This window comes from Podarcis vaucheri, assembly GCF_965113315.1.
Source record: "Podarcis vaucheri genome assembly, chromosome: 6".
Lineage (NCBI taxonomy): Eukaryota > Metazoa > Chordata > Lepidosauria > Squamata > Lacertidae > Podarcis > Podarcis vaucheri.
In genome coordinates, this window is record NC_138764.1 from 10,832,268 (window position 1) to 10,962,002 (window position 129,735).

A 129,735-nucleotide genomic window follows, 5' to 3' on the forward strand; every position below is an offset into this window, starting at 1 on the left:
TTCTTCAGCGATCAGCATTCTTTATGGTCCAGCTCTCACTTCCATACATCGCTACCGGGAAAACCATAGCTTTAACTATACGGACCTTTGTCAGCAAGGTGATGTCATTGCCTAACATAGGAATTGTTAATCAGCCACCATAACAATATCCTTATTATGTTTAGTAAGAGTGGATGTTGTTTAGTGCAGCCTTACTGAGAAGTTCTTAAGGGCAACTAACTGTAAGGACAGCTGTAGCTTCAAAAAACAGCAGCTCCTTTGGCAGGGGAAGAAAAGGTAAAGGTAAAGGAACCCCTGACCATTAGGTCCAGTCGTGGCTGACTCTGGGGTTGCGGTGCTCATCTTGCTTTATTGGCCGAGGGAGCTGGCGTACAGCTTCCGGGTCATGTGGCCAGCATGACTAAGCCGCTTCTGGCAAACCAGAAATGCCGTTTACCTTCCCACCGGAGCGGTACCTATTTATCTACTTGCACTTCGTGCTTTCAAACTGCTAGGTTGGCAGGAGCAGGGACCAAACAATGGGAGCTCACCCCGTTGTGGGGATTCAAACTGCTGACCTGATCGACAAGTCCTAGGCTCTGTGGTTTAACCCACAGCGCCATCTGTAAACATGATAGTAAAAAAGATAGATAAGATATAATAGTAAAAAAGATATATAATAGTAAAAAAGATATATAATAGTAAAAAAGATATATAATTTTGTCTGCACATAAGCAGGTGGACTGAGTCTCCAAGAACAATTAATTATAAATTCAAAGTGACAATGATCCAGCTCTACCCACCCCCAATGAACATTAATATCCCCCCCCCAAGCTTCTCAAGGGAAAACTCTTTTATCCCAGTCCTCAGGTCCATCGCCTCTTGAGTGAAGAGTTTCCATCTGCAGCATCTCAAGGACTCTCAGTGCTGGGGAAATAATGAGAAACACAATGTTTTGTCTAGCCTTGAGAGGAGTAGAATGTTACCGGAGTCGATTGCTCAGTTAGTAGAGGCTCTTAATCTCAGGGGGTTAAACTAGATTGCCCTCTGGGTCCCTTTCAACTCTATGATTCCGTGATCTGTGATTAAGAAATCTGTAGTGGCAACAACAACATATTAACATATTACTTATACCCCGCTCATCTGGCTGGGTTTCCCTAACCACTCTGGGTGGCTTCCAACAAGAGATTAAAAATACATTAAAACGCCAATCATTAAAAACTTCCCTAAACAGGGCTGCCTTCAGATGTCTTCTAAAAGTCTGGTAGTTGTTTTTCTTTTTGACATCTGGTGGGAGGGCGTTCCACAGGGCAGGTGCCACTACCGAGAAGGCCCTCTGCCTGGTTCCCTGTAACTTCACTTCTCACCGTGAGGGAACCACCAGAAGGCCCTCGGAGCTGGACCTCTGTGTCTGGGCTGAACGATGGGGGAGGAGACGCTCCTTCAGGTATACTGGACCAAGGCCATTTAGGGCTTTAAAGGTCATCACCAACACTTTGAATTGTCCTTGGAAACATACTGGGAGCCAGTGTAGGTCTTTCAGGTATTATATGGTCTCAGCGGCTGCTCCCAGTCACCAGTCTAGCTGGCACATTCTGGATTAGTTGCAGTTTCCGGGTCACCTTAAAAGGTAGCCCCATGTAGAGCGCATTGCAGTAGTCCAAGCAAGAGATAAGTAGAACATGCACCACTCTGGCAAGACAGTCTGTGGGCAGGTAGGGTCTCAGCCTGCGTACCAGATGGAGCTGGTAGACAGCTGCCCTTGACGCAGAATGTTAGCTTCTGTGCAGGTATCCACACTACATTTCTTGCAAAAGGGGTTTCTTAGGCTCCTGTTGTTTCCCTGTTTCATAGGAAGTATGCGGGAAGCTGCCTTCTCTTGGATCAGGGCCACAGGTGCATCTACCTCAGTACTGAGTACCCTGACGGGCAGTGGACTGGCACTGCCAGTACCAGCCCACACCAGAGATTCTCTGGATGGAGCCTGACTCCCTCTGCCTGCAAAGCAGATCCTCAATTGCTGAATCATGGCCCTTCCCCCAAACTTCAAGGGGTCCTTCCATCCAGCACCAATGGCTGAGAATCTTTCCCAGACTTCCTCCTCTAGCTGGCCTCCAGATGTTCTTCAGCTCCAGCTCCCATCACTTGCAGCTGGACTCCAAAACATCGAGAGGGAACCAGCCTGGGGAAGCCTGAATTCAATCCCGTATTCTGCTGTTGGGAAAACCTGCAGCACTGAGTGCAGCAAATGGCACAGGGGGCTGGATTTTGTGACCTGCTCAGAGAGGAGTAGGATAAGGTTGCCTGTCAGAGCTGCTTCCAGATCCGAGCTCACAGAGGATCACGCTAGCCAGCGTTCACTGTATAAAATTCTTTATTGATTTACAGTTTCCATTTTCAAGCTGCAGCGCGCAACTCTACGTCTTATAAGCTAGACCGGCGAAGCTCCGTCTGAGTCCCCGCCTCCTGTACACCAACTTAATACCCTAGCCTTACTCCACCTTTTCCTCCTGACCGTTCTTCTCTGGGTCCCTCTGCCCCCCGTGGTCTCTTCCTTCCGGGACTCTTCCGACGCTGACCCCCGGACCCTTCCGTCTCCTTGCGGCGGGCTTTAGGACCTGGCTCCCTTTCCGGGCTGCTTACTGTGCCGCCTTCCTGTGCATTTGAACTTGGCGCGCGCGCCCAACCTCCCACTTTCCGTTTGACCGTTTCTTCGCTCTCCGATGGAGGTGTGGCCACTCCTGACTCCTGTCCTCCCCCCTGCGGCGAACCGCCTGATCCCGATGCCTGGCGCCCTTCCTCCCCACTGCGCTCTGTTGGGGATGTTGGCCCCGATTTCCAACTGCTGCTCTCTGAACCCCCTTTTGTCCCTTCTTCCTGGGGTGTCCCCCTAAGCTCCCCCCTTGCTCTGGTCACTGGCGCTCCTTTCTGTGAATCTTCCGATTCACTGGAAAGACTCGGAGATCTCGGGTCGTCGTCATCGCTCATCTTTCCTTCGGACTCCTCCCCTTCACTCTCTGTTTCCTCCCTTGCCCTCGCCTCTGCTCCCGAACCCCTGACATTGCCGTATTTCAAAAAGTGAAGATCTAAACACAAAAGTTGTAAGTTGTTGAGCTTTTTCTGGCATAGTTGTTGGGCTTTTTTTTTTGCAAAGTCTCCAAAAGAAATGCCTTAGGGCTGAGAGGTGAGATATAAAGTTTGAAATAAATATATCAATAATCCTTAATAATAATAAAAAAACAGGAACATGCCTGGGCCATGCTATCATGCCCTTCTTGGTCGGTGGGTGTGTACACATATATGGTACATGTGGAGTTTTTTTGTATCCCTCTCTTCCTCCATAAGGGATGCGGGTCGCGCTGTGGGTTAAACCACAGAGCCTAGGGCTTGCCGATCAGAAGGTCGTGGTTCGAATGCCCACAATGGGGTGAGCTCCCGTTGCTCGGTCCCTGCTCCTGCCAACCTAGCAGTTCGAAAGCATGTCAAAGTGCAAGTAGATAAATAGGTACCACTCCGGCGGGAAGGTAAACGGCGTTTCCGTGTGCTGCTCTGGTTCGCCAGAAGCGGCTTAGTCATGCTGGCCACATGACCCGGAAGCTGTATGCCAGCTCCCTTGGCCAATAAAGCAAGATGAGCACTGCAACCCCAGAGTCGGTCACGACTGGACCTAATGATCAGGGGTCCCTTTACCTTTACCTTCCTCCATAGATGTCAGGTCTAACAATCATAGGCTAATTTCCATTTTATCCTTGTAAGAATCTTCTGAGGTAGGTTAGGCTGAGCAATAGTAACTTGAAACTTAGCAGTTCCAATTGTTCATTTCACTGCAGTTACTGAGCTCAAGAGCTTGGTCCTAACAGGGGGAACAGCCACATTAGCTTTCAAAGACTAATCCGTGTCTCTTCTTTTCCCGAAACCCCTTTATTGCCTATTTAGAGCTAAACAAATGCAAGATCCTCCACACTTTCAGAGTTTCCCATTCTAAATATAGCGCTAAAACAAAAGGGAAGAGAAGCATGTCTAGAGGGATTTAGTATAGGATGACAATGATCGACACAGACCCTCTACCATAATTTTGACTCTAATCTGTTAACCAAACTCAAACTTCTTTTCTTTTGGCATTTTCCAGAACGCTTGGAAATTGTAAGCAGTAGGCCTTCTGCAGAGAAGGAGAAGTGTTTCCCTTCTCTCTTTTTTCCCTCCTGTGCATTTAAGAGGAAATCTAATCAAGTCACCCCCAGCCCCAACTGCATATGGGAAAATCATTATTGGATTAGATGGCTGACCTGCAAAGGTTGATGGGTTCGGCATGTGTGGTCCAGGAAATAATCCATAATGCAAAACAAAACTTGGATGGCAAGGCATCGTGTCCTTTAAAGGGCATCTACATCAGTTTGATTAATGGCACTTGCCTGCAATGCCCTTCGTAGGTCCCTTTGTTCTTTGGCTTACTATTGGCAGCTGCTAAGGTACATTATCCTAAGGGGGGGGGAGGGAGCTACGGGAGGGGGAACAACATTGGCTGGTTTTGCCTCCCCCTAGGGAGGGACGCAGGTGGCGCTGTGGGTTAAACCGCTGAGCCTAGGACTTGCCGATCAGAAGGTCGGCGATTCAAATCCCCGCAACTGGATGAGCTCCCATTGCTCGGTCCCTGCTCCTGCCAACCTAGCAGTTCAAAAGCACATCAAAGTGCAAGTAGATAAATAGGTACCGCTCCGGCGGGAAGGTAAACGGCGTTTCCGTGCGCTGCTCTGGTTCGCCAGAAGCGGCTTAGTCATGCTGGCCACATGACCCTGAAGCTGTACGCCGGCTCCCTCGGCCAATAAAGCGAGATGAGCGCTGCAGCCCCAGAGTTGGTCATGACTGGACCTAACGGTCAGGGGTCCCTTTACCTTTAGTATTCCCTAAATGTTTAGGTACGATCCAGCGGTGGGATGTTTTTGCTGCCAGTTGAAGATATACCTGTTCACCCAGGTTTTCCCTGGTCCTTCATTCTAGTCATTACCGCGATGGCGTTACTGATTTTGTTGTTGCCAATTGAGATTGTTATTTCTTTATTATTAATACTGTGTGAACTGATTTGGCATCTCTTTGTGTAAATCAGGGATGAGGAACCTGAAGCCCTTTTTGGTGTTGTTGGGACTCCCATCAGCTGGAATAGCTAAATCAGTAGAGCACGAGACTCCTAACCTCAGGGTCGTGGGTTCGAGCCCCCGTTGGGCAAAAGAGCCCTGCACTGTAGGGGTTTGGACTTGTGGTCCCTTCCAACTCTACGTTTATATGAGTTTGTTAGCTCCCTGTCACGCACAGCCAGCATGGGCTATGGTCAGGGATGGTGGGAGATGTAGGCCAACGACATCTGGGAGGACCACAGGTGGTACCCGCTGCTGCTATAAACGGAAAGAAGTACAGAAATATTTCAATAAATAAACATGGAATGGTTGTGCCCTTTGAAGCATCTTGGAAGGGGCTCCACAGCGTGCTACAGCTCAGTATACAACAATGTCCACCAGCTTATGTGACTTTACAAAGGAGTAATAGGGACGCGGGTGGCGCTGTGGGTTAAACCACAGAGCCTAGGGCTTGCCGATCGCAAGGTCGGTGGTTTGAATCCCCACAATGGTCCCTGCTCCTGCCAACCTAGCAGTTCGAAAGCACATCAAAAGTGCAAGTAGATAAATAGGTACCACTCCAGCAGGAAGATAAATGGCGTTTCCATGCACTGCTCTGGTTTTGCCAGAAGTGGCTTAGTCATGCTGGCCACATGACCCGGAAGCTGTCTGCAGACAAATGCCAGCTCCCTCGGCCTATAGAGCAAGATGAGTGCACAACCCCAGAGTCGTCCGCAACTGGACCTAATGGTCAAGGGTCCCTTAACCTTTACCTTTTAGACACATTCATGGATATTGGTGAACTCACAGACTGTTGTAGTTCAATGGAGACCTCATTCTTGGAGGCAGCTGTTGGCATCCGTCTGTCTCAAAAGACAATGGAGTGCACCTCCGAGGGTGAAGTCAAACCACTGGGCTAGCAGCACTGACGTGGCCTCCCTTGGGTGCAAACCTGGACAGTGTGTATGGAAATCCTGGGCTGCCCAGATGACAAGACTCTTGGCCTGGCAAAGCAGTACATTTGGCACCAGCTTGGCTGCAGGAATTGCAGGAAGGAGGCGTTCAAGGCGCCATCCAACCGTCTTAGGCAGCTGCATAGCATGGGTTGTTGGTGCCCCGGGCATAAATGTGCACAGTGGGACAAGGAGGTTAGCCGCACCAGCCCAAAACCTCACCACCAACCAAGCCGCAGTTGTTAAGTTGTGGGCGAACATATCAGACGACACAGCGATTCTTCCAAAGCAGCTCTTTATTTGTAAGCTGGAACAGAACTGAACTGAAGAGCTCAGTCAGCCTGCTTATATAGAGCTCCAGAACAATGTAACTGTTGCCATTTTCTAAAACTATCCAATCACTGAATGTCACTTTCGATCCTTCGTTTGCATACAAACTATCCAATCACGGAACGTCACTTTCGATCCTTCATTTGCATAACTATCTACAGTATCCCCCTGCTGGCCCAGGGTGAGAACTTCAGTACATAACAGCAGTTGTCTGACGCAGTGGCGTAGCGTGGGTTGTCAGCACCCGGGGCAAGGCAAGTAATTTGCGCCCCTAACCCGTGGATTTGCACCCCCTAACCCGTGGATTTGCGCCCCCTAACCCTAACCCCCAGATGTTGCGCCCGGTGCGGCCGCCCCCCCTGCACCCCCCACGCTACGCCACTGGTCTGACGTGTGATGGAGGAGACTGGGCGGCGTGCATGAAGTCAGGTGAAACAAGGGGAGGGACAAAGAGGCTCAAAGCTGGCCCACAAGGACGGCAGACCTGAGGGCTGTGGCTCTCTGTTCGCAAAGGAGGTGGATGCCAGAGCCTCTCCTTGGTGGGCAATAGTGGTGGCATTCCCTCCCTCCCTCCCTCCTTCCCTCCCTCCCTCCCTCTCAGCTGGGGGGGCACACATGGGTTGTGCTGGTCACAAAGAGAAGGAGGAGCCACCTCTTCACTAGCCCTGAAGGCGTCCTTGCAGAACTTATGATATATGGTTTTGAGGATTGAAGATAATGTTGGTTTATAGAAGCTGGGTTTCTTGGGTGTTATCTTGAAGTAGTTGTGTTGAATAATTTTCTTTTATTTTTTAAAAAAGTTTTTATTATTAAAATAATTCAGCATTAATGCGCACATATTGCGAATATACAAGCATACAAACATACATTTCATACAATCCTTAAAAATGTTCAAACACACCTACACTCAATCCCACAGATAATTCCTTTTCCCATCACCATCCACCACCCCTCACCCCACCTTTGTGTTAGACTTCCAATCTACTCAACTGCAATTTCTTTCCACTTCTATTACTTTCTTTCACACACCTTTAACCTAATTTCATGCTCCTTTTTCTATTATTATTAATAATAATAATAATAATAAATTTTATTTATATCCCGCCCTCCCCAGCCAAAGCCGGGCTCAGGGCAGCTAACAACAATCAAATAATCAGTCAAATGATCACAAAATCTAAAAATATTTCATTATAAAAATTAATTAAATCAAATTGATGGCAACCAATTAAGCAAAATTCTGTGCAGGTTGCCAGAGGAGGGAGTCAGGCTGCGCCCTGACCAAAGGCCTGGCGGAACAACTGTGTCTTGCAGGCCCTGCGGAAAGATGTCAGGTCCCGCAGGGCCCTAGTCTCTTGTGACAGAGCATTCCACCAGATTGGAGCCGCAGCCGAGAAGGCCCTGGCTCTAGTTGAGGCCAGCCTAACCTCTCTGAGGCCTGGGACCTTGAGGATGTTATTGTTTGCAGACCGTAGGTTTCTCTGTGGGGCATACCAGGAGAGGCGGTCCCGTAGGTACGAGGGTCCTAGGCCGTATAGGGCTTTAAAGGTTAAAACCAGCACCTTAAACCTGATCCTGTACTCCACCGGGAGCCAGTGCAGCTGGTATAGCACCGGGTGAATGTGATCTCGCAGCGAAGACCCCATAAGGAGTCTCGCTGCAGCATTCTGCACCCGCTGGAGTTTCTGGCTCAGTATTACACATTGTTATCCATCTTATCTAGTATTTCAGTATTTAAAACGGAACTTGTTTATTCTAATAGGAGTTCTGATTTTTCAATATGGTTTTGCAAATATCCTTTAAACACCTTCCAGTCCCTGTCTATCTTCTTTTTTGAGATCCTTCCAGTTTCTCCCATTGTTTTGGATAGATTGTAATACTCCAGTAATTTGGCAAGCCACTCTGTTTTTGTCGGTATAATACCACTTATTTGGTATTATACTGAATAATTTTCTATAGATAGCTGACAGATGAAGAATCAGAAGTTCTCTTTCTCTTTCTTGTTGATTTCTTTTTCTTTCCCTCTTTTTCCCCTTCTTCTTCTTCTTCTTCTCCTCCTCCTCCTCCTCTCTATTTCTGTGTGTTTTTATTTAGCTTTTTAGTTTTGATAAAAAGATATCTGATATTAATCTTTGTATTTCCCCCCCAAAAAATGTCAATTTATATTTTTTTTGAGACAGACAGATGCCAACAAATGTATGTGAACTTTATTGTCTTTATTGCCAAAAACCTTGGGACGGTTTTGCCCTGAAAGGTGCTACTGCCATACTTAGATAAATAAATAAATACAGACTTGTGAAACATGTGGAGTTGCAATCCCACTCATAAATGACAGGGTGTGGGGTGGAAGCTCCACTGAAGGCAGTGGGATGTTGAGTAGACATGCGTGCTGTTGGAGGAGTTTGAGGGTTTAAAGGGGGGCAGGAATAGCATGATTTATCTTTGTGTTAAAATAAAATATTTTCCTAATTAGCTATGGGAGCCTTTCAGAGCCAAACATGCTAGCATGCAAATGCCATAGCAATACAGTGGTACCTCGGGTTAAGTACTTAATTCGTTCCGGAGGTCCGTACTTAACCTGAAACTGTTCTTAACCTGAAGCACCACTTTAGCTAATGGGGCCTCCTGCTGATGCCGCGCCGCCAGAGCAAGATTTCTGTTCTCATCCTGAAGCAAAGTTCTTAACTCGAGGCACTATTTCTGGGTTAGCAGACTCTGTAAACTGAAGCGTATGTAACCTGAGGCGTATGTAACCCGAGGTACCACTGTAGACCAGTGTTTCTCTACTTCCTGATGCTCTCATTTGTTCATTCAGAAATACGCGGTTTTGCTCTCAAGCAGAAGAGCAGGGCGCCCTCTGGTGGGCAGGCCTGCACAGCCCATGTTAATGGATGGTGGCCTGACCTCCACAGGAATTTCCGTTGTGTTGCACAGCTCTGCCACCTGTGCCTCTTCGATCTGTTATATCTTTAACAGTGGAAGCTGCTTGGTACAGGTCCAAATCAAAGGACAAAAATAGGAATGGAGTCAAGTGGCTGGAGCAGAGTACAGGGAGCCTGCAAGGAAGCATGCAACCCCTGCTTTGCAGCAGAGTGCTTTTCAGCTCGCTTGATGGGTTGGAAGGGAGCTGATCTCTGCAGAAGCTGTGTTTTAATCTCATTTTTAATAGGCATGTTCACTCATTTTAAAAGCATAGGAAAGCATACAACAGTGGAGGGGGAGAACTCCATTACAATGAGCAAGCTACATGTAGAGCGGTATTATGGTTACATTACGAGAATGTAGGGACGCGGGTGGCGCTGTGGCCTAAACCTCTGTGCCTTGGGCTTTCCGATCAGAAGGTCGGCGGTTCGAATCCCCGCAACAGGGTGAGCTCCCGTTGCTCAGTCTCAGCTCCTGCCAACCTAGCAATTCGAAAGCACATCAAAGTGCAAGTAGATAAATAGGTACCACTCCGGCGGGAAGGTAAATGGCGTTCCTGTGTGTTGCTCTGGTTTCGCCAGAAGCGGCTTAGTCATGCTGGCCACATGGCCCAGAAAAATCTGTCTGCGGACAAACATCGGCTCCCTCGGCCAGTAAAGCAAGATGAGCGCCGCAACCCCAGAGTCGTTTGCGACTGAACTTAACTGTCAGGGGTCCTTTACCTTTGCGAGAATGTAAAAGTTGTGTGTGTCAGCCTTTCGCAAAGTACTGGAAATCTGGCTGTTGCTGAGAGGGTGATCCAGGCTAAGAGGTTCCCTTTACTCTTTTGTAAGTGGGAACTGTTTGTGATGCTTGTAAAATAACAACCTTTGAAATAAGCCCCCGTGAACTCAGTGGGAAGACTGCCGTTCTTAGACTGCAGTCTTAGCATTATTTGCTGTTTCCTCTCTAAGAGGCATGCTATTTGGCAAGGGCTTTCTTCCCCATTGCAGCACTGGAATAGGAGGAGAGAATGCACATTAATCAGGCTCTCCTACCCCTTTCCCCCTGAACCTGGGAGGCTAGCAGTACCTCAAACTTCCCAGGGACAAAAAGGCTGCTAATTTCAAGCAAGCTGAGCCTATACAGTCATACCTTGGGATACAGACATTTCAGGTTGCACGTTTTCAGGTTACGGATGTGCCAAAACCTGGAAGTACTGGAACGGGTTACTTCTGTGTTTCGGCACTCGTGCATGTGCACAAACACTGAATCGCGCTTTGCGCATGTGCAGAAGCACCAAATCGCAACCCACGCATGCGCAGACACGGGGCTGCGGGTTGTGAACGCTGCAGGTTGCGAACGTGCCTCCCACATGGATCACGTTCGCAACCTGAGCATCCACTGTAATAGGCCATCACTTTGATAAGAAAATGGGAAATTATTACTTTTAGACTTTTTGTTCATATTGTTGTATATTTATAAAATAGGACAGAAAGGTAAAAGTAAGTAAGGATGGATTAATGTCAACAGTCCATCGTCATTCATTCATTTCCATTCTCTGTGTAAGTCTCAGCATTCTAATCTTAAGGCAGGCAAGTCTATCAATCTTCTCCCTTCTCCTTTGTTCTCCACCAGCCTCCATGGAGACCTTGGGGTTCACAGGTGGATTTAGGGGAGTGCAACTGATTCAGAGCCTCAGGGGCACCACAACTACGATGTAGAATGGGAGACGAGAGGCTGCTGGTGCTGAACTTTGGTGTTGCACACGATGCTGCTGAAATCTGAGACTCCAAGGTCACTGTATCTTTGCTAGGAACTCCTACATGTCAACAAGGCCAAGCAAAGTTGGTTGCAATTCCATTGTTGTCTCTCAAAACATATCCTTGGGGAAAGAGCACAAGTTTACAACTGGTTACGAAACGGCTTTCCTCTGGCTTTCTTTGGAGGCTTCAGTCCTCTGTTAAATGGCAAAATAGGAGGTGCCATCTGCTACACATCTCCTGTGCTCTGTCACTAATTGGCACATATCAATGTATACATACAGGCTCACTCGCTGGATCATCACCTTGTGGTGGTGAATGGGCTTGCATGTTCCTATGACCCTTGTGAGCGAAGCCATCAGGAGTCTCTTACTCCCAGCAGGGTCACCCAAGGCAGTAAGGTCAAAGGAGAGGAGCTAGACAAAGAATGATCCAATAATTCGTCAACAGACTTTCTTCGGTATCAACTTTGTTGGACTGGTCATGTTGCGCGGATGCCCGATTATCGTCCTCCAAAGCAACTACTCTATTCCAAACTTAAAAATGGAAAGCGTAATGCTGGTGGTCAACAAAAGAGGTTCAAAGACTCTCTCAAGGCAAATCTTAAAAAATGTAGTATAAACACTGACAACTGGGAAACACTGGCCTGCGAGCGCTCCAGTTGGAGAACAGCCTTTACCAAAGGTGTCATGGGCTTTGAAGACGCTCAAACTCAGGACGAAAAGAAGACATGTGCTAAGAGGAAGGCACGCTTGGCAAACCCTCACAGTGATCAACTCCCACCCGGAATCCAATGTCCCCACTGTGGAAGGACTTGTGGATCCAGAATTGGCCTCCACAGTCACTTACAGACTCACTGTTAAGACCGTGTTTATGGAAGACAATCTTAATCGGCTACGAGTGATCGAAGAAGAAGATACCTACAGGCTGATGCACTCAACTCACAGATACACATGGTCCACTCATACCATATAGGCAGGCAGGCACACGTATGCTCAGAGGAAAGAGGTCAGAAAAGCACACAAAGGAGAGGTTGTGAGTTCCTCTCCATTGTAATAAATAATAATAATAATAATAATAATAATAATAATAATAATAATGAGTTCCTCTCTTCATGGCCCAGCATTGTGGTCTTCTCTGCTGGGTGTGTCTGCTTTGATATCCACCTCTGCTAAAAGTGTATTCCTGTCCATCCGTCCGTCCGTCTCTGTGTGCGATTTCTATGTGTCCTGTATGTATGTACTTGAGAATAGTGTGGCTTGGCCACTACACCATTTGAAGAGGAGGCTAACCCCCAGCTTTCAGAGAACAGGCAGGCCAAAAGGAAAAGTACAGTGCAACACTACACATAGCAGAAGAGATAAGACTGTCTTGCGTTCCCACACTCTCCCAGACAGGCATGTGAATTACACCAATCACATCTGCAGCATCGGAGGCATGAAATACTAACAAAAAGGTACCTGTCTTCACCAGAAAGTGCCACACTTTTGACATTTTTTTGCATACCCTCGAGTACTACCAGAAAAAAAAGCACCGGCATGCAGAAACTACCTTATCCTACAGAGGGGGGGAAATGTATATTTCTTGCCCATTTTGCCTCTGGCCCTGTCCATTTCTGAAGATATGCCTGTGTTAGCAGAGACTCAGTTCATTTGGGGCAAAAATGAGTGGTCTACTTGATCGGACAGCGCCACCCTAGATGACGTCCCAGGATCCTCAATGTTCAGGTAATCTGCGGCAAACATGCAAGAGCTTCTCAGCGGAAAAGTTCAGATGGGAATAGTGGTTTCCTGAAGGAAGTTTGAACGCCATGCGCTTGACACTGCAGACTTTTGAAAATAAAACTTTAAAAACTGCAGTGACTTTTTGCGCTGAGCAACAAGTGGAAAGAAGGGCAGAGAGGGTTGTCCCTCTATCTTTCACAGCTCTGGGGAAGAGGGACTTTCAGTAGGTGAGAACAGCTAAACATAAATGCCTTTTTCTGCACAATTTTTTAAGGATCAGGAAATCTGTCCTCTTTTGCTTCTGGCCAGCACAGGGCAGGATTGCAGAGCTTCCAGTCTGCAAAACCACATCCCCACCCCCAAAACCCCATGCCTGTTCATCAGCTGATGTCACTGTGAAGACTCAGCTGATCAGCAGGAGTGGAGCCTAGTTTCCTCCAACTTCTTGGATTATCCTCATAGTGAGTAAGCCTAAATTTACAGGGGGAAAGCAATGAGAATGGTGTTGTCTGAGGGTAACGTCATGTATGCAAATGAAATGGGAACACAAACTGCTGCAAACACACGGTAAACTGTGGACAATACCCAAGTGTCACTAGTAACATGTGATAACTTCCACTTTGACTTTTATTTCACACAAAGATCAAAAATATTTTTAATGCACTTCATTCTTATCCTTTATTAGCTCATATTTATTTGACTAGATTTTCAGTGTTACTTAAAATGACAAATTAATTGCACTTCTTTATTTGCTGTCCAGTAGTGTTGCTAACCGATCAAAACGTAGCTGGTTTTGTGCCTTTAGCAGCAACTTGATTTGCAGAAATCAGAAGGCAAAGTTTTTTATAAGATGGATGTGCTCATTGCTACAATTCAAACTTCTGTTAGGTTGGCAATGCTATTCGCAAGTGTGGCTCCTTCAGACTGCAATTCCATGTTCGACTTCAAATCAAAAATAATCTAAGTGAGTTGTTCTTGGCTTGGCAGCCAAGAACCTGAACTTGCCTTCCGAACAGAGAGACACAAAACTTGCCTTCTGATTGGAGACACAAAACAGCTGGATTCAAGCTATATGAACCTTTAAAGAAAGCAGCATGCACAGTCTTAATGATTTGTGATGGTTTTCCTTTCTACTGCAAGCGAGGAGACAATAGTCGGGTTGCATCCAACCAAGTTACACTCGCTGAAATTAATGACCTTAGTCGTGTTCAGTAATTCCCATGGGTTACTCTGGGTATGCCTAGTACTGCCCTTTGTTTCCCAAGAGACAAAGCCAGGTAACAGAAGGAAAGAAAGTTTTCTATCTTATGCGTCCTTTCCTGGAAATAAGCTCCACTGAATATACTGGGATTTGCTTCTGAGTAGACATACGTAAGGTGGCACTGCAAGTGCAAATGGTGCAGATGTGAAACAATTAATGTAGCAGTTAATACAGGGATGGAATATAATTGAAATATGATTGAATGGTCGGTGCTGATGGAACTCAAGCTACGGAATCAGCTGGCACCTGCCATGTAACTATTCAATGGTATTCAATGAACTAGTCCCATCAGCACAAGGACTTTGGGCTGTTTGACAGAACTTCTCTTCCCTCTCCTCATGCACCCCCTGAATCTGTTCAGGGGTCCCCCACCCACCCTCCAGAGCAGATTTTGGGAGGGGGCAGGGCACACGCAGGGAGAGAATTGGAGAGTTCCACTGTGCAAACAGGAATTCTTGAGCTCGCGGAACAAGCGTATTGGATACTGGAGGAGGAGGAGGGGGAGTTTGGATTTGATACCCCACTTTATCACTACCTTAAGGAGTCTCAAAGCGGCTAACATTCTCCTTTCCCTTCCTCCCCACAACAAACACTCTGTGAGGTGAGTGGGGCTGAGAGACTTCAGAGAAGTGTGACTGGCCCAAGGTCACCCAACAGCGGCATGTGGAGGAGCGGGGAAGCAAACCCGGTTCACCAGATTACGAGACTACCGCTCTTAACCACTACACCACACTGGCTCTCAGGATTCTACCAAATCACCAGCAAATATCCATTAGGATTAAAAAAAAGGAGACACTTCTTTTGGCATGAAGTTTGTTCTCTGTTATTTTGGAACAGACAGATTTGCCTTCCTGAGAGATTCTCCTATACAAAGACATAGTCCTTTAATTTTTTTTTTTAATTCTTCTGATAATTTCCCTCTCCCGCTCGTGACTCCACTTACCTTTTCTGCTTCCTACATTTACCTCCTCCATCCAGACTAGCTTTGTCTCTAAAGAATGTCAAAATAAAAAAATTCCTTCCTGTAGCACCTTAAAGACCAACTAAGTTAGTTCTTGGTATAAGCTTTCGTGTGCATGCACACTTCTTCAGATACACTTCAGATATACTCCAGTGTATCTGAAGAAGTGTGCATGCACACGAAAGCTTATACCAAGAACTAACTTAGTTGGTCTTTAAGGTGCTACTGGAAGGAATTTTTTATTTTGACTATGGCAGACCAACACGGCTACCTATCTGTAACTGGAACCATGGAAGGCACCACATTGAGCCGCATGAAATGAAAGTCCATCAACCTCACCACAGTGTATCTGAAGAAGTGTGCATGCACACGAAAGCTTATACCAAGAACTAACTTAGTTGGTCTTTAAGGTGCTACAGGAAGGAATTTTTTTTATTTTGACTATGGCAGACCAACACGGCTACCTATCTGTATCTAAAGAATGTATTATTCAATGGAAATGCTATGCAGTTTCACATGGGGAAATGACAACTGCATTTATCTGCCTCCTGTGGTTTCCGCGTAACACACCTGCCTTGCAATACTGTCTGGGGACTTGATCACCGCTAGATTATCAACAGTTAAATTGAAAAAACAACAACATTTCCCTCCCTAGCTACCCATGCTCTCCGGTTCTTACAAACATGACTTGCTTTTCCACTCATCTCACTACCTAAGAAAGAAATTTGTGCAACTGGCTAAGGCACACCCAAGTGTAAGGTTGCATCATTCTTCTGGAGTTTCCCGATTTATTGCATTCAACTGTGTGAACCCCCGTACCCTGAGTTTAACCTGGACTGGTCTCCCCCCTATCAGTACTGCTTCTATGTATTTATAGTATTCTTTTTATGCTTTTGATTCAGTGCCAGCACCAAAGAAGACACACAGAATGATCCTGTGCCGTTATATATTGCAGGGAAAGACAGCCTTCCCTGGTCACAGATGTAGGATTTATTGCTTTTTCTTTGCTTGTGAAGAGTTAATAGAAGCTGCTAACCAGGGCCTTCCAGATTTCAGGTACACATTACAGGGCGTATCCCCCCCCCCCCCCGCACATGAGGATTTAATCCATATAACGGAAAGCTTAGGCACACTGCTATATCAAAACTAACTTTTAAGAAGGGCAGAGTTTGCTAAGGGCAATTTCCTGGGTCTCTGAATTCATTCTGTTTTCCTCCAGTGGCAAAAAGCATTCTGGATGTGCAACGTGCAAGAGATAAATACCACCCACCTCTCCATTAGTATTTTTTAAAAATTGTCCTTTGATTGCATCCCAAATGCTGAAACGGCTGCAGAAGTAGCACAGTTAATATACTTCTCTTTTTGTCAATCAATACCAACATCAAAATGCATTATTGATATAAAATCAGCCAGCTCCTCATTAATGCTTCTAGACCCTTGCTTGGCTCACACAGTCATGTAGGGGGAAAACAAGTTTCCTTGATTGGTGCAAATCCTTCAGAGCTTCTTGGCTTTCCTCTGAAACCCGCCTTGTTCAGCCCTGGGCTCTGGCTTGCAAAGGGCAACCAGCAACGTCTATGGCTTGTACTGGGTAGACTGGGAGGACCAGGTGAGATATGCGGCTCCACAACCCACTCAGTTTGTCCGTGTCCATGTGGTTGTAGGATGTGGGCATGTCTGAGTTTGTGAACTTGGCCCAGAGGAAGTCCCGCACGCTTTCCTCCACAGTCTGCAGGCCAACATTAGGCTCCAGGTTCTCATCCTCCAGCAAGACTGTCAAAATCAGCGCCACGTCTCTGAAAGCTGCGCTCTCGTGGTCGCAGTACTTGTAAAAGATCAAGGTGGAAGCCGCAGGCAGAGACTCAAACTGATGCACCACGGCCGCCCTCCCCCCTCTGTGGAAGCCAGAGGTGAGCTCCTCGTCGACAGCCAGCTTGGCCCTATCGCTGCTGAGAGTAGATTTCGAGGCCCCATCCACCTGGACCGTGCTGCCGCCGAGGGATGAGGAGTAGATATCTGCAATCTGGGAGCTGAGGCACTTCAAGGTTGCTTTGCCTTCCTGAGCAGAGGCAAGGAGTAAGATAGCTGGCTCCGTGTGGCGGGAAGCATTGAGGTGTTTCTGTAGGACTTTTCGGACCCGGGCCCACAGGTAAGGTCTCTGACCCGGGAAGCTCTCCTTCAGAGGTTCAAATCTTGACAGGAAGGCCTCCACAACTGGGTTTTTGGGCACATTCAGGGGGGGAGAAGTGAGATAGCCAGAGGCACTTATAAAAACAGCAGCCAAAAGCACCACAGCTCCCAGAACAAGCCCATGGGACGCAAAACCTGAAGACCATGAAAGACAGAAAAACATGATTCAGAAAGGAGCCCGATATACCACAAAATGCCTTATCATCACTGATATTTGTAAGCCACTCAAGGAAGTCTCTCTCCCCTCTCCCCATCCCCCGGCTGAAGAACAGGATAAAAAATGCTATCAATCAAATTGTTGTCTGTTGCACTGTGAAAATCAATAAAAAGCTTTATTTTAAAATCAATAAAAGTCAATCAATTCACATGGCAATAGACTCAGGGTAACACACGGCGGACGCCATAGACTGGCTTCACCTTGTACTGAAAATATTTCATACTCCAAAGGTGGCTGCCACCTTCTGACACACCAGGCTCCGTTGGCAGCAAAGTAGCCGTCAAACGTCAGCTCTGCCCCGTGGCCACCTTCCCAGGGGCAACATGCAAGTGGTGGGGAGGGCCAGAGAGAAAACTGGGGGGCGGAGTCAGCAATAAAATGAGCAGGGCAATGTCTGTGGCTCTTTTTCAGCAGGGGGCCGGTCAACTGACCCTCAGACCTTGTGGGGGCCCGGACTATTGGGGGGGGGTGAACGAATTCCTATGCCCCACAAATAACCCAGAGATGCATTTTAAATAAAATGACACATTCTACTCATGTAAGAACACACTGATTCCCAGACCATCCACAGGCTGGATTTAGAAGGCGATTGGGCCAGATCCGGCCCCCGGGCCTTAGTTTGCCTACCCATGTTCTAGCCGCATGAAAGCTCACCTGACCTCTGATCGGTCATGTTGCTGCTGCTTACCAGGAGGTAGAGGGAAGGAGAGCGGAGAGGTCTTGGTGAGGTGGGAATGTTGCAAGTGAAACAGCCAAGCCAATCCAGGGTTTCTGCGGCCGAGTTTGCACTTTGCCAGCCTCACCTCCATCCTCCTCTCTCTCCCTCCTGGTAAGTAGCAACGCAACTGACCAAAGGTCAGGTGAACATGGCAGACCCACCTTGCCATCCACTGCTGTCACCTGGGCAGAAGCATTGGGGAGGGTATAGGGCAGGGAATAATAATAATAATAATAATAATAATAATAATATTTATACCCCCGCCCATCTGGCTGGGTTTCCCCAGCCATTCTGGGCGGCTTCCAACAAAGGATTAAAAATACATTAAAACATCAGTCACTACAAACTTCCCTAAACACATGGCCTGGGGTCCCAAGGGCCAGAGAGAGAGAGAAGGGGGGGGGGTCTGGAAGATCCCATTCGGCCAGTGGGACAGAGATGTACCACCCCTTTCTTGCACAAGAAACCTTGGCTGAAAAAGAATAGACAGTTTCGGATACTAAGAACTGGAGTAACATTCCCAATACAAGCCCTTTTAATTCAATTCAATTTAATTTCCTTTTTTGTCATTTCTTAATTAGAATTCATTTGATCAGCTTTGTTGCTATGCAGAGGACAAAGGTTCTCTCACCATTACCCGGCTGCTCCATCGGTCGTTCTCTTGCGCTCTGCTGGCTTGCCTCTTCTGCACAGGGCTCAGCCTCTGCTTTGCGGCCCATGTGCCCTGAGAAGAACATCAGCGTTATCAGAAATAGCAGCAAGGAAGAAGTCCAGCCGGCCCAAAAGCAAGACCAGAAGAAAAAGAAATCATGTAGTGTACCGGCTAAAACGTGAGGGCGCTTGCCCTGAAAGCTTCCTTCTTATAAATGTGGTGGTGAGTCAGCTCAAATTCTTGCTCTCTGGTATTTTGGAAAATGAGATTTATGTAAGGTGTAAGTTTCGTTTCCAATGTGGCAATGCTTTTAACTACACTCTCGTAGCACACCTCCCCCCCCCCTTTCCATCTTGCACTTAAATGTCCAAATGTCTTGCACATTATAGTCCAAATGCTATTCATCAGGAAATAAGTTTTTCATCTGTGCTAAAATTCAGTCTAAGTTTTTTTACATAAAAAAATCAGTTAACCACATCAGTTAACAGACATGGATACATATGCTATAATGTTATTGTTTCAGTTAAATAAATTGTTTAAATTGTTATTAAGGAAATAATTATTTTTCTCCTTACAATAAATTGCAGCAGAAAAGTTGTCCAAATATAAAGTTAACTTATTAAACCTCACAATAATTTCATAATTATCTGTCAATGTATTTCTAATAGTATAACTAAAATCAGTAATTTTTGATATAACTGTAAAAACTACTCTGAAAATTTATTATTCCAAAAATGAAACCTTCATCTGGTTGTAAATATTAAGATTATACCAGCAATTATACCAGTCTTTCTGTAAAAAATAAATAATGATTTAAATCAAGTCTTACTGACTAATGATTTAAATCATGATTTAAATTGATTTGATTTAAATCAAATCCACAGAACAAGATTACCAAAAGTCAGGTCAGGAGTGGTATGTATTTCCTTCTAGTCTATTCTTCTGACTTCTAATTCTAACAGCTAACTGCCTGTTTAAAATATATGAGCTTTATCCTCTTCCACTTTAATAACAAACAAACACACCACACCAATCATCACACATTCCATGCTGGAGCAACTTTTTAAAAAATAATCATGCAACAAGAATCAGTTTTATACTTTTATGTCCTTTATTCCAGGTGCTTAATTTAAACCCCCTGGTCCTGATCTGTTTCTTTAGTGCAGAATTTTAGACTGGTCTCTTTCATGTGTGTATGCAGTCAAGGTTAGTTACCATGGAATAGTTACGACAGTCTTACCTTCAGTCAAAGATCTCTCCAATCCAGGGCCTTCAGGCTTTTGAACAAAGGTTTCACTTTCCTCGTCCAACAGATTCTCTTTTGAATCACGAGGGTCCTCCAAGGAGTGCTCCCTTTGCTGGCACCGTGAACTCTCTTTTTCCTGAAGGATGGTTTCGGGTGAACTGTTCTTCTCTTCCGTTGGAGAATCTTGTAGGCCAACTTGGCTTGAACATTCAGCCCTTTCATCTGAGGAACCTACCGCATCTTCGGGTGCAAAACTGTCTGATAAACTATCTGTGCCTGAGGAAGGCAATATATCACATCCTGGAGGACCACCTGTCTCTATTTTCAGGAGATTTCCGTCAGAATCTAAGTCCTCTGTTCTTCCCTCAGGTTGTTCCAAGGAGTGAAGGCTCTGCTGGTCCTCTGAGCTCATTTTTTGTTCTGGAGTAGTGTTGAGCAAATTGTTTTCCTCTTCTGTGAGAGAATATTGCTGGGTAACTTGGGCTACACACCCAGTCCTTTCACCTAATGGGTTTACCATATCTTTATCTTCAGAACTGCCAGATATGCTAAATGAAACTGGGGAAAGCCTTGTGTCGCATCCCAAAGGGCCACTGGTCTCCATTTTCAGCAGAACTCTATCAGACTCCAAGGGCTTTTCCAACAAGGAATCCTCTATGGTTTCTTCCGTTTCATTTTGTAGAGTATTGGGTGAGATATCGTCCGTATTTGGGGGCTGAAGAGTCATCTTCCAGTGCGTTATCAGCTTCTCTTTTCCAGGGAAGCCTGTATGGGCCACAGAGAAAAATGACTGGCTGTTGTGCAATTATCAGGTGATTTTGAGTTACAACTTACTTAAAACCTCACAGTGTTGTTGTGAGGACAAAACAGGGCAGAAGAGAACCATATACACCACCTTGAGCTCCCTAAAGGAAAGGTGGGACATAAATGTGATAGATAATTAAAAAAAAAAAAAAATCAGAGTCCCTATGTATTCAAGAAGCTTTTACAGTTCCATGCAGAGGAGGTATCACACTGCACATCCAGTAGATTGCTACAAACCACAGCTTCAAACAGATTAATATTTATTGTTGTTTTATTTCTATTGTTTTGTTATTCTTTTTATGGTATGTTGGGCAGCCTTTGGCTGAAAGGTGGGCAGAAAATATCTTAAATAAACCCAACAAAATAGTAGCCAGTGGCAAAGCCAGCCCTATTGTTCACAATTTTATCCTGTCCTTTCCTCAAGGAGCTTTATTCCGTTTCACTTTCTGACTTCCCAGGATTACTCATTTCCCAGAAATGAGGTTACAGGGAACCAGGCAGAGGACCTTCTCGGTGGTGGCACCCGCCCTGCGGAACGCCCTTCCATCAGATGTCAAGGAAATAAGCAACTATCTGACTTTTAGAAGACACCTGAAGCCAACCCTGTATCAATAATTTTTTGTTTGTTTGTTTTACCATTTTTTATGAGCTGTAAGCCACCCAGAGTGGCTGGGGGAAACCAGCCAGATGGGCAGGGTATAAATAATAAAATTATTACAGTGGTACCTCGGGTTACATACGCTTCAGGTTACATACGCTTCAGGTTACAGACTCCGCTAACCCAGAAATAGTACCTCGGGTTAAGAACTTTGCTTCAGGATGAGAACAGAAATCGTGCTCCAGCGGCGCGGCAGCAGCGGGAGGCCCCATTAGCTAAAGTGGTGCCATAAGGAAGACCAACCAAGGTAGGCCATTTTCCTTTCCTCGACCTGTTAAGTAGCCATTGTCCAACTCTTATTAATTTCAAAATAAATAAATAAACTGAGCTCAAATCACTTTTCCTGTATATTTATTTATTTGTATAGGCCACCCAATAGCAATGCTCTCTGGGCAACTTACTAGCGACAGAACAGGGTTTCCCAAACTTGGGTCTCCAGCTCTTTTTGGACTACAACTCACATCATCCCTGACCACTGGTCCTGGTAGCTTGGGATGATGGGAATTGTACTCCAAAAACAGCTGGAGACCCAAGTTTGGGAAACCCTGCAATAGAACATTAAAATATAATAAAACAATAAAAGCAGCATACAAATTTGTCTGTGACCAAAGAGAATTATAATATTATTGCACTATAACATTCCTACATTTTAGGTGGTATGTAGCTAATGTTTTAATATATATTTTAAACCATAAAGTGACGCCCACTGAAAACGTTATAGGGAATTTGGGTTGAGCTGCGACGGACTCACCTGCCTGAGAATTCATTGTCCCTGTCAAAACAAAACCCTACTATTCAATTCTTCAGGGCAGGGAGGGAGGGAGAAGTTGGACTTTGATTTGAGAAGAGAAGGAAGAACTGCAAAGCAAATATAGGATGTCCTTGATTGAATGACAGCTTTATGTGGATGGTATGTAAAAAGTGAGGGAACAAGGCGGAAGCAACCACAGTGAGTTAACCAGTTAATGGCTGACAACACACGAGATATGGGATATTAGATGTTAGGTGTAGGGAGGGGAGAAAATGGAAGGAAGGAGAGAGGGCAAATTGGCCTCTGCCAAGTTCTGCCAGTTTACAGTAGGCATCCTTGGGGTAGGGGGTAGGGTTGTATCCAGGAGACGTACACCCTGGATACACTAAACACTATATTTCAGGGAGAAAGAAAGGGGAAAGAACACCTTCTTCTCATCCCTACTCTCCAGAATTGCTACCCCTTCTTTTCTGCATTACAGTAAAATGCTCAGATTTGGGGCTCACAGCTTCTAACACTGTTTAGAACAATACGGAAAGTCCTACAAGTGTATGTGTCCACCTGTTATTCCTCTTCCTAAATTTTTCTTGCAGGTGGCACTTGTACCATGAAATAGTGGAGCTGACTAGGTCAGTCACCAGAGGAAGCATGTGTATGTCTCTGTATGTATCATATTGTTTGTTGTATAGCTAACTTACTGGATTTTGAAAAACCAAGATAATTCTTAAACCAGAACAATCTGAAGGCATAATGTTAAATTTCAGAATGCAGCATTTGATGAATAACACTCTCGCAGAGCCCCAGCCCTGTCTCAATGGCAAATTATATTCTACAATCAATGCCGGCCCAATACATTTTGGCACCTGTAACAAACCCCAAAATGGAGTGCCCCCCCCCCCGCCAGGAAAAAACAGGTGAGTGAAGGTTGGCATTAGGAACAAGGGGGGGAGGGAGTGGAAGAAAGATGGGCACCAGGAACTCATGCATCGGACAGAGCTGTAGCTATGGGGGTGGGGGGGCTAGCCAGGTTTTTTTGCCCCGGGTGACGCCTCCAGAAGAGTGCCATTGAGGCCACCGGACTGTGCATGTGTGTACGCAAATGGACGTGAGGCGGGTGCCAAACTGGTTCTTTGACCAGGGTGAAATAAAGCTTAGTTTCGCCCCTGCCCTGGGTACCCTGTTGCCCGAGGTGATCGCCTCATCTGACCTTATGGATGGGCCAGCCCTGTCTACAGTGTATGTAGATGGAAGGAAGTTTCCCTTGATAAAGAGTTCCTGTATTTTCCCAACAAAGTGCGCTTCGTAGCGAGGCATTCCTGATCGAACCAGGGTTTAGATTTGTTGGAGTATAATGGTTGTCACGGGACATGGGTGGTGCTGTGGGTTAAACCACAGAGCCTAGGGCTTGCCGATCAGAAGGTCGGCGGTTCAAATCCCCGTGATGGGGTGAGCTCCTGTTGCTCGGTCCCAGCTCCTGCCCACCTAGCAGTTCGAAAGCACATCAAAGTGCAAGTAGATAAATAGGTACTGCTCTGGCAGGAAGATAAACGGCGTTTCTGTGCGCTGCTCTGGTTCACCAGAAGTGGCTTAGTCATGCTGGCCACATGACCCGGAAGCTGTACGCCGGCTCCCTCGGCCAGTAAAGTGAGATGAGCGCCGCAACCCCAGAGTCGCCTGCGACTGGACCTAATGGTCAGGGGTCCCTTTACCTTTAATGGTTGTCGCATTGCCTTTTTTGGGGTCAAACAGGGTTGAAGAAGTGAAATCCAATCCTGGAACAAGTTTATTCTAGTTTCAGGGCATGAGGAGTTTAAGAGGTTGTCTCTCCTAATGTATCTGAGCGTAACCTTCCAGAAAAAGAGAAATATTGTTATATAAGGCAAAGGAACATTAATTTTCCTTAAAGCGGGGAAACCAGCTTTCCTAGTTTCAACCCACGACTATTTCCTATATCTTACGGTGGTCTCGAAAATATTGATTACTCTCCAGTCCATCTGAACACATTTCTAGCCAAGGCCAGGGGTGGAGGAACGGGGGCGCCCAAATGCTGGACTCCAGCTCCCATCAGCTCCTACCAGCTTGGTCAGACAGGATGGAAACTGTAGTCCGATAACATTGGAGGGGGGTCACAAGTTGCTCACCCGTTCAGGGCACTCACATAACACCCAGACCTAGGTGCTCACGCTGAGAGCCAACGTGGGCAGGCCTTTCTTCTCGCGCTGCCAGTCCGTGGAGAGGGTTCCCACCCGGTCCTTGCCTGCTTCGCGTTTTGTTATTTTCAGACTTGTTTGGCTAACCAAGCGCTGCAGAGGAACTCCAAGAGCCGCAACTCCAAGAGCCGATCACGGCCATGCATCTGGGAGAGGCAGGGGGTGGTGAAGAAAAACGGGGCGCTCGCCTCGCGCGCCCCTTTCTCCCAGAACCCAGCGAAAGGCGCGACCGAAACCCACCTTTCACGCGCTTTCCAAGCGTTGGCTAATTCTTCTCTCTTTTGCGCTCCTCCTCCTCCTCCACTCTCGGACCAGGAAGTAAAGATGAAAACAGACTCTTTCCCTGTAGAAAGTGACTTCAGGCAGGCCTTCCCTTTCTGTGTGTGTGTGTGTGTGTGTGTGTTGCTTGCAAGAAGGGGTTTTGGCTTTTTTGCGCAGAGAGATTACGACCCCCAGAGCCTCCCCAAACTTCCTAGCAATTCCTACTGGAAGCCCCGCAGCGCAGCGCACTCACACGCCCAGGACTTTCCATTTCTACCAACGTCAACACCATTCATCCCAAATGGCACTAGGTTCCCCCCCACCCGAGGGATGCTGGGATATGTAGTTTTCTCAACCCTCCGCGTCCTATTTAGGAGAAAAAGAAAGCAGGTTGACGTTTCGCGGTCGAGGAAGAGGCTGCAAGAGGACCCGGGCAATGTTCCTTCCAGCTTGGAAAAGTCCCTTTTGTTTGCGCGCTCCGACTCCTGCTGTGCTTTTGTGCTTTATCTCTTGAGAAAGAAGGAACAGGAGGCCATAAAACCCTGGCCGCTTTGGTTGGAAGGGCAAAGTACTCCTTTTTAACAAGAATAGAGGAAACGAGGCTCCCTCTCTCCTGTTAAAAACTCGCGCTGTGCGTGGCGCAGCAAGTCTGGAAAACAACCCGAGCATGATAAACGGGGAGGGGAGAGACTGAATAAATTTGTGAGCCCCCCCCCCTCGATGGCAGGCAGTGTTTGATGGGGCTATGGCAAAAGAGCACGGCTGTCTTTTACTTTTACTTTTTGTTATTACGTTGTTTACTGCTCCGAGGTTGCCAAAAAAGGCCTATAAAATTTTGAAATAAAAGGACGCAATGCAATTCTAATTAAGCACCCAGTGGTTTCAATGGGAATTGTCTGGACATGGGCATAATCGTTCCAGTGAAACCTATGAACCTTTGATGAATGCATGGACAGTTCTGTGAGTGCTTACATATTATCTGTACATGTACTTGCCTAAAAGAAAGCCATGAATCAGCTAAACTTCACCAATACACTAATGGGTATGATCTTGTAGTGACTGACCAGGAAAGTGATCTTGGGACTGTGTTAATTAAAGCATCACCCAAGTGTGTGGCAGTTGCGAAAAAGGCATATTCCCTGCCACAGATCATTAGGCAAGGAATTAAAAACAGCCAATACAGTGGTACCTTGGTTTACAACCATAACCCATTCCAGAGGTCCGTCTGTAAACCAAAACAGGTTGTAACCCAAGGTGCGCTTTCACCAATGGGGCCTCCAAAATTTTTTTGTTGGTAATCCCCCAAAAATGGGTTGTCATCCAAAAAAAGGTTGCAAACCGGGACACACACTTCTGGGTTTTACGTGTTTGTAATCCAAAATGTATGCAAACCGAGACGTATGCAAACCAAGGTACCACTGTATAGTGATGCGTTTGTACAATCTACAATGCAACTGTGCTTGGCTTGAAATACAATGTTTCCATTGCTGCTTCTTAAAAAGGATATTGTGGTTGTGGGAAAGGGTATCCAAAATGGTTGAGGGGGCTGGAACAATTCCCTTATCAAATGGTTACAATGTTTTTGGCTTTTTTGCTGGGGGGCAGCAAGTAAGGGGGGGGCATCTGGTTTGCCACTGGAGGAAAGGGGCTGCTGGGCTAGAGAGACCTTTGGTTCTGATCCAGCAGGTATATTATTGTTATACGCCACCCCCAATCTCCATGGCAGTGCAAGACTCCAGGAGCTTTACCCAGGAAAATGGGAGACAGCAGGGACTGTGGTGTCTTTATGATGTATGGTTTACTGACACGTATATACAACTGAGCTTACCATGGAAGGGTTCAGAGCATCAGCATTGCAAAAGGGTCCTGCTTCCCATAGGCACAGCAGCATCCTTGCTCTGTTGCCCTGCTTTCCAAGTCAAATCCCACCCTCCCCTCCCCACTATTCTAAACTCAAACCTCACCTAAAACACTGGCATTGTCTTTTTCAACTAAACTTCCAGTTGAGGGAGGGAGGAAATCCACTCATTTGCAAATAAGATTTGTCCTTTCATCCTTTGTCTTGCTAACACCTCATTACCCCAGGCTCACACCTCACTGCAAGCAGGAGGCTAGTCTTGACTTAATTGGCTTTTGACACTTGCTTAATTAAAGGATTAGCAAAGTCTGGCACAAATACACACGTGGAGCACCTCACACTGGAGACTAGCCTGTCCCAATAAGCTTCTAACACCCGAAGACTAAATTCTAACACTAACTTGATCAGGAATTTAGATGTCTTGCTCCCAGAGATTCCTAACATTATATAATAATAATAATAATAATAATAATAATAATAATAATAATAATAATTAATTTATACGCTGGGTTTCCCCAGCCACTTTGGGTGGCTCCCAACGGAATATTAAAAACACGATAAAACATCAAACATTTAAAACTTCCCTAAACTGGGCTGCCTTCAGATCTCTTATAAAAGTCAAATAGTTGCTTATTTCTTTTGACATCTGATGGGAGGGCATTCCACAGGGCGGGTGCCACTACCGAGAAGGCCCTCTGCCTGGTTCTTAACAGCAACTTATCACCTTTCCTTCTGTCTGAAAGTTATCTTATGGACTTAGGACTTCTTGCTCAGCTGTGCTCCCTAGATTTAAACAGGAAAAATGATATCAGGATTGCACTTTCAGCAGTTTTGATACTTTTGAGTGCTTTATCTGTCTTTAAAAACACTATGGTTTTATGCACTATTACAACCTGCTGACAATGAACTCATGACAACATACTGGGTGTTCCTCCCTATTTCACCTTAGCAATAGTCCCCTCTGATAGGCTAATGTTAGTAGGTGTTACAAGGCCACCTAGTAATAAGCTTTTTTTTGCTAAGTGGGGACTTGAGATCGGGTTTCTCCATTCCAAGTCCAGCACAACAGCCACTATACCTCACTGGCAGCTAACATGTAAGTAATTTACTTGCTTTCAAATTTTATTAAACATTTTAACATTTTTATTAAACATTTTAACTTGGCACGCTGCTTTGTGGGCTGTTGACCCCAAAAACATAACACATCAACAGAGTTTACAGTGTTTGTCTGTACAACCTGGGCTCCTTTGGAAGGAGGGCCTGGGTATAACTTTGGACAAGAAGAATAAACAGGGTTTTTTTTTTCCAGCCGAATTTTTCTGAACTCAGTTCCGTCACCTCTCAGGTGGGCACTGTGACGGAAAAGTTTGCTTTTGCTGGGCAGGTTGGGTCAACAAGTGTTATCTTTTTCTTTTGCACGGTTAATGAATGGCAGCCTCTGATTGGCCTGGGTTCCAGGAGAGGGGTTTGAAAAGGAGAGGATTTGGAGAGACAGTTCTTTAGGTTGGGAGTCGGGATGGGAGAGGAGAAAGAGTTGGTTCTGGGTAGAAACATCCTCTCTGAGGAATATATCACAAGCTAGAGAAAGGAGTCTCTGAGCTTAGTGGGAAGGACAGTGTGTGGTGTCCTGTAAGAGTAAACAGGCCAGGAATTAGATTGGAAGAAGATTGGAAAAAGTTTAAAGACTATCTACAGAAATGCTGTAAAATTAATGAATCTTAGAAGAACGTTGGAATGAAGTGTATATATATATATATATATGCTTTCGTAGATTTTCACGGGTACAGGAATGCAGGGTTTGGTGTCTTCGGGTGTCTTCCCGTGTAAGAGTCGGGGTGTCTGTGCGACGTTTCGACGAGGTCTCACTCGTCATCTTCAGGCTGGTGCTTTCGGCTTCTTGTTACTGGAACAAATTATAATATTTATTCAAAGTTTAAAATTACAAAAAGAAAAAAGAACAATACAAAATACAAAAAAAGAATACAATAACAAAGAGAGAAAGAAAAAGGTATAAAAATACATTCGATTAAAATAAGAAAAGAACAGATTAAACCTTTACATAACTTTCTTCCTTTACTTATTTCCTTGACCTCCTCACACCTCCCAATTTTGTATTCTAGTTCAAATGGAATGAAGTTATATGGCTTCAGTAGAAATGTTATAAGGAATTAAGTATAAATAGATTAATAGAGTGTTAAAGGGAAAAATAAGGTTAGAATGTGTTAAGATAAGTATAGGATAGAAAGCAGAGGAAGATGGAAAGGAATTGCTGAAACAATTAATAGACGTGGAATACAAAAAGGGAGGTGTGAGGAGGTCTTTGAAATAAGTGAATGAAAGAGAAGATATTGAAATTGTTTGATGTGTTTTAAACTGTTTTTGTTTTGTTTTGTTAGTTTAATGTGTCAGTGTTATGTAGCGTTTTTGTATTGTATTGTATTAATTTTTTTGTGTGTGTAGTGTTTAAATTGTTGGAATAATAATAATAATAATAATAATAAATTTTATTTATATCCCGCCCTCCCCAGCCGAAGCCGGGCTCAGGGCGGCTAACAACAATCAAATAAACAATCAAATAATCATACATTCTAAAAATATTTCATTATAAAATTAGTTAAAATCAAATTGATGGCAACCGATTAAGCAAGATTTTGTGCAGGTTGCCAGAGGAGGGGGTCAGGCTGCGCCCTGACCAAAGGCCTGGCGGAACAACTCTGTCTTGCAGGCCCTGCGGAAAGATGTCAGGTCCCGCAGGGCCCTAGTCTCTTGTGACAGAGCATTCCACCAGGTTGGAGCCGCAGCCGAGAAGGCCCTGGCTCTAGTTGAGGCCAGCCTAACCTCTCTGAGGCCTGGGACCTTGAGGATGTTATTATTTGCTGACCGTAGGTTTCTCTGTGGGACATACCAGGAGAGGCGGTCCCGTAGGTACGAGGGTCCTAGGCCGTATAGGGCTTTAAAGGTTAAAACCAGCACCTTAAACCTGATCCTGTACTCCACCGGGAGCCAGTGCAGCTGGTATAGCACCGGATGAATGTGATCCCGCAGCGAAGACCCCGTAAGGAGTCTCGCTGCGGCATTCTGCACCCGCTGGAGTTTCTGGGTCAGTCTCAAGGGCAGCCCCACGTAGAGCGAGTTACAATAATCCAGTCTGGAGGTGACCGTCGCGTGGATCACAGTGGCTAGGTCAGGGCGAGAGAGGTAAGGGGCCAACTGCTTAGCTTGGCGGAGATGAAAAAATGCCGGCTTTGTTATAGCTGTAATCTGCGCCTCCATAGAGAGGGAGGTATCGAAGATTACACCCAAACTCTTGACGGACGGTGCTGGCACTAATTGCACCCCCGCAAGAGATGGGAGTTGCCCCCTCGATCCCATATCGTCCCGACCCAGCCAGAGGACCTCTGTCTTCGAAGGATTTAACTTCAACCGGCTCCCACGTAACCATCCAGCCACAGCTTCCAGACATCTGGTCAGTGTGTCTGGGGCCGAGTTAGGATGGCCATCCATCAACAGATAGAGTTGGGTGTCATCAGCATACTGATGGCAGCCCAGCCCAAAACTCCGGACAAGCTGGGCGAGGGGGCGCATAAAGATGTTAAAAAGCATCGGGGAGAGAATTGCACCCTGAGGCACTCCACACACCAAGGAGTGGCGTGATGACAATTCCCCCCCAAGCGCCACCCTCTGTCCCCGACCAGAGAGAAACGAGCGCAGCCATTGAAGGACTGTGCCCTGGATCCCCACGTCGGCAAGGCGGTGGTCCAGGAGTTCGTGATCGACCATGTCAAAGGCTGCTGACAGATCTAGAAGAATCAGCAGCCCTGACCCGCCTCGATCCAGCTGCCTGCGGAGATCATCTGTTAGGGCGACCAGAGCCGTCTCGGTCCCATGACCAGCGCGGAAGCCGGACTGGAATGGATCCAAAGCCGAAAAGTAATAAATATTATTATTATTATTATTTTTAAAAAAGGGAATTAACTGGGAGGCTGAGCCAGGAGAAGAAGCTGTCCCCTGTAATACAGGCTACTTAGGTCTCATTTCAGTCAGGAGGGGAGAGATTCTGCTACAAAAAGAGAATAATAATAATAATAATAATAATAATAATAATAATAATAATTTATTATTTATATCCCGCCCATCTGGCTGGGTTTCCCCAGCCACTCTGGGCGGCTTCCAACAAAACACTAAAATACACTAAAAATATTTTGTATTTTTTCTTTGAACTTTTTTACTGAGAAAACTCAATAAAATATTTATTTAAAAAAAATAAAATACAATACAATAAGAACCTCAGGAGTAGGGTTGTCCAAGGGGTGTGTAACTGACAGAAAATACCACCTTGCTTAAGAACCAAAGCGTTAAGCGGCAAGCAACAACTGAGACAGAACTGAAGTGAAATAGCATTGTAATCCGAAGTATCCTATGCTTTATTCACTTGTGCCATAAACTTCCTTTGTTTAATAAAATATTTACTGTTTATTTGATCAATCCCGCCTGAGACTCCAAATTATTACATTTGCCCTCACACAAGTTAATCTGGGGTAGTTTGTAGGAATTGGTGGAATTGGTGTTCTGTGAGGGGGGTGAACTATAAGTGAGGGCACAGGCCCAATGGCGCCAGGGGGAAAAGTCCTGTTGCGCCGTTGCAGGAGTTAATGGTGAATTCTGGCACCTATTTTTCTAGAAAAATAGCACTCATAATAATGATGGTCTTTAAAAAATTTCTATTTATGATTTTAAATTTTATACATTTCCATAATTTTACAACCATGTTAACATTTGGAAACTCGCTTTCTTCCCCCTCTTTCTGCGGTTCCTTAAATTTATTTTTTTATATTTTCCAAATTAACTTTATTCATCTACTTTAGATGTGTATAAAACCACAGGATATGTCCCCTCTCAGGGCTGAGCTTTGCGCTTGGGCAGGAGCTTGTGAGCTGAACCATCATCAGCAAAAATGCTGCCAGCTAGAATCTGAAGAACTTAATTCCAAAAGGGGCTTAAAGTCCATTTTGACAAACAACAAAAAATTCCAATTTTGGCCTGTAGATGTTGCCTTGAGTCCTACTCATAAAGGAGGGTGGGGGGAGAGAAAATCATGTATAAATGTTGTGCCCAAGTCACTGTGTCTTGAAAAGTCGCCTTTGCGTTTATAAAAGGGGGGAAAGTAGAAATAATTTCCTTCCAAAGAAAATGCCGGCCAAAGCGGACTTTAAACGGAATTAAGCTTTAAACGGAATTAAGAAATTGGGGCAGCGGCTCCCCTCGGCAGGTGTGTGTGGGGGAAAAGGGGCCCTGTTGCTGCCAAGGAATGAACCTGCGGGACTGTCGGCATATTCACACCGACACGTAATAACGCGGCTCCCGGCGTCGCCCTGCAACCCGATCTCGAGCTTCTCCAATTGTTTTATATTTACACGGCGCCGCAGAAGGGCGCTTTAAAAACCTCCGCTCCCCTCCTGCCCGACCTATTTGCTCTCCCAGGCGGCAACTGCAGCTGGGCCGGGCCTTCACCCCGCTCCCTCCCTTCGCCAATCCCAGGGCTAAAGCGCGGCCTGGCGAAGGAGCAGCCCGGCCCTCCGCCTCGCCCGAGAGGGCCGCCCTCATCTCGGCAAGCTGCGAAGGAGCCGGGAGAGCGCGGCGGCCTCCTCTCTTGGGAAGCCGCTCGTTTCGCTCCGAGGCCGGAGAGGCGCCAAGGGAGAATTTCCTCAGGAGGAAAGTTGTGCTCGTGTGAATGCGCGAGTTCCGGGGAGGGAAGGAGAGAGACGGGGCAAGGGACTGAGGCGGCCAAGCAGTCGGCGGAGGCAAGCGTGAGGAAGCGGTGTTTTGCTTATTTATTGACTATATTTGCACTGCTGACAGGACGAGGCGGGTGGCAAGCTGAGCCGCCTTCGCAGCTTCTCCCCCAGTGGCTGGCGGCGTATTAGCCCGGGGGGTTGAAGCCGGCCAGGTCCGCCAAGGGCGGCCTGCAGCGCCCGGGAGGCGATGCTGGGAGAGAGCCCGGCGGTTTCCTCAGGATCCGGCGGCGGCGGGGCCTTCTGTCACGTGACGCCCAGGCCGCCCCTGAGGAGAACCGCCTCTCAAGATGGCGGCGGCGGCGGCAGCGGCATCGCCTCCACTCCCCTCAGCAGTTCCACTCCTTATTCCCGCCCGGCCGGGAGGAAGCCGCCGCGGCGGGGAGTGACTTTCTCCGAGGAGGTGCTGGAGCACCCGGCCACGCCGGCGAGGAGGCTGCGGAGGAGGAGGATGAGGGGAGCGGAGGACGACGACGACGAGCAGGAGGAGGACGAAGGGGAGCCGAGCGAGGAAGCGACCCTCGCCGCGCCCTACGGCCTCCGCTCGGCCGGGAGGCGCCACCCGCCGACGCCGTTCAGGAGGCCCGAGAGGGCGGAGGACCGGCAGGCCCCGCGAGAAGCCGCCTCCTCGGAAGGTGAGTGGGCAGCGGCGGGGGCGAGCCTGTCTGGCTCCCTTGGGTTTGGTATAATAATAATAATAATAATAATAATAATAATAATAATAAATAATTTATTTATATCCCGCCCATCTGACTGAGTTTCCCCGGCCACTCTGGGCGGCTTCCAATCAAGTGTTAAAAATAGTACAGCATTAAATATTAAAAACTTCCCTAAACAGGGCTGCCTTCAGGTGTCTTTTAAAGATAGGATAGCTGCTTATTTCCTTCACATCTGAAGGGAGGGCGTTCCACAGGGCGGGCGCCACCACCGAGAAGGCCCTCTGCCTGGTTCCCTGTAACCTGGCTTCTTGCAGTGAGGGAACCACCAGAAGGCCCTCGGAGCTGGACCTCAGTGTCCGGGCTGAACAGTTGGGGTGGAGATGCTCCTTCAGGTATACAGGACCGAAGCAATCCTTCCTCCCCCAGCCGACGGTGGGAATACAGCGCCCATCATCCGTGACCTGTTGGTTAGGGGTGATGGGTTGTGTAGTCCAGGAACCTCTCCAGGGGCGGGATGCTCATGGTTGAAGAAGGCTGTTTTCAGGGTGGTGCAGGTGGTTTCCCTACACACATGGGCAAAGCCAAGGGGGCAAAACATTGGGAAGATTCACATGGGACTTTGCCCTTGCGCAGGGTGCCATATTACGAAAGGGTACCTGAAGTCTGCCTCTGCTGGATTGGAAGTCCAGTGGTTGGTGGCATCTCACGGAGGCCCCCTGATGGAGTTTTTTTCCAGAGAATTCCCAATCAAATTATATCTTTGGGCTGCAAACCCTATATATGCTTATTTAGGAGTAAGTCCCATTGAACTTGGTTGGGCTTACTGTTGAGAAGGCACAGTCAATTTCACAAGCTGCAACAATTCTTAACTTAGGTTTCTGTTTCCTTTTCCTCATTTTCATCTATTTTGAATGCACAGAAGGAAAGAATTGCGTAAACAATAAGTGACTAAGAAAAATGGTACGTGAGGGATGTCATGGCATGTAAATGGTTACTTTTTGCCTTTAGCTTAAACAGTCATACCTTGGGTTACAGACGCTTCAGGTTGCGTTTTTGGGGGTTTTGGCAGTTGCGCATGCGCAGAAGCGACAAATTGCAGCAGGCGCAGGTGCGCCGCTGCAGGTTGTGAACGTGCATCCCGCATGGAGCATGTTCGCAACCCGATCGTCCACTGTATATTGTTACTTTCTAGGAATGCAGGTTTTGGTGTCTTCGGGTGTCTTCCCGTGTAAGAGTCGGGGTGTCTGTGCGACGTTTCGACGAGGTCTCACTCGTCAATATGTCTTCTCAAAGTAAGTCATAGGCCCAGTTGCATATCATTGTAAAACAGTTCAGTGGTACCTCTGGATGCAAACAGGATCCGTTCTGGAGCCCCGTTTACATCCAGGAGCGAACGCAACCCATGCCCACGTGGGTTGCGATTCACTGCTTTTGCGCATGTGCATGACGTCATTTTGACCGTCTGCGCATGCATGAGTGGTAAAACCCGAAAGTAATGGAGCGTGTTACTTCCTGGTCACCGCAGCACGCAACCCGAAAATACATATCCCGAAGCAACTTCAACCCAAGGTATGACTGTAGTTAACTCTTATCAGACAATGTTGCTTAATTGACATAATTATTGAAACCATTTTAATCAGATTCTGTCAATTCTTCTATGCCCCAAACATGGGGACTTTACTTGTCACATAAGCATATTTTTCTAGCAAATAATGTTTTAATGATTCTGTGATCATTTGGCAGGGGGGGAAATTGGCTAACCAGTAGTAGATATTTGGAGCATTTCTTGATCACATCTTCAAAAATCTGCCTTGCTTACCTATATTTAATGTTATGTCTTAGTGACAGGTGTATAAAACCTGTGAAGGCCAAATATTCAGTCTCTATTTCAGAGTCCTTAGGAGCTCATGGGTTGCATGTTCTACTTGTGCTCTTAAATTGATGCCTTTTCTCCGTAATTGAGGGATATGAGTGGCTGCAGTAGCTATTTGATTACTGAATTCTTTGCATTTCTACTTTGCTTCCTTTGGTAGGGAGTAAAAACATCTTGGGAATTGCAGATGACTCTGAGCTTGTTCGACCAGCTCTTAGAAGAAGTCCAAGGACAGGTAAAATGCCTACATCAGTCTTGAACAAAGTTGTGTTGCTCTATATTACTTGGATGTAATATGTACAGTGCTTACATGTACATATTCATGGAAATTCAGAAATCTGACTAGATTCAACTGATTCTGACTCTGGCTGTTCAGATTCATACAGTTTTATACAGCCTGTTTGCTGCTGCGTTTGCATGAGTCTGGAAACAAGCGTGGTTCCTTGTTGCATCTGAACTGAGAAACTATGGTTAGGATATGCTTCCAAGCAAGCCAGGATTTGGAAGTCATCTGTAAACAAATTGCTTCATATTTTTGCATGTCTGGAAATTGTTGGCTCCTTATTCAGATGCAATGGGAAGCTATGGTCAACTGCAGCTTGTTGCCCCGTTTCCACAAAGAGTGGGATAATGTGGGGTCAAAAAGGCTGTGTGCAGGTAAACAAAGCTCATGTATATCCTGGTTTATTATACCAGGATTTGATTGTCCAAACATATCCTCTGTAACAGATACCCAGCTCCTAATTTTTGTTCCTTTATTTATACCAATAAAATAAAGGAACAAAATATAACTTTGCATTTCCAAGAATTGTGGAAGCTAGAGCTGAAGTAAATGTATTTTCCCTTGTAGCATTATTTGAAATCTCACTTCACAAATTGACCAGCTTTCTTTTTTTTACTTCTTATTATATTGATTACTAATGAATAATTTCTTGTCTTAGCAGGGCTTTCCTATGACCAAGCCAGAGACTCTACAAGAAATAAATCAGGTTGGATCACTTTGCTTTTGAATTTCAGAAAGGCAGCCATTATAATCTGGGACTTACGGCACACTAAAGCATATTGTGGCATATGCTTTTTGTGCGCCAGAGCCCAAATTAATAGATGCATGAAGTGCTATCCCTATAGGGAGGTACATTCATGTCCACACATACACATGGGTATGAAGGAATAATCTAACTGGTGGGACCCAGAGGTTTGTGAAATGCAGTAGTCTGTGGTGTTGCCTACACAGAACTCAAATTTATTTATACCTCACCCTTTGTTATAAAACATTTCCAGGTATATTGCAAGAAGGTAGTAAACACCAGTGTGGTGTAGTGGTTAAGAGCGGTAGTCTCATAATCTGGGGAACCGGGGTCGCGTCTCCTCTCCTCCACATGCAGCTGCTGGGTGACCTTGGGCCAGTCACACTTCTCTGAAGTCTCTCAGCCCCACTCACCTCACAGAGTGTTTGTTGTGGGGGAGGAAGGGAAAGGAGATTGTTAGCCGCTTTGAGACTCCTGAAGGGGAGTGAAAAGCGGGATATCAAATCCAAACTCTTCTCCTCTTCTTCTTCTAAACTAAAGAAAATAGCAATTATTCAACAGATTTCTAATGCTACCATTTTATCAAAGATTAAAATTGCAGGCAAATTAAAAGGTCATTGCCTAGATCCATGATGACAATAAATTAGGAACTGTAAGAGCTTCTCTTAATTGAGGAGCTACCTGTTTCATTTGAGATGGTGACAGCACTATTGATATTTTTATCAGCATGTTCATGTTGGAGGATGGGCTTCTTACAGGGGGGATTTAATTATTTATTAGTCATTACTGTTAGAGTAGACTTACAGTGATTCTGTCCCAATATGTTGTAGCCCAACACATGTAGCAGGTCACACTTTGGATCTAGTGTTATCAATTAAACTGGAAGGTGGTCTAAATGGGATATTTAGCTAAAATCCCATGTTATAACGAGACAGCTACCTGTTGAGGCTTAAGATTGTATGTAGTGTGTGTTCTTTTCTGCAAGGGTAGTACAGTGGCACTTTGGTACTCGAACGGCTTGGCTCCTGAACAAATCAGCTCCCGAATGCCGCAAACCCAGAAGTAAATGTTCTGGCTTGTGAACGTTTTTTCAGAAGCCTAGAGTCCAACATGGCTTCCACAGCTTCTGATTGAGTGCAGGAAGCTCCTGCAGCCAATCGGAAGCCGCACCTTGGTTTTTGAAGCTTTTCAGTAGTCAAACGTACTCCCAGAATGGATTACGTTCGAGAACCAAGGTACCACTGTAAACCTATCCCTATGGTCTTCTGGAATCTAATGGATTTCTGCATGTTCTTGGAGCTCCAGGTGGTTCTTTCAATACTTTGGTCACTTTGTGAAACGTGGAAATGACCAGAACAATTGACAATTAAACAGTTGTTCCTGAGCATCCACTCCCGTGCTGTTGAACTGGCTAGACTGCTAATATGGACCACCTATATTGAAGCAACTCTGCAAACTTCTAGGAAGTGTCTGAACTCAATTCAGTGTGGTGCTCTTTGTGTGCGTATTTCTTAAAATTAACTTCGTTCTTGAAATATGCATTTAGTCCAAAGTAACTACTCATCTTAATGAATTAGTTGAAGCACATGGCTGACCAAACCTAAATCTAAAGATGGGGCTGTAAGTAAATATGGGATTAAATAGTTTTATTGCTTTAGGCTCTGATTCAACATTTGTATCTTTTCAGAACATGAAGCAACTGAAGTGGAGAGTGAAAACAGACCTGAAATCTGGCATGATAATTTTCAGTCAGCTAGCAGATTCATAGAAGGTAGCAGTTGCCTGTTTTCCTATTCCTGGCAGGGTGTCAGTTTGTTATGTGGTGCAGGATCTTTTTGTATTTTATCCACTGCGGTTTTCCAGAAATTTAGGCAGCTCATAATATAGAGCTATAATCTGTGAGGAATTCATTGCGGCACCCATAGATTGAATTGTGCATATCCAAAAGCGGTTGTGTGCATTACCTGAAACTCTGGTTGGATCAGAGCCTGTCCATGCAGTTTGACATGCAATATAGTGATAAAACATAAAATGACTCTTGATGCCAAACGCCGGTATCATCCACATTCTGTTCTCACAGTGGCACCAACCAAATACCAACAAGAAACCTGCAGGCAGAACAAAGCACAATAGCACTTCCCAGCTCATATCCCCCAGCATTTGGAGGCATGTTGCTTCTGATCCTGGAAGTGGTATACAGCCATCATGACCAGTTGCTATTTAGTCTAGTTCTCCATGAATTTGCCTAATATTTCTAAAGCTGTACAGGTTGGTGACCATCACTACAAATTCCACAGTTTAACTATGTGCTGTGTGAAGTAATTCCTTTTAGCTGTCTAGTATCGTGAGAGAGAAAAGCTTATCTCTATTCATTTTTTCCACATCATGCCTAGTTTTATCATATCGTATCATATTCCCCTCCTGCTTTTTTTCTAAACTAAAAATCCCTAAACATTGTACACTTTTCTCAAAAACGAGTAGGTCCATCCCCTTGATCATTTTGGTGGCCCTTTTCTGGATCCCCCCCCCCAATCTCTACAATTTTTTGAGGTGCAGTTACCATAACTGTTCATAGTATTCCAAGCACACCAAATCAGTTCCAGCAAGTGGAGACCAAATCTGTGGCTTGGGATTTTTTGCCCCACTGTGCATCACTTTGCATGTGCTTACATTGACACTTTGCATTGCCATTTTAATTCCCATTTCCCCAAGTTTACTTCCTTTTGAAACTCCTTGCTATTATTTTTTTGTTCTTACCATTCTGAACAATTTGGTGAAATCAGAAAACTTTGTAAGCTGCTAACCCTTAACCTACAGAGATTCTTACCTCACCTGTCTGCTTAACTTTCTGATTGAACTATCGTCTGGGGCTCCCTGTGCCCCTAGAGCTGGGTTTCCTTGCAAGCTTGTCTTACTCTTATATCCCTAGCTAGCTTTCTCCATCTAGGGCTCCTTTTGCAGTCTTAGGATTGTGTTGGTTCCTTGTATCACTAATGTGATGCCGTATTTTTTTCTTGCATCCTCTTTTTTAGATGCACATTATTTTGTTCAGAAACCACAAGGACTTAATCAGAAGACAAAGTTAAGAGCGAGAACGCAAGGTTTGTATGGAACTTCAGTTTTTGTGTGTGGGTATTTTGCCTGCTTTTATTTTAAAACTTTCATGTTTATAGCTGTAGGTTAAATGTGTGTTCATTCCGCATTACATGATTATAGAACACTGACAGGATGATATGCTAGATTTAGTTCTGGGTTGGAAAGTAAAAGAGGAGAGATTTAAGACATTGGTTTGGCAGTGGTATATAATGAAATAAATGCAGACAGACAGACCTTGTTAGTCTGAAACATTGGGTTGTATCCAATGAAGTTATCCTGTTTGTGCAAGGATTTCCACTTGCACAGTGGAACTTCGTTGTGCTCCCCTCTCCCCAAATGCCCCCATGTGGCTCTGGAAGGTGGAGGAATCCCATAGAACAGATTTGAGTGCAGGAGAGTCAGGGAAAGTTCTGTTGCACATGTGGAAATCCTTGCCCAAACAGGATGACTTTATTGGACATAGCCTGTGGTTGAATAAGAGGATTTCCCTGCGTTCTTCTAAACAGATGCATTTTTGTTGAAAGTGTATCTAAATGTGAGGTCTGAATTCATAAGCATATAATGTTCATATTGTCCTAGGTAGGTGTGATAAGTGTGAAATGTTCCAGTACTATGTTTTGGCAGCAGTGCATGGAATTGGCATTAAACCCAATATATTTCTCTTGAAATATATGCCCCACTTGATACCTGTTGTCCCAAACCTATTCCCTTCATGTATTCCCCCTTGCATAGATATTTTCACTAAAATAAGCAAGTGTAATGAGGTTTATGTAAGGAAGACTCTAAGCTCTGTTGAAGGCTTTGGACACGGAAACAGAAATATTAGGTCCTATCAGGAGATCTTTTTTCAATTTTTTCTGTGGGGAAAAAATGGAAATCTAGGGGTAAACTGGGGGGGGGGGGAAACCTTGAACTTTTATTTTTGAATAATTAATGAAATGCTTTTTAAGGCAGGGTTTTAAGATAATGTGTTGACCATAGTTCACTTTCTCAAAATGGGTCCCAGTAACTTGTTCAGGTAGTGGTAGCCTTCTGTCATCATGACAAGCTATGTTTTAAGTGTCACAGATGAGTTGTATTTGTATTGAGCCTCTGGCTCACAACAAATACAAAAACTACAAATACAAAAACAACGGTAGGCTTAGTGTTAACTAAACTTTCTGATTTGGACAGCACAGGGAGCTGAACTTAACAAAAAGTGGAAACAATGTTCCTCAAACCGTCCTCTACCTGAATGCATAGCTAGCCGTAGGCATTTCTGACAAAAGAGCCATGACATACAGTCCAAACATGGCTATTGTATTGGGTAATTACTAATACTGCTTGGCTAAATACTTTCAAAGACTTGCAAACAGTTTGAAGATGGATAATTGTTTGTAGTATGTACCACCTTGCCACTGTTTCCTCAAAGTGATGCAGGGTGTGTGTTTTTGTTTCATCTTTTTCGATAATGTTGACTGGAATGGAGTCTGTTTTTTTTTACCCAAATAATAATACTTGCTTTTGTTTATTGTAATGCTTCCTGTTTTTCCAACTGGCAAAAATATATACATTTAGTACAGTATTTTAAAGATGGAACAGAGAAAGCTGTTGCATTTGTAACAATTTGAACAAAATGTAGATACTTAAATTGTGCTATACACTATAAACTAAGGCATTTATACTCTGCTACATTTATTATGTAATAAGTTATACAGAATATGTTTTATAGCCTTAAAACAGCAAAGCAAATTTACAACTGAGAAAAATGCATGTTTGGGTTTTCCGGAAATTATAAATATTATAGCTACTTGGATTCAAATATGAATTCCTGTTGTGCTGTTCTCCTGTTGCCTTATGAGTATGATGAGAATATTCCTCTTTCTGTAGGAAGACAATTTGGATCATGAAGTTTATGGAATTTATTTATTTATTGAATTTTATTTGAAAATAATTGGATTGGTTTGCACTTAAATCTCGTGTCTTTGGTTTGTATTCTAGCCCATGTGCCAAAGAAACAACCACCTGCTGCTCCGAAAAGTAAGGTATTTTCCTCTTTCAGACTATGTGTAGTTGTTGTGGTGTCTGTTCGTACCACCGATAAAATCTAGTTTTTTTTTACTGAAATGTGTTTGACAACCTTGCACCTCTGTAATTATGTAGAATCTAGAATCTGTAATTATGTAGAATCTAGAATCTAGGCTTTTAATTGGGTGGGGAACTATTTTGCCTCAATGGGCTAGATCTTTCTCCACTGCACAGGCCAACTTTGATGGTGGGAAATGCTTGACATGTTGGGATGTTCTGCCCATGTGTCAAAATTCTGTTGTTTAGCGCTTGGGTACTACAGTTCAAGGGGCTTTTCTAGTCTTATGCTGGGCATAATAATAATAATAATAATAATAATAATTAAAAAATAATAATTAAAAAATGTTATTTATATCCCGCCCTCCCGAGGCGGAGCCGGGCTCTAAGGTTGGCAAAATTGCTTTCTGCAGGGATTGGTTGTGCAGTTAGATTTCTCATAGGGAACTTGGTTACACAACCAATTCATCATGCTTGAACACTCTTTCCATCAAAGGAAGAGCAGTTTCTTCAACTTTGCTTCCTGCAGAGTTGTTCGAGGAGAAAAACACGTACAATAGGTATTTTCCTTTTGAATGAGGAGGGAATAGCCTTAAAAGATCTTAAAACATACCTTCTTGTTCCTTGTGGTGTAAAAACACTACCAGCTGAGCATTATTTCTGGTGATCTATTTCTGTTGTGATGGAATAGGGAAGAGCTATAGCTCAGTGATAGAGTACACATGCAAAAGGCCCCATGTTCAGTCCACAACAATTTCAGATAGGACTAGGAAAGATTCCTGTCTGAGACATTGGAGAGATTATGGCAGGTGGGGATAAACTACACATTACATTGAATGCGAATTTGTGCAGTTGCACCTTTTTTAAAGAAAAAAATGCAGACATGGGGTCTCACTACAGGTGGGGTCAATTGTTATTGGGCTGCACCTGTTAAGAGGATATGTTACCCTTTTCCCTCCCTAAGTCATATTTAGGAGGAAGTCTCCCCCCACCCCTGCAACTATGAGGCAGATCCCACTTGGCTATGAACAGGAGGTTGTTTCCATCTAGCAATCTTATCTGCAGATGGTCACAATCCACAAGTTGGTTGGTGAGAATATTTCACTCACTTTAGCAGACAAATCTATTGGTTGAGACTGGAGAATTTTTACTTAAAGATGTATTTTTTCCAGCAGAAACAAGCTTGCAATGAACAATAACGGAGAAGCCATAAATACTGCCAAATACTGACTTTAAGAATGCCCGCTTGTGCCATGTGTGAGATTTTCAGTCCCAGTATTTCATTTATGAACATTTTTCAAAAAGCAAGCTTTAATTTGAACTTGTTAAAGTTAACACTTTGCTTTTTGCTGTTTTTCTGGGGAAGTCCAATTCTTTTGAATTGTCAGTAGTGTGCCTTCCAATCTGCCTGAAATGGTGATGAAATCAGCCAGAATAATAAAAGCAACTTCTAAAATGAAACTCAGATGTATGTATTTTTTTCTCATCCTTTGTTTTGTGTATATGTGTGCACTAGGTTCTAAACAGTCTAATCGGGGACACGCATTTGCATGGATTCTGCCACTTATAGTAGTAGTAGTAGTAGTAGTTTGCCTTGCTGCTGGTGGATGGTATGCGCTTCAGGATTCATCACACCGTAGTTTGGAAAATAACCTGCGAACTGAAGCCCTGAAAGCATTTCAGAAACAAATGAGAGATCTCATGAGCAGCTACCCAAGTCAAGACAAAAGGTTGTGGAAGGGAATCCAAGTCATCTTGGAGAAACGCCTCAACTCTTCTCAACCGTTTTTGCAACCAGCTGTTTTATTGTTCACTGCTGCAAAAGAAGCTGAAGGTGCCCTGAAATGTTTAAGCAACCAGCTTGCTGATGCTTTCTCATCCTCGCAGCGCGCTTCTACAATAAAAATTGATGGGGCCAGCAAAGCCACTCTAGACAGTGATGATGTCAAACTCCTTGTGGACGAAGAGTTGAGTTCTGGGTTCAAGGGAGGCAGGAAGGTGGCAGTCGTGCATCGATTTGAGTCGCTGCCTGCTGGTTCCACCCTGATATTTTACAAGTACTGTGACCATGAGAATGCAGCATTTAAGGATGTTGCCCTACTTTTAACTGTTCTTCTGGATGAGGAAACTCTAAGAAAGGACCTTAGCCCACTGCAAGTTGAGGAGAAAGTGAGGGACTTCCTCTGGGCTAAATTTACCAACTCAGACATGCCAGGTTCCTATAAGCACATGGACACAGACAAACTGAGTGGGCTGTGGAGCCGCATATCCCACCTGGTCTTACCTGTGTGGCCTGAAAATGTCCTTCCTCAGGAAAACTGTTTGCAGGTGAAATAATATTTTTGTAAGAGAGAATGAAAACAATACAGCATGTACATCTATTAATGGCTGGATAGGGTTTGTATTTCCAGCTTGGTAATCAGAACTGACTCTTTTCGGTGTGTGCTTCAAAATTTTAAATCTGATTTATTCCTTTCCAAATAAGCTGGAAATTCACATATTAAGAACTTGTAGAGCATAACATAGTTCTGTTTATGTGACACTCCTGTAATTCTTAGAGTTCAGGACCTTGCATCTCAAAAGAATATGGATTGCTAGAACTACTTAACAATTTGAAGTCCTTTCAGAGAATACTGCAAATGGGAACAACAAGTTAATGAATAGTAATAAGCACATGGTTCTGTCTTCTTTGTACTTGAAGTGTATTAGAATAAAATGCAAACTCAAAGGTGTCACTAATACTTCGTATATCCAGTATCAACTCTTGTCATCCATTTACCAAAATCTCGGATGGACTAACTATCCTATAATTGCAGGCTCTGGGAGTTTGCTTTAGCCACATCCTGTTTTTGGGTTTGATTGACATAATGATGCAATTCAAATTTCTAGTCAGGAGTGGCAGGCCTTCACATACAAACACAAATGCCCTGTCCAGATTCTAACTTTGGGATTGTCTTCACAGTGCCAGTATTTTTAATCCAGAACTACAAGGCTTGTCAGTCTCTGTTGATCCGCTGCCAGACTGACCAATATGAATTTCTTTTTGCATATGGGAGTCCCAGGTGGACAAGATGCAGCCTTTGTAAACACACATTTTTGCACTTGTCCCAAAAGGAGTGAAGGAATCACTGATATAGATTAACCCATAGTTCAATCAAGATTTTTAAAAGTGTTGTACTGGTGTGCTTCAAGGTCCTTCCTTTCTCAAAATAATTCACTCTTCTGAAACTTATGAATATTAAATATGAAATATTATTTTAGATAAGCACAGGTTTTAATGGTGCCTTTGCGCTGGGCAGAACTTATTTATTGCAGAAATGAAGACTAAAGTCCCAGTCCCCCCCAGGTTTGGATTCCTGCCCTGCAGGAAGATGGAACTTTCCATGTAAAATTTGAATCTGACAACTGGTAAAGTGTGACAGCCCACATATTTTGAATGCTTCATTCCAGACAGCCTTCAGTTTATGTCAGGCTATACATCTTAATTGTATATGAATGTATGTACTTGAATGTAAATGGTAATGTGCAAACCTCAGGACTTTGATACTTACTGATTCTTATGTAATTGAGCCACTTGGATTTTACTGTGTTTGAGAAACTTGCAAAACCTGCATTTTCGAAATATGTTCTCAGCACAATTGTCGTCCTTGCTTTTTGAATATTCACCAGAATGCCATTCTTTGTCCCCAAGTGTATCTACAGTAAGTGGATTTTAACCGCGGAAACTATGGCCGCCTCTGGGAGTGCTAGAAAAGCCCCGGCCATGTTCTGTAGAATGTTTTTTCTTTATTTGGGAGCTTTGCACATGATGCAGCTACACATTCCTTCCTGACTCAAGGTCAGAAATCCTTTAGTGGCTTATATTAAAACTGGCTGTCATACCTTTGAAGTGAAGATTCCTGGGGCCTAACACTGAATACACCTTTTTCGAGTGTGGAGCACAAGCGGCAGCCAGAGCACATGGAAATGTTTATGTATACATGAAGGTCTTAAGAAAATATTTTCCTGTAAAGTGGTTTATAAAGTGTAGGCATTAGGGTCTTGAAGTTTTCTAGGCCAGGAACTCATAACTCGTAGAGCTCAGGTCACCAGCACCTCCCAAAAGGCCATTTGCTGTGGGAGGTATGCCCTTCTGAGCAATGGTGTTGGGAAGCTGCTACAGGAACAGGGATTTGCTCAGAATTGGGTAGAGGTTCACCTTTGTACCATTCCCCTAACAGTGTCTCACCCCCCCATCCCATATTATTCAGAAGGGCCCAGTCCTCCAGAAAGGGGAAATCTCCCTTCCATTTACTTGTTAACCTGGGATCTAGTTGCACGTATATAGTTATGCCTAAATAATTTTAAAACATGTAAATTCCTATTTGTTGACTACTCAGCTGTTTCTTAGTGCTACTCTAATAATATAAGAGATTCCATACATCCTGCCAGCACAATTATTAAATGAACGAGTGGACAGAAAATCTTTATGAGGAGTGGCTATAACAGTTGTCTTCTCTATTAAGTGTATGCTGAACATTTCGTGTAGGACTTTTTGGTAGTGGCTCCTGGAGCGTCAATACTACTTTGCACTGTTCATGAACTGAGCTTCCTAACAATCAGCAAATCAACTCTGTGTTCATTGGATGCTTCTGAAATACAATAGCTTTTAATTCCTGGAGATCAACCGATGGGACAGATAAATATACTGTAGTATAAACTTACTGCCATATATTGCTGCTCAGCTTTTCAATACTATAGTATTTATTTTCAATATCCTTTTGAAAAAAGATTGTTTCTCTGTTGTGTTTTTTAAGAATTAATTGTACACATGATCAACATATAGAAACAGACATTAATTTGATAGCTTTTGGCTGTGTTACAGAAGGGCAGTATCAATAAAAGTAGTGATTCCAAATCTGGGATGGAGTTATATTAATGCTCTGCTTTATTAAGATCCATTTACAGCACCACAGCTCAAAGAAGTAGCGTTAAAACTAGAGCTGGAGACAGCTAAGAGGAATAGAAAGTTTGCCTTGTAAAAGGAAGAATGTACACAAGTTATTTTTGGCACCAGTTTTCATTTCGCAGCTTCCTCTGGTTCTATCCAATTTCAAACCACGATAGTAGAATATGGATTTTTCTGAGTGTGGCCAATTCTCATCCCGGCCTCAACAGGTGGAGGCAGCCCTTCCCAAAATACCATCAGGCTTCCTTTTAACGCCGTTCATGGATCATCTTTGGTTTCAGTTGCAACACCCAGCTGCCACTTTCTATTTTTAGGAGGGGTGTGCAAGAGCCCCGTGGAGTGGAAAACTTTCCATCGCCCCTGTTTTACAGTCACAATAATCTGACTGATGTAAAATGATAGCAGGCTTCTTTACATACAGCCCTCCTCTCTTTCACTGCCAGCATTTAGATTGCCCAGCTACGATTTACTTGCTTTGTGAACTTGGTAGGAGTTCACCCGAAACAGCTTTAAAATGCAAGTTCTCTTGGTTCTTCCCTTACTTGCCATCTGTGCTTGTTTCCAGCAGGTAAAAGCTTTGTTGCGTTTCTTAAAATGCTAATTATTTTCTCAAAAAGGGTCACGTTAAAAATGGAATATGACTTTCCCACAAAGGAGCAGGGTTGTCTTGTGTCTTCTCCTGCTGCAGGACTGTAGGTTTAATGGGGAAACACTGAATGAAGCAAAATCTGTGGCACGTGGACTGTGTATTTCTTTTGGTTTCACTCACTAGTAAAGCAAAAGCAAATCTTGAGTGGATTTTTAAAAACTATTTAGAGGGGGGAAGTGGAAATCACTGTGAGTAGGGAATTATGGTGATTACCCCCCACCCCAAAGGTACATTTCTGAAAATTATTTATAGAAACTGGCTTGTAGTTTATCAGCATAACTAATAAATTAAAAAAGCCATGCACATGCAATGTTCAAAACTGTAATGGTGCCCTATTAATCTTATTTAAAGTAGCCTTTTGCAGGAATTGGAATCTGAGTAATCAGCCTTTGCCAGTGATTTTGTATTGGGGTGTGTGCTTACAAGTGCCCTTTTTGCATGTGTGCACCACTTTTATCTCCTTTTTTTAAAAAGGATTTATTCTGTACTAAGATATAGGATGTAGACTGCAGGGGAAATCTTGTGTACTTTGGCTGCATTTATACCCTTGGCTGCTTTTGTGAACTTCTATGGAAATCAATGGGAAGGATTTATGCTTGTGTAGATCAATATTACTAGTAGATAGCATACTGACTAAACCATGGCTTAGTTTTCATGATAGTGCCTCTGTCTTTTTGTTGGATACTCTCCCTCATGTATTTGTTTGGGAAATGAGTTTGTGGTTATGTTTGAATCAGGAATATAACGGCCTACTGCTAACAGTCATTTAGAATTCTAACTACAGTTTGAAGTGCATTTCCCGTCCGGCATCGGAGGGAAGGTATGGTTTATGCTTACTCTAGCCTGTGTACTTTGACTTTCATAGCAAACTATGGTTTGCTTAACCTCCAAAGGGAGGAAGTTGGAACATGCAAGGGGAAGAGGCATGGTTGGGGTAGTGAAGGAATGGTCCGATCAAAGCAAGTATGGGCTGGCTCTGCCATTACTAGGCAGAGTGAAGTGGCAGCTTTAGGTGTTTGATTTCAGGCAGGGTAGCAAATTCTTCTTTATATTTTCTAATTTGTTGCATTTTTACTACCAAGGAAGGGGGAAAGTGCCTCCTGCAATTTCTGCCTTAGCTTCAAAAATGACTGTCAGGCTGTTCCCTTTGCAGTACTGTACGTGGTCCAGTTACAACCATGCTTACATGTATGCAAGTCTGACGAATGTCACTGGGTCTTTAGTAATCTCAAGGTGTTGCTTAGAAGTGCAAATATTTTGCAGTCACAATAATTGACTTATATAAAATGATAGCAGGCTTCTTTACATACAGTCCTCTCTTTCCCTGCCAGCATTTAGATTGCCCAGCTATGATTTACTTGCTTTGTGAACTTGGTAGGAGATCACTGAAACAGCTTTAAAATGCAAGTTCTCTTGGTTCTTCCTTTACTTACCATCTGTGCTTGTTTCTAGCAGGTAAAAGCTTTGTTGCGTTTCTTAAAATGCTAATTATTTTCTCAAAAAGGGTCACGTTAAAAATGGAATATGACTTTCCCACAAAGGAGCAGGGTTGTCTTGTGTCTTCTCCTGCTGCAGGACTGTAGGTTTAATGGGGAAACACTGAATGAAGCAAAATCTGTGGCACGTGGACTGTGTATTTCTTTTGGTTTCACTCACTAGTACAGTAAAGCAAAAGCAAATCTTGAGTGGGTTTTAAAAACTATTTAGAGGGGGGAAGTGGAAATCACTGTGAGTAGGGAATTATGGTGATTCCCCCCCACCCCAAAGGTACATTTCTGAAAATTACTTATAGAAACTGGCTTGTAGTTTATCAGCATAACTAATAAATTAAAAAAGCCATGCACATGCAATGTTCAAAACTGTAATGGTGCCCTATTAATCTTATTTAAAGTAGCCTTTTGCAGGAATTGGAATCTGAGTAATAAGCCTTTGCCAGTGATTTTGTATTGGGGTGTGTGCTTACAAGTGCCCTTTTTGCATGTGTGCATCACTTCTTTCTCATTTTTAGAAAAGAATCCATTCTGTAATGTAGACTCTGCAGGGGAAATCTTGTGTACTTTGGCTGCAATTAAACCCTTGGTTGCTTTTGTGAACTGGAAATCAATGGGAGGGATTTATGCTTGTGTAGATCAATATTACTAGTAGATAGCAGATTGATTAAACGTCCCTCTGTCTTGTTGGACCCCCCCCCATTTATTTACTTGGGGAATGAGTTTGTGGTTGTTTGAATCAGGGCTATAACAGCCTACTGCTAACAGTCATTTAGAATTCTAACTGCAGTTAGAAGTGCATTTCCCGTCTGGCATCGGAGGGAAGGTATGGTTTACGCTTACTCTAGCCTGTGTACTTTGACTTTCATAGCAAATTGGTTTCCTTAACCTCCAAATGGAGGAAGTTGGAACACGCAAGGGGAAGAGGCATAGTTGGGGTAGTCCAAGAATGGTCCGATCAAAGCAAGTATGGGCTGGCTCTGCCATTACAGTACTAGGCAGAGTGAAGTGGAAGCTTTAGGGATTTGATTTCTGGCAGCGTAGCAAATTCTTATTTATATTTTCTAATTTGTTGCATTTTTACTACCAAGGAAGGGGAAAAGTGCCTCCTGCAATTTCTGCTGCCTTGGCTGCAAAAATGGCTTGGCTTTGTATACTGGGAGTTTACTGCTTTTAAGAGTCAGCTGACAGCACCACAAGTGCTACCTTGTTTAGTTCTTTGCCACCTTGATAAATATGTCAGTTACTTGGAGAAGACAGTCATTCCTTCCCCTTAAGGAACCAGTGGTCTTACTGTGAGGTTCTTGATGCCTACATTTTACTATCACAGGAAGGCCGCTACTAACATTGTTACACTAATGTTTGAATGAGGCGTCTTGAACTCTTAAAAAAAGTTCCGACCCTGAGTAAGACCAGTTACAACCGTGCTGACGTGTATGCAAGTCTGGCAAATGTCACTGGATCTTTAGTAATCTCAAGGTGCTGCTTAGAAGTGCAAATACTTTTAGTTATTTCAGGCAGGTACCTGGGACCAGGTGCTATTATTGAACAGGCACGTCCAACTCCCGAGAGACTGCGATCTACTCCCAGTATAAAAAAATGCAGTTTTTTCATTGGAGGGAGGAGGACCGAGGGTGGGGTGGAAGGGAGGATCGCACAGAGTCGTTGAGTGGGGGGGGGAGGAGCGACCAGAGTTGTTTAGCTTTGAACGTGCCTGCTATAGGCTACCTGCCTCTTCCTTCTCTTCCCAACCGCCTCGCGAAGCCGGCGAAGTGGGCGGAGCCAGCCGCTCAACGTCCGGAGAAGGGCGTGGCGTGGCGGGCCGGAACCGCCGCCATGTTTAGAAGGTCTCTGCCGCTTCCCTCTCTCCCTCTTCCCCCCCCCCGCTTTCTGACATCTCGCGAGGCTTCCGGAGGTTGGCTCCCGCCCTGCCGCGCGCCTTCGCCGCCGCCGCCGCCGCCTCTCCTCCCCCCTCCCTGTGTGTCAGTTGCTGGCCGGTAATGGCGCCGGGCTGGCGGCGGCGCTGCCGCTGAAGCCGCCTCTGGGCCCGCCGCCGCCGCCGCCCCTCAGCGCCGCCCTGTTCCCGGAGGCTGACGAGATGAACCGGCTACCTCACCCGCCCCGCCGGGAAGCGGGTGGGAAGAACGGAGACGGCGGCAGAGCAGGTGAGGGGGGGAGGCGGCCTCCCGAGGGCCGTCCGGCCCGCCGGCCTCCACCCTGGGACTGGCCCGGAGGCCGAAGCGGGGCGCTGGGCTTTATGAAGGGGAGGGCGAGCGGGGCGGGGGTCCCTTCCTCGGCCGGGTGTGGGGGCCCCACTGTGGGGTCGGTGGGTGTTTTCTAGTAGCGGGGGGTTCCGCGGGCGAACCTCCCGCGCCCCGCTTCCCCTCTCCTCGCCGCCCTGTTTCTCTCTCTGAGGTTCGGCCAGGGCTGTCATTGCTGCTTCCTGGTTTAAAGGGACAAGTTCTCCCTTCGGGTTTCCTGTTGGCTGGCCCTGTTTTCAGAAGCGCTGCCCTTTAATTTCAGGGAGCCCGTCATAGATTGTTGTTACTACTACTACTACTGTTGTTGTTTGTTAGTTACGTGTCCCGGCCGTTGTGGGGAATTCAGTTGTGGGGAAACCCAGCCAGACGGGGGGGGATATAAATAACAAATTATTATTATTATTATTATTATTATTATTATTATTATTATTATTCAAAGTGCCTGCTGACGAACATGAAATGTTGGGGCTGGGAATACATGTGGGCTCAGAAGTTTGTGCAGACGTGATGCCGTTTCTAACTTGGGGATTCGGATTGCAAATTGCCCTTTAAGCCACAGGGAGGATGCATAAGGCTGTGTTTGTGCGCGGGCAGGTACCCCAAGCACGCATGTTTGCCTGTGCGCTTTTAAAAAGTAAGATGAGAGAGAAAGAAAAGGCAGGTTTCTGCCACCAAGAAATGTGAAGTCTAAGGGCTCGATATAAGCCATGCACTTCTAAGGCTGCAATTGCATGTACACATCAGGCCCATTAGTCTAAAATACTTCTGAGCAAACATGGATTTGGATCCGTTTGGGTGTCCGTTCATCTCTCCTGTAAGAAGTGTTCTGCTGCATCAGATCAAAAAAACATTGAGTCCAGCACCCATGTCACCCATTTCTCACCAAGTCAACCAGATGCCCCAAGAACCCGACAGAGATTGAAGGCAACAAACTTTCTCTTGCTGTCTAGCAAATGGTAGTCAGCAGTAGCATACTGCTTTCTAAATGCGGAGGTTTCATTTAGCTGTCATGCCAAAAGACCTATATATCTTATGCATTTATCTAATCTTTAAAAGCTGCCTAGGCCAGTGGCCATCACTGTATACTGTGGCAGTGAATTCCATAGACCATGTATTGTGCAAAGTTGAGCTTTCTCTTATCTGTCCTCAGCTGTCAGTGTCATTGGGTGATTTGAGTTTTAATATTCTAGGAAGTGGAGAAAAAGTTATGTCTCCACACCATTCATAATTTTATAAGCCTCTATCATGCCTCTTAATGGACGGTTATCTGAAACAAAAAAATTGCAAACACTTTTCATAATTTTAGCTGTCCTTTTCTGGACTTTTTCTAATTCTACAGTGTCTTTTTTGAGGTTGAGCATCCAGGACCGCACATAATAGTCCAGATGTGGCTGTGTCTTGAATTCATCCACACTATTACACTGCCAGACTTAAGAAATCGATTGAATGTGACTGCTAGCATTGAATTCATGGTTTTATTTTATGCTGCACACTGACTTTTTTGAGCTTTGCCTCAAGATTGATTTCCTAGTTAGTCACTTTTGGTTCTGACCCCATCATGAATGTCAGCAGTGGGGAAGCTTTTTCAGCCTTAGGACTACACTCTCTGGTGAGTAACCTTCAGGGCAGTGGATAGGGCCAGAGCCCAAAGTGGGCAAGACCAAAGCCACATCTATCCACCCATATCCCATTCACACACATCTGTACACCCACCCACCCTGATTTAGACAAATCTATATAGAGAAGAAGATTCCCTTTCTCAGTGCTCTGCATAGGAACACAGAGAGTTGCTGATGTGGAAAGAGATTGTGCTCTTTCTCCATTGGCTGTTTGCTGCATTTCTGTGATGGGTGCTGAGAAGCAGGCTTCGCTTTTTCAGCATGCAGCACAGAAACACAGTCAGCTGCCAATGGAGGAAGAGAGCGATCTTTTTCCATAAGCAGCAGGATTCTACAGCCACACACCCCTTCCCTGCTTCTCAGCTGCCAAACCTCACCTCCACCCCCCACTCCAAATCTCCCACAACCACAGCAGCTACTCAGCAGCCACAGCTGAGCTGAAGAGGAGAGAAGGAAGCCTAGGAAGAGGGCTAATATACCAGATGGGGAGGCCCTGTGGGTCTCATCTAGCTCATAGGCAGGCTTGGCACCCCTGATGCATGTGAAGTTTGGATTTCTTTGCCCCATTTTGCATCACTTTTTCATTGTTGATCTTTTTAGTGTCTTTTTAGCGGTTTTTAGTGTCTGTTCACCCAGTTTGGATAAATTCTTTTGATACTTGGGATTTCACCATCTGAATAACTTGGTGTCATTTATATAGCTGGCTTCCTCACTTCTCATGCCTGACCCCAGATCATTTATGAAAAAAAGTTAGTTAATACTATATCAAAAAACAGATACATGTTTTTGTAGTGTAGCAACACTGGAACTGCCAACCTAGTAGTTCGAAAGCACCCCCGGGTGCAAGTAGATAAATAGGTACCGCTTTATAGCGGGAAGGTAAACGGCGTTTCCGTGTGCTGCGCTGGTGCAGGCTCGCCAGAGCAGCGATGTCACGCTGGCCACGTGACCCGGAAGTGTCTCCAGACAGCGCTGGCCCCCGGCCTCTTGAGTGAGATGGGCGCACAACCCCAGAGTCTGTCAAGACTGGCCCGTACGGGCAGGGGTACCTTTACCTTTACTAACACTGGAAAGCACCAGAACCATGATATTTTTGGTTCCATCAATGGAGGCTGGTGATATGTGGTGTGATGGGGTTGTGGGGTGGTAGTTTGAAAAAATATGTACGGTAATTTATGCAGGTTTAACTGGAAGTGACTTTGTCTTTCTTTGAAACTCCATTTTACTGACTCCTATGACACTCTACTTTCTCACCTATGGTCACTCCAATTTCCTCCTCCCAATCTTTCAGATGAATCCCTCCCCCCCCTTTCCTTCTGGCCCCTCACTATTGCTCTGCTTTCTGTTCAGCTGCTCAGGTGCCATCTGAGCCCTAGGAAGTGCATGATGCTAAAAGAGGAACAGAGTGTCACTCTTGAAACTTCCTCCATCAAGTCTATATGCTTATCTCAAAGGGAGAGTGGGAAGATAACCATCCTCACCACTTCATGACAAAGGGGGCAGTGAATGGCAGTGTGTGTGTGTGTGTGTGTGTGTGTGTGTGTGTGTGTGTTTCAGAGGCTTCAAAAGCAGAAGGGAAAATCCTCAAGAGTATCATGAATACCTTTATCCAAGAATTGTTATTGGAATTGATACTGTTATTCTTGTCTGCTGTTCTATGCATTGTTGTGGCTTTATTGTTTTTATTACGTTATTGTATTTTCTATTTTTGTTCTAAGCTGCATTGGAAAAAATTATTGACGGATGGTTTAGGAACCCATTCAATAAGAGGGCTCCTCTTTAAGGTGCCCTCCCCCAGACAATTTCTGTGGATTTTGCTGCTTCACTTGCATATTGGCCTTTGCTTTAACTTCCTTCATTGGCTTCATTAAAATCAGTAGAACATAGTGCTATCCTGTGCATGTTCATTAAAGATAATTCCTGCTGAGTGTCTTGAAGCTTATCCCTTGTGTAGAATTGCAGCTGAGCAGCATAATCATATTTACTTAGAAATAACTTCTACTAAGTTATTTTAAAAATTCAATAAAATACTACAGATGCAACAAAAATCTCACTTTAAGTTTAGGAAGAAAACACATACAGTGGTGCCTCGCAAGACGAAATTAATTCGTTCCGCAAGTCTCTTCGTCTTGCGAGTTTTTCGTCTTGCGATGCACGGTTTCCCATAGGAATGCATTGAAAATCAATTAATGCGTTCCTAGGGAAACCGCCTTCAGACCAGGTCCGGGGACAGTCTGTCCCCGGACCTCTTCTGAAGGCTGGGGGGGGGACAAGGGCTTTTCTTCCCACCCCCAGCATTTTAAAAAACCCCGGGACAGCGGAGGACTTCTCCGCTGTCCGGGCGATCTTAAAATGCTGGCGGGCGGCATTTTAAAATGCCCCTGGGAAGGCAGGCAGGGGGGACAAAGACTTTCGCCCCCTGCCCGCCTTCAGAAGGTGTTCCCGCCCCCCCTGCTTCGGAACAGCGTTCCGAAGCGGGGCGGCTGGGGCAGATGTTCCCGCCCCCCCTCCCCGCTTCGGAACAGCGTTCCGAAGTGGGGCGGCTGGGGCAGGTGTTCCCGCCCCCCTCCCCGCTTCGGAACAGCGTTCCGAAGTGGGGCGGCTGGGGCAGATGTTCCCGCCCCCCTCCCCGCTTCGGAACAGCGTTCCGAAGTGGGGCGGCTGGGGCAGATGTTCCCGCCCCCCCTCCCCGCTTCGGAACAGCGTTCCGAAGTGGGGCGGCTGGGGCAGGTGTTCCCGCCCCCCTCCCCGCTTCGGAACAGCGTTCCGAAGTGGGGCGGCTGGGGCAGGTGTTCCCACCCCCCCCGCTTCGGAACAGCGTTTTAAAATGCTGGGGGTCGGCAGCGCTTCGCTCCCGACCCCCAGCATTTTAAAATCTCCCCGGGACAGAGAAGACTCTGCTGTCCCGGGGAGATTTTAAAATGCTGGGGGTCGGCAGCGAACGCTTCGCTCCCGCCCGCCAGCATTTTAAGATCGCCCGGGGCAGGCGGGGGGGAAGGCAGGCGGGGGGGAAGGCAGGCGGGGGGGAGCAAAGACTTTTGCCCCCGCCGGCCTTCAGAAGAGGTCCTCTTCTGAAGGCCGGCTGTGGGCGAAAGTCTTTGCTCCCGACCGCCAGCATTTCCCTATGGGCTTTCGTCTTGCGATGCAAGCCCATAGGGAAATTCGTCTTGCGAAGCGCCTCCAAAACAGAAAACCCTTTCGTCTTGCGGGTTTTCCGTCTTGCGAGGCATTCGTCTTGCGGGGTACCACTGTATTCCGAACTACAGAAAGTGAACATGGCGTTATCCTTACGTTTCATAGACAGGTGACGTGAGTTTGAGAGAATTGTTGCTTGCTATGGACAAATTGAGAGTTCAACTGGGGGTGAGTTCCTGGCTTGCAGCTCACATTCTTATTAATGTGACAACCCTATACTGGTTGTTAGCAGTGTAAATGAACAAATACCTATGGCTCTGATAGGAAATAGCTTAGTGTCTGTAAAGCTTCCCTACAGTTAAACTGGTATAACAAATATTAATCTGGACACTGTTCGTTTGTTTTAAAGTATTTATACTGTATGCTGCTTTTCATCAGCAAAGATCACAGGATGGCTTATCCATTTTGGAAGGAGTCGTAACTATTTTTTCCCAACAATATTCCTGTTACTGTATAAAACTTGAGGCGTATGCCTTCAATTGTATCTCATTTTGCTTCCTCTTGCCTTATAAATGGACACAAAGCTCCACAGTTACACTTTTCAGCTGACAGAGTTACTCTGTGCCAAACTAAAAGAAGGCACCAAATAGGGCTCTGATTCGGTTCTATGCTCTGCATGGCAGTGGCATCCTAAGGGCACAGAAGTGAAGCGTATGCCTGATTCAGTGTGTTCTCTTCTGCCTTCTATCCCAGTATTGTTGTGGGTATATTCATAGTATTTATGAATACAAGAGAGTGGGTAGCGCTGTGGTCTAAACCACTGAGCCTCTTGGGCTTGCTGATTGGAAGGTCAGCTGTTTGAATCCACGTGGCGAAGTGAGCTCCTGTTCCCCTGTCCCACCTTCTGCCAACCTAGCAGTTCGAAAGCATGCCAAAAAGTGCAACTAGATTAATAGGTACCGCAGCGGTGGGAAGGTAAACAGTGTTTCTGTGTGCTCTGGCACTTGTCACGGTGCTCCGTTGTGGCAGAAGCGGCTACATGACCTGGAAAGCTGTCTGTGGGCAAACGCCGGCTCCCTCGGCCTGAAAGCAAGATGAGCGCTGCAATTCCGTAGTCACCTTTGAATGGACATAGCTACCCAGGGGTCCCTTACCCACCCCCACCCCCCAGTATTTAGACAACTGGTGGAGTCACTTTGGCTGGTCGCCACGTAGGTCGTACTCAGCACAGACCCACTGCAAAATGTTTTGAGGTCTTTTTCTTATAATTAAGCAGTATGTGTATACAGTGGTACCTCGGTTTACAAACTTAGTTCCTTCCGGAAGTCCGTTTTTAAACTGAAACCTTACTTAAACTGAGGCACACTTTCCCTAATGAGGACTCTCACCGCCGGTGCCCTTCCACCATTCAGATTCCATTCTTAGACCGAGGTAAAGTTCACAAACCTGGACACTATTTCCGGTTTTGCTGAGTTCGTAAACCGAATCATTCGTAAACAGGACTGTTCTTAAACCAAGGTACCACTGTATATGAAATAAGTTATTCATAGCTTACTTAAGATATTGATTTAATTGGGTCTACTCTGAGTATGACTCAGTCAGATACCACCCTAGGAGTGGAACTGAGAAGTCCACAGTTAAATCTTACTTAAACAGAAGAAAATTTTAAAAACCCAACTCTTACCATCAGAAAGTTCTTCCTGATGTTTAGCCAGAATCTGCTTTCCTGTAACTTGACGCCAAAGCTTGCAAAGCAGGAGAAAACAAACTTGCTCCATCTGCCATATGACAGCACTTTAGATGTTTGAAGATGACTATCATATGTCTTCTCAGTCTCTTATTCAGGCTAAACATACCTAACTCCTTCAACTGTTCCTCATTACGCTTGGTTTCCAGGCCCTTGATAATCTTGGTTGCCCTTCTCTGCACACATTCCAGCTTGCCAATATCCTTCTTAAATTGTGGTGCCCAGAACTGGACACAGTAGTTGAGATGTGTTTTGACCAAGGCAGAATAGAGTGGTACTATTACTTCCCTTCATTGGGACATCATATTTCACTTGACGCAGCCTAGGATAGCATTAGCTGTTTTTGCTGCTACATCATACAGTTGAGTCATGCTAAACTTGTGGTCTAACAGGACACCAAGATCCTTTTCACATGTACTGCAGGCAAGCCAGGTGTCTCCCATCTCACACTTGTGCAGCTGGTTATTTCTGCCCAAAATGTTGAACCTTGCATTTGTCCCTACTGAAAATCATTTTGTTAGTTTGTGCCCAGTTCTGCAATCTCTTAAGGTCACATTGAATCTCAGTTCTGTCTTCTGCAGCATTAACTACCCCTCCCAGTTTGGTGTCACCTGCAGATTTGATGAGCATCCCCTCAATTCCTTCATCCAAGCTTATAAAGATGTTGAACACGAGTGGGCCTGGGACAGAACCCTGAGGCAGCATCCCACTTGTCACTTTTTCCAGGATGATGAAAAAACCATTAATTGTGCATGGTGTTCACTTTATCCTATGTATGCACTTGTGATTTTGTTTTATTTGATTTCTTAGTGAATATTTGTGTTTTAGGTGAATTGACACGATGTGGAGGAACGAGTTGAATGATGTGCCTTTACAAAATCCAAGGTCCTTCAAGAGTCGAATCCCCGTCAAAGGTTCGGATTTATTTTGTTGCCTAAGTTTGAAAGCAGTTTTGCCAGACTGTCTCTTAAATTTTGGCATCGTGTGCCTGTGTTGTGCAGTTTGCCATGCAAGACATAAAGGCTTCTAGATCTGCTTTGAAATACTGTTTCTGGGAAAGTGGTCAGATGATGTTGGCTTTCTTTCTTTACTCCCAGCTTCTGTTAATACACATTCAGGTTGCCACTTTCAAACTTTGCAATAAAAATTGTGTTAAAGAGTGTTGAAACCACAATTGTCACAGCTTTTAAGGGAAGCTGCATTTTCTCTGACTAAAAATCCTCTTAAAGCTGTTTGCATATGTCCTACAACTAGTTGAAAATAAGCTGTTCAAAGTAAAGGAATCATAGGTATAAAAAGATAGCCGAAGCAAATTATTTTGACTACCCAATTAAGTCCTTTTTCTTAGCATTTCTCTTACTAAGCTAGTGCTACTGCAGTTTGAGTTTGAAGGACTGCTTCTTCACATGTTATCTAATTTTTGTGCAGTTAGCCTATGTAATTGGTATCATTGTAATAAGTTACAAAAAATAGAATCACATAAATTAAAAGGTAAAGGATGAGCTTCTGAATGTTTCTCTCTCCCAAAGGGAGAGAACGATAATGTCAAGCAATTATTGATGCAAGCAAAAAATTCCTACTATAACTGAGTTATACTCATTTTAAAATATTATTGAAGCATGCAAAATATTTGCCATTGAAGCAGTGTTCGAAACTCACATTGTTCTAGGCGCATTTTGTGACAGGGAATTTCATTAACGTGAGCAGTTTCTGAGCTCTGGGCGTAGTACTGTGCCTAAGATGTCAGGTTAAAAAACTGCAGAGTAGAAATAAAAGAGCCCCCCCCTCCAGCTACTCTTTGAAGACTGGAGAAGAGGCCCTCTTGAAAATATTAGCGGGGTGGGCAGGGGAAGGACTAGATCTTGTGAAAAATGAACATAATATTTTAGCTGCAGTTCATTCATTTTCAGCTTAGTATTCTTGTTACAGTGGTGCCTCGGGTTACATGCGCTTCAGGTTACAGATGCTTCAGGTTACAGACTCCACTAACCCAGAAATAGTACCTTGGGTTAAGAACTTTGCTTCAGGATGAGAACAGAAATTGTGCGCCGGCAACGCGGCAGCAGCAGGAGGCCCCATTAGCTAAAGTGGTGCTTCAGGTTAAGAACAGTTTCAGGTTAAGAACAGACCTCCAGAACGAATTAAGTTCTTAACCCGAGGTACCACTGTATAAAAAAGTGTGCCTAGACATTCCATTGTTGCACCCGTAACCTAGGCTTAAGGTGCCATTTAGCTCCTAGCTTTCATATTTCACTTTCTAACACTGCATTGAAGCTATCATGAAACTAACAACCTTGCTTTCATTTCTTTGTGCAGTCTTTTCCAGAGCACGGGATGCTTTTTCACAGACTAATGCAACAGTAAGTATTATTTTAGCAGTGAAAGAGGAAAAGGCCTGTGAAAATAATAGTGTATGTACCAGTTTTCCATAGTTCTAAACATATTAAATTAAAATTGAGAATTTTTGTGTGTGACTTGGAACTGGTAGGTGGTTGTGGACGATGCATATTCCTGCCCCCCTTTCAGCAATATAAGCCGCATTTGGATAGTCACATACGTAAGAAGCCAAAGAGGTGAATGTGCCTTTTGCCTGCATGCATGGTCCCATTTCTCTTCCATTTGCAGTGCAAGCAATCAAACAAAGAGGTCTGTAGTTAACCGTAGTAGACCAGGATATGAAACCACATTTTGAAATGTGCAGGCAGAAGGTCTGCAATAATCATTATCTGATCCAGATCACTGTGTTATAGAAAATTTGCCTCGAATCCCAACTTTTGTAAATTACAGGTAACATATACCATGAAATGATAAGCCAAATATAATATCACACACAAGACTTTTTTCAGTCAGAACTCACTGGAACTAAGTTCCAGCACCACTCAGGTGGGTGCCATTGCCATTATAAGAGAAGAACGGAGGCGTTCATAGTGAGTTCCAGCACCTCTTTTGCTAGAAAAATGGCACTGGCTCATTCATCCGCATGTGGTGGGAATGCCCCATTTTTTTTTCTTTTGGAAAAAAATATATCATGAAGCAGGCCTTATCACAAAACAGGATATCCTTTTGGATCCTAAAATAGCACTATCACCATATTATTCAGAAACTGCTCAACAAATTTCCCACAAAGATCTTATTACTCACCTGACAACTGCTGCACGGCTTATAATATTGCAAAGCATTGAAAGACTCTAAATTCAGACCTGTTTGAGATCTGGATCTCACAACTTTGGGACATAATGGACAAACTGACAACTCATGGCTGAGAGAGTCAAACAAACAAGAAAATCACCACCTTTCAATCATCTTGGCATAGTTTTAGTACCTGTGCAACATCAGTAGAACATGGCTATATGCCTCCAGGAAGTCATGGCGATTTGTGGAATGACAGTTTTGTTTAAAAACCAAAATGGGTTAAAAGTCAAACGTAATTATATAGACTTATGGTTCATCTGTGAGGTGGAAGTAGTGTGTGTGTGTGTATTCTCTGTATGAATCACTGTTTATCATTGATATATATTGCAAATAAAGAAAAACACAATGGAAAGAAAGAAAGAGGGCTTTGCATTAGCTTCAGCAGTGTAAACCACTCTTGCAGTCCCTGAAATTGTTTTTAAAAGGTGGACTATTTAGCCTTTCCCTCCTCCTCCAAGTTGAGCAGCCAGATGAACAGGATCCTCTAAACAATGTGCTGTCCTGTACGTACTTCATCTAGACTAGAGTCTAAAACTACTGTACAAGTTTAATTCCTAGTGCATATATTTCAACATGGGCAAAAATTAAAATATATTTGTCTTATTCATCTTTGGAAAATGCCACTTATGTCTTCAATGAAACCTACTTTGAACTCAACTTCATAATCTAACATGGGCTCCACATTAGATGAGACTAATGATTGTACAAAGTTACAAACTGAACTCCATTCTACTTTGATTGGTAGGCATTTCAGCCTTTTATAAATCTATCCAATCTGTACAGCTTTGGCTTCTCTGCTTTTTTGTGGATGTGAGAAGTGATCTAAATATTTAATTTCTAATACACATATTTCTTATATATCAACATCTTAGTTGCAACACATTGAGAACAAATTGGAAGTAGCTCCTAACAGCACAGCTGTGTTGGAGCCTGTCATGGACAGCAAGAAGCCACCCGCAAGTACTACCAGGAAAATAAGTCGGAAAGGTATGTATTTGAGTAGAAGAGTCATTCCACAAATAAGCTTGTAGGTGGTTCACACTCCAGTTTGGGATGCCCATCTGACACAACATACCTTTGGCAAATTGGAAGACTAAAAGATTTGGCACAGGAGGCAAACCTTCTGTGATATATAATGGTAAATGGTAGGTGCTCTCAACTCCTGCAATAAGAAGCTACCTCTTCTAGGAAGTACTTTTTCTTAAATTTTTGTTTGGGCGCTACCGTTGTTGACTGATGCTTAAAAGTACCATAAAGAACAAAAATAAAGATATAATTTGGGGCAGTTTTTCGTACTCATTAACCAGGTGTGTTCTTTCTCAAAACTTGTAATAGCACAGCATTTTATTTTCTGCCACAATTTTGGCATGCTTTAAACAAACTTCTGTTTTGCTCAGGTTGGGGATTGCTGATCTATGTAACTATCTCTTGGTTATTAAAATGTACTGCAATGTTACTATGGTGTTCTGCACCTCTTGCCTCAGTTTTTGTGTGTCTGTGTCCATTGGACTTTTTATTTATTTAACAGCTTGTTAAATCCTATCTTTCCAGTGACCGTATTTTTCGCCCTATAGGACGCACTTTTCCCCCTCCAAAAATGAAGGGGAAATGTGTGTGCGTCCTATGGGGCGAATGCAGGCTTTCGCTGAAGCCTGGAGAGCGAGAGGGGTCGGTGCGCACCGACCCCTCTTGCTCTCCAGGCTTCAGGAGAGCCCCATCGCCAGCCCCGCAAACTCGGGGGACAGCGGGAGGCGCAGCGCGCCTTTCCCGCTGTCCCCCGACTTGGTTAGAAGGCTGGCGGGGGGGGAGAAGCCTGTCCTCCCCATCGCCAACCCCGCAAACACGGGGGACAGCGGGAGGCGCAGCTGCCTTTCCCGCTGTCCCCCGACTTGGCTAGAAGGCTGGCGGGGGGGGGGGGGAGAAGCCTGCTCCTCCCCGTCGCCAGCCCTGCAAACTCGGGGGACAGCGGGAGGCGCAGCGCGCCTTTCCCACTGTCCCCCGACTTGGCTAGAAGGCTGGCGGGGGGGGGGAGAAGCCTGCTTCTCCCCGTCGCCAGCCCCGCAAACTCGGGGGACAGCGGGAGGCGCAGCGCGCCTTTCCCGCTGTCCCCCGACTTGGGTAGAAGGCTGGCAGAGGGCTTTCCCCTCCTCCAGCCCCGCAAGCTCCCAGAGCGATGCCAAAGCTGCCAAAGCCCGAGCTTCCCCAGCCCCCCTTTATTCCCCCCCCCCAAATCTAGGTGCGTCCTATGGGCCGGTGCGTCCTATAGGGCGAAAAATACGGTAAATCATCCAAGATGGCTTTTACATCTATAAAATAACAACTTATTCTTTAGCCCAAAATCTTGAAATATGCCTCTGTTATGACATTATCAGCACACATGTAGCCTTGGTAATAGTATGCTTGGAATGTTAAAGGTAGAGTATCTTGGCAATAGTGTCTGCGTTGTCATAATAGATTGGTGATCGCAGCTTTTCCATTCTGACATCAAATTCTATGTAAAACTAAGGTCCATTTGAGCATTTGTGTTAGATGGTTGAAGTCGTTTGGCTGGAGTCTGTCTCATATCTTTACTCATCAGCTGGATGAGTATTACCTTGGTAATGGACTGGATGAAAGCCAATAAACTGAAGCTCAGTCCCGATAAGACTGAAGCTCTGTTAGTGGGTTGTTCCCTAGACCAGATGGATGGGAGATGGTCTGCTCTTGATGGAGTTACACTCCATCTGAAGGAGCGGGTACTTAGCTTGGGCGTTCTTCTGGATCCATTCCTGTCACTTGAGGCTCAGGTGGCCTTGGTGGCACAGCGTGCCTTCCAACAGTTTTGGCTGGTGGCTCAGCTGTCCCCCTGTCTGGACAGCTTAACTTCTGTTGTCTACACTCTGGCAGTCTTTAGATTAGATGAATGCAATGTGTTTTATGTGGGGCTGCCTCTGAGGATGGTTTGAAAACTTCAGCCGATGCAGAAATCAGTGGTCAGTTGCTCACTGGGGCAAGGCAGCGTGAGCATATAATGACAGTCCTGGCCCTTCACTGGCTGCCAATTAATTTCCGGTCCCAATTCAAAGGGCTAGTTTAACCTATAAAGCCTTCTGTGGCTTAGAACCTCAATGCTTCAAGGACCACCTTTCCCCATATAAACTGACCTAGATCCTGTGATCATCATCTGTGGCTCTTCTTCATGTGCCTCCTCCAGGCAAGTTCTGAAGGGGGGAAACATAAGAACAGGCCTTTTCTGCAGTGATTCCCCATTCATAGAATTCTGTCCCCAGCGAGGCTCGTCTGGCAGCAGTGTTACATATCTTTAGGGGCCAGGTGAAACTTTACTCTTCAACCTGACCTTCAGCTGTTAATCAATTTATGGCATTTTTAAGTGTGTGTGTGTGGGGGGGGGGTAATTGCCCTTTTTTCTTTCTTTTTTTTTACTATTATTACATAATGTATTTTGTGCTTTATGCTGTAAACCACCCTGTGGTCTTTTGATGAAGGGTGGTATATCAATTTAATAAATCATTATCATCATCATCATGCCTTGGGGAGTGTACCATAGGACTTTGAGAAAGGCAGAGCTGGAAGGTATGCAGAAAGAACAGCAGGTGCTGGTCTTTTCCCTGCTTGGAACCAGATCTCATAAGTAGTTCATTGGCACAATAGTTAAGGCCTTTCAGTTAATGGCTCACAGGGCTGTGGCTGCTTCCCCACACAATTCATTTTTAGTGCTTTAACTGTTCCCTTTGCCTCAGCATTGAGGCTAGGGAAGATGGATGTTCAGTAGAAGGCCTCATTGAAAATACTTTGAGATTGGAAGCTAAAGCTAATTTTAAAATAATACAATGTAATCCATGTAATATGATTCCCTCTTCCCTCAGGGAATGATGGATGTTCTGCTACCATTTAGACAAATAGCATAAAATTTGTAAAAATTCTTGCTCATAAACTTTCCAGCGGGGGACGGGGGGGACGGGGACATTATTGTTTAATTTTATCTGTTGACTAGGAAGTGAGTTCACCAAGCTGTCCTTTAAGTGTTCTTTTGAAATACAGGCAACCCCCGAAATGCCGGCTTTTAATATATTGTGTCCTTCTACCGAGGCTCCATAGAGAGCATTCTTACATACTGTATTTGTGCTTGGTTCTCCAGTTGTACAGCTAGGGAGAGGAAGGTGCTCCAGAAGGTCATAACCACAGCCCAAAGGATTATTGGTCATCCTCTCCCATCTTTGGAAGAACTGTACGGTTCCCGTTGTCTTAGGAAAGCAAATAACATCCTGCAGGATCCATCTCACCCGGGACACTGTCTGTTTGCACCACTGCCTTCTGGCAGAAGATATAGAAACATCAAGTCAAAGACAAATAGACTGAAAAACAGTTTCTATCCAAGAGCTGTGGCCCTTTTGAATGCTGTAACTCGTTAGTGTGACCTGGGAGTTTGATGGGTGTGGTGTGGGTGTGGCTGGAATGTGGTTTGTTTGGTTGTTGTTGTTGTCTTGCTTTTGTTGTTTTAAGGGATGGCATCCAATTTCGTTGCACTTTGTGCAATGTTGCACTTGTGTAATGACAATAAAGAATCTATCTATCTATCTATCTATTTTACAAAGTTTTAAAATAAGTTTGTTACTTTACTCCAGTTCCTTGCCATTTTTTCCCGAGCGCTTGAAACTACATTCTAGAAGGACTGAGGAATTATTTAATATACTCCTGAGTGCTAAGTGAGCAACTCCCCCCTCCCCTTGGTTTCTTCTTCAGCTTCCAGGTCTTCCAGCCAGAAGGAGAGGTCCCTTCGCTGCCCCCTTCGTACCACCACTTTGGATAGCAATGTTGGAAAGAATGGACATGTTGAATTTCATGAACCCCTTGTGGCTTCTTTCAGGTCAGTATGAAATACGAGGAAAGTTTGCTAACTCATGGAATCAAACCATCAGCACAGTTTTTTAAGGAACGAATATTTATTAACTTCCTATCCCACCTTTCAATCCAGCAGGCTTTTGTGAGCTGGATGTTGCACAGATTGTTGAAGATGTCAGTTAGATGAGGGGTGAGGGAATGGAGTGGGGGGGGGAAGGGAATTGGCTTACTAACTGCGTTGTCTGTTAGAGTAGACTGTTAGGAGTGTTTGTATTCCCTCTCCTGTATCCAGGATGCAACAAAGATTTTGAGGGCTCTTCCTCACTTCATAGAGAAAATTCATGGTCAGGGGAGATTAATTAGTATTGAAGGAAAACCACCACCTCTAGTTTTGAGTAATTCTGAGCTATGAAGGAGCGGAATCTCTAAAACCTAAACCGCCCTGAAAAAGGACTGAAGTTTGGGTTTTCAGATGCATAACGTGAGACACACACACACACAAATCTGGTTCCAGTCCCTCACTGCCTAAGCCTTCCATGCAGGAAAAAATAAATATATACCCCCACTGTACTGTTAATGTTCAGTGAGGCTCAGCACTACTTAAGCATGAAAGTATTTGTCTAGCCCTAGAGAGCAGCAATCTTGTACACTGGGAAACATTCTGGTTTCAGTTGATGCTTGATGGAGAGGTGTAGAGCCCAGGCAGCTTGCAGGAAAAAAAGATTATGAAGAGGAACCTAAATTTCTTGCACATTCTGTTGTTTTACCTTCAGAACTGCATTATAAGAAATTCAACAAAAATAAGAATAATTTGTTAATTGGATACTTGCACTGTAATAGTGATTCTACTTGCAAAAGTCTTGTTAGATCTTTTGTTTTGTATTTACTATATGTTTTTAGAGCTGATTTTCAGTTTTTTTTATGTTCACTTCTTTTAGGGGCCCTCCATGGTCCCCACCTTATAAAACATCTTACCAACCGGAGGCTAGATGTTTAAAGCGTAAAGAAGCGGGGAATAAGACTGAAAAAATGAAACATTTTACCTTTGAAAAAAGTGAATCAGATTTGCACAGCAGAGATTTCCAAAGCCCATCTTTTGCCGATGAAACTGTTGTCAGATATTTAAATGACCGACCGGCAATTGATGCCTTACAAAATTCTGAGGTTTTCTTCAAATCTGTATCAGAGGAGGGAAAGGCTGAGAAATCTAGAGATGAATATAGTAAAACTTCTCAGAGTACCACAACCCAGGATGCTGACCTTAAAGAATTGCAGCTGGCAGAACCCTCAGCTTCTTCTACCAGTACATCCAGTGCACACAGATTAGATATTTTAAAGCAGCATCGGCGTGAGGCTAAACTGGAGAAACTGAAGGAACGGATTAGGAAGCAACTGGGGCGCCCAGAAGAGCTGAGCAGCAGAGGAAATCATCTGGGATACGATGACCACCCTATACCTGCTGCAGCTGTAACTCCAAAAGTCAGAAAAGTTGCAGCTGCGCCTCCTGCTCCTTCATATAAAGGTACATAGCTTGTAAATTGAATCTGTGTGAGAAGAAATGTATTTATTTGGTTTGCGAAACCAAGAATGTGGTTTCTGTTGCAACTCTGGGATAGGTGCGCCCTGCCTTAGATAGGAACACATTAAAGACAAAGGATTGTTCAAATTCTTATTATTTATTACCTTCCAAACTTTACCTGCATTTCCTTTCATGAAGATGTTTTTGTTCAGATGCACTGTATACATTTAGAGTTAAATTCACAAACATTGGATTGTGACTAACTGTAGGGATTAATTGCTTTTATTTTGTTAGTTTCCTTGTCATTGGTGCTAACTATCACAGCTGCCGCCTGTCACTGTCACACAAGAGATTTTTCTGATATAGCTTGTAGGAAACCACTGGCTGTACATGCACAGCAGCCACACAGTACAGTCTTTGCATTTTAGCGGTTCTGTAGGCATCAGTCAGTCATGTGTATAAACTATTCTGAAGTGTACTTGCTCCCTCATCGCAACTTTTTTTTTATTTTTGCAGGAATGTATCTTATTTTTCTGTTACGTAATAATTCTGTACAGAAATTCCTCGTTTAATCTATTTTATGCAACATGGATTTGGAATCCGAGTTTCTTTATTTCTAGTAACAAATGTATTAGATGTTTAAAACAGATAAATTATGTCTGCATTATGCATTGGTCACCTTTATGTTAACCGATTGCTTTAAGGCAAAGTCAGCTAAATATAGGTATGCTACTTTTGTTAGGATTCAATCCATCAGAAGCCAAGATCCGTACACCTGATGGAAAGGTGTGGCGTGAAGAGGAATTTATTAATCTCAGTAGAGAGTTAGGTCCTGACTTAGAACTGCAATTAGCAGGTAAGTAGAAAACATTATTATTATTATTATTATTATTATTATTATTATTATTATTATTATTATTTACATAGCTATACCATCCTTCAAAGGATCACAGAATGGTTTACAGTATAAAAGCACAAAAATCTTATTAATAGCCACATGGAAAGCAAAGAACAACTACACATCCTACATAATTAACCTGTAAATTAACAAAAACTTATAGCCCTACTTCCCAGACTTCTTAGATCAAAGAAAAAACAAGAATGAAAGACTATGAAGTCTAGCTTGAAAGCCTGATGTTGTGTATTTAAATTCTGATAGGCTAGAGACTAGCTAAGAAGGCAAGCTGCTACAGTTCTGATACATGTCTTTGTGTGTTCTTTTAGTTGTGGCAATGATTCTCTCACACTGTTTTTCAGAAGACAATTTGACTGTGAAAGAGACACCTGCTGGAAAAGCCAAGGGGAAAAAAGCAACCAGACCAGTGCGCAAAATCCAGAAAGTGGCCCAACTTTCAAGTCCCGATTCCAAACCAGGTCAATTCAAGTTAGCTTTTAAACACAAGCTTTGGCTTGCACTCTTTAAACATTGTTCAGTTTTTTTCTTCTTTTGATCCAGACACCGCCCTCCACCACTGGTGCTACCCCTGCTTTTTTTGCAATCTTTGCGGTGTCCTGAAGTTTATATTGCTAATAGAATCATAGAATCATAGAGTTGGAAAGAGACCACAAGGGCCATCGAGTCCAACCCCCTGCCAAGCAGGAAACACCATCAGAGCACTCCTGACATATGGTTGTCAAGCCTCTGCTTAAAGACCTCCAAATTAGGAGACTCCACCACACTCCTTGGCAGCAAATTCCACTGTCGAACAGCTCTTACTGTCAGGAAGTTCTTCCTAATGTTTAGGTGGAATCTTCTTTCTTGTAGTTTGGATCCATTGCTCCGTGTCCGCTTCTCTGGAGCAGCAGAAAGCAACCTTTCTCCCTCCTCTATGTGACATCCTTTTATATATTTGAACATGGCTATCATATCACCCCTTAACCTCTTCTCCAGGCTAAACATGCCCAGCTCCCTTAGCCGTTCCTCATAAGGCATCGTTTCCAGGCCTTTGACCATTTTGGTTGCCCTCCTCTGGACACGTTCCAGTTTGTCAGTGTCCTCCTTGAACTGTGGTGCCCAGAACTGGACACAGTACTCCAGGTGAGGTCTGACCAGAGCAGAATACAGTGGGACTATTACTTCCCTTGATCTAGATGCTATACTCCTATTGATGCAGCCCAAAATTGCATTGGCTTTTTTAGCTGCCGCGTCACACTGTTGGCTCATGTCAATGAAGCACTGGAAAATTACTCCGTATGTCCTTCTTGGTTCTTTGTTTTAGGTAGTACCAGTGTAATATGTACATCATCCTGGCGGGAGGGACTGAGACTTGCAAAGAAGATACTGGGTCCAGCACCTAAAGTAGGGCAGCAGGACCAAGAGCCATTATCCATTGACAGAGCTGGCAAGGATAAGCCCACTAAATCTGGTAAGCTAAGCTTTGTGTACCAGGTAGGGGGCAGATAATAATATGGCTGCGGAGCAGCAGTCATGCTGTCGGTGGTTCCCTGACATTTGTGGCCTTTCAAATTTGGTGCCAAACACAAGCCCCGCTGGAACTGGTTCCGCTCTTGAGCTGCCAAGTGCAGCCGATCCCTGCCGAAAGCAGGGTTCAAATAGCTGCTTATAACTGCTGTGATTGGCTACATTTGGGAGTGCATGTTTGGGAATGGGATGCTGAGATTTTGCAAATACTGGCCCCCCCTGATTTGCACTGGGGTCGTGTTCTGGGTCATCAAGCGCGACAAAGACCGCTCCCTATCTGACTTGCTCTTGCTGTGCTGTAGAAAGGACATTATGCATTTGACGAAGAACTGTCAACTGGAAAAGGAAGCAATAGTGCACATTTGCGTTGTCTGCATTAGGGGCGGGGAACCTGTGACTCTCCAGGTGTTGTTGAATGGCAGCTCCATCAGTCTCAGGCATCATTGTCAATGGTCAGGATGAGTATAGTCTAACATAAGTGGAGGACCGCAGATTCCCCATCTCTGGTCTGAGGAGCTTTCCACCATATATTTAGTTTTCTGAGATCTCCTGAGGCTTTGGTTGACACCAGTGTACCTCTTAACTCAACCATTACCTTGGAAATTGGTTCTGGTTTGGCTATCTTGAAGGATCTTGCTTTCTCTCCTAGCTGACACCTTTGTTGTCACTGTCTATTTACTTTTCCTCTTCTGCTAGAACTGTAGAATAGTTAGGAAGGGCAGATGGTAATACCCCGGCATCTTTGACAACTTGAATGTTAGAATTGTGACAGTTTGGTAACTTCCCTGTCCAGTATCGGATGAGATAGCTTGTGTGCAACAAGTCATGTGTTACTGTGATTGAAGCAGAACAATGGACTTGGGACCCATCTGGTTTCAAGTTGTTTATTTCATTTTCAATAATTGAAATGGCCTATGAGCCACTAGAATTAAATAGCCTTGTTTACCTCCTACCCAAGGGACTATCAAAGAGATAAAAATAACTACTCTCTTACATGAGATATTGGGGCTTAAATGATATTGCATTGCTCAAATCCAATCAGTTTAATTTTCACCTTCCTTGGCTGTGACTTGAGCTCCTCAGTATTATTGAGTTGCTGTTGTATACAGTCTCAGCCATTAATCCCTTCTTGGCATTCCACTGTCAATGTCTCTTCCCACAAGAACTGTTGAGATTTCTGACTGCTGACCCAGCTTCTATACACTTTATCAGAAGTCTTCAGATTTGCCTTTAAAAAATTGCCACAGCTGAAGTTTTTTATAATATAAATGCCCTTCAATGCTTGATTCAGCCAATTTTACTCTAAAATGCTGAAAATCTATATGGAAGTTGTTTTAAGCAGCGTATGCATGGTGGTCCATGGGGTGCTGGTACATAAGAGGGACTTTTCTGTGGTGGACCCCAGATTGTGGAATGTCTTCTCCTTTGAATGGTTTCTAGCCTTATCACTATATACATTTCAACATTGGGTCAAGATGCATCTTTTTGCACTGCGGGTGGAAGATGTTACATGGTTTAATTGTATTGAGCTACATATTACCTGCCCTGGGACCACATTTTGGCAGGTTGACTATATATGCCTATTAAATAAGTAAACTAATATTGGAAACTCATATAATCTTGGCCCCGGTGCTTGGTGACAGATTAAATTAACCTAAGTGGGGTTTTTTCACTGCAGAAGTTGCTCTAATTCTTTATCAGTGAATAAACTGATACCCTTATCAGAACTCTGATCCAACATATTTACCCAAAGGATCTTGAGATGCTGTGCATAGATACAGGGCCAAGCTTCCAGATTATAATTGATTTGTAGAAGCTACTACTACTTGGTGTGTGTGTGTTTGTGTTTGCTTGTATGTGTTCTATAAGGAACCATGTTCACACAGTGTCTCATCAGTATGGCCCTTTCTAGTGAAAATCTGAGAAGAACATCAAAGACAAGTAGGCCACTTGGCAAAATATGCATTGCATTCTGGCTTCAGTACAGGATGAAATTTGACAGTGTCCATTCACAAGTGGAACATTTGACCCTGGCGAGGCGTTCCCCTTTTCTGCTGCAGAACTTTCCAAAACTGCTCCAGAAGGTTTGGGCACTACAGAGCAGACAGGGAGATGCAGGATGAAAGAGAGGAAGGAGTAATTCTGCTAGCATGAGCTGAAGTCCAGCGTCAACCAAATGCAGCTTATTTCTGTTTTTGATGTGTTCAGGTTTTTGCAGCTTGTTTCTTGTAGCACTTGCTAGAATGTCTCATGGTTTCTTGCCTTTCTAAAGTGCTTAAGTGGACAGGCTTTTAAAACTTAACAAAAAGCTGTCGCGTGAGAGGTCAAATAAATAGATCCACCTTGCCTTACAAGTGGAGGGTGTCTAACACTACTTTTGTCCCCCTATCCCCACCCCAGTTTTCCACAGTGAAAAGACAGACACTAATTTCAAGTTGGATGTGACCATTGAAACCCGATCAAGAAATTCTGAAAGATCACAAAGTAAAGTCAGAGTGGAGAATAACACGAAGAAAAAAGAATCGACTCTTCCCGATTCAAAACGGAAAGAAGACCATGTAAACAAGGACTTCTTGCCCGTGGAGATCCGTGGAATGCTTGATGACCTGCAGCTGGACTCTGTATCTCAGGGTGCAGAACAAATGAGGGATGAAGGAAGACAGGATCAAAAATCACCACCTTTTGCATTTATTAGGAGCCATAGTCCAACCAAAAGAAAGCCAGATAAGCTTTCTGCCAATGAAGAGCCTCAAGTCACTTCTAAGAAACGCTATTATGATACAGATGAAGTTCGCCAGTATATTGCTAGACAAAAAGAGGAAAGGAAAAAGAGGCAAAATGAAGAGAAGAAAGCGCAGAAAGTGGCAACAGAACAAAAGAACAAAAGACTTCAAGAACTTTACAAGAAACAGAAAGAAGCTTTTGCTAATAAGACCAAGGAAACATTGGCTCCTGAATTAGCCACCAAACAACTACAAGAAACCTACTCAAAACTGTTTCTGGAGCAAACCTTACTGGAGGAGCCCCTGGTCCCTGGACAGGAGGTACAGGGATAGCTATTTTGCAAGATTTGCTTGGGTTTTTTCTTGCAGTTTGAAAGTTTGTATTAATGTCATTTTTTTAAAGAAAAGATTTGTAAAGTATTAGCAGCAGTAAAAGATAGGCATTAGGTTTGTGCATGCTGAATAATGCTCAAACCGAGGTTTGATTGCGCCTGCAGTGTGGAGCTCTGGTAGGAGCAAGAAACATGCCCAGAGTTAAAAATGGCTGCAGCTGTAGCTCACAGCATTTGTCATGGCGTAGAGTAAGAATCCAGACATTGGGCAGCATGTTGATCAATTTAACTACCCAGCTCGTATTCTGAAGAAGCATCGATGAGGGGAAGGCAGGAAGCTCAGACGCACCAAGGGGCAGATTATGTAATGTGTGTGTGGCAGCTCCTGTGAAGGGTGTAGACTTTTAAATGTCACCTCGGCATCCAGTTGTGCCTGATTTGGCACAATTTCCCTTCTTCCCATACCAGCCTCCTGTCCTGCTGTATCCCGCTTTGTTCAGGAGGGTCTCCTGACTGCCCAGGAAGGCTTTTTGGAAAGGAGTGTTTTGGTGTCCCCTTGTGAGACCTTCCTTTTTCTTTTCTTTCTTCTTTTTTGCCGTAGTTAGGATTAAAGCCATCATATATTCTAATAAAGGGATGCGGGTGGCGCTGTGGGTTAAACCACAGAGCCTAGGACTTGCCGATCAGAAGTTCGGCAATTCGAACCCCTGTGATGGAGTGAGCTCCCGTTGCTCGGTCCCTGCTCCTGCCAACCCAGCAGTTCAAAAGTACGTCAAAGTGCAAGTAGATCAATAGGTACCGCTCCAACGGGAAGGTAAACGGCATTTCCGTGTGCTGCTCTGGTTCGCCACATGACCTGGAAGCTGTACGCCGGCTCCCTCGGCCAATAAAGCAAGATGAGCGCCGCAACCCCAGAGTCGGTCATGAATGGACCTAATGGTCAGGGGTCCCTTTACCTTTATATTCTAATAGTAATCTTGAATCACTGATTGCCAGTCACATGTAGCCAAAATTACAACATCCACACCCCACCAAGGGATTTATTGGCAGCCTCGGGAGAACCCCATCGTTTGCAGAAGTAGGAAAAATACTGACTTAAATATAAGGTGTTCTTGCCCAAAGGACCAGCTAATATGGCTAATATGTTGTTACTTTTGTCTAGTGCAGAAAACAAATGTCAGCTGTTTGCTTGGTCACTTGGGACTTCTCACATGTTTTAACTTTTTTTATCTTGATTAATTCTAACAGAATTTCATGTTTCCAAAATATCTCCGTTTTTCTTCCCAGGCCAAACCTGGATATCAGCCGTCTGGAGAATCTGATAAAGAAAACAAAGCGCAGGAGCGCCCACCCAGTGCATCTTCCAGTAGCGATATGTCTCTCTCTGAAGCTGCTCCTCCTCCTCTTATTAGGTAAGAAAACAGGACTATCTTTAAGGCAACTTGTAAGTATTTGAATAGAACATTAAACACTATTTTTTTCCTAAAAAGTCACTGTTAACACCTTAGAAACTTGGTACAGTATAGTAGAAAATGGTCTTAAGATGACTTAGCAATATGCCCTGTGTAAGCAGCAGCAAGATTGGAGGACTTTTCCTGCAAACATAAGTGACATTTTAAAATCCAGCACTTTAGATTTTGTAAGATTCCGCATTATAAGAATGACGTGTCCCTGCGTGAAATACAGGTTGAAAAAGCAACCATCTCTGTGTGTGATGGGATTCTATGACACTGCATAAAAAATACATAAATATTTTGGGATAAAGAACTTTCCTTAATACAAAATGCCCTTATTGTTACAACAGTATTCTTGAAAGCTTATGGGCAGTGCCTACTGAAACTTCAGAAGCCCAAGTGGTGACTGGGCAGATTTCCAGGGGCTGGGGTTCCTGTTAGTATCTTTTTCCTCCTCTGTGACTAGAAAATCAAGAGAAATTATTTTGAAAAACAAGTTGAGTTATGGAAATTTGCTGAGTTGAAAGGTGTTGTACATTTCAGTTCACTTGCTTTTAAAAAAACATATATTTCAAATATATTTTTCAATTTTTAAGTATGACAACTTTATACACACATACCTAATCCAAATGGCATTGTTTGATTTACACCCACCCACTTACACCCACCCCCGGTTTCCAATTTTTTCCCTTTTATTCTCCTTGCATATAATTATATTTCTCCAATTACTTTCAGCGTCGTTTTCCAGTCCTAATTCTATTGTTACTTCATAAATGTTACATCAATCCTGCTAATGTTTTAACACATTTACAGTGTTCTTTAAAGTAATCTATAATTTTTTTTCCATTCTTGGTTAATTTTTTTCTCATCTTGGTGCCTGATCTTCATGGTCAATTTTGCCATTTTGGCATAGTCCGTCATCTTAGTTATCCATTCTTCCTTCGTTGGGACGTTTTCTTCCTTCCACTTCTGGGCAAGTAGCATTCTGGCCGCTGTAGTAGCATACATAAATAGTCTATTTAAATTCTCTGGCACTTCTTCTCCTGTTATTCCTAGTAAAAAAGCCTCTGGTTTTTTAGAAAATGTTAATAGATTTCAGTCCCCTTGGTGCAGGATCTGGGAAGCTTGAATGCTAGGTTTCTTACAGTTCAGCAGCTTGTATTCCATTTGCAACAAAAGTTTAATCAGTTTGTAATTATCTGAATAATCTGTACTTTTAATATAGCAGATATAAATTTATGATGAACCATTTTATGCACAATGCTTTTTATGTTCCTAAAGTAACAAAGTGGCTTTCGGTATATAAAGACAAGTAATGCATTTGTTCAGCTTTCCCCCAAAAAACATCTCTTTCCAAATCTCACGCCCTGGAAAAAACACGTCCCTGACCCCACAGCTTCAAATTTTACACCTTTACACTGCTCCCACATTGTGTATGGGTGGATCGGGGAAAATCTAATCTGGGCTAAGAAGTCTAGTTTTAAAAATGATTTCCAATACGTTAACATATGTGCACATTTAATAGTCAAACATTGTTCAGTCTTCATTATTCCAAGTTTATGAGAATTCAACTTTTTTGTTTATAGGAATAACCCTTTATGGATTCAGCCAGATAGGCTGACTTCAGAAGCCCAGCTTTCTTCCCAACAACCTTCAATGGTCTTGACTGGAGGATTTGTCTCCCAGCTTTTGGCCCTAGATCACACCCATGTCTTGCAAAACGACTTTGACTCTGTATTATCAAGCAGAAGGAGTTACAGCGCAGCTGTGGGATCCATACCTTTGGCATCTCAGCCATTTATGGCATCTGCTGTACAGCCTACCATTAATCAGTATAAAAGTAAACTGAACCGCATTGAAGCCCTGAAGGCAACAGCAGCCTCTTTGTCGAGCCGAATTGAAAGCGAAGCCAAGAAGTTAGCCGGGGCCAGCATTAACTATGGTGAGGTGTGGAATTCTGAGCGTGACTTGTTGCAAGGAGATCAGGGTGATGGCCGTTGGGCAAAGGCCAGCAGCCCCCCTGTGGAAGAAAGTGATGTCTTTTCAGCCAGGCTGCAGAAGATGTTGGGTGCTTGCACCCCACATGCAAGTTTTGATGATAACCTTCCCGGTGTTGGAAACCTTGGTGAGTTTAAAAGGCTCCCAGAGACCCTCGCCCCTCGGGCTGCAGCTATCAGCCTTCCAGGTAACTACAGAGCTGAAGGAATGCTAGGAGATCTATCCAAAAAACAAGCATGCTCCCCAGGGGCTGAAAGTAAAGTTGTAGCTCCGCGTGATGGTAGCATAGAGTCAATAAGTGAGGGGCCAATCAGTGATGGTCTTGCATCTGAGGAGGAAGGAGAAAGGCGTGAGCATCCAACTTTGAAGACTGTGGAAGTGTTAAAGGAAAAAGAATTCTGTGCTGCAGATATAGCTGGCTGTGAGCCCATAAAAGAAGTTCAGAAGGAGGCAGAGAAGTGTTTACTCATTTTTAGACATATAAGGAGTACTTGGGAAGAACTGATAAGGGGGAGTCCCCATAGTGCCATCAACGTCTTTACAAAACATTACCAGCAGTGTGGGAAAGGTAAGGCAATGAGAGACTTATTGCTGCCTTTGGTGTTTCCGTGGTGTAATTGTCAAAATGACTGCACTTCCATGATAGTTAAAATCCTGAGCTCTTTAAGCTATGTTATAAACCTGTAGCTCGGATTTTGTGTTGGTTTTTTTTTTGCTGATACCAGTATTTGCTGATAAGCAAGAAGTTTCCAGTCCTTTTTGAAAATTTTGGCAACTACTTCTTTACTATGAAATCACTTAACTGTCTTCAGATTATAATTGAAAGTTGTTGCATATAAAGGAAATTTTCCAGAGCTGCTCTTAATGGGCTTTGGATCTCTGTCAGCAAGATTATTTGGCATGCTTCTGAAATACAGATTACTTTCTTTTTGCTTTTGCACCTCTTGCAGGAATTGAGCAGTGGTCAGAGCAAACACCACCAACTCGGGAACCTTTCCTTCCAGTCATGAGTCCCCCAGCTAGCATTGTTTCATATGAAGATGATTTCATTTCCTCACAGGAAAGTGTAACCATTGCAGATAAAAGAGCTACTCTTGAGCCCAGGTACTTAATGAGTTCACAAATGGCAGCGAAAATCAATGAGAAACCATGTTCATTAAATAAAGAACTATTACAGAGTTGTTTTCATCCCTGAATGGGAAGGGAACGCTTCCTTGTTATAGAGTATGGCAAATCTGAGTTTTGGCACAGAGCAGAGTAAATGAATACTTCGTCTATTTAAAACAGCTTTCAAGTCACAACCTGGTACTTTTTTATGGCACAAATGACACTCAGCTCAACTGTTTCTGAAAATCCTGAATTATCAACCTGAAAATTATTTAAGTAAATTCCATTTGCTGGTGTTTCGAATCAGGATTGACATCTATTTAATCTATTTAAGAGACCTAGAGAAAGTAACTATTTAACTTAATTTATTAATTCAGTTGGTTTTTCAGTATAGATATTTCAATATCCTTAAGGGTGTTGGAGAATAGGAACTCAGTTTTGAACACAAACATTATGGCATTGTTAAAAGGAAAGGTGTCTGTAATAGTTTACATGCAGGTCCCACTATCCATCCACTGGATACCCACCAGTTCACTTATCCAAACATAAAGAATTATACATTCCGCAGAGTCAGATATCTGAACAGCTGGAGCTTGCCCACTTTGTGCTTTGCTTGTCAGCGGCATTCATTCTGGGGCTGAAACCATGGAGAGAGGAAGAGGGAGATAGAGCAGACCAATCAAGAGGGCAGGACAAATCAGTTTTTTGGTCTCTCTTTTGCTGGCTGGCTACAGCCATTTTAGGCAGAAACAATGTTGGGAGGAGGAATGCATTGTGGGCAGATGGCTGGTCCTGCGTGTAATTCCTGATTGCGACAACATCTACTTAAAAAAAAATGCTTTTAAGATTCAGCCCAAATATTAATGGGCTAAACCATAATTCAACTATACATTAAAGCTTGCAGGTCTAGCCCCTGTGCCTATCTTAAGCTATATCCAAAGCTGTCTAAAATTCAGCTGCTTTTAAAGGTAAATAGAAGTCCTGCTCTTGTGCCTTGTAAGGCTTTATTAAATGGTTTAAAATGCTCATTACACAAGTAGTATAAATGTAACTGAGAAAGCCAAGCAATATTTTACTTCCGTGTCTATATTGACAGTGGCAGCAGCCCCAGCCTCAAAGAAGAGTTTGCCACCAGAAAGTCATTGTATGAGCAGCCAGCTGTAGACTTTACCCACCATTCCTCAGGAACACTTTCTGCAGGTTCTTCCAACTCGTCTGCATCGTCTAAAAAAAGAGTGAAAAAGGAAAGTAAGTGTCATTTACTACGCTCCCAAATCTGGGTTGAAACCTTGGGCAAAGTTTTAAAATCTGAAAATGTCAAGTGTACTCGTCAAGTGGGGGAAAGTGTATATTTATCTTATATTTAAATCGCTTTTTGCCAAAATATGTGTTACAGAGTCAGAATCTTTCAGCACAGTTTCAAGTGCCTCTCTGAGGGAGGAAAACAAAATGTTGCCAGGGTCAGAGTATGGATCGCAACAGGTGAAGAATGCATCACCTAATAATGGGATATCTCATAGAGAAGAGAAGAGCCCAGATTCTGACAGCACTTTAGAAGAACTTTCTGATCACTCCTTGATGAGGTAAAGTGAACCACTTCATTTAGTCATCATAATCATATATTGGCTTAATAAACTGAGTGATGTCAATGAGTCTTTCCCCCATGCATTCAGACTTTTTGCTTGTGCAGTGAAGCAAAGAGCCATATTTAACAGCTTTGGAACAAACCAGGTTTTTAAACCACAGTTTGAAATTGATCTAATAACCTAACCTGTTCCGAAGCTGGTAACCAGAATGTCCTGGTTTAGATGAAATAGGAAATTATGATCGATTAGAGATTGCCTCATTTGATCATATCACAAAGGGAAGAGCGAAGGTGGATGCTTGTGTGGGCAAAACAGTAATTTAATATCTCTGTTTTAAAACTGAGGTATGATAATCTGAACTATACCAATGTTTTTGAAGTAACATATAAGCTCTTCAAATAGTTGGAAGACTGTATTTTGTGTGTGTAAATCTCAACTATTGCTATAGCTTTTTTTCCTGGGGTACTCAATGTAGGCAGTACTGGCACCATTTTTTCCAAGAAGAAAGGTTAAAAGTGTGGCACATACTGATGAGTATCAGGACAGTTTTTTCTAGAAGAAAAGCACTGGCTATTACTCTTTTCTTTGTGTACTGATGGAAATATATGATACTTTTCAAACTGGTTTTGCTGTGTGACTACTCTTTCTTGAAAGAATAAAGACTTGCTTCAATTTTTGTTTAACTTTTCTGTTAGTCTCCCAGATAAGATAAAGTCTCCAAGGACTCCAGGCTCTCCTCATTCTCCAAGCTTACAGAAACCATTGGATCCTGCAGTAAATACAGCAGAAAAAAATAGTCCCCTTTCAGACTCTCCAGGGACTATAACTTCTGGACCCAAGGCAAGCCATGCCTTCTCTGATTTGAACCTTGGAACCAACAGGGCTGGAGCAGGTAACATGAATGGTGAGCTGGCAAAAAATAGATGGCTCATGCTGCTGCTTACTCTTTCTATGTTTCTAAAAAGTGTGATTTACACGAAGACGTAGGTGTTTAGTATTTCATATTTACCTTACAGGTACCATGCGCTTCTCACCTGCTGGTCTCCAACATCGTATGTCAGCAGAACTTAATTATTTAAGTGCCATTGAGGAGTCTGTTCGCCAGATCTCTGATGTTGAACGAGTCCGAGGTATATCACTTGCCCAGCAGGAAAGTGTTTCACTGGCTCAGATTCTAAAGGTAACCGTAGGCGTTCTTATCTCTGCCTTATTTGCTGTATGCACTCCTCTGAAGTATCTCAGCCAAAGATAAGAGTGGTTGCGATCAGATGAATATTGTTATATTTCCATTAAAGCTACAAAACTAGTAGGCTCTTGTTCGAAAAAGGAGGAACATAATCTGTGGTTCCTGAAAATGATAACCACATTTGTCACAAGTAGCTATGTGCAATTTCAATTTTTCATACCACAAGTTTTGTTTATTGCAGTATTATTGTATAGGGTGGAAGTTGTGAACTTTGTAAAATAGGCAATGAAAGTCATGAGATACACTAAAAGATGCAGAAGTATAAGTGCTAATCATTAATGAAATATTTAGGATTCAGTGACAGGAGCATTAATATCCTTATGGAAATATATTTTAAGTGTAAGGTACCTTGAATTACATTGTATGCAAGGCAGGATATAAGTTAATAAACTAAAACTAAACTAAAGTTAATCCGTAGGCACAGCAGCAACGACATGAGCACGACTTGGCTCTTCTGAAGCTCAAGGCAGAGCAAGAAGCTCTGGAAAGTCAGAGGCAGCTAGAAGAGGCGATGAAGAAAGCAGCTCAGGTAATGAGGTCTTTCAAACAGTAGGTAAAACTTAAAAGTAGAATTCTTTTCCTGTGGAGAAATTGGTGCGAATGGATGCTAATCCAAATCTCACAAATAGTAGGCAACAAGAAATCGGGTCATCTCAATGTACTTCAGAAAAATATCTTGTTCTAGAGGGGCAAGATTTTAGAAGTTGCCACATTAGTGGGTCAGGGGGCACTATGGGCTTCAGTCACAAAAAGCTACCATGTGGGCCATAAGATATCACAAAATGGCTGCCACATGTTAATTTGGAGAGCTAGTCAAAGCCAGCGCACACCATGCCAAATACTGACACTTCCTAAGCCAGGGAAATGACAGGAAGTGAGGTCTTTGGACCTAGCACATCACACGGACAGAATGTCTCATTAAAAAAAGAATACTGTGCTGAATAAAACATATTGTATTCAGAACTCAAAAGCATCAGTTCACATTGATCGGTTCATGCCCAGCACTTCCACTTCTGCCTGACACTCTCCCTACGCTCAACAAAAAAGTGTATTGTTGCAAAGTGTGTCTCAGTGAGGATCGTGCCCTAATAGCAAAGGTGCTGGGCATGTCATAATAATTTATAATTTATACCCCTCCCATCTGGCTGGGTTTCCCCAGCCACTCTGGATGGCTCACAATAGAATATTAAAAACATGATAAGACATCAAACATTAAAAACTTCCCTAAACAGGGTTGCCTTCAGATGTCTTCTAAAAGCCAGATAGTTGTTTATTTCCTTGACATTGGATGGGAGGGCGTTCCACAGGGCAGGTGCCACTACCGAGAAGGCCCTCTTCCTGGTTCCCTATAACCTCATGTATCGCAATGAGGGAACTGCCAGAAGGCTTTCGGGGCTGGACCTCAGTGTCCGGGCTGAACGATGGAGGTGGGGAGACGCTCCTTCAGGTATACTGGTATATCAGGTTTGTCTGGTCAAGGCAAGTCTACATTTTCTATGAAAGCAAATAGTCCGGGTTCCAGATGCTGTATTATGGTGTGTCAATCACATTTTCATCATTTTTATATCTCCATTTCAATGGAGCTGATTTTAGTAGGATTCTGGTGGATACAACCCCACATAACCTCTGCTCTAACGAGCTCACATTTGCCACAACATACGTCTTGTTGGAAGAAAAGAATGAAAAAGGCAAAATAGTTTATCTATGTCCCTTTTGTGTGCACAAGTTTAAATAAATTTGTTTATTTCTTTTAAGTCCTAATCATTTACCATGAGTTTCAAGCATTTATTATTTCCTGAACAGATTTTTTTTCTGCTTTGACAGTCACAGAAACGTTAGAGGCAAGTACAGTGGTGCCTTGCAAGACGAAAAGAATCCGTTCCGCGAGTCTCTTCGTCTTGCGGTTTTTTCTGTCTTGCGAAGCAAGCCCCTTAGCGGCTTAGCGGGCTTAGCGGATCAGCGGATTAGCGGATTAGCGGATCAGCTGTTAAGCGGCTTAGCGGATCAGCTGTTAAGCGGCTTAGCGGCTTAGGATCAGCTGATAAGCAGCTTAGCGGCTTGGGGAAAAGGGGGGGGGAGAAAAACCCCCGCAGGAACTCGAAAGACATTTTCGTCTTGCGAAGCAAGCCCATAGGAAATTCGTTTTGCGAAGCACCTTCAAAACGGAAAACCCTTTCGTCTAGCGGGTTTTCCGTCTTGCGAGGCACCACTGTATCTCATCCAGTTTTTGCTTCTGTGCGTAAAGAAGAATTAAAACCAACAAAAATACGTTTGGCATACTAAAATTCCAGTTTGGCCCCTTTGGCACCTGAACTAAAGTAGAACTTTTTTTTTAATACATAGGGCCATGCAGAATCTATGCAGCAGCTCGTACAGTCACAACAGGAGAAAGCAGATGCTTTACAGGAGACCACTTGCAAAATTGCAGCTCAGCAGGCGGAGACTGCTCTGCTCACCACAGAAGCTGCTAGCCAGATACGTGAGGTTAGATTCTGCTCTGAAATCCGTGGCAGGCTTGGCCTTGTGCAGAATGGTTGCTGAAGCTAGTTTGCTGATTGTAACGAAGAGCTCTTCAGCAGACTACTTTGGGAAAGGAAAGCACACTGCCTATTTGAAGGATGGGGGAGAGAGGGTGTGTGTGTGTGTGTGTGTGTGTGTGTGCGCGCGCTTAATTTCTCAAATATTAACTTACGAAAAGTACATCTGACTGTGCTTCTTTATTCAGATGACAGAGCTTGCAAGAGTCCAGATCTCTGATGCCATTGGTGCTCCTGCAACCCCAATTACCACACTGTTTGACCAAGAGCGGAAGCAACATTCAGCATTCATACAGAAGCTAAAATCTCATAATACAAGCAGGTATTTTAGATGACATTTTAGTTCTTAGAATAGATTGTGAGCAGTGTTTCACCAGAGGCATGAAGGCAGACTCCAGAAAACACCCACCACCACTGATATGCGTAGGTGAGGGAGGGGAATATGATGTCCGCATGAGTACTAGGCAACTCCCCAAGGCTGCTCTTTACTTTCTTTTCCCTGTCTCATCAATAAAGAGCAGTCCCCCCCTTCCTTTCAGCTCTTGTGACCTTTTATTGTTTGCTTTTCTACACTAGCAGCCAATACTGTAGCAAGGCAGGTCATTTGGCTCCAACATTAGAGTGTAGAAGTGAATTCTTGAGGAAAGGGAATACAGTCAAACCTTGGTTCTTGAACGGCTTAGTTGCTGAATGTTTCAACTCCCTAACGTCGAAAACCCAGAAGCGAGTGTTCTGGCTTTCGAGCAATTTTCGGAGGTCGACTGTCCGTCGCAGCAGTCAAGCGGCTTCGGACCGGCTCTTCCATTTGCAAGAGCCAATCAGAAGTTGCACCTTGGAAGTCGAACGTTTTGGAAGTCGGACATCCTTCTGGAACGGATTACGTTCGACTCCCGAGGTTTGACTGTATGTGCATTTGTACTTGTTGGGTTTACTTGATAGTCCCTTGATTGACTTATTGTAGGCGTCAGGGAAGACTTTGTGCATAGGGCTATCACACCAGTTTGCACGTCCTGTCCATTTCTCCCCATTTGGGAATGGAAGAATGGTAAGTTCCTGCCTTCCATATTGAAATCCACGATCAGAGGCCAAAGCCTCTGATGTTGTCTGCTCCACACACCTTTTATTTCTCCTCAAACTCCTGGAGTTAGAAGACTGAGACTTCTACTGTCTGCCTGCCAAATCAGAGGCCTATTTCACATGCCACTTGGCAGGAGAGTCCATGCCAATTTATATTGGGTGCTCCAGAGTGACAAGTGTCAGGAAGCGTCGCCTGCTCTCCATTTGTTCTGTGCACAAGAGAAACTAGGCCTACTTTGGAAACACACAAAGCTCTTTTTATGCAGAGCTAAATACATTTTCTGTCTCATTTGTCATTACTGATACTTAATTGGATGTTTCTCATTCATTTATTTCACTATAATCATTTTGTCTTGTAAGGCTTTTTTCAGGTACTTATGACAATCAGCTTGAATTTTCTTTTTCATTTTCAGGATAACTCAAACTTGCTTATTTTCTTTAATAGGAAAGCAGAATCTACACCTTCACAAAGTAAAGAGGAGCTAGATGACTCAAAAATCCTTTATTCCTCATTTGAAAGTTATTCAGAATCGTCGAGATCAAAGGCACATGATCAGAGGTAAGAAGCATAACTTATACAGTTACTGTCAGTTATAATAGTAGTTAGCAGAGGAAGACTTTGAGCAGTACTTGATGTCTAGTGTCTCTTCTTCTAGTCCAGACCTGCAGATCTTTTGAGCCCGCAAACTCACATGGGATCAATAAAATAGGGTAGAACATAGTACCGTATTTTTCGCCCTATAGGACGCACTTTTTCCCCTCCAAAAATGAAGGGGAAATCTGTGTGCGTCCTATGGGGCGAATACAGGCTTTTGCTGAAGCTTGGGGAGCGAGAGGGGTCGGTGCGCACCGACCCCTCTCGCTCTCCAGGCTTCAGGAAGCTATCAGCAAGCCTGGGGAGCCCGTGGGAGCCTGCTGCCCGGTGTGCGGGCACCCTGAAGCAGAGCACCCTGCGCGCCGGGCAGACATCTGCAGCCTGGGGAGCCCTGCGGGAGATCCCGCAGGGATCCCTAGGCTGTGGATAGCAGCCTGCTTCCCTGAGCGCCGGGTGCCCCGAAAGCAGAGAGCCCGGCACTTCGGGAAGACATCCGCAGCCTGCTGCACGGAGCACGGGGAGCGCTGAAGCAGAGCGCCCCGTGCTTCGGGCAGACATCGGGCAGCCCCACAAGCTTGGGGGACAGCGGGGAGGCGCAGCGCCGCCATCCCGCTGTTCCTCGACCTGGTTTGGAGGCTGGCGCTAGGGGAGAAGTGCGCTTCTCCACAGCGCCAGCCCCACAAGCTCAGAGGACAGCGGGGAGGCGCAGCACCGCCATCCCGCTGTTCCTCGACCTGGTTTGGAGGCTGGCGCTAGGGGAGAAGTGCGCTTCTCCCCAGCGCCAGCCCCACAAGCTCGGGGGACAGCGGGGAGGCGCAGCACCGCCATACCGCTGTTCCCCGACCTGGTTTGGATTACCCGACCTGGTTTTGGGGGGAAATAAAGGAAAACATTTTTTCCTTTATTTCCCCCCAAAAAAACTAGGTGCGTCCTATGGGACGAAAAATACGGTATATAGCTAGCTGTTGGATCACAAGTCATGCAGGCCTAGCCAAGGAACATTGCATTAGCCGAGTTGCTATATTTTGGAGTGGCGTTTAATGCTAATCTGATACCCCATGACATGAATATGAACTGAATTCTTCTTTGTGGTTTCTGTGCAGTCACATAATATGGTTTTTGCACTTATGCAGAGCCTCGTTCAGAAACGTTCTAAAACTAAACTAGAGTTGTTGTTTTTTAATGTGCAGCAGCACACTGTTGGTATTATTATTATTATTATTATGCATTTATTTATTCTGAGACGTGTTTTACAACCCTAATTCAAGATTCACTTCTGTGCTTTTATTATACCTTTTCATAAAACAGCAGCAGCAGCAGTTGCCCGGGAAGTCCATCTGTCTCACCTTCCAAGGGGACCAAGAAACTTTCCCGTCGTGAAAAGTCAGGCAGCTCCATTGAAGAGCAGGCTCCTATGGCTTTGAATGATTCTTTAATGAATAATAGCATTCCATCCATTGCAGATGAGAGAGGTGGGTCCTTGGACGAGTACTTAAACTACTTCAGTGTTTACTCCTAGTTCTGTTCCCATCTACTTGATGCTTGTGCTATTTCCCTTGCTCTGTTGATTGTTCTGCTGGTGGAGTCACATAGAAGAAATATAAAATGGTGAAATATTTACCAGGCTGTTGCATGCAGCACTCTTTCCCCATCACAGGCAATCCACAATTACTTTTATATGTCATTTTCTGGTTAGCCAGCCCCTTGAGCTGCTGGGGAATCTGCAGTCTGATAATGACACCATGATAGCCACATTGAATCCTGGCTAGCTGTTGCTTCCAGCCTCCATTGTTTTGGGAGCCACTGACTGAGTGTTCCTCCTTCCTTTGTTCTGGGAATCACCGAGGTTGGTTTTTTTTAAAAGTCACGAGTCTTTACATCAGTGTGTATACTTGTTTACAAGTGAGTGTTATGCAAGATGCAATTTCCTGAGCTTGATTTCTATTACACAAATATATCTTAAGTGATGAAATGTCAGATGGGGCTTGGTTATTATTGGCTGACAGCATGTTTTATGGAGCAAAAAAATCTGTTGCAATTTGAAGTTCTTTTGTGGGAGGATAAAGCTAGCTTCCTAGTTCCAAGAAACATGGGCCTCCAGGAAGCATATTCAGCTCCTATGCTGACATTGCTACTTATTGATATCCTTTTAGTCTTTGACCCCATACTTTTTGACATTTGTTGTAAGTGGGGAAAGTGCTGCAGATTGGAGATAATATCTACTCCATCATCCCAACTCTTGAGTGTCCTGAATACCATGGAAAGGGCATGTTGCCGATCAGAAGGTTGGTGTTTCGAATCCCCGCGACGGGGTGAGCTCCCGTTGCTCAGTTCCAGCTCCTGCGAACCTAGCAGTTTGAAAGCACTTCAAAGTGCAAATAGATAAATAGGTACCGCTCCGGCAGGAAGGTAAACGGCGTTTCCATGCGCTGCTCTGGTTCGCCAGAAGCGGCTTAATCATGCCGGCTACATGACCTGGAAACTGTCGGCGGACAAACACCAGCTCCCTCGGCCAGTAAAACTAGATGAGCGCCGCAACACCAGAGTCGTTCGCGACTGGACTTAACCCTCAGGGGTCCCTTTACCTTTACCTATGTGCAATATATAGACTCGTTCTGTGATAGGGACAGGTGTTTTGCTAGTTTGTTTGTTTATTTATACATACATACATACCCCGCCCATCTGATGGGGTATAATTCACAGTCATCGACGATACTGATCATTCAGTCAGTATTCATTTACTTGTATTGCTCACTTCGTTAAGCCATACGTTCCACCTACTACATGAAACTACTTCATACATTACTCGTTCTGTAATGCAAACTTTCCCTTAATTAAATATTTTTTGGGGGTTTTCTTCAGACTCAGCCTCTGTAGCAACAGAATATTCTCTTAAATTTGATGAGTCCATGACGGAGGATGAGATTGAAGAAAAGTCATTCCGGTCCTTGCTACCTTCTGAAAGTCACCGCCGGATCAATTTGAAGAAACGAGTTCACCAGGATTATTCTGATGAGGAGGCTTTCCCTGGAAAGACTAGCGTGTCACCTGTTAAAGTAAGTTTTCAATACTCTGCAGACACATGTTTGTTGCGGCTTCTCTAGTTGCTTTCAGAACCTTTCAGTAAATTTTAGTGGGGATGTCCTGTACATAAATGAACACCATAATTGTATAGTATCTGCAGACTTTAAAAAACTGTGGGCATGTTATATCGTATGAAATTCTGCAGGGTACAGGAACCTCCTTTTGTGAGCAAAAAGGGGTCGAGGGAAACAAACTGCATAATACAGTTGTAAGTGCATGTGCATTTTCGAAGCACTTGCATAGTAATTCATGGCCTGAACTTAGTTTTTTAAACCAGCTATTCATTCCATACTTGTTTGGAAGGATGCTTGATCAAAAAGGTGGCATCCTCTTTAGTAATGCTTCTTATCTTAGCAAAAGTACTTATCCTGTCATACAAACATTTACATTTGTATGTTTACAAATGTATGTTTTAAATTTGTTTTCTTGTAATTAGGAGCTAAGCCTGCCATTCTCAGGAGGGCAAGATAGCTTTTCTAAATTTACCATGGAAATGGTGCGGCAGTACATGAAGGAGGAAGAAGTGCGGTCAGCTCACCAGTCGTCCCTGCTTAGGCTACGTGAAAAAGCACTGAAAGAGAAGGCAAGGGCTGAGCTAGCCTGGCTGGAACACCAGAAAAAGTAAGAGTGTTCAGAGAACATAATGACCCCAAATTTAGTAATTTGTGCTCCATCCTAGGACTTCTTTGGTTTTCTGTCAGTTTTGTTAAACTCTGCTTCCAAACCCCTTTTGCAAATGTTCTGAATGCCATGAAATAATGATTAAACAAAGAAGTGTGTTTGTAGTTACCCAAGTAGAAGCCCTGGGGGCAAGGTTGGTGCACAGTGGTGCTGCAGAAGCAACTGCAGAAGCCAGATGGAGTTTAAATGAAGTGTGATTTTTTAAAAGCATAGCTCTGCCTCACTTGTAAGGAAACAGTGAGTCTTTCTGTATATTTCATATTAACTTTAATATATTCTATCATGTGGATTCTTGAAAAGCAAAGAATTACTGTCCATCTTTCTTTTGAGGGAGATCTTCCAGACAGTGCAATCCATTCTTCAGCTGATGACCCTACTCTTTTTCACACATGTGAACCGTCAAGCACTTATTGCTTGCTGGTTCTAATATTACAGAACCTGATCATCTGTGATGGGATTGGATAGTTCCATTTCTTGGCCTAGAGATTAGAATTGCCTCTAAAAAAGAGTTTGGCTATTTCTGCCCCCGAAAGGCCCAGGTTCTTTATCCCGTAGGCCCTATGTTTTGGGGAGTATGGTCCTACTTGAAGTAATTAGCTAGTACTAAAAAATGAGTGCTGCTGCTGTCTCATCAAGAACAACCAAAATGGCCAAATATGAGGTACCAGGATTGCACGGGGTTATTGCCCACCTGGTAAGTGAGAGTGTGAGTGCCACGGTTGCTCTTTGACCCACCCTTTCAGGTGTTGGCTAGTGTAGGCACAGGAAGAGCATGTCTGTATAGTATCCTAAAGCCATCCCACATGATGTAGAAGCATCTAAATTACTTCAACACATTAGCTAGATTTGAATTAGTCTATTAGAACAAGATTATATTGGCTATGGGGCTCCGATGTTTTGTGCTCCAGTTCCCGTCACCCCCAGCCAGCATGAACAATGGTCAGGAACAGTGAGTGTTGTAATCCAAAACATTTAGGGTAAAGCTGTCCAAAGTCTAGCAGAATTGGGGGAGGTGTGTAGTTGAAAAATTCCCCAGGGGGCAGAGGGATCCTGGTGGGGTGGGGTTGATGTGGGGTGAAAGATGCTTTGTGCATTTGCCCGCACCCCATAGTCCCCTTTGACTAGACTTGACCATCCAGGTGTCTTTTACCTTTACCCCTATGCATTTGCTAACCAAAATAAAACTGTATTACCAATATGTAAATGAAAATGAAAATCCATAACTACCAAAACAGAATTGCAATGCAGAAGTGAGAGAAACTGAACTTTCCTTGCCTTGATTCTCACAGGCGTTTACGAGACAAAGGAGAGGACGACAAAATGCCACCTATCCGAAAGAAACAGCGTGGTCTACTTCTGAAGTTGCAGCAGGAAAAGGTAAAAAATAATTTTAAATCCACCTGTGCCAAGTTTCTCCTTAATCACTGAATTTTGATCTGGTGTATAGGGCTGGGCAATATCTGGTTTTCAACATAGTGATATATCACCACCTAAACATTGTGATATACTGATACTGATCACAATGTCTGAAATAAGGTTGGAGCTATGCAGAGGCATCGTGATAACAGCTTTTCAACATCGCTGTTTGTCACCAGCCCAAACATTGCAGTCTGGCGACATACCACAATTTTGAAAACACAAGCTGCATTGGCCTGTGCCTGCAAGACATTGGGTAAAATTGCCACAGCGCCCAGCAGGGTGGGACATGGCAGCTTGTTTGTATGGCTCAGCTGGGGTGCAGGAGGGCTCCCTATCCCCAGCAGAGCCATCCCTGGTGCCCTCCTGCTTGTGTGGGAGCCAGTGCTGGGCTGGGGAATCCTTTAAATGCTTGAAGGGGAGCGGCAGCGGCACACTCCTTAGCTGAGCAGTTGAAAGATGCAGAGGGAGGAACAAGCTTATTGGAGCCTCGCCAATGAAGCTTTTTTCTCCCTCTGTGCAGTATGGGGGCAGAGTGGGATGGCGGTTTCACTCAGCGATATACCGCTGAGTGAAGCCGACATCACTGTCTGTTCCACATACCAGTCCTGGGCGATATATTGATATATCACCCAGGCATATTGTAAACTCCTTTGGGAATTTATTTTCGGCTAAAAAATTGGGAGACGGGGAATGTTTTAGACAGTTGCATATAAAACATTGCCCATACTTTAAATCTTTGAATCTGAAGCAGACGTGATGTATGAGGAAAGTGAGAGCGGAGGAATGGAGAAAATTAGTATTGGAGGTGAGGTACTGAATTCAGAAAGGGGCAGAGGGGAGGAACAAAAACCATGGGAGAAAACGTAAGTTTCAACCAGTGCATTATAGAAAACACACTGGAATAGGACATTGCAGAGAGAAGGTAGGTCTGTTTCAAGAGGGTTAGAGCCAGTGAAACAAAGGAAGTGGGAAGGAACATTGATTGACAGAAGAGAAGATGAGAAGATTAGCAGAAAAGTTGAGAAAGCTAATTATTAAAATAAAAAAGCTTGTAATGAAAGCAGGAAGTATAAAGTAGTGATAGGGATGGGGGAAGGGGAAAGAGATGTGGTCCAAACTACAGGTGAAGACAAACATACCAAGCAGCATAATGAGGAGCAGAAGTGAAAGGCTGAAGATAAGAGAGAAACCTGCAAAAACATTACTGCTCTTTTTTTGCTTTGCTTTATTGTTCTTAACTCATAAAGGCAGAAATCAAGCGTCTTAAGGAAGCCAATAAGGCAGCCAGAAAGGAGAGGCAACTGATTCTTAAGCAGCAGGAAGAGATAGAGCGAATACGGCAAACCACTATGAAACTGCAGGAAAAACTGAAGTCTGCAGGGGAAAATAAACAGGTAAGCTTCACTGCAAGAGCTGGAAACATGCACCTGAGAGTTAGCCTGTTATTTTTATTTGTAGCACTGCAGTTCTCAAACTGAATGAAAAATAATTGAGACAAAAAAGAGGGGTATAAGTTTTTAAAATAAAGAAGCTGGTCCTGAATACTTTATTGCTGACATTTAGGCTTGGAAAAGGCCAGCCACACAACAGTGACTTCTAAAATAATAAGATCTGTTTTTGTTGCTGGAACTGCAGATTGTGCTCATAGGTCTAGAGTTTCTCAGTATAATTTCTGTCCCACCCTTCCTCCCCACGGAGCTCTAGGTGGCAAACAGGTCCACAATTTAAAAATGAAAAAAGCAAAAACATACTGAAGCAGTTAAAACGTTCTAAAAACAATTGCATCTAAAAGCATTTACAGTTAAAAATATTTGCATCCAGTGATATTGGAGTTATATTAAGATGCTGATCACAGTGTATATAAAATTGATAGAGGAAAATATTCCGCAAAAAATGCAAGGTACATGGATATAGAAAGAGAGAGATAATAGCTAGAGAAATATGTATAGATAATAGAAAATAGCTTTTTACATGTTGAATATCTATTTGGGTTTTTTTGTTTTTGGTCGTAGGAGCATTTTAGTGAGGACGATGTAAAGCGAACACGTTCTTCAACCCCGCTGCCATCAGATGCAGAAACATGGAGCCTCTCCTCCGTTTCCGGCTCTGAGACCAGTAGCATTATGCAGAAACTAAAGAAAATGCGCAGCCAAATGGATGAAAAGTAACTATTGGTGGTTTTTTATTGATGAGATCAGTAACTGGTTATAAGGTTGGCTACTTATTTGGGGTTTACTTTTGCTTCCTATAGCTGTAGTGTCATTTCAGTTTAGCTAGCCTCACTGGTGGCTTGGCATTGTACATTGAACATACGAATGAATGTGAATATACAAAGTTGCCTTGCCATTTCGTCAAGTATCACCTATTCCAGGGGTAGCCAACGTGGTGCTCTACTGACGTTGCTGAACTCCAACTCCCATAATCCTTAACCATTGGCGGTGCTGGGGCAGATGGGAGGAGTTGTTACTTTGTTTGTTCATTTTATATCCTGCCCTTCTTCCCGCAGGAACCTGGGGTGGCAGACACAGCATTAATAGGACACTAAAAAACCCACAAATAAACCCACAAACAGTTTTAAAACATTCTAAGAAAACAAACCCAGTTTAAAACATTCTCAGTGAGTGATCTCAAGGTTTCCAGGAACAGTGTATTGTGATCAAATGCCTGGGTAAATGCAAATATTTTTACATTTCCCCTGAAAGTCAGTAATAAGTGAGACAGGCCTACCTGTCACAGAAAAAGCCCTGTCATGCGTCACCACCAGCTGAGCAGTCCCCAGTCTCAGCGCAATCAACAGGTCCTCACCTGACAATTGTAGGATCTGAGATCGTTGATACTAAGGAAGGGGCTCTTTTGGATACTTGGTCCCCAAGCCATTTATTGCTTTAGTACTGACACCATGAATTTGACCTGGTTAGCTCACTGGCCACCTGGTGACACATTGTTCCATTGGGTTGCCCCACCTACCAGCCTAGCCACTGGATTCTTCACTAGCTGCAGCCTCCAGACCATCTTCAGGGGCAGAACCACATTACAGTTGCCCAGACAGGAGTTCACCAGAGCGTGGACAACTGAGTCCTAGGCACTCCTAGCCACTTGAGGTTCCAGTGACAAGTTGGAATCCAGGAGTACTCCCAGACTATGAGCCTGTTCCTTCAGGAGGAGTGCAACCCATCCCAGGACAGTTTAGACACCTAATCCCCAAACAAAAGAACCACCCGCCTATAGCACTTCAATCTTGTTATCAGGATTCAGCATCAGTTTATTAGCCTGCATCCAGCCCTTCACTGCTTCCCACACACCAGTCCAACCAACACCTTCACAGATGGAATGGAGAGAGAGAGAAAAAATTGTGTGTCATCAGCATACTGATGGCACCATGCTCCATTTCCCAAGATGGCAGCTCTCAGCAACTTTATATGATGTTAAATAGCAAAAGAGACAAAATAAACCCATGTGGGAACCCATAGCCCAAAAGCCATGGAGCTAAGCAACATTCTCCTGGTACTACTATCTGAGCATCATGCTGCAGGTAGGAGCAGAACCACTATAACAGTTTTTTCACCTCTCTGAGTCGCTGCAGAAGAACACATGGTCCACCACTGAGAGGCTAAGGTGAACCAACAGGGTTGCATTCCCCCTGTCTCTCTTAGTCTGGGTGACTAAGGCTGTTTTGGTGCCAAATCCTGGCCTCAAACCAGACTGGAATGGATCTAGATAATCTACTTCCTCTGACAACATCTGGAGTCCAACAACGTCTGCAGGGCACCACGTTAGCAATTGCTGGTCTATTCTGATAGGTAACAAGAGACTGTCTAAAGTCCTGGACAGGAAAATCTCTCTGACATCCCTTTTAGACTGGACATGTTGCGCATTGAACTTGGGACCTCTTGCATGCAAGATGCATGCTCTCCCACTGAGTTATATTGTTGAGCGTACACATCTTCTGCAGGGCTGCAGCTGTATAGATGCATTACTTTAATGCGTAATGCTTGCTATATAATGTGATATCTATCTCAATGCAGCTTGTAAAGAGGTGGTCTTTCTATTCAGCTTTTGCTACCTCCAAACCAAATGTGATCGTTGAAACTTAACCTCAAAGGCTCAAATTCATCAGGAGAACAATTCATGAAATAAGATGGTGCAGCTTGAGGTTGTGTGTTGGGTTGAGTACTTGCATTTAAAAAAAAAAAAGGATTATTTTATTTCTGTCGTATGTAGTATTAGGCATCTTCCCACTGGTGAGGACTTTCAACTGAAATACTGCCTTTCAGTCACAGTAAAATTTGTTTTTATTAGTTCTATGCAGGATTTAAATTCCCATGTGGGGCTTTGGGTAGGTGGGGCAGGGAGACACAAGTGCCAGGGTTTCCATAAATGCACTGGGGTTTGCCCTCATCACTGCCTTCAAAAGAAGCCCCTGAACATCAGAATGTAGCCTGGCACCAGAGCCAGCAATAAGACATGGCAGTTTGGAACTCTCCCTAAGACACACACTCTGACAGCTTTTGACACACACACCCCCCCCCCCCGCTCTGTTAGGGTCTGCTGTCCATGAAAAAAAGATGCTGGTTTCCAAGATGATGGAAGCACAGCGTGTTTCTTTTTATGTTTAAAAGAAACAGGTATCTGGCATATTTCAAACTATTGCATTTTTTACATGTGCTTAATGGGAGAGTTCTTTAACAAATTATTCTGCTAAATTACATAGAAGCTTTTAGGGACGCGGGTGGAGCTGTGGGTTAAACCACAGAGCCTAGGACTTGCTGATCAGAAGGTTGGCGGTTTGAATCCCCGCAACGGGGTGAGCTCCTGTTGCTCGGTCCCTGCTCCTGCCAACCTAGCAGTTCCAAAGCACGTCAAAGTGCAAGTAGATAAATAGGTACCGCTCCGGCGGAAAGGTAAACGGCATTTCCGTGCGCTGCTCTGGTTCGCCAGAAGCGGCTTAGTCATGCTGGCCACATGACCCGGAAGCTGTACGCCGGCTCCCTCGGCCAATAAAACGAGATGAGCGCCGCAACCCCACAGTCGGCCATGACTGGACCTAATGGTCAGGGGTCCCTTTACCTTTACCTTATAGCATATTTACAACAACAGGCAGCTTAGCCTCCTGTTTCACGCCTGGAATCGGCAAGTCTGTATGGAAAAGCAGAATATTTTGTAAATTGTCAAAGATGCCGACAAATTAGAGAATGATGCTCTTGGGCTTTCTGCAAAACTAGGTTTTATCTGACAGTTTATAGGATTCCTCCTCTAAGGAATTATCAGGATCTGTGTTTGGTCAGAGGAGAAATAAAAGACTTTGTCTGTAGTTTGCATGTGAACAGGAGCATGCTCTGTCAAAGAATTAACCCCTTGTGATCCTGGCACATTCAGCCCCCTGACATGGAGCCGTCCCAAACACAAGTGATACTTCATGTTGCTGTACCTTAGTGAGTTCCTACTGTGCATGTATAACTGATTAGTGCCTATGAATAGCATGACTTTTACCATTTACCAACTTTCTCAGCCAGTGCTTTGTTTGGCTTTAACATTTTTGCCATGTAGACATTTTAGTAGAGGTGATGTCCTGTTGCAGAGCAGCATTTGAAAAGGAAAGTGTGTGTGTGTGAAGTGTGAAATCCGAAGAATAAAACCAACTTCTGGTGAAAAATGGCAGCATATGAACTCTTCAACTGACATTAGTTTTCCACATCATTTTGAAGTTTTGCACCAGGAGTTTCTGTGCATTGAAGTTGCAGCTTTTTTCCTTTTTATTTGGCGTTCATTTGCTTAGCTTAGGGCAGTTCATTAGAGTTCTCATTAGTAGGAATGTGTCTACTAGCTAGAACATGGCTTGAAACCTTTGTTCAAATGATCAGAATAGCAAGCCGTTTAAAATTCACTACTGAAATGGATAGGTGGAATCCCTTCCTCTTATAAACAATGGGGGCGGGAATCATAAAATGCAGCAAGAGTAAGATGTGTTTCGTAGTGTAGAAAGTGGCTGGCTTTTGACAGGGAACGAAGGGTTGTAGGTAATGCATGGTTACGTTCTGTTGCCTTTGGAGTCTTCTACTTGTGGAAAGACGATATGTTTGACATTTAAGACCCATTTGTGCAAGATGCTCTCCTGCTCTCATTTTTCTGTCTGTTTCTTGCTATCTTGGCTTAAAACTCTTCCTCCTTATTTTGTAGACACTGCTCTCCTGTTCACTACTTCTTCTCTGTCTTTACGTCTCACCACTGGGCTTCTCTCAGTGTCTGTTTTCCCAACCTCCATCCCAAATTCCAGCTGTATATCTACAACCAATTGGTCAGGTAACGTTCTACCTTTTTAAGTGGTAGACTCTTTGATCGAGCATGCTCTGTTCAGTTTTACATGACTGGGAGGCTCTTCATGAATTGGACGGATTTTTCACAGCTCTTACCTGGTAATTCTGTAGATGTGACTGGCAGTCTCCTGCCTCTCTTAGTTACCCAATGCATAATTTAGTGTTAGAGAACAATGGTTTAGGCAGAGATTCTGAGATTTAATTTGTCTTTTAGCACCTACCTATCAGCTGAGATCACCAGTTTTGAGATTTTTAACTGTATATAAATAAAAGATTCTTCAGTTCAATTATTTGCTTTCATTAAGCTGTTCAGACTGATTTGAAAATAATGTTGGTGCCTTGTATATGGCCACACTGGTTGAAATTTATCCTGCTCAAACTAATAAATGAGCCCAAATCAGAGTTAGGAATAATGATGCAATCTAACCAAATGTGTTTCTGTTTCCAGTAATTGCAGCTTCCACCAAATAATTTGGGGTATTTTCATGGTGGCCTGATTTTTAAAAGGCATGGATATTAGGATTAGCAGAGGGAGGTACAGCAAGCAAAGGTTGTTGACTTGCAAAAGCTATGTGGGAAACAGAGACACAATATAGTTCTGGACTCTTTATTTCCTTGACACATGATGACTGCTTTGCCTAGCTCCTGTTTTTAACCTTCACAGGATCCTTGCTGTTTCCAATATTTTCTCTCTAATTATGAGGTTCAGACTTACTATTTAAATTTTTTTTAATGCGTCTTAGGTTTTTACTTGGCACAAGACTTTGAAATTCATTGCTTTCTCGGTTGAAAGACATCAAAATGGAGAAAGGATGCTCCCTGGCACCAAATCCTTCTTCTGCTTCTAACTTGGAGAATAGAGACCATTGGGATCATGAAATTTCCAGTGTAACAGAATGGGAAAAAAATCAAATGATCAGAAGCAATCATCACCCCACTGTCTGTTGGGTTCTGACTTACGGACCTAAGCCTTTGGCATGTGGAACAATAAGCTTCCAATTAAAGCTTTGTCTGAACATGTCTATTTTAACAGCAGAAGAACCCAAACCTAGACAACAGCGTAGGGCAATTGTTTAGGTATTCTTTTTTTAGCTCCCATGGAAAGTGTGGCTTCCATAAGCTGGCTACCTGGCAATTGACACTGCTGTGGTTTTAGGTTATCTGACTTCTACCCACAGGAGCCCAATTCCCAGGGACCAAGGTCCCTTTCCCCCCCATGAAATATTTGAGGGGGCTGAGCCCCCCAAAGCTGATGGGCATTGCCATTCAAATGGTGTGCATGTGCCATGACTTGTGATCGATTTTGCCCCAATATTTTATTCACGTTGGCATCCGTGCATATACCTAAGCATTTGGTTCTCCTTTGTCAAATTTCCTTATTCTGCTAAGGATAATTAGTGAATGGTCTCCTTAGGAGGAGATCCTCCCTTGTCCCAGTCTTCTGCTTCCTTTTGTAATATATGAAACTTGAATATTTTGGTTTTGTTGCTTAGAACTTCCAAGAACTGCTAGGAAAGAAGTTCTGGAAATGTAATTGATATAGCTTTGTGTCAAGATTCATTGGAAAGTCACAGTAATAATTACCTTTTAAATATCTACTTCTCAGCTTTCTAGATCAGGTTTTTGCAATCTTCATTTTGTGCCCCATTTATCAGAGGATGATGTGGTCTGTCTCCATTATGCTACCATTAAACAGCAATTATTTATACATACATACATACCACTATAGAGAGGCACTATTCAAATTTTTTTCTGCCACCAGGGTTTGGCTAATTTTGTGTTCACTATTTGTATTTCTTAGAGCCCTGTTCTCATGGTTGACAGTATTTCAGAAGAACTATTTGTTTCTTCAATCTCTTGTAACTTGGGGCAGTAGGAAAATGTATGGCTTGGTGGAGATGTGTGCATTCCATCTCAGCAGCTTCTTTCTAGAGGATTACATTGATGTTCTGGGCAATAGAGTCTACTGCAGTTCCTGACACAGTTTGTTGATGAGATAGAAATCCTGAATTCTATTATTGTTTGCAAAGCATCCAGATATGGAGGTGAATTGCTATACAGCTAGCAATGCAGTTCTATTAAATTGTAAGCCTAGACTTACAATTATCTGTTACTTCAAATAATCTAGAATTTATTTGTAACATTCTTAAATTCTGTGCTGCTCACTCTTTGTTCTGTTGAAAGATCAACCTGGATGGGAGCTCTCCCCCCCCCCCTTATTTTTTAGGGCAGGTTGTAAAGTGACATGTATTAACTTCTGTTGCCTCTTCTTACTTTTTCATGTATTCTTGTTGTACTGAATTAGCAGCCATGATACTAATTGAAATATTGTTATTAAATAATGTACCTTAGGCCAAACGTGTTAATGGAGGGTCAGGTACCTTGTCTCCTACACTTTGTGGCCCTTGTAACCAGTTTCTCACTGTTTTGTTTGCCAGGTTCTTGACAAAGCGAGAGCAAAAATTGATGAAGCGTCGCCAGCACGCTGAAGAACTGCTGGAATGGAAACGCCGCTTAGATGCAGAGGAAGAAGAGATACGTCAAATAGAGAAGCAAGCCCTGGCTGCCTGGGACATAGAGCTGCTTAAAGCAAAAGTAAACAGAAAGGGGGCCGGAGACCAGAAATCTGATGCAAAAGGTACAAAAATGAGAGGGTGCTTTTGAGAAAGACCTTGATTGGGTTCTGATCATGGAGGAAAGACTCATGCAGTTGGCCCAAGTCACAGGAGCAAGATGATCCTTTCCTTCAACATGGAATTGCACCACAGTGGAGCAGCTCTCACATCTTCCAGAGATAGATAGTCTGATCAAAGGGTTAGATCAAAGGGTTATGCCCATTTCACATGATTATTAGACAGATTCTTCTTCTTTTTATAGCAGCCATCACTCAAAGGGAGGAGATCATCAGTTAAGCTTTGGTTTAGCTGCTGTGTGACGGTTCTTGGTAGTTGTGTTTTTTTCTGGAGGGGGAAGAATACTTGGTGCACTTGATATAGCCTTCTGTGTTGGGGGCGCTGTGGGTTAAACCACAGAGTCTAGGGCTTGCGGATCGGAAGGTCAGAGGTTCGAATCCCCGCGGCAGGGTGAGCTCCTGTTGCTTGGTCCCTGCTCCTGCCAACCTAGCAGTTTGAGAGCACGTCAAGTGCAAGTAGTGCCCCAGCGGGAAGGTAAACGGCGTTTCCGTGCGCTGCTCTGGTTTGCCAAAAGCAGCTTAGTCATGCCGGCCACATGACCTGGAAGCTGTATGCTGGCTCCCTCGGCCAGTAAAGTGAGATGAGTACTGCAACCCCAGAGTTGTCTGCAACTGGACCTAACGGTCAGGGGTCCCTTTACCTTTTTACCTTTTCTTGAATGGCTGATCTTGTCTTGAACTATTCCAGTTCATTGTATTTGGTGAAGAACTAATGCCAGTGCTTTGATCTGGCAGGATAAAGATGGTAACAACAACCTTTCTTCAACCACCTTTCCTTTAAATGAAATTGGGGAAAATTGAAATTGCACTCTGTGTGAAAAATGAAACATTAAAATTCCATTATCAGTCTAAATAGCCCCAAATGTGAAAATCCAAAGTATAGGAGCTTTGTTTATTCAGTATTTGAAGGAAGGAGGTATATAACTATACCTTACTCTATTTTATAAAAAAAAAAATTGGTTTTACATTTTAGTTTTACATTCAGACACAAAATACAATCATAAAGTATAGAATTCTCTGAATTCTCAGACTTCCTTCCTTCCCTCTGTGGAATCCGCAAATAATCACTTTCCACTGCATATCATATTGTCATCTATTTGTCCATAAATACTCAACTTTATCCAAAGTTCTTTTTCAAGTGTTTTGCAAGTGTTATTGCAATCCTGCTAATATTTTTATTTGTTTAAGTGTTCTCTCAAATAAGTTACAAATTCCCCCCAGTCTTTATTAAAAATTTTATCATCCTGGTTTCTGATTTTTTTCCAGCCATTTTAGCATAGTCCATCAATTTTGTTATTGATTCCTCTCTTGTTGGAATCTTCTCTTCCTTCCATTTCTCGACTAAGAGTATCTGGGCTGACGTAACTATTCCTTAGTCTTACCTCTTTTTCCTTTGGCTGACATCTCCAAGGAAAATAATATGCATGAGTGGGATATCTGGGGCCTTTGTTTTTTGTCACTGTGGTTGTTACATACTTCATATAACATCACTTTATAGTGATGACCCTAGGGCTATCAAAAGCAGCAATAAAATATTTGTAACATTTAACTGAATCATTGCCAGATACATCTCATTGGACTGCAGTGCATCACCTCTCCCCATATGAACCAACCCAGACCCTGCGATCATTATCTGAAGCGCTTCTTTTCAGAGGGCGGCAACATGAGAACAGGGTTTTTCTGTGGTTGCTCTCCGCTTGTGAAATGCTTTCCCCAGGGAGACTCACCTGCTGCCTTTGTTACACACCAGGCAAAAACATTCCTTTCCTCCCACGACTTCAGCTAATTTAATAATCTATGTCAAAACAAAAAAAATCCTTCCAGTAGCACCTTAAAGACCAACTAAGTTAGTCCTTGGTATGAGCTTTCGTGTGCATGCACACTTCTTCAGATACCAGTGTGCATGCACACGAAAGCTCATACCAAGAACTAACTTAGTTGGTCTTTAATTTGCTACTGAAAGGAATTTTTTTGTTTTGACTATGGCAGACCAACACGGCTACCTATCTGTAATTAATAATCTGTGGTCGTTTAAACTGGGGGGTGGGTATTTTTTTTTTGTCTGTTACTATGGTATGTATTTTGTGCTTTTATATTGTAAATAGCCCCATAATCCTCAGATGAAGGGTGGTGTAGAGATGGTGATGATGATGATGATGATAAATTACTAATTACAATTGCTTGTTGTTCAGCTGTGCCTGTGATTTTTGTGTGAGGATTCATTAATTTTGTGTGTGTCCCTCACCTCAGTAAAGGGGAATTAAATTTGTAGTCAGAACATTTGTATCATCTCTGTATGTGAAGGTGGCGGTAGTTATTGCTCTACTGACTCTACTCCACTATCTTTCCCCAGAAATAGCCAGTGAAGATGAGTCTTCAGTGCTACCATGTTCTCACCTGAATAATGAAAGTTCTGTCCCTGAAGAACTGGGCAGTGTCACTGCTGAGAATTGCCTATCAAACATCTCTGAGGACCAAGAGCAGTTGGAAAGCCTGGATCACAAACCTACTGAAGAAATGGTTTATAAACACGTTAGTGAACTTGTTTATCACTGTACTAAAACCATGTTGCACTAAATATTGCATATAGTTTATTTTCTTCTTGGAAGAAAAAATAGCATTAATATTTTGATTTCAGCAACTTGTAGTATATCTAATTATAGCTGCAGATGGAATTCTCCTAAAAGTTCACAGATGCTTAGAAGTTTGCTGTAACTTAAAGAACTATGACCAGAGAATGTTTTCCATACTTGTAATTGGTCTGTTGAAAATGATTATCAGGATGCATGTTTCCCACCCACCTCCCATGTGAATTTTACAAGCAGATTACTTTCTTCCCTCTTTGAATAGTCTCCATCCAAAAGCAGCACATCCCCGTCAAAGCAAGAATCTAGCAAAGGAACCCACAGAGCTGCGGAGCAGCTAAATTTATCTACAATATCCCAAGATGTATCTTACTGTTGGTCCGATGAATCTTTTTCCATGACTCAGTCAGGTACGTATTAGAGCTTCGGGATTCCTATCTTGTTTTTCAAGCATAAGTCACACTCAACATTTAGGCATTAATATTTCTTTCTTGCTGGGGAAAGTACATATTGATTGTTTCCATTTAGGAAGCTTGTTCACTAGAGTAAGTGTCAATGTCAGTTCTCAACACTCCCCCCCCCCCGGGGCTTTTTGGGCTGAATCTTTAAGAAATAGGTGTGAAGGTACGTAAACTTGAAAAAGCTTGGAGTTCTTCCAAAATTCCATTGATGAAATCAACATTACCTGGGTGCCTAACTGCACTTAGCTTCATTGATATATGAACAGGTTTGTGAAGATTGCTACATTAAATATTAGCTTACTCATGCATCACCATCAAACTAGTTGGACCTTAATAGCATGAGCAAACAAGAGAAGGCCCTGACTCAAAAATCGTATGATCAATCAATTAGTAAAGCAGTAAAAAAAAGTAGTACTACGCATTTGTCTCTGAAATTATGAAAACTTTCCTTATCAGAAACTGCATCTGATCAAAGTGATGTTGAAGGCCGGATTCAGGCTCTGAAGGATAAGTTACGGAAGAGAAAGTCTGTTGTTTACCAGCTGAAAAAGGAGCGGAAGAAGAGGTACAAGGAGAGACTGAGAGCCCAAGAGGCTAGTTTGATCAAGCAGTTAGAGGTAAGGATAACTTGAAAGAGGTGTTTTAAATAGTCATAGAATCTATAAGAAAAATCATTTTCTCCTCCAGCTTGGTAGTAATGGTGCCACTATTTCCATGTTTTCTTTTAAAATGCACAATTTTAAAATAGTAATCACAGCTTAAAGGTTGCAGTTTTCTAAGATTCTATAGTCTTAGTGGTGCTGACAAACAGGGAAGAAGAATGCTCTTCTGAGGTACAGTTTAGTTAATATGCAGTGGCGTAGCGTGGGTTGTCAGCACCCGGGGCAAGGCAAGTAATTTGCGCCCCCTAACCCGTGGATTTTAGTAGGGACAGAGAGCTGCGAGTGCGACCATGCTCCCCCCCCCCCAGATGTTGCGCCCGGTGCGGCCGGGCCCCCCTGCACCCCCACGCTACGCCACTGTTAATATGCAAAAGCTATTTGTAAAAAATAAATTATTTTCAGTTATAGCATTCTGTATTGGCATATGTTCTGTATTGGCATATGTGTATCTGAAGAAGTGTGCATGCACACGAAAGCTCATACCAAGAACTAACTTAGTTGGTCTTTAAGGTGCTACTGGAAGGAATTTTTTTATTTTGACTATGGCAGACCAACACGGCTACCTATCTGTAACTGGCATATGTTCAGTAAGACTGTCAAGGCAAACTTAATTAAAATGGAGCAAAGAGAATTTTCACAAGAATCTCATCCTCTGTTTCTCTTTGTTCACTCATTTTCAAAGTAAGAATTAAAGTTCTCAGACTTTCCTCACCTATTCTCAGACTTATGATGAATTCATCAAGAAGACTGAAGCAGAACTGAGCAGGGACCTGGAGGCAACGTCTACTGCAAAGCCTCAAATTAAAACCCCGTCTTCACCTACTGAGAAACCAAAGATCAAGTCATCTTCACTGACTAGGTAATACAGTTGTCTTTCTAAGTGTATGCCATTGTATATCTCAAAAAAAGTTTATATTTCTTCCAGATACCACAGTTAAATTTGTTTGTTGTATCACACTGAGTTGGAGATTAAGACTTATGGGGAGATCTGTTTATTTTTTTAAAAAAATGCCCTGGCCTAATTGCAAGTTTTGGCCAGGTTTTTTTTTACCATGTTTCTTTAGTGTCTTTAGCGTATCACACTTTCACATACCATAATGGCATAATGACTGTTGGTTTCCCATTGTTTTTTTCTTAAGGTCAGAACCAACAAAAAGTTGGAAATCGATAACTGATTCTGAACGTCCCAGAGGGTCCCTGGAGTCCATTGCAGAGCATGTTGGTACGTAGCTTGAAAAACCAATGCTTGCTGATCTTGTCTCTGCCGAAACCTTCCTGGATATTTACAATGTGCAAACTGTATGAGTGGGTAAACTATATCCAAGATAAATGATTCTTCCTTCTTTGGAGCTATAGTTTTTGAAAGTAATGTCAATTCAATCAACACTTCCCCCAGTAATTAATTGTAACAGTTTCCGGACTACAGCCTTGGAACAAGGAGGTACAATTTCGGAAACTGTTTCATGCCGAAAGTATGAATTTCAGAAATATAGTTTATATTGGTATCAAAGTACTGCACATATTTCCTAGTGTTTTTCACCCCTTCTCTGTGTGCGCAGTTACGCTGTGTTTTTACATTTTTCTGTACTTCTTCAAAGTTGAAATGAGGCGGTATTAGAAAGTGTGCACAAAACTTTTCTACACATAAAAAGGATTATAAAAAGTCAATTGCTTCAACCCTTTCTCTTCCTTTTTAAAAATGCCAATTTGAGATTGAAATCAAATAGATACCAGATAAAAATGTTTAAATTTGGTTTAAATGTGTCCCAGAGGACTCTCCCCAGGTTGCGCCCCCTGTCACCAGGCCGTGTTCCTCACTGTCCCTGTTTGGCAAGCCCCTTGAGTGCTTTTGCTTGGCTGCAATGTGTCCTTGAACTGTGATCAATGCCGCTTGCTTGCTTGCTTGCTTGGAGGTGGTGGAGATATGCACGTCTTCGTGTGTGTGTGTGTGTGTGTGTGTCTGTCTGTCTGTCTGTCTGTCTGTCTGTCTGTCTGTAACTCTTCAATGTTTGCGTGGCTGGAATGTAGCCAGCTGGAATGTAGCCAGCTAGGATCCTCCATCTACTTTTGCTTTTGGCCCCATCCACCACTGACACATTGCTCCAGAAAGTTGCTCATGAGGGAATACAGCCCTTGAAAAAGATTCCTCGCCCCTGGTTTAAAATATTCCGTTCCTTCCTGTGAATGGAACGGGGCTTTCCTTCCTCGCTCCTTCACTCTGGAATTCTCACTGCTCTTACCCCAAATCTGCTGGTGAGCATTAGGGACCCCCCCCCTGGAACAGTGTGGGATCTGGTATGAGGGACTGCAGATAGGGATGGGAGCTAGAGGAAGTCATTTTGTTGTGACTGGAAGAGCCACTTCGGATATATATGTTTGGCACTGTAAGATAAAACTACAAAACTGTACAGTGGTGCCTCGCAAGACGAAAAGAATCCGTTCTGTGATTCTCTTCGTCTAGCGGTTTTTTCGTCTTGCGAAGCAAGCCCATTGAAGGATTAGCGGATTAGCGCTATTAGCGGCTTTTAGCAGCTTATCTGCTGATCGGATCAGCTGATAAGCGGCTTAGCAGCTTAGAAAAAGGGGGGAGAAAGGAAAAAAAACCAGCAGGAACTCGCAAGACATTGTCGTCTTGCGAAGCAAGCCCATAGGAAATTCGTTTTGCGAAGCACCTCCAAAACGGAAAACTCTTTCGTCTAGCGAGTTTTCCGTCTTGTGAGGCATTCGTCTTGCGGGGCACCACTGTATTAAGAATTCTTAATACAGGGATATGACTGTAGATATGTGTAGTCTCTATTGGTCCTCAAAACTGGGGAAAGGACCATGGGCAGGAAAAGAAACAGGAAGAAACCTTAGGGGCTTGAAGAAACATTTCCGCCCTCAGTGGTTTAAGAACTTGGTGGAAATTGTTGTAAAAAATGTGCTCCTGAGGAGGAATTAATTCTAGAAATAAATCTGTCTTCAACTATGTAGAGACCTTTCCTTGTTTTTTCCTGCATTATACCTCCCAAGTTAATTTCTGTGGTGTTCTCTCATTCATACTCTCTCTCTTTCAACTTCATGAATGTAAGCCAGAAAAATGCAGGTGATTAGCATTTCATAATGTAACGTAATACAACCTGTTACCTATTATGTTGCTAATTGATAGTTTTCACTGTGTTGGAGTTGTGAACCTCCAAAATCTTGGATGTGCACTCTTTCATTTCTCCACTCACTCCCCCCACCTCCCATTTTCTCTGTCCAACTCTATTGCCCTTTTAGTGAAACATTGGCCTTTTAAAGTATCTGTGACAAGTTTTACATATATATTTCTTTAGTTGGATATAGTGCTGTTCTTAACGGATATGTTGTTAAGCCCCTCTGGGTTATTTTGTAAGGAAGTTGGGGTGTACATTTTTAAAATAAATGAAAAACTACTTGACTGCACAGGTGTTTAGCCTGGCTATCAAGGATTACACTTTTTCATTAGAACACAAGCATTATTGACTTAACTGCTTTAATAAGGTTAAATTGCAAATGTTATACAAAATGATGTAAGCCATTCGTGTCTTTATTCCCACCCCCCAGATGCCGCTTCTCGTGAGAAATCTGTGTCTGCATACACCAAAAAATTCATTGAAGCAGAAATTCAGACCGAGGAGCACTCCCGAACACTAAACTCATTTGCACAGTCCCCAAGAATATCTAGAGCAGAACCTGGTAGTTCATTGGACAGTTTGGCTTCATCAGCTCTCTTCAAAGACTTAGGAGACTTAAGCAAAACATCCCATGTGTCACAGGACAGGTTTGAAGATGCAGAGAGTTATGATTCTATTGTTTCCACTATTAGATCTGTGATACAAGAGGAAATTGAATCCGTAGAATCAGAGGCAGAAGTTTCTCAGAAGGTTTCTGAAAGATGTGATGCTTATAAATTTAACAAAGAGCTGAAGAGTTCACCTCCGGCTTCCCTAAAGACAGATGTGTGTCCTGAGGCTGAGCTGTTGGAAAAGAATCAGACTGAGTTGGCTTTTGTATGTGTTGAGAGAAAAACTGAGATGCCAAAGGAAACTAACAAGGATGATAAAAGTGCCTTATCGATCAAATCCTCTCCTGCGTTGAGCAAGGAGCTGCTGAAAGGAGATGTCTTGGTTTCAGAAAAGATTTCCATTTGCAAAGAGCCAGCATATTCAAATGATTTTGAAGTGTCTTCCTCAGGAACAGAGATGTCAAAAGATGAGACATCTCTTACTGAATATTATAAGGATGATTTTGACACATTTACATTGTCCCTTGAAAAAGACTCTAGGTCACAGGGGGAGAAATCTTGCTATACAAAAACTCCTAGGAGTAGTATTGAAAGTGATGAAGAAGTAAGTGAATGTCTCAGTGACAAGTCTTCATCTGTGGCTGGCAGTGTTCATTCAGAGAGATTATTAGAACTGAAGTCACCCACAGAATTTATGAAAAGTAGGGAACGCAGTGATGTGGAAGAGGAACCTTCTCATGTTGATTCATCACTTTGGATTTCCATTTCCAAGACAGAAGAAGAAACCATTTTGAGAGGTTTCAACATTGGTGACAGAGTTCTTGTGAGTAATATCCAGCCAGGTACACTGAGATTCAAGGGCCTGACAGAGTTTGCTAAAGGCTTTTGGGCTGGTGTAGAGTTGGACAAGCCTGAAGGAAATAATAATGGCACTTACAATGGCGTTCAATATTTTAATTGTAAAGAAAAACATGGTATTTTTGCTCCTCCACAAAAAATTTCTCGTATTTTGGAAAGTTCCAATAATTTCATGGACACAGCTGAAAACTCTTTATGCAAACAAGAGCTAAATCACCACAAAGTGGATCAAAATGAAAAAGAGAATCTTGAAGAGGAGAGCGAAGGAAGAAACCTAAGTAAGAAATGTCTCCAGAATAGTTCTCCAAGAGGTGAATCTGCCGTAGAGGACTCACCTGCAGCCGAAGATTGTATAACATTTGACTCTCCGCTCCTGGACTTGCTGGCGAAAGAAAGAAGCCAATTAGAAGCACAACTTAGAGTCCCATCCCAACAGGAGGAAGATCAGATAGAGCAAAAGAAAAAGGTTGGCTTGCTGGCCGATAGCCTCCTGCAGGCTTTTGTGAAGGACACAGTTCATGAACTGTGGCAAATTGGGAAGGTCAAGAATGAGAAAATCCAGTGTAGCAATCAAGACCTCTGTTCTGTCCAAGAAAAAAGATTGGAAGCTGATGACCTGCAGAGCACTTTAATTTCTGAACTGGATGATGGCGAAGAAGTTTATTCTCCAGATATGTATCCCAGAGCTGTAAGTACAGTCAATCTCTATTGGGGAGGGGGGAAGACGTCTTCAGAGAGCTCTGCAAAACTCTTTCCAAACCTTTTCACCTTTCATTTCAAGCTCTGGTTGTGGGGCAGACTTTTGAAGCATATGTGATTTTGACAAAAGGATGTGGCAACCCAGCCATCAGTCATGTGGCATCACAGTGACATAACATGATAGGTGGATTACCTGTTGAAGTATGCCCACAGTTCTAGCCCCTGGAGCTAAAAAAGGTCCTCTACTTCCAGTCTAGCCATTAAGTCTTATGACTGATGAATGGAATGGGGCTTATCTGGGGCTGATGCCTACTAGATTCCACTGTGTATCAAAATGTGGCATACACTATAGGTGAAAACCACTACTGTTCTGAGTAGCAACCACTTTCTTTTTATTCTACAGGAAAGCCCTGTGTGTTGTGCCAGTGGTCAGGAAGAGCTTGCCAAGAGGCTGGCAGAACTGGAGCTTAGCCGGGAGTTCCTGGATTTATCGGACGATGAGCAAGATTGGTTTGAAGAAGACTTTGGCTTGAGTTCTCAAAAACTCGTTCAGAAGGAAGCAGAGGACTTGGCTGTGCCGTCTGAAACAGAGCCCCCCAAAGTGCCTTCCAAGCCATGTGAAGAGCTATTGGCTGTCCCACACACTGCAGAAGAGGTGGAGGAGCTGGTGCATGCAGCAGCTGAAGAATTATGGAAGTGCAAAAAGCTGGGGCACGAGATTCAGGCTTTCAGGCTCCCCAGAGATATGAGCGATTCCCCCAGAGATGATGACATTGAAGCTGTTAGTGAACAGATCTATAAACAGGTACATCAAGGGAGACAGTTGGGATTGTTGCTCTCAGATCCATGTGAAAAATACTTAGGAATCCTTTGGAGAAGAAGGAATGTGCTCTTTTGGTCTCCAGCTTTATTTATTTAGTTAGTTATTTCATTAATACATCTATTCCACCTCTCCTCTAAGAAGTTCCAGGCAGCTTCCATGGTTCTCCTTCCTGCCCCAATTTTATATTTACAACAACCTGTGATTAAGCTGAAAGGTAGGAAGTAGCCGAAGGTCACCCCCAGAGCTTATATGACCTAGTTGAGATTTGAATACAGCTCTTCTGGGCCTTAGTCCAACACAAAGTTAGGGGGTGCTTGTAGGGGGTTTGTGTAGGTGTGCAACAAGAGGAGGACCGTTAGAAAGTAATTCTAGAAGTTGTACCTCATCAGGAAGATTCACCTTCCACATTGAGAGACATATGCACCAGAATAGCTGTGGTCACTATGCAGGTGTAATTATAAACCACAGACTGCATATTGATAGTCCTGGAGAATACAACATCTGAAGCTATTTTTATTCTACATTCTTATGTTTACCAAGGCTGTGTTTGACTTAACAAGAGAGATTTTTGAAGAGATCTTTGCAGAAGATCCCAGTATTAACCAACCCATATGGATGAAATCCTGCAGAATTATTACTGGTTATTTCCATCGAGTAAAAGATCCAAATGATCTCGAGGAGATCAAGGTAAGAATGAAGCTGTTAATTTCATTTAGGGACTTGGCACATTTCATCTGTAAGCCAAAAAAAGTTGTATAGAAATAGCTTATAATTTTATCTAGAATTTTAAAAAATAAGCCATGACTTAGTGTAAGCTTTCCTAAGTGTGACCCTTTCCATTTGCCAGTTTGCACCTATGCCCCCATACAAGGCTTGTTATCTTTTTGTTATAGCAAGAAGACTTAAGCTCTACCATGAATACATGACTGCTCTGACCTGTATTCTGGGATGTAAAACTGATGAGCTTTGTGGTTCACAAATACATTTATAATAGTTACTGCTGTAGTTAGGTATCAAGTTGCTTTATTGTAATTGAACTAGCATAATTCTGAGAGTCCTTCCTGGATAGTATGTTAAATTCACTGCATTTTAGTTTCTGAGGAGGAGGTTTCCTAAAGAATATACTCTTGTCACCTCTTAAGATGACTATAGTGAATAGGATTTTACTATGTTTAACTACTATATAAACCGACAACACATTTTCAGAATTTTCACAAGAATGACCAAGGAAACATGTTATATCTTCTATTGTACATTCCATACCCGACAGTACAAAGTTCTTCACTGGATATCTTCCACCTTTGAATTGTGTTGGTAGAGAGGATTCTGTGAATAGGATATATTTCTTTCAAATATATTTAGCTCATTCTTATATACTTTACCCTAGTGTTTCATAACAACGGAGGTGCTCAGGCTCTTAAGTTTAAAGAAGGAGCCGAACCACAAAACGGACTGGCAGAAAATGATGAAATTTGGACGGAAGAAACGTGACAGAGTGGATCATATACTGGTCAGTAGATATTTTTAAAATTAGTTGCTGAAACATTTACTGGATAGCTATCAAAGGACAGGGAGTTCATCTGCTTATCAATAAAATAATTTGCCCTTCTGTGCTTATACTGAAACTCATGGACATGCTCCAACCAAAACTGAGCACATTAAAAACCCATTAGACTGTAATGGCTTAATGGAATCTACTAACTCCAGAGCAGAGCATTTGCTTTGTATTAACTTCATGAGTAGCAAGAACCCAGTGTTTGCCATTTGGGGCTGCCTTGCTAAACCAAGCCAAAAATTGTTGTCATCAGCTTTGTCTTCCTTCCATCCTGCCCTGATGGAGACAAGCACTTTCATTCAATAGCAGCCAAGGAGAAAACACACACACACACACACACACACACACACCTATTTCCTGCAGGAAAAAGAGGTGGACAAATACCCCAGATTCACCAGATGCTTGATGGCAGTGTTCAGAGCACCCATCACTCTGCAAAAGCCAACCAAATCACAGCCACCCTTTCCTGCTCCAAAATAGAAAAGTGTTGGGGGGGGGTTGGGCCCTACATGTTTAAAATGATCCAAGTGTCTTCGCCACAAAGCTACCAAGCTACTTTCAGCCTTCCTTTCAAGGAAGGGGGAAGAGAGAGGATTCCCACGCAGCTCTTGGGACAATTCTCAACCATCTCTTAACTTTGGTGTTAGAAGGAAGACACACTGTTCAGCAGCGGCGTAGCGTGAGTTGTCAGCACCCGGGGCAACGCAAGTAATTTGCGCCCCCCCTAACCCCTAACCTGCGAGTTGCCGCTGGCGCTGCCGCCCAAACGACGCCACTTGCCCGGAGGAGGAGGGGGGCAGAGAGGCGAGGAAAATGCAACGGCCCAGCAGCTGCAGCAGCACCGGCGGAGGCGGGGCTGTGAGGAGGGGCTGCCTGGCGCGTCCTCCGCGGCGAGCACTGAGAGCCGCTGCCTGCCGGGCGCCTTCAGCCCGGGCGCGCGCACAGCTCGTCGGTTCCGCGAGACATGCGGCTCCGCTACAGCCTGCGCCCGAGGCTCTTCGGCGACTCCGGAGGCAGCGAGCGCGCCCCCCCCCCAGATGTTGCGCCCGGTGCGGCCGGCACCCCTGGCACCCCCCACGCTACGCCACTGCTGTTCAGAGTAAATACTGAAGCCTGGCAAGGGAGTTTTATTTGAATTGTGAGAGTAGAATGGGTGCTGGTGGTGATGTAAGAGTTTGGAATTTTACTTCATCTTAAATGGGCATATACAGTATATACTCAGTCATGCTGTTATGTCATTGTATTGCACAGTATGGGTGGAGCTTAAAATCACGGCCAGCTGTCAAGACAGACATAACAGTGGAGGTTGGGGTATAACACTACAACTGGCCTGAAGCCCTAGTGTGGAGTGAGTGTAGTCACTGGCAAGGTTATTGCAATATTTCCAAGTTTGCTTTTAAGCTGTTATATAAATGATGACTATATTATGTTGTTCATAATAAAACACTTGTGTTGATTTCCCGAAGCCTCTTCTAAGGTGGGAGGAAGCAAAGGTAGCTGCAGGCTTTTACAAGAACGTGCTTATTCTAAATATGGATACAGATTTGTATTTAATAGTAGGAACTTTCTCTCCCTCTGCCCCCTCTAAATTCTAAGACACAGGAGCTGCACGAGGAAGAAGCGCAATGGGTGAACTATGATGAAGATGAGCTGCAGGTGAAGATGCAACTGGCAGATGGAATTTTTGATGCCTTACTTAAAGACACTGTTGATGTCCTTCACCAGATTAATGAAAAACACAAGAAGCTGCTGCCCGTCTGACACAGAATATTTTTTTCCGTAGCAATATAGTTTTACATCTCCCCCTTAAATAAACTGGAGTTATTAAAATGAAGAACAATGTTTACTATTTAGTTTCCATTGCTGGCTGTCTCGTGCTCTAACCCAGTTAGCACCTCCATGAGTGTCACCCACAGAGGTGCTAGTTTAGAGCACGAGACATCCATCCATGGAAACTAAATAGTAAACATTGTTCTTCATTTTAATAACTCCAATTTATTAAAGGGGGAGATGTAAAACCATCTAGTACTCCAGTGACAGAAGCTATATTTTACTTGGATGTACTGAGCTGAGCTGCAGAACCAGTTTGACACGGTTATTTACACAGACACGTACACACACGCTTCGTATCTGATATGAAGCGTGTGCGTACGTGTCTGTGTAAATAACCCTGTCAGACTGGTTCCCAGGCCAAATTCTGCTACCAATCACACCTGCAGCTCAGCAGATTATAATTGCAACCTTAACACTCTGTAAACTGTAAGATATCCAGGGTAGTCCCTGTGTATACCAGTGTAAATATCTTTGTTAATTTGAGATGTACTTTAAGAGAATAAAAACTGTAAATAAACTGGTTTATAAATTATCCAAAAAAAAATCTCTTTTTGAAACGTGATCCTAATTCTCTCTCTGTATATGTGTATCTTACTCTACTCCATTTAAAAAAATATTGCATATACACACACACACACACACACACACACTTTTTTTTTTGTGTGTGTGTATACATTTCTGTGCCATTTATTCATATTATATTCACATCTAAAAACGATCTTTAAAAATTCACAGTAACTTCCCAGGGCCTCTGAGGTGACTTTAAAGGAAGACAAAACAACAACACAATTTTAATTTGTGTTCAGTCTGAGACACAAATCTGAGAAAAATGAGGGGTTGAGAGAGCCACGAAATGGAAAAGCTCTTTCCCCCACCCTGCCCCTCTACTGTGAGGCCTAGACATGAGAGTAACAGCCCTCTCCCATGTATGGCCACTTGGAAGGAAGCTACGCTGCATTCAGCCAAAAGACAGGCCCAGCACCACCACAAACCTTTCCGAGGCAGTCACGTCAAGCGGCACTCTGGGAGGAGTGGCAGATGTGCACCTGGCGCCTGCGCCTGCCTCCATGCCTCCTCGCTTGTGGCGGTGATCCCTCTTCCCTGGCCCAGTTTCTCCAGGGATGCAGGAAAGCTTTCCCTCCCTGTTCTTTTCCTTTAACATTTCACTCCCCCCCCCTTGCTTCACCGCAGCACCTCTCTCCATTTTACAGCATTGTACCTTCCTTTTCTTTCCGCACCTCCACCCAAACCGCTAACCCACAAATTCCGTCCCACGCTGCACGCGCAGCTGCCTCCTGCCGGGCAGGTTGCCAGTTTTGCAAGAGAGCGGCTTCCATCTCTAGCCAGCAAGCCATGGTGCAAAAGCGAGAGAGAGGTCAGCCGGCAAAATGGAAAGCGGAGGTGTGTTTGAAGGGTTGGCGAGGAAGTGGGTGAGATGAGCAGTTTCCCACCATATTATCTTCCCTCCAAAGACACATTTCATTCGGTCAAAATCAAGGAAGGAGCAAAGCAGAACTGGAGGCCTGAGAGAGAAGCCTGAAGGCTTCCGTTTGTTCCCTGAGCCTTACATTCCCTACCCATGCTCTAACCCGGTACCCTTTGTTGTTGTTGTTGTTTAGTCGTTTAGTCGTGTCCAACTCTTCGTGACCCCCTGGACCAGAGCACGCCAGCCACTCCTGTCTTCCACTGCCTCCCGCAGTTTGGTCAAACTCATGCTGGTAGCTTCAAGAACACTGTCCAACCATCTCGTCCTCTGTCGCCCCCTTCTCCTTGTGCCCTCCATCTTCCCCAACATCAGGGTCTTTTCCAGGGAGTCTTCTCTTCTCATGAGGTGGCCAAAGTATTGGAGCCTCAGCTTCAGGATCTGGTCCTTCCAGTGAGCACTCAGGGCTGATTTCCTTCAGAATGGAGAGGTTTGATCTTCTTGCAGTCCATGGGACTCTCAAGAGTCTCCTCCAGCACCATAATTCAAAAGCATCAATTCTTTGGCGATCAGCCTTCTTTATGGTCCAGCTCTCACTTCCATACATCACTACTGGCAAAACCATAGCTTTAACCCGGTACCCTTAAAGAACTGCAATTCCCAAGGGGAGTACCATTTTCTAGTTCACCTCAGGTAGCAAAAAGTCTTGGGCAAACTCTAACCAGAGAGGATGGGCAATAGTTACAGCAGGGGTGACACATGTGCTTTCTGGGGGTTTGGGACCCAGCAATCATAACCCCCAGCCACCATGGCCAGTAGTCGGGGATGGTGGCTGTTATACTTCACAACATTTGAGGGTATCACACTGGCTATTCCTGGGATTAAGGGCTCTTCCACACTTCTGCTAACCCCGGTACTTTCCCCCGGGGAAACTTGCTATTTACCACTGAATCAGAGCAAATGGTGATTGGGTTTTCTCCAGATTGACGTTTGCTCCGATTTAGCGCTTAAGAGCAGGTTTTCCAGGGGAACATGGCAGTGCAAAGGCAGAACGGCTTGGACCTGTGCTTTCTAGACATGGGATAAGCGTAAGTGTGGACAAGCCCCAAGACTGGGTGGATTCAGATTAAAATTGACGCTGAGCTATGCAACTCGCTGGGGGACTTCCCACCCAACTTTGAAACTTTGTCCCCCTTGCCATCTCCCAGCCCAACCTACATGACAATTTTAAACAGTTATCAAAAGCAGCAGAATTTAAAAATGGGTATACTGACAATTTATGCACATGTCTGGGTAGCTTTGCTGAAACAAGATCATTTTCAGCATGCATTTAGAACAGCCTGCCAAATATTAAGCGAAGAGTTTCAGAGTACAGTGAAACGCTGGACTCCTCACAGATGCAGCTCACATGATAGTTGCAAGAGTGCACATTCTGTAGATCGAAGCAATTGAGTATGTGCATAGAGGGCCAGTGATCTAAGCATACTAAGACTTTGAACATGACTTGGTAGCAAATCAGCAACCAATTCAGGTCTTTAAACAGGTGTAAATATGGTGGTGGACTTTTCGACTGATTCAAGAGGAGACTTCCTGTGCTTTTACATAAATTCCACATTCCAATACAGCAGGACAAATATAAGGGTTTGATAGTCACTGAGACTTTCCCCCTTGTTTCCAGCTCTCTCCTCAAGGGGAGGCCAAAGAGGTTTGCTGAACTCCAAGCAGAGAGCCCAAATAGAGACAAAACACTTTTTATGGTGGAAGTTTTCAGCAAAAGGCTTTGGCTGGTGCCCTTGCTGGCTGCGATGCCAAGAGAGATCAAGTTGCCACTGGCTGCAAATATGCATGGAGATGCAACAGCTGCCACCAGTGTTTTCCCCTGCCGTAGAACCTGTCCTGGGTGGAAACCAGCTACTGATTCCATCTGGCTTGAGTCCATCTGGGTTGGAATTCTGCATTGGTGGGGTTTTACTCTATTGTTAAATCACATCAACAGCGCTATGGCAGTATAGCTAGACCCTCTTTGAAAACGTAGAACACAGCAAGCCTCTCCTCCAACAAAACACACAAGGAATTGGCAGATCAACACCCATCCTAATCTGTTTTGACATTTAATTTCTAGAATAAGAGCTGGCAAGAATATGGGCAAACGGTTCTTAGAAGCAGAAGAGGATATTTAGGAGAAATCTGTTCTCAACTGCTTGGGTCACCTCCCTGTTTCAGAGACTGGCCAGATTTTCCCAGATAGTGAGAAACTCTGTGAGAGCCATCAGGAATCTGTCCTCTCAAGGTGGAACCATTTTAATGGTTTTTTCCACCTTAGCAGCAGTTTAGGATGGTTAGAAAGGCTAATCCCTGTATTGTTCCTTGTGTCGTGAAGCAACACTGGAAACTGTTGTTACATTCAGTTGTATGACTCCTTTCTGTTGCTAGCCACACCTCTTCACTTTCGATAGATCTCTTGTTCCTTCCAGCCCATCTCTTAAAGGAGCCCTGTCCTCAGGTTTGTCTGACCTCTGCAATAGATTCACATTGGATTCACCTACCCACAGATCACACTCTTTTTGCCCAGTACGAAACACCAAACTCATGGTCTGCTAGATGTACTGGATACCAGATTCCATTTGAGAGACTTGTGGTTGTCATGGAGGTCTTGAACCCCATGTCTCTTTTGCATCTCATGTATTGCTTGCGGACTTCTCACAGGCATATGGCTGGCCACAGTGAAAACAGAGTGCTGGACTAGATATGCCTTTGGCTATATCACCAGCATAGGGACAACGAACTTGTTCCCCGCCCCAATACTGCCGAACCCCAAAGTTTTCTGACACAAGCACATGCAACACTCATTTCCCAAAAGAAAAAGGTGTGATGTCAAGAGCTAGAAGCTGAGGTCTACTCCTTTACACACCTATGCGGCAGGAGGAGGAACTGGCCACTGAAGCTGCGCTCAGCTCGATGCTTGACCCGATTTTTTTTTAACATGGGGGGCAGGCTCGCTCCTCAAAATATTGGGGGGGGGGCAAAGGGTTGGGTCCCCAGGCACTGGTGCCCTGCACATAAACTCCACAGCTGTAAAATCCTTGTAGTACGTTTGATGGCTGTAAAGCTTAGGTTCCCTCTTGTTGGCCTCCAACTCCCATCTACTCCTGTCACCATAACCATTGATCAGGGATGACCAGTGTCATAGCGTGGGGGGTGCAGGGGGGGCCGGCCGCACCGGGCGCAACATCTGGGGGTTAGGGTTAGGGGGCGCAAATCCACGGGTTAGGGGGCGCAAATTACTTGCCTTGCCCCAGGTGCTGACAACCCACGCTACGCCACTGGGGATGACTGGAGTTGCAGTCCATTGACATCTGGAGGGTGGCAGGTCTCCCTGGTTTAGATTGTTTTTTTCTTTTTGCTCTCTTTCAGGGTGATTTTTTAGCTTTTTGTTGCTCATGGAGGCAGGGACGGCCAGTCATGTTTTTCCACCTGAGGCAAAATGGAAAGGTGCTCCCCTGTGTGCCCCCTGCCCCTCCTTGCTACTCTTGCCACCCCCCCCCATTACCTCGGTAGCATGATTTTCAGGTTCTGGCAAAATCTCACGTGAGCCCTTCTAAACCGATTATGAGGGGCTCTTATAATCTCTCACCAGAACACAGAAGCCACCGCAGCCACTTCTTGCTTTGGCGCCCCTTGGATTCTGCCACCTGAGGCGGCTGCCTCAGTCTGCTTCATGAATGGGCCGGCCCTGTACTTTTGAAAGAAATTAAGTAATTGGCTCAGCAGGGCTCCAAAGCTCCTGCGTGAGTAAATAGTTCACTTCAGTGTCAAGGCGATGCCTGCCCAGAGCTTTCACCAACACAGAAGCAAATGAGGAAACCTTCCTTGACTTTCGGGAACTCCCAAGTGTGTCAAAAGCTGCTGTGTCAGGAGCAGGGTTAGGGCAAGAGGGTGGCACCCCTCTAATCTGCATGGTTACTCATCCCCTGTCTCTTGGAATACCAGTTCCATTTCTCTCTGCCAATGGCTCCTTCCTAAACCAGTATCCTTCACCTTGTTGAAACACAGGGCCTTAAAGCACGCAAATCTCAAGATTCTGCAGAAAGCGGAATTCCTGCTCTACAATAAAGCACGTGGATTGATACAAAACCAGTGTATTCTTCTGAGCGTTACACTTGTACATCCCATGTCCAGAAGCTTAATTTTTTGGTCCTCTGATCAGGCTGCTGTGCTGCTGGATGTCCCTCTTTTGCAATGATTTTAGTATGCAGTCCTTTCCTGGCCTCAGCTGAACTCTGCTGTCACCTTCCTCATGGTTCTATAGCAGAGGAGACCCTGGAATAATTATACCGTGTTCCAAGTTCATCTCTGGGAATAGTCCATCCTTTTTATGCTGTTGTGTAACTCAGGAATGCCCCAGAGGCATCAAGAGTGCAGCCGTACTTTACAACCACTTAGTTTTGGTAGAGCAGCTCTTGCCACAGCCAGCTGCGGGAGGCAAGAGTTTTGGCTTAGCCTCTCGGTGGCTTTTGGAATTCTAATTGCCATGTAAAAAATTTGCCTTCCTGCAGCAAACAGAACCTGTCCGCACTGACTGGCTGGGTGGAGCCCTGGGAGGTTAATAGGCCTAGCAAATAAACAAAGCCATAACAAGCTGTGTTAACAACAGTTAACAAGTCCCAGGAACTCATTGGCTGGGAGGAGCTGAATGCTGAAGGACTGATCAGGGAGCTCACTTGGTCTGTGACCCAGAGCTTCATTGCTGCTCATGGTCTTCCAGTGCTTCAGAGAGAGAGCCAGTGTGGTGTAGTGGTTAAGAGCGATAGACTCGTAATCTGGGGAACCGGGTTCGCTTCCCCGCTCCTCCACGTGCAGCTGCTGGGTGACCTTGGGCTAGTCACACTACTCTGAAGTCTCTCAGCCTCACTCACCTCACAGAGTGTTTGTTGTGAGGGAGGAAGGGAAAGGGGAATGTTAGCTGCTTTGAGACTCCTTCGGGTAGTGATAAAGCGGGATATCAACTCCAAACTCCTCCTCTTCTTCTTCAACAACAGAGAGTGTGCAACATGCAGTGTTCTGGTTAGAGGGTTTATGGCCCAGCCAAGTGAAAGTGTGTGTGAGCTGGCACATGTTCCAGTGGGTGAGGGTTGCAACGAGGGAGAGATCAGGACCAGGGAGGGAGGATACCGCTGACAGATCTACAAATATGCAGTGACTAAATTTAGCCGATTGTATGTCACAACCTTAGTCCTGGGTGCTCCTTAAAAAAAAAAACATGCCGCAAAGGTGATGAAAATATACCATAATGGATGTTTTGTGTATGTGTGTATGTTATTAGGGGACTGCAGATAAACGCAGTGAGAATGCATGTGTCAAGAGGAGTGTCTTTGCAGGGAAATATTTTAGAGGTGGATCAAATGTTTTGATGAGAGCTGGAATTTATCCCAAGTGCTGCTCAAGAATAAGAAGTCAAAGCAACTTCTACCTCACCATCAGAAAATTCCTAAAGAAGTGGGTGTTTCTTTTGGAAGATTTACCACCAAAGGACACTGAGCTGTAATTGGCCCATGGAAAAGATGGAGAACACCTGCAATCTATTATTTAGGCAACTCAAATGTTTCCTTATCTTGAAGCACAGTTTCAGGCGAGCCATGACTGAAGAAGAGAAGAAGAAGAGTTTGGATTTGATACCCCGCTTTATCACTACCTGAAGGAGTCTCAAAGCGGCTAACAATCTCCTTTCCCTTCCTCCCCCACAACAAACACTCTGTGAGGTGAGTGGGGCTGAGAGACTTCAGAGAAGTGTGACTAGCCCAAGGTCACCCAGCAGCTGCATGTGGAGGAGCTGGGAATCGAACCTGGTTCACCAGATTACGAGTCTACCACTCTTAACCACTACACCACACTGGCTCTCTCTCTGAAGCAGGACACCGCAGGAGGTGGCAGTCCATGCTATGTGATCCCATATTGTCTGTAGGGCTGAACTATCTCTGATTCAAACTGGACATCTGTTAATCCAAATCCTCTCTTGGTCTCCACAGGAGCCTTTGCTCCATGATGATCTCCCGTCCTTCAACCTCAAGACACAAGGCAAGAATCTTCCTTGGTGTCTTCTGCATAGAAATGAGCACCTTAGGGGAGCTAATCAGATCCTCCTGTCCAGAGGATGGAATGGGGCAGAAGTTCAATTCAGTTCACATTTCATAGAATCATAGAATCATAGAATCATAGAGTTGGAAGAGACCACAAGGGCCATCGAGTCCAACCCCCTGCCAAGCAGGAAACACCATCAGAGCACTCCTGACATATGGTTGTCAAGCCTCTGCTTAAAGACCTCCAAAGTAGGAGACTCCACCACACTCCTGGGCAGCAAATTCCACTGTCGAACAGCTCTTACTATCAGGAAGTTCTTCCTAATGTTTAGGTGGAATCTTCTTTCTTGTAGTTTGGATCCATTGCTCCGTGAGCTTAACAATGAGCTTACCCAATGCACTTTCTGAGGCAGCACGCAAACTGAAACACAGCAATCTTTCGAAATTTGCACTTCTCCGAATTTTGCAATGCAGTTTTCCAGCCAAGTAATGTGCTCAAAAATGCATATAATATACAGTGGTACCTTGCAAGACGAATGCCTCGCAAGACAAAAAACTCGCTAGACGAAAGGGTTTTTTGTTTTTTGAGCTGCTTCGCAAGACGATTTTCCCTATGGGCTTGCTTCGCAAGACGGAAACGTCTTGCAAGTTTGTTTCCTTTTTCTTAACACCGTTAATACAGTTGCGACTTGACTTCGAGGAGCAACTGATAGAACGCGGTGTGGTAGCCTTTTTTTGAGGTTTTTGAAGACTTTGGTGATTTTTGAAGCTTTTCCAAAACTTTCCCGACACCGTGCTTTGCAAGACGAAAAAAATTGCAAGACGACAAAACTCGCGGAATGAATTAATTTCGTCTTGCGAGGCACCACTGTAACTAGGTGAAAGTCTGCCTTTAAAATATTCGTGCAAATCACATGCAGATTAGTGCAAATAGCATGCGTTATCACTATTTCCCCCCTCTTCTGTCTTTGCAGGCTGAGTTAATATTTCTGTGGACTGAAAAAAGAAGTGGGGGGGGGAATTGTACAGATGCCAAGGTTTGAACCTGGCTGGGATCCAGTGCAGAACTATTAACTGATCTGCCACAAGCATTCAACATCCTCATTACCAGTGGTCACTGAGGTCATCAGACTTTACTCCTCCTCTCCCTGCCCTCCCAAGGTGGCACAGGAGAATGAGGGAAAATTATCACCAGCACAAACTCGACCCTGTGGGATAGATTTGTAATTGGACCCCCTGAAATATTTTCCCAGAATGTAGCACAGGAACGAGGAAAGGAAAGAACCACCATCACAAATGGGAACTTCTGAAATTACGTGGACAATAATTACGACAATTAGCTGTAACAGAAGTAGAAATAATTACTCTGGGGAATGAAGCATTGCTGACAAAGATGATGCAATTTATTAATTCAGAATTATGTAATAATTGGGCTCATCCAACCCAGCTTTAGTTATGCTGAAACCCATCTGCTTCAATGGGTTGACGTGTGCCTAATTCTGTACTGGATACTAATCATTTTAACACCCCAAAGGTAAGAAATGCAATAGTCAACTCATATTGACACTGCTAACCTTTTATTACCCATTAGACACCCTCCCCCAAGGAGGAATTGCATACAGAAGTACCAGTATGCTTAAATACAAGGGTCATCTAATCATAGTGTTCAAACTGTAATCTGTCTGCCACCAACTCCTTCTCCGCCCCCCCAATCTTTCTCCTTGCCCCATTTGTCTCCTTGTCGTTCTGTCTCCTCGTCCAAGAACGTTCCTTCTTCAGCCGCTTTAGAATGGAACTTGTCTTTGAGATGAGGAAGTTTTTGGCATTAATGTTGCAGTGTGGTGTAGTGGTTAAGAGTGGTGGACTCGTAATCTGGTGAACCGGATTCGATTCCATGCTCCTCCACATGCAGCTGCTGGGTGACCTTGGGCCAGTCACACTTCTCTGAAGTCTCTCAGCCCCACTCACCTCACAGAGTGTTTGTTGCGGGGGAGGAAGGGAAAGGAGATTGTTAGCCGCTTTGAGACTCCTTTGGGTAGTGATAAAGCCAGATATCAACTCCAAACTCTTCTTCTCTTCTAAAGCATCTGTAGTCTTTGATCACACTGACTGTGGAATAACAAAGGCTTTTTTGAGGAGCCTTTGCTAAATCGCAGAGGGAAGGAGGGTTCTGTGACCCAGGATCTATTACAGACGTGGATGGGGAACCAGTGGTCCTCCAGACATTGTTGGGGGTCAACATTCATCAGCCTCAGAAACCATAGACAAGGATCAGGAGTGATGGGAGTTGCTGGTAAACAACATCTAAAGGGCCACAAATGACCTATCCCTGTGTTACAGAACGATGGACTGTGACTTGGGAGACCAGGGTTCGAATCCCCACTCAGCCATGACGCTCGCTGGGTGACCTTGGCCCAGTCACAGTCTCTCAGGCCCATCACAGGGTTGCGGTGAGGATGAAATGGGGAGGAGAACCATGTGCGCCATCTTGAGCTCCTTGGGAGAAAAGGGGGTATACTATAAATGTAATAAATAGAAATAAACTCTCCGAAGGACCCCTCTTCTGTCCAGTGCTCTACACATGACAGTTATCTGGTTCAGAATGCTTGGAGGTTAAATGGAAACTTAAGAGAGTGATGGACCACATTTGGTTGGGGACCTTTAGCAAAGGCCTTGCCGGCATGGAAATAACCACTGTGCCCAATTCACAGAAGCACCAGCCCCTTGTCAGTCTGGTGACCCTGCTTACTTTGAATCATTCCTTCCTGCTAAGCAGTCCTCCTTTCTGTGCCTTTCTTCCTTGAACTCCCTGCAGCCTGGGCCATAGTTAAACTTCTTTGTACAGATAATTTGGAGGTGGCATCTCTCTGCAACTCCAGGTGATAGTCCCACGCACCCCCCCCCCCTTCTGAAACATAGGCTAATGCACAAAATTGGGAAACACGCTAAGGTAAGGTTACCAGATTTTTTTCAAAGAATCGGGTGACACCTTTAAAAAAAGAAAAGGAAAAAAAGTTGTTGTTTTTTTTTAAAATAAGAACTAATATCTTCTCTTCTGTGGTCTCCTCTGTTGCGCAGCCTTCCTCTGCGCCCCGGCCTGCTCTCTTGGAGCGCTAGCCACTGTGGAGTTGTCTCGGGGTCGGGCCCGGGCTCGGCCACGTGTCCTTGCCCTCCCGGTGCTCTCCTACCTCTCCTCCTCAGCGGCAGCGCAGCAAGGTCAGGGCTCCCCTCTTTTTTCTCCTTCCTCTTTCTCTCTCTTCCTTCTCCTCCTCCTTCTCCCTGTGTCAGCTTCTGGGTTTTTACTGTCCCCGGAGCGCCGCTGGGCAGTCAGCCGGGTGGCTGGGCGGTCAGCTGGGTGGCCGGGCGCTCTCACTCACGACTTGATTTGGGTCCCGGCGGGGGGGGGGGTCAGAGGTTCCCCCAGTTGACACGCTGGGCATCACTGGTTCCCCCTTGGCTGTGGCAGCGGCGGCAGTCTCGGCAGTCTGGAGCCAGCCTTGTGCCGTTGAACCAATCACGCAACATTCATTCCCTACTAAGAAATCTACAACACTTAAAATATAAATCCAGGGACATTAAATGAAATCTGGGGACATTCCAGGGACGGATTTTGTCCGGGGACAGATTTGTAAATCCGGGGACTGTCCCTGGGAAACAGGGACATCTGGTAACCATAAGTTATATGCATTGTTGAGCACATGACTTGGCTGGAAAACTGCATTGCGAAATTCAGAGAAGTGCAAATTTCGGAAGATTGCTGTGTTTCAGTTTGCCTGGGAAACGGGGACATCTGGTAACCATAAGTTATATGCATATGGTAACCATACGCTAAGGATTTGGGAGGGTGGGAAGGTGCAGGCAAGGCAAGGCGGAGGCACCACAAGCCCAGTAAGTTAAAAGCCACACCAAATACAATAGGGCTCTTTCCACCACCGTAGACTGAGCCTTTGCCTCTGACTCAGAAACACCTTGGGTGGCTCCCTGGGTCTTGGTTTCCACATTCAGCACACAAGAGAGCAAGGACACCACCCTCCTAGTAAAGGGTGGCTGAAGCATAGTGAGAAAATGTGCTTCGTGACGGGAACACATTAATCATAATTCCAGTTACAGATAGGTAGCCGTGTTGGTCTGCCATAGTCAAAATAAAAAAATTCCTTCCAGTAGCACCTTACAGACCAACTAAGTTAGTTCTTTGTATGAGCTTTCGTGTGCATGCACACTTCTTCAGATACAAGATGAAGAAGTGTGCATGCACACAAAAGCTCATACCAAGTACTAACTTAGTTGGTCTTTAAGGTGCTACTGGAAGGAATTTTTTTATTAATCATAATGCTACTGATACGAGGTAGCAGAGTCTTTTAGTGAACAGTAGAAATTAACAAATGGTAGGTTTTTTGATTATTTGGGATATGAAAGGGGGTAAACAGCTGCAGGGAAATTCTTGGGCTAGCCTATGCAAAAAAACTGACCTGGCCAAGTTAGGACCATTAATGAACAATGCAGGGCCATTGAGGGCCATTGCAATGCAAGGAAACTGTCCTTCCCCACTGCCCTGAGGTGAAGACAGAAACAGGGCATTTGGGTGTGATGTCACAAGAAGCTTTTGGGGCTTGGAATGGCTGGGAAAAGAGCAAAAAGAGATTGGTTGGTTGGCTGGCTGAAGGCAGAAGTGGTCTGGATTCTAGCACTGCGGTGGGGAACAAGCCCCTCTTGAGATGACCATGCTGTAAGAACTGGACTCCTTCTATGTAGACTAAAGCTGTAAAGGTAAAGGTACCCCTGACCGTTAGGTCCAGTCGCACACGACTCTGGGGTTGCGGCGCTCATCTCGCTCTATAAGGCCAAGGGATCCGGTGTTTGTCCACAGACAGCTTCCGGGTCATGTGGCCAGCATGATTAAGCCGCTTCTGGCAAACCAGAGCAGCACACAGAAACGCCGTTTACCTTCCCGCCAGAGCGGTACCTATTTATCTACTTGCACTTTGATGTGCTTTCGAACTGCTAGGTTGGCAGGAGCAGGGACCGAGCAACTGGAGCTCACCCCATCGCGGGGATTCGAACCACCGACCTTCCATTTGGCAAGCCCTAGGCTCTAAATGTAATTAAATCAATAAAGCGAGTTGAGTGCCGCAACCCCAGAGTCGTCCGTGACTAACGGTCAGGGGTCCCTTTATCTTTACCTTAAACCACATTTCTAAAGGCACAGCATGCATGTAGAAGGGTGCCACAACCGATAAGGCCCTCTGCCTGATTTCCTGTAGCTTGGCTTCTCACAGTGAGGGAACCGCCAGAAGGCCCTCGGCGCTGGACCTCAGCGTCCGGGCAGAATGATGGGGGTGGAGATGCTCCTTCAGGTATACTGGGCTGAGGCCGTTTAGGGCTTTAAAGGTCAACACCAACACTTTGAATTGTGCTCGGAAATGTACTGGGAGCCAGTGTAGGTCTTTCAAGACCGGTGTTATGTGGTCTCGGCGGCCGCTCCCAGTCACCAGTCAAGCTGCCGCATTCTGGATTAGTTGTAGTTTCTGGGTCACCTTCAAAGGTAGCCCCACATAGAGCGCATTGCAGTAGTCCAAGCAAGAGATAACTAGAGCGTGCACCACTCCAGTGAGACAGTCCACGGGCAGGTAGGGTCTCATCCTGTGTACCAGATAGAGCTGGGAGACAGTTGCCCTGAACGCAGAATTGGCCTGTGCCTCCACGGACAGCTGTGAGTCCAGAATGACTCCCAGGCTGCGCACCTGGTCCTTCAGGGGCACAGCTACCCCATTCAGGACCAGGGAGTCCTCCACACCTGCCCGCAAGGGATGATCTGGCTGTGCTGGACTAAGCTGTCTTTCCTGAAAGCCCATCCACTGTTTGCTGATCTTCTTATTGGAAAAATCCTCATGGTGTGAAAACACATGATGAGGCAGTGGTGCCAAAGCTCATTAGATGGGGGCCTATGCCTGGAAACCCTTAAATATCGCAAGAGAAGAAAGGCAGGATAGGAATGTAAAATACAGTAAGGCGCTTTCCGCATTATAAATTTAAAGCAGTAGGACATGGCTCGCCAAAGTCAACATCGCTGCATTTATTTAAGAATAAAAATAATGTAAAATGTCGCAGTCAAGTGCAGAAACAAACCATTCTTGAAATATATATTGTGTTTGACATGAAGAGTTCTGGACACAAAATGGAGCTTTTTAATAGATTTTTTAATATAATAATAATAATAATAATAATAATAATAATAATAATAATAATATATTTTTTATTTGTATCCCGCCCTCCCTGGCCAAGGCCGGGCTCAGAGTGACTAACATCATAAAAATAACACAATGTGCATAAAAACAGACATCAATTAATTAAAATACATATTAAAATTAATTCAGATAAGTTAAAATCTGGGCTGGTGGCAATTATCAGGTTGGAATGGAGAGTGGTTGATACTTGCCAGGGTCAACTGTTTCCAGGACCTGTGAGCAGGCTGGGGCCTCCTTTGGGCTTGTTTTATACAAAGGAAAGTACGGTAAGTCAAACTGCATCCTGCCCAAAGGCCTGGCAGAACAGCTCTGTCTTGGGTTCGGGTTTTTGATAATTTTATACATATAAAACATAACCATTTCAAACATTAAAATACAAGGTTCTTTCTCTCCTCCATGGGTTCCATGTTTGAGTTTAAATTTGCTGCTTCTTTTACCATTATCCATATATTATATAAGCATAATTATCATCAATAGTTCCACATTACAAGTGTCATTACATCCCTGCCAAAGATTTTAACTGTTTACAGTGGTCTCTTAAATAAATTACAAATTTACGTCAGTCTTTAGAAAATACTTGATCTTCCTAGTTTCGGATCTTCCCCATCAGTTTCGCCATCTCCTCATACTCCATCAGTTTCACCTTCCACCTCTGGGCTGGTAGCACTCTTGCTGCCATTGTTGCATACATAAAAAGTCTTTTTTCCTTCTCTTGGTAGCTCTTCTCCTATTACACCTAGTTAAAAAGGCTTCTGGTTTTTTACTAATTGTATTTTTAAACATTTTCTTTAGTTCATTATATATCATTTCCCAGAAAGCCTTTACCAATGCACGTCCACCACATATAGTAAAAATTACCCTCTTTACATTTCCAACACAACTTTGAACTTGTTTTGTACATTTTAGCCATTTTACTCAGCGTTGGATTCCGACAATTTTCATATAATTTTCATAATTATATAATTTTCATATAATTTTCTTTCATCTAGTTTTCTTTCTATAGTTTCCTTCTGGGAACAGCATGCAGTAAATTTTATTCCTTCTTTCCATAACTTTTCGCAAGATGAAAGTTGGATATTATACCCAAAAGCTCTAGCCCAATGTATCATCACTGCCTTAACTACTTCATCTTTTGTATGCTGTTCTAAAAGTAGTTTGTATGTTTTTTGATAACACTTTCCCATTATTTTCTACTTCAAACCTCGATCTTATTGTATCAAAACCAAAAAATTGAGCTTTCTTGTATCCAGTTTCATTTTAATATTACACACACACACACACACACACACACACACACACACGAAAGCTCCATTTTTTGGTTTTGATACAATAAGATTGATATATATTGATCCATCTCTCTCTCTCTCTCTCTCTCTCTCTCTCTCTCTCTCTCTCTGTGTGTGTGTGTATGAAACTGCATACAAGAAAGCTCCATTTTTTGGTTTTGATACAATAAGATCGAGGTCTGATATAATATATATATATTCAGAAGACATCTTAAGGCAGCCCTGTTCAGGGAAGTTTTTAATATGTAACGCTGTACTGTTTTTAACACTGATTGGGAGTCGCCCAGAGTGGCTGGGGAAACTCAGCCATATGGGCGGGGTATAAAAAAATATATATATATATATATATATATATATATATATATATATATGCTTTCGTAGATTTTCACGGGTACAGGAATGCAGGTTTTGGTGTCTTCGGGTGTCTTCCCGTGTAAGAGTCGGGGTGTCTGTGCGATGTTTCGACGAGGTCTCACTCGTCATCTTCAGGCTGGTGCTTTCGGCTTCTTGTTACGTGTCCGCGCTCCGCCCGCCGCGTTCCCGCTCTTGTCCTCCGCAGCCGCCGAGCACCGTCTGAGAGGAAAAATATATATATCAGATGTTCTCCCTACAATTTGCAAAGGGCATAGGAGTAGAACATGACCCAGCCAGAAGTGAGCAAGGGATCCCATTGATTTAGTTCTCCCATCAAAAGGAAAGTGTTCAGAACTTCTTGCACCCTTACTTTTTAAGAGTCAGGCCCTTTGATTCTTCATGCTTTGGGAGAAGCTTATGGCCGGCACAAGTGGCCGTAAGTTCCTTGCGAGGTGTCCTTGGCCTCAATTGCTCACCGTCGATGCGCTGGCTGTCTTCATTCTTATTCACATGTGCCATAGCTTTTCAGTCTTGCATTCATCAGCAGTGATTTGTCTTATGTAAAAAAAAAAATTCTTTGCCTCCGGCATAAGTGGTGGGAAATAATCTTTATTTTAATTATTATTGCTCCATTGATGTGTGTCTCATCTGCATTTTTGGGAAAACATTGCCTCCTGTAAAGAAAGTAATCATGTACTGGAGACAGACAGGTACAATTTGCCGTCTTCCTTCTGGGAATTTACTTTATTAGCTTCCTTGAGCTGCTCTTTACCCTTTTGGCCTGGTCATGTGTTGCCTCACAGATCCCAGTTGCTTGCTGCTACAATTCCCAAACTGAATACAGTCATACTTCGGGTTACAGACGCTTCAGGTTGCGTTTTTTTGGGTTACGGACCACCAAAACCCAGAAGTACCGGAATGCGTTACTTCCGGGTTTCGGGGCTCGCGCTAAATCGCGCTTTGCGCATGCACAGAAGCGCCAAATTGCAACCCGCGCGTTTGCAACCCGCGCGTCCACTGTAGTCAATCCTTCTTCCCAGGGAACTCTGGGATTTGTAGTTCCGTGAGGGGAATAGAGGGTCCCCTAACAACCCTCAACACCAGGCATAGGCAAACTCGGCCCTCCAGATGTTTTGGGACTACAACTCTAATCATCCCTGACCACTGGTCCTGTTAGCCAGGGATGATGGGAGTTGTAGTCCCAAAACACCTGGAGGGCTGAGTTTGCCTATGCCTGCTCAGCACCTTTAGAAACTACATTTCCCAAGAGTCTTTGGGGGGGAAGTCATGACTATTTCAAGTAGCACGATACTGCTTGAAATGTTTAGCAAAGATATGGCCCAAGGCTGTGTGCACACTATACATTTAAGACATGTTCTTTCCCTCAAAGAATTCTGAGTACCGTTGTTTACTCCTCAGTTACGATTCCCAGCATCCCTTAATGTGCTGAGAATCCTATGAGGGGGAAAATATGCTTCAAATGCGCTTTAAAAATATAGGGTGCACACGTCTAAAGAATGTAGGAACCCTCAAGGACCATGTGATGGTTACTATTATTATTATTATTATTTATTAAATTGGTATACCGCCCTTCATCGGAAGATCTCAAGCGGGAAGACAGCATAAAAATGCAAAATAAAAACATGAAATACATAATAAAAACAAAAACAAACCAAAACAAACCAATAAACCCCCTCTCCCACAAACCCATTTAAAAGGACATAGGCTATCAATAAGCCAAACGTCTGGTTGAAGAAGAATGCTTTTGTCTGGTGCCTAAAGGTGTATCATGAAAGCGCCTGCTGAACCTCGTTGGGAGAGCACTTGACAAATAGAGAGCCACCACAGAAAAGGCCCGTTCTTATGTTGCCACCCTCCAGACCTCTTGTAGAAGAAGGGTCTCAGATAATTATCTTAGGTCCCAGATCTGTTTGTACGGGGAGAGGTGTTCCTTGAGGTATTGCGGTCCCTGAGCCCTTTAAGGCTTTATAGGTCAAACCTAGGCAGCATCTTAAAAAGCAGAGACATCACCTTGCCAACAAAGGTCCATATAGTTAAAGCTATGGTTTTCCCAGTAGTGATGTATGGAAGTGAGAGCTGGACCATAAAGAAGGCTGGTCGCCAAAGAATTGATGCTTTTGAATTATGGTGCTGGAGGAGAGTCTTGAGAGTCCCATGGACTGCAAGAAGATCAAACCCATCCCTTCTTAAGGAAATCAGCCCTGAGTGCTCACTGGAAGGACAGATCCTGAAGCTGAGGCTCCAATACTTTGGCCACCTCATGAGAAGAGAAGACTCCCTGGAAAAGACCCTGATGTTGGGAAAGATGGAGGGCACAAGGAGAAGGGGATGACAGAGGACGAGATGGTTGGACAGTGTTCTCAAAGGTACCAGCATGAGTTTGACCAAACTGTGTGGCGCAGTGGAAGACAGGAGTGCCTGGCGTGCTCTGGTCCAGGGGGTCACGAAGAGGCGGACACGACTAAACAAATCAACAACAACAACAACAACGTCAAAACCAACACTTCGAATTGGGCCCAGAAATGTGCTCAAACCATCTTGCCCAGGGGTGGGGTGGGGGGAGCAACCTGGCCTAGAGGATATGCGGTGAGTGATCTCTTCACATTCCGTTCATTTCATACAGGGATGGAGGACTTTGGCCCTCCAGATGTTTCTAGACTCCAACTCCCATCATCCCCAACCATCTGTTGATGGAAGCTGGAATTCTAGCAACATCTGGATGGCCACAGGTTTCCTGCTTCTGATACAAGGCAATTTGGAAGCAACTTTTAAACAACAAGCACTCTCTGAAAGTAAAGCTTGTCTTTGGGGTGAGGCTGGAGCAGGGACAGACTTGGATCTTTCAAATTCAAGCAGCCAAAATTTGGGGCCCTCTGGTCTCTTGCCTTCCATTCTGTGCATCCCCATAGTTGTGGTATCCTGCGACAACCCCCTCAGCTTGGCACCCTGTGTGGGGGAACCAGTCGCGCTGCCCTAAATGCACCTCTGGCTGGAGTGTGGTGTAGTGGTACAGAGCAGTGGACTCATAATCTGGTGAACTGGGTTTGCGTCTCCGCTCCTCCACATGCAGCTGCTGGGTGACCTTGGGCCAGTCACACTTCTCTGAAGTCTCTCAGCCCCACTCACCTCACAGAGTGTTTGTTGTGGGGGAGGAAGGGAAAGGAGAATGTTAGCCGCTTTGAGACTCCTTCGGGTAGTGATAAAGCGGGGTATCAAATCCAAACTCCTCTTCTTCTTCTAATGTATTCAGGTGGGCAAAGCTTCTTTTAAATATAGCATGGAGTTCTGTGCCCACTGTGTTTTGTTTCACTCTGAAAAACATACAATCTCTGGTATTGCTGTCACCTAGATTGTAGCATGGGCCTGGCTGGCTGCAATG

General features: G+C 44.1%; 3 protein-coding genes and 1 long non-coding RNA gene across 13 annotated transcripts; 2 read left to right on the top strand and 2 right to left on the bottom strand.

The window, feature by feature from the left end:
* Positions 1 to 15,917: 15,917 nt before the first annotated feature.
* TOR1AIP2 (torsin 1A interacting protein 2) lies at positions 15,918 to 25,437 on the bottom strand. 2 transcript variants are annotated; one of them, XM_082229090.1, is made up of 4 exons: positions 24,667 to 25,437; positions 19,998 to 20,768; positions 18,743 to 18,829; positions 15,918 to 17,305 (listed from the first exon to the last, which is right to left on the bottom strand). In XM_082229090.1, exons 2-4 carry the CDS (start codon positions 20,728 to 20,730, stop codon positions 16,515 to 16,517), a joined length of 1,611 nt encoding a protein of 536 aa, XP_082085216.1. In that variant the 5' UTR covers positions 20,731 to 20,768; positions 24,667 to 25,437; the 3' UTR covers positions 15,918 to 16,514. The 2 variants fall into 2 exon arrangements, with proteins under 2 accessions (XP_082085216.1, XP_082085215.1); XM_082229089.1 differs by having other exon boundaries at positions 18,737 to 18,829; positions 24,667 to 25,435.
* A 6,812-nt stretch (positions 25,438 to 32,249) lies between these two features.
* Positions 32,250 to 43,796, top strand: LOC309535708 (uncharacterized protein). The gene is made up of 7 exons (XM_082229091.1): positions 32,250 to 32,972; positions 35,030 to 35,104; positions 35,814 to 35,858; positions 37,585 to 37,668; positions 38,930 to 38,998; positions 40,974 to 41,012; positions 42,574 to 43,796. The coding sequence occupies exons 1-7, from the start codon at positions 32,528 to 32,530 to the stop codon at positions 43,392 to 43,394; spliced, it is 1,578 nt and encodes a 525-aa protein (XP_082085217.1). The 5' UTR covers positions 32,250 to 32,527; the 3' UTR covers positions 43,395 to 43,796.
* Positions 43,797 to 45,957: 2,161 nt separating this feature from the next.
* On the top strand, positions 45,958 to 111,030 carry CEP350 (centrosomal protein 350). Of its 9 annotated transcripts, none has more exons than XM_082228978.1 (39): positions 45,958 to 46,573; positions 57,735 to 57,820; positions 59,223 to 59,266; positions 60,971 to 61,085; positions 64,842 to 64,965; positions 65,879 to 66,462; positions 67,202 to 67,315; positions 67,717 to 67,833; positions 68,679 to 68,825; positions 71,282 to 71,925; positions 73,224 to 73,348; positions 74,977 to 75,956; positions 76,339 to 76,492; positions 77,592 to 77,743; positions 77,892 to 78,078; positions 78,777 to 78,985; positions 79,098 to 79,261; positions 79,746 to 79,856; positions 81,671 to 81,811; positions 82,053 to 82,186; positions 83,387 to 83,500; positions 84,845 to 85,008; positions 86,399 to 86,592; positions 87,057 to 87,241; positions 88,591 to 88,678; positions 89,968 to 90,114; positions 90,733 to 90,884; positions 94,898 to 95,020; positions 97,473 to 97,672; positions 100,080 to 100,258; positions 100,577 to 100,721; positions 101,229 to 101,389; positions 102,157 to 102,293; positions 102,574 to 102,656; positions 105,002 to 106,728; positions 107,143 to 107,544; positions 108,103 to 108,249; positions 108,950 to 109,072; positions 110,714 to 111,029. In XM_082228978.1, the coding sequence occupies exons 2-39, from the start codon at positions 57,748 to 57,750 to the stop codon at positions 110,876 to 110,878; spliced, it is 8,955 nt and encodes a 2,984-aa protein (XP_082085104.1). In that variant the 5' UTR covers positions 45,958 to 46,573; positions 57,735 to 57,747; the 3' UTR covers positions 110,879 to 111,029. The 9 variants fall into 9 exon arrangements, with proteins under 9 accessions (XP_082085104.1, XP_082085105.1, XP_082085103.1 ...); XM_082228979.1 differs by lacking the exon at positions 45,958 to 46,573 and adding an exon at positions 50,145 to 50,309 and having other exon boundaries at positions 110,720 to 111,030; XM_082228977.1 differs by lacking the exon at positions 45,958 to 46,573 and adding an exon at positions 50,146 to 50,309.
* LOC309535756 lies at positions 45,962 to 49,297 on the bottom strand. The gene is made up of 2 exons (XR_014221388.1): positions 48,749 to 49,297; positions 45,962 to 47,221 (listed from the first exon to the last, which is right to left on the bottom strand). It is a non-coding gene; the product is annotated as an uncharacterized lncRNA (long non-coding RNA).
* Positions 111,031 to 129,735: the final 18,705 nt, after the last annotated feature.

Excerpts from the sequence above, each read along its gene's own strand:
- LOC309535708 (XM_082229091.1), top strand. The coding sequence starts at position 32,528 with ATGCTGGGAGAGAGCCCGGCGGTTTCCTCAGGATCCGGCGGCGGCGGG. Across the intron at positions 32,973-35,029 it reads AGAAGCCGCCTCCTCGGAAG|GGAGTAAAAACATCTTGGGA; the intron begins GTGAGTGGGCAG and ends TTCCTTTGGTAG. Across the intron at positions 35,859-37,584 it reads CTCTACAAGAAATAAATCAG|AACATGAAGCAACTGAAGTG; the intron begins GTTGGATCACTT and ends GTATCTTTTCAG.
- CEP350 (XM_082228978.1), top strand. The coding sequence starts at position 57,748 with ATGTGGAGGAACGAGTTGAATGATGTGCCTTTACAAAATCCAAGGTCC. Across the intron at positions 86,593-87,056 it reads CTAGCGTGTCACCTGTTAAA|GAGCTAAGCCTGCCATTCTC; the intron begins GTAAGTTTTCAA and ends TCTTGTAATTAG. Across the intron at positions 109,073-110,713 it reads ACAGAGTGGATCATATACTG|ACACAGGAGCTGCACGAGGA; the intron begins GTCAGTAGATAT and ends CTAAATTCTAAG.
- TOR1AIP2 (XM_082229089.1), bottom strand. The coding sequence starts at position 20,730 with ATGACTCTTCAGCCCCCAAATACGGACGATATCTCACCCAATACTCTA. Across the intron at positions 18,830-19,997 it reads GGAGAGATCTTTGACTGAAG|GGCACATGGGCCGCAAAGCA; the intron begins GTAAGACTGTCG and ends TGTTCTTCTCAG. Across the intron at positions 17,306-18,736 it reads GATGGAGCAGCCGGGTAATG|GTTTTGCGTCCCATGGGCTT; the intron begins GTGAGAGAACCT and ends CATGGTCTTCAG.